We start from the raw sequence: 144,179 nt of genomic DNA, 5'->3' as shown, positions 1-144,179 counted from the left end.
TTAGAAATACCCATGTGAGCCACTAACAATAACACTAACACTTTGTACATTAGCTGCAGTTCCAATGCACCATTATGTAGAGGGGATGTGGGCACTCACACCTATCCCACTACCACTAACACTTACACTTACACTCCTAGTATCGATCCATACGCCTCTCAATAATCAATAAGTGCAATCACTTAGCACACAATACAATATAGAGACGCCGTGGGCCTTTCGCACCGCCACGGATGGTGCACGTCAACTGTGCCTATGATGACGCCCTATGTCCCCATAGGTGGATATGCTCGGGTATTGAGGTCAATAAAATGATTTACTCAAGTCAAGGCAAAATACACTAATGATACACTAACGCTATATCATCTAGCCAATGACCAATAATAAATAATAAAACTTGTGGGAACATGCGACAATGAGTGAAAAAAAAATGTAACCTATCGCATGCGTATTAGAGGCAATAATTAAGTACGAAATGTGTACCAATAAATCATAGATCGGTGACGATGGATACTACAATATTATGAAGCGAGTAATCACTTTACGCTATGAGGGACAGACCGAATATCCGTGCACTATGAGAATAGAAGACGATATTATGCTAAAAGCAAGAGACCACAAAATCCGTACCTTAGCTTAAACGTATACAATGTAGATGCAACAAGTCCTCACTTGAAATAAAGTCCTACATATTAATCATGTTTTAAATTGGTTACTATATTTTAAATTCATTTAATTTAAATTTATGGAACACTCAATGAATTTATTTATACAGTTCCTATTAGTCTCAAATTTGAAAAAAAAAACAAAGACCTGTTATTCTTGTTTTCCTAAATAAATAGAAACCACTTTTATATTAAAGGATCACTGGCTATTTTTTTTCATATGTGCATTAATTTCCTCAAGTTGACAGTAACAAATTCATGCATGACCTCAAATAAATTCCTTAATACTACACTTATTGCTTCTCTGTGAACGTACAAATTTTAAAGCTTCACTTCCTAAATATTTTTATATCATAAAAAAAACAAAGAAAATCATTTTAGGGGAGTTATGTTATGAACTGTTGGTGGTCATTAATAAAACGAAGTTCAACAGGAAGCAAGTTATGTTCATATGTGTGAAAGTTTAGTTTGTTACTAGAGTTAATATTCACCTATTTCGTTATTATTTAGTCGGGAAATCAAACTTATTTATGTTTGCGATACACATAATCATAGTCGTGAAAGGTTCAAAGAATAGCGAATTAGTGTTGATACCTTATGTTAAAGAGAAAAAGACGGTCGGTGCGGTGAAGCAGGTTCAACAGTGATCTCGAGACGGCGACCGCTACGTATCGCGGTGGTGGCTTGCAGTTATCGCTATCTGCGGTATGAGCGAAGACAGCTAATGGAATTTGGCAATGGTTAATCAAATGAAGGTGGTTCAGGTTATTTACGGAACTTCTAAACAGGGGAAAATCGAATGATAGAGAAACTTACTGAATGTTCGATCAATTGCGGTGGTGGCGCTCAACAGTTTTGATTTGGCTCAATCCAGACGAAACGAAACAAACTGGCGAGATAGGTTCGAGCCGGTGGTTGGCGGCGTCGAACTCGTCGGTAGTATAGAACGGTTTTGTGGAGATGAAAAGGTATAAATGGATCAAATAATACGATTATGTTGTTTGTTAAAAACGGATACGAAATCCCGAGATTTACGTCGAAGATTTTGAAAGGAAATTTGACCCGCCATATATAATTTGCTCGACATTTGGAAAAGAATGAAAAAGACAACTGGAACTTTATTATTCTTTCTAAATCAAGTCCTTTAATTGGGTTATGATTATTTTATATTTTTTATATTATACAAATTCTACTACAAATGTGTTTTAGAAAGTGTTATATAACAGTTCATATGATTATATATTTCCATTCTTCGTAGGAGTATATATATACATAGCAAATCTTAACTATTAATTAATATTATTATTATTATTATTATTATTATTATTATTATTATTATTATTATCTTTATTATTATACCTTAATTAATTTGTGGTTAAAAGTTGACCAGCGTTCTAGGCATTGGATATCCGACATAGTAATATGCCATACAACTTATGACATTTATTTCGTTTTGGGTTTTAGGGTTTTTCTAAGTTTCGTATATTACAGAAGATCTCTTGGGAATAGTTAAAATTTTCTTCATTCAGTATAGCATAACCTAGATATTGGGTCTTCAATGGATTTCATTGAAAGCAGTGGTCTTGTTTGACACACACATTAGGAGGGTATGAAATAAAAACCTTGTGGCAGGTGGAAAACTGCCCTTTTGTAATGTATCTTTTTTCATTTCTTCCTCATACCCCCTTTCAATGAAATCCGTTTGATGCTCCATTTTAGGGAAAGATGTTTTACCTGTAAGATCATCAAGTTCAAAGACCTCCGAAATGGTTTGGGGCGTGATGGTGACTGAAATACCCTATATTGAAGAAGTAATTGTTAAGGGCTTTTTGTCCTTAGTTTCAATTTTGGCATTTTTCCAGAATTCTTGATGGGTATCCAGGTAAATCGGAGCATCACAGGTCAACAAAGTTTTGTACTTTGAAGATGACAGAGTATCAATTACAGAGTTGAAGGTTGTGGTATTACCTGGTTTTTCAAGAAGACCCAAGTAATTATGTGGAGTTTTGAAAGGAAGGGCCATGGTGATTTGAGTGTGATTGCGAGAGGAAGAAGACGATGAAAGATTTGAGAGAAATTTGTGGTAACTACTTTGAGAAAGGAATTTTGAATTCGATTCGACAGTGAAAACCCTGTTTGGGTTTGGATCAGGGTTTTATAGGAGGAAAAGTGAATGCTGATGTCGCAGCGGTTACAAAAAGATCTGACCGCTATGTACTGTTCACGTGCCAACCTCTGATGAGTAATGGAAGACAGTTGTTTATGGAAACCACTGATGGAGCAATAACAGTGGTTTACAACGGTTAAAAATGAAAATAGTGGGTGACTTTTACCATCAGTGGATACCTATCAGTGGATTAAAACACTAATGTTTGATCAACAGTGATTAATAAGGAAATGAGAGAACAGAAGTTGACTTTCAGCAGTGGACAACATTTAACAGAACAGATGTTTGAACCAAAACAGTGTTATGGCAGACTTTTAAGGATTAATGAAAATTTTCACTTTTAGCTATTTTTAAGGATGGATTTTTGATTTTCTGAAAACATTTTAATGCTTTTATTCATTGAAAAACAGGATTTTGCCTGTTATTCCATGTTAAGCATGCCAATCCTAGAGATCAAGCTTTCAAAGGTAGATGTGTCTAATGCTTTGGTTAGCACATCTGCCAGCTGATCCTTGGTATGAACATGATGCAGAGAAATCAAACCTTTTTTCATAGCAATCCCTCACAAGTGATGTCTGATGTCAATGTGCTTGGTAGTTGAATGTGAAACTGGATTTTTGATGATATTTTATCTGACTGTCTAGCATGGGTGGTGTCTTTAGGGCAGTGATACAAATCTAGCACTTGATTTTGAAGCCATAACAGTTGGGCTGTACAGCTTGCAGCAGCTATATACTCTGCCTCAGTAGTGGATGTTGAAACAGCTGCTTGCTTTTTGCTTTGCCAAGATACTAAGCAATCACCTAAAAATTGGCACCCTCCTGATGTGGACTTCCTTGTTGCATTGCACCCAGCAAAGTCACTATCTGTGAAACCTGAAAGCTTAATATTCCCATTAGCAGGGTACCAGATACCAAGTGTGGGAAAGCACTTTTATGTATCTGAGTATCCTTTTCGCCAGCTATTAGGTTAGACCAACTTCTAGGGGCTGATTGGGATCTTGCACAAACACATGTTGCAACATGATGTCTGGCCTAGATGCAGTTAGGTACAATAAAACCCAATCATGCTTCTAATAGTGTTTTGATCCACCAAATCATCCTTTTCATCAGTCATGACTAGCTTGGTGGTTTGCCATGGTGTATATCTACATGGTTTACAATCATTCATCTCAAATTTGTTTAAAAGATCTTTAGCATATTTGCTTTGATGAATGAATGTTCCATTTTACAGTTGTTTCACTTGAGAGACCAAGCGAAACACTATAGTTCTCCCATTGCACTCATCTCAAACTCAGCTGTCATGAGTTTCTAAACTCTTCACACATTTTAGAACATGTGCTCCAAAAGATGATTGTCATCCACATAAATCTGGACAATCATCAAGTCTTTCCCTCTCCATTTTAAAACAGTGTTTTGTCTATTTTACCTCTTGTGAAACCAATAGAGAGTAGAAAGGTGGAAAGAGTTTCATACCAGGCTCTAAAGTGCTTGTTTCAAAGCCATACAAAGCTTTGTTTAGCTGTAGACATGATTTAGATTAATGGAACCTCAAAACCAGGAGGTTGACAAACATATACCTCTTCTTGAATCTTACCATAGAGGAATGCACATTTAATATCCATTTGAAACACATTTATGTGTGGTTGACATCAGGCCAGGAACAGTCTGATAGCTCCAATCTGGCTACAGGGGCAAAAGTTCATCATAGTCAATGCCCTCTTTTCCTGTCTGAAACCTTGAACCATAGCCTAGCTTTATTCTTGACAACATACCACCCTTTCATCAGTTTTATTTTTGAAGACGCACTTTGTGCCAATAGGACTTACACCCTTTTGGCAATGGTACAAGCTCCCATACTTGTTGTCTTCTAAACTGTTGGAGTCCTCTTGCATGGCCTCTTACCCAGCAAAAAGATAGATGTTTTGGGATTGACTTCTTGTGAGCACACCCTTCACTGATGTTTCCAATGATTTTGGTCAGGTGGTTGAGACTTCAAGAAGATCAGATCTCATTTGTATGGTACAATGGCATTTAAAGGTGAGGGATTGCAGATGTGAATCATCTTAGCTAACTATTGCTGGTGACTTGATGCCCAGCAGTGGCTGAAATGGAGGTGGAGGAATAGGTGGAATTGGTGTGGAAACATGTTGACTTTTTTACCACTGTTTGAGGACTATCAACAGTGTTTGATGATGTGGAAGCAGGGGTTAATGGGCTACTTTTATCAACAATTGTTGAGGTAGCAGTGGTTGAGCTTTGACACGTTGCTTTGAACGTCTGCTGCTCTGGCAATGGATTTGAAGGTTTGTTGTGGAAGATCACTTCATACCCATTGTCTGATGAAAGATTTTCTGATGGTCCTGCACTGCTAGTCTTACAGAAACATTTTCAAAAAGTAATTTTATGAAGATCAAACAATTCTACAGGGTTGCAGGGATGTTCATTGAAGAAAGTTTCATTTGAACTTTACATTCAAAGTCTCTTCCACTGTTTTGGTCCTTGTGTTAACATGGAACTCAACAGTCCATGTCCCACAACGACCTCTTCCTCCTGGGCAAGCTCCATCTAAGCACCTAACGACCTGCAAGGCTATACAAACGAATCAACAACAAAGTTGAGCGATTTCACAGTTGGTTGTCCATTTTAACATTGTTCCAAAAACCATAGTTATGTTTCGAAAAACCACGAGTTAACCAGTTCCTTGTTTTCCCAACCATAATCAGTGGGGGCTTCCCCATGTATCCCACTAGACCGTTACCATAATCGACTACTGACTGTAGTTATGTTTATGTGCCTGCGTCAATGTCTATCAGCATTGACTAGTGCCCAAGCCCATTAGTCCACGCCCGTCCTCTACGGCACGGTGTGAGGCTTGTCAAACCTAATAGCGCTATTTAACTAATGACCCGTTCCCCAATGGCCCGGCGATTAAGTCGATATAAAATGAGGGACTTCATGATAGAGTTTTGTCTAGTGCAATGTTGTCACCCTTCAGTTAAGAGAGTGGGAGTACGTGTCAAGAAGAACACGCAGGTTTCAATGTTGTCACCTTCACCGAGAGGGTTGGGAGTACGTATTCCACCCAAAGAGAATACGCAGGTTTCCTGTTTAAACGTTAACCCATTTCCAAACCACCGGGAATCCCATGCCTTGTAGAAAGTGTGAACTCACCTTAGTTGCTCGATTGGACTCTTAAAAATAGCTAACAATCAGGGTTTGGTCAATCACGTCCTATTATGATTACGATTTAGTCAATTAGTGGTTTCACATAAAACACGTAGTTCCTACACGCATCTACCACATAACATACACTCACTTTAACAGATCCGCCCATATAAATATTCCACCTATAGCTACTCAAGAGCAAGCACACCATACTTCACATACACTTCCGTTAACATATAACAAGTTGGATCATTATCAGATAACCTAACTGACATCTAGACACGCAAAATCACTACTTACATTGTTTCAGCTTTAACATCCAAAACTGGCCGTTCGGGCATTTTAATAAAATAGTTACCTTATTCCAAAATTCCCAAATTTTTACAGAATGTTTTAAACCATCGAAATATTATTGTGTAAAAATCTCGGGATCCAATTCATTACCAGTTATTTTATAAAAATCATTTACCGGGCCGCAATCAGAATCAATCACTTTCTGACTGCAGTCCACGAAAAATTCATTTAAAATTCATCGTAAGTCCTATTTACGAAATTCCAGTTGGAGAATTACGGCGCACCCATGCCCATCTACTATACGAATTTCATGACCTAACTCTATCCAGATTACAAGTTATGACGAAAAACATAACACGAATTTTCTGCAGTAAAAACGCAGCTTTTGCTGTTATGAAAAACGAGCCTTAAAAAATAGCAAACGACCTCGGAAAATTGATTCCGGCGCCATTTGAAGCGTTTTTTCGAAAACATATAATTTAGACTTCAGAAAATCAATTTTTTTGATTTATAACGGTCCGTTTACAGCCAAACTATATATATACGCACATAGGGGTGGGGACTTTGGTTTGGGTTTTTTTTATGTAATTTATTATTATTATTATTATTATTATTATTATTATTATATATTATTATTATTTTGTAAAACAATTATAACAAATTCACTAGTAAGTAAATCAACTAATCTAAGTCACGGTTCAAACGGTTCGGGTTGGTTCAACCCAATATGGATTTGGTTCGAATACTTGTTTGCACATTACCAGTTAGATCAGTATAAACTAAATTCATCGAATGAGATCGTTATATAAATTGAAATATACATACAAAACTAATTTTTTACCTCAAGAGTTCGGGTTATCACATCATCCCCAAGTGAAAAGAAATTTCACATCCTGAAATTTAGTATGCAGTCACTGAGGAAGCTAGTTGTGTTGTGTGTTTCTTGGGGCATCACATCATTCCCCCGTTGGTTGGAATTTCGTCCCGACATTCCGCAGTAGCTTCATTGTTGGACTCATCTTTCTTAAAACAACTGAGCATACTTGCGTTTCATTTGATCTTCTCATTCCCAGGTAAACTCTGGGCCACGACGTGAGTCCAACGAACTCGAACAATAGGTATCTTGCTACGTTTAAGAGTTGACTTCTCGGTCCATGATTCCTCGGTTCTTTGACGAAACGTAGTGGTCATCGATCGTGAGTTCCTTGAAAGGAACAAAGAGGGTCTCATTGACAGTCACTTCTTTAGATTCGACTCATGAAAGACGTGTGAACACCACTGAGATCTTCAGGAAAATTCAGTCTGTACGCCACCTTGATGCTGGTGTGGTAACTATTGTTGTACGAAAACTCCACCAAAGGCAGATATCTTTCCAGCCGTTACAAAAGTCGATAACACATACTCGAAGCATGTCTTCTAGAAGTCTGATGGTGCGTTCAGTCTGCCCATCTGTCTGAGGGTGATAGACTATGCTCATGTCTAGACGTGAGCCAAAAGATTTGTGCATCGCCTGCCACAAATCAGATGCAAAGCGTGGGTCTCGATCAGAAATGATAGAGTTGGCACTCCCGTGCCTAGCAACCCACTTCTTTCAAGTAAATGTCTGCGAGTGTAGAAAACTATCAGTTTCCTTGGTTGCCATAAAGTGTGCAGACTTGGTCAGTCGATCCATGGTCAACCAGATGGTATCGTTTCCTCACTTGAGATCTAGGTATGCCATAACAAAAATCCCGGAAATCTGCTCCCATTACCATGTGGGGATCTCGGTTGTTGCAATAGTCCTGATGCTTCTTGTATTCCACCTTAACCCTAGCACAGGTCAAGCATTTACTAACATAGGTCGCTATGCTAGCTTTCATGTGAGGCCACCAGTACAATTTTGAGATCTTGGTAACATCTTGTCAGGACCAGATGCACCGAGTAACGAACTTGTGCGCTTCGTCCAATCACAAGCTCTCGTAAATTTCCATAGAATGTGACCCATACACGATTTACAAGATAGTAAGTACTGTCTTCCTTGAGTTCAGTCGCCTTTCCATGCCCCGCAAGGACTCAGCTTTAAGGTTCTTCCTTCAGTGCTTCAACCTGAGCATTACGGATTGGGTAGGAAGACTAGAGTAGGTAGTAAGCCATACACATGTACACGCTTAGTTTGGTTTTCTTCCGACTGAGGGCACTCAGCCACAACGTTGGCCTTGCCTGGATGATACTTGATTATGCACTCGTAGTCGTTGAGGAGTTCGACCCATCGGCGCTGTCCATGTTCATCTCCTTCTGACCCAAGATATGCTGGAGACTCTTGTGATCGGTGTGGATGGTGCACTTTGTAACGTACAAGTAATGTCTCCACATCTTGAGTTGCAAACACTACTGCTCCCAACTCCAAATAGTGGGTAGTATTGTTCTTTTCGTGAGCCTTGAGTTGGCATGATGCGTAAGCAATGGCTTTCCTCACGTTGCATAAACACACAACTAAGTCCTTGGATAGACGTGTCACCATAAACAACGAAATCGTCTGTGCCTGGTAACGAAGAATGGGTGTACTACAGAGTTTTACCTTCAACTGTTGAAACGTGGATTCCTGAGCAATCTTTCGAGTTAGAGTTGCGAGGGTTTGTGCATACGACAAGAAATTGGGCTTCGTAATGTCAAAAGTCGTTCGTTGAAGCTAAACATAAGGTTGTTTGTGTGTAGGGGCTCCATGGTAAGGTGTAGGTATCGTTCGATTCCTAACTAGTTTCTTGAGTAGTTTTGGGTGTCGTCGAAGAAATCAAGTGACATGTCCGACAAGGTAGGCTAAATTCGAATGTCTGACTGGGGATCTATATAGTCGTATCGGGTTCCACGGACAGTGCTTGTGATATCATCATGTCTATGATATTTGTGGCCCAATTCATCGGGTAACGTTCGTAGGGAGTACTTGTCCAAGTGATAGTTCTCGAAGAATGTCGTTAGGATCATAGGATTCGAGAAAGTATATCGTGTATGGATGGGGAAACATTGCAAGCGGTGGTCGCATTCGATGCATAAAGCGTTAAGAATCCGTAGCAGGGTTTAACCTGATGTCAAGGGTATAGCTGATCGTACGCAAGTTGTATAAAAGTTAAAATAAAGTGTGTCGTTTGTCAAAATGAAGATGTTACATGGATATATCAATCATAACAAGAATTTACTATCGAAGAATGGTTGTTTGCACAAGTTGTAGTGTTAGGTTGCTTAAACTTTCGTCAAAGGTTGTTGGGCTCGCCCACATGCGAAGGAGGAATAATTCAACTTGATCCATGAACTTAGATGAGTTTGCGATTTATCGAGTCGGTAAGCAACCAAATTCAAGAGGAGTTTCCTTAGGTCGTGTGAATGAATATGAAATATGCTGTTATAATCAAGAGTTTCAAGAAAGGACGCGAAAACATGTTCAAGAGGGTATGACATATCAACAACACATCACTATCCTCAGGGTTTCAAGAAGTGATCACCCAATGATCGAAGTCGAGCCTTCCAAATTCTCTTAACTAGAGTGAGTTCGTGTTAGTGGTCGCTCCCTGGAGAAGCGAGGGTGTAGTGTCACTATGGTAAAGGATTGACGGTTTTGTCTAAATCAATAGTAGGAATTAGGCATTGCATTAATCAACAAGCATAGGTCGGTACAAAAGCTAGTGAAAAGATTTACATAATTTATATAAACTATCATAGGATCAAAGCGACTCTTATAGTGTAAGGGGAAAGGGGTGAGGTAAATGTGTAGTTCATCGTGTTCCGTGTGTAGGTTTGAGTAATCCGTATCTCCGTCCTCGAATGTCCCCGAAGACTCTCCATCATTAGGAGGCATCCACTTGCTAAGTTGGGTATAATGAAGGTGTAAAAAAAAGTAGAATAAGAATTAACCACCCAACAGGGTAATGGGGTAATCTGTGATCGGTGGAAATCGTGGTATGGTTGTTAGCGTTTCGTTATATCGGTTGCGGATAGAAGAAATAGGAGGTTCTAGTGATGTTCATACAAAGAATTAAGCGAAAACAAAGGTCCAACAAATAACCGAGAATTCCGTAAACTATTCTGTTCTCCAGAGGCAGTTCCAATAATGGTGGATGGTGGCAACGGCACGATAAGAAAGTTCGTTGCATCATGGTCACGTGAGTACATCATTTGTCCAATATAGAATTCGGATGACAGGGTTTAGTTGTACTACGACAACGCCTGTAACAGTGACTGCTTCATTTCTGGTGACGGCGACTGGTGGAGATGATAAGGTTCGTCAACATGGATGCATGGGTATATTGTTCTCACTAAATCCGAGTTCGTTTGGGCCGGTTCTGGTCCACGTGAATGTTGTCGTGCAAACCGAATGTACGGAGGGTCAGATCTGAATTCTAGCTGTAACGGCGTCGTCATGTCAAGATAATCGTATGAACAGATAGAACGCATAGAACAGTTGTCGTAGTGGGGTTGAGGAGAAACAGGGAAGGAATTTGATCACCACACGTCAAATTTCAAGTAAATAGTTGGTGTCATAAAGAGCACATTCGGCGCTAAGAATAACATGCTACTTACTCTAACTAAGCATACCATAGGCAACACATCATGTAGAAGTAAACTAGCAAGTAGGCAATATAAACATAAATCATACCCTAAAGTTTGAGCCTTGCACGTAGCGAAGTGTCGTTTTGTGGATCGTTGAGCACTGAGCAGGTTATAGTCTGGTTTTTTCAAACAGATTTCCCCCTTTTTAAAACCAAGTTCACTATAACCAATGGCTTTCTGATACCAATCTGTCACACCCCAAAATCAACAAGCGGAGTATCACCAGGGAGCGTGACTGACCAGGATCCAGCCACCAATCATATTGAACTATATAATAAATAAATAAAAGTCCAAACCAAACAATATAATTGGTGTCAAAACAATTCAACGAAGTTTAAGTTATCAGTAGAAGCATTTAGTTCAAAAACCATAAAAAGTATAAAAGTTCATAAGTTTAACATGGAACTCAACAGTCCATGTCCCACAACGACCTCTTCCTCCTGTGCAAGCTCCATCTAAGCACCTAACGACCTGCAAGGCATATAATAACGAATCAACAACAAAGTTGAGTGAGTTCACAGTTGGTTGTCCTTTTTAAACGTTGTTCCAAAAACTAGTTATTTTTCGAAAACCACGAGTTAACCAGTTCCTTGTTTCCCAAACCATAATCAGTGGGGGCTTCCCCATGTATCCCACTAGAACCCGTTACCATATCGAAAACTGACTGTAGTTTATGTTTATGTGCCCTGCGTCAATGTCTATCATCATTGACTAGTGCCCAAGTCTCATTAGTCCACGCCCGTCCTCTGCGGCACGTGTGAGGCTTGTCAAACCTAATAGCGCTATTTAACTAATGACACGTTCCCCAATGGCCCGACGATTAAGTCGATATAAAAATGAGGGACTTCATGATAGAGTTTTGTCTAGTGTCAATGTTGTCACCCTTCAGTTAAGAGGGTGGAGTACGTTGTCAAGAATTACACGCAGGTTTCAAATGTTGTCACCTGTAAACACCTCGAATTTTTGTGTCCAATGATGTGTTAACACGTGTCATTTGTTTACACGTGGCATCTATAATAAATAAAGGACTAATTTTGACAAACCTTGAAAGTATATAAATTCGAGGGTTATAAATGTCAACAAGGGTAAATATACTGTATAGTATCCCTAAATAATGCTTAAACCTTCAAACGAATAAAATTGTAGATCGTACAAAAACAAAACGCGGAAGAAAGTGAGAGATTACAAACTACAGGGGTTAACTGTGTCAACATGTTTAATAATACCTCTGAGTGACCCTTTAACGTTCCAAAGACTTTGTAACGGTATTATACCCTCACTAAAATAATATATATGAATTTCGCGAAGTTTCGATATGAAACGAGAAAGTTACGATCGAATTCGTAGAAGAAGGGTTAAAAGCGTCAACAGTGAAAGTTAAGGCTTTCCAATATAATTAATAAATAAACCGGGGACTTAATAATGCGGGTAAATAACACGAGGCCCCTATCGGTAAAATAACCGAGGGCCAAACCGCAAAGTACCCCTTCAAACCCGAAAGGTTCAGGTAAATTCATTACGAAAGATTTCGTTATTAATGGCCGGATTCTGCAAATCATTGCAAAAAGATTTAAAATTTCTGAAATCTTAACCCTACGCGGCCCCGCATTGCATATTGGGTTAAGTTGAGGCGGGCCGCGAGCCTCCTCAACTACGCGTCTGATCTTCTAATCCCAGGCGGCCCGCATTGTAAACGCATGGAACCTCCATGCGGGCCGCATTGGACGCCCAGATGCAGAAACTTTGTGTTTTTCTTGACTTTTGAGCATGTGAACGATCAACCTCCAATAAATGAGGCATGGGTGCCCCCTACTCGACCCATACACCTCTGGGACACCTACCCATCACCTCTGGACTATTGTGGTGGTTGTAATGATCATAGAGGCTTGGCATTTGCTATAAATAGCCACCTTTATGCAACATATCATTCACAACATCAAAACACACACCTCTGATCATTTCAAGAGCTCTCAAGTCCTCATCTCTGCTCCATAAGCAAGAACACAACTTCTGTAAGTGATCCAACCCTTTGTGGTTTCACATTTCCTTAGTAAATGGCTAAGAACCAAACCGTCGTAACTACGGTTTGACTTTACAATAAATCAGTAATGGTTCAGTCTTATGACGAATCAAAAGTGGTTATGAGTTGGTATTTACGTGGGGTAATAAACCTCCTAAAATGGTTCCCCCTGATCACCACTCTAACTATGTCAAATGTCGAGTCAAACGTGCGGTTAAAAAGTCAACAGAAAGCTATTTTAGCGATTTATGCATAATCTGTAATGTATATGTTATGGAACATATTTTGATAATCATAAAACATGATAATAAGTATATAAACATGTTTGCGCTCGTTTGAATCGATCATTTGCTATATTGAACCGGTTCGGGAGCCGAAAGTTCGCAAAAGTTTGACTTTTGCTTTGACTTCAGTTCTGACCCGTTTTAGTGAGGTATAAATATACCTTAGGACTCTCTTAGGACCAGGTCACATGTTGGTATACGCCTCTGTGGTCGGTTCTATGAGTTATCCGAGTCTTTTACGTATTTCCGTCATTCGCCTAAAAGTTGACCGTAACGGCCTTTTAAAATTAAAACGAGTATTTCGGACACGTGAAGCGACCAAAACCTTGCTTGTTAAATTATAAGCATGTCCTTAAAGTTTCACGTCAATCCGAGGCCTAGAATGAGAGTTATGCTAAAAGGCGCACTTTTAAGAAAGTTTTGTAATTAACGGCGCAATTAGCATAACGCCCATCTAACCCAAGTTTTCGTCACCAAAACTTTTACCCACTGTGGTAAAATAATATTTTGGGAATTTTAAAGATTTTTAATAATTTTTACCTTGCTCATAACCTGCGGTTATGGCTACGGTTCGGTAAATACCGAATATGCCCTTTTTGGCCAAAACGGGAGTTCTACAAGGTCTTTTGACCCGATTCCAGTTGCCTACTGGTTTTAAATAATAAATAAAGTATTTTAAGCTTTATAAGCTGTTCGGGAAACTCAGATTTCCTGTAGAACTCGAAAAGCCCTTTTAAAGTCTTTAAAATGACCGAAAAGCCCCTTCGGGGCATAATATTAACTTAAACTCGTTACGGGCATCACGGAAGGTATCCTACTGATACCAAAATACTTTAAGGCATATTGACTTAGGAAATAAGCGTACGGACTCTTATGGTTAACCGTTTCGCCTATTTGCGCACACGGTACGGCTCATGGAACTAGTTTTCGTGCAATAGCCGATATGGGTCAAATTATATTATTTGAACCCCAAAATCCAGAGTATGAACTATAAACCCATATAAAACAAGTCACTGAACTTGTTGGGTCCAAATCATACTCCATTCTCGGTTTTTCGCCTTTTCGTGCGAATTAACCATATCTATATATCGGAATCAACCGGTTTAAGCTACGGCTAATACAAGGACCGTTAGGATTCTAAGAGGTTAATTAAAACCTTCGTTCCAGATTAGGAGCCCCAGTAAAAGCTATCGGTGACTTGATCTAAATTAAGGATTTATACTTGCAAAGGTAAATACTTTAACTTATTTCCCCTATATGGGCTTGGGTTACGGTATATTAATACCGCTTGATTGAGCATTATATAATTCCATCGCTTAGGTGGTTAATTGATTAAATATGATCGGCTCATTTAAACAGTTTTGTTGCTTATAAGCCTTTGGGGGGTTTAATGACCGTTGTCCCGGATATCCTTGGCATCATTTTACGAAATGGCCACGACCATCGACATCCCGGTGTAGGCGTACACCCGGTATAAAGTGTCGACATTAAAATTAAAAGACGTAGCCGTTGGTTTTTATACTACGGTTTTACGCAAACGTGGTGTGTCTATAAATCTTTAACCCGGCACGACCCGGGCTACTGAACGCATAAAAGAACATGTAAAACGTTCACAAGATCATTATGAATTTTCCCAAGTTATAAAAGAGTTTGTGCCTTGTGCATTCAAATCAATTTTAATAAACATTTTCAAATGTGTCAGTTGAATGTATTTACCAGTGTAAACTGACGTATTTTCCCCAAAAAGATTAAGTGCAGGTACCTAAACGTAATTGGCTGGTATTAGCTCCCTAGCGTCGGGATAAGTCTCGCAAGCTTGATTGCAGTATCTGATGGAACAATACTTTATATTTATTTACGATCCACTGTGGATATATCAACCCTGTAATACATTTTGATATTACAATCAGAGGTTGAAATTTATATATTTATCTTATGCTTCCGCTGTGCATTATATAATTGTGTGGTTTGACTATATTGTTGCCAACATCGTCACGGTAATCCCCCACCGGGCCCACCGGTGAGACACGTGGAAATCGGGGTGTGACAGGTTGGTATCAGAGCCAACATTGAGTGAATTAAACACTATCCTATTGTGTTTAATCTCAGTGACACAATTGCACATACTTGAGTCTAGACAAGAACTTAGGACAAATTCGGATTATTACTCCTTTTTGTCTTTATTTTCGATTTGATTTTTAATAAGTTTTGGAGCAGGAAAATGCCACCTGTTATATTCCGAGGAAGAGGAAGGGGAAGAAGAGGCCGAGGAGAAATCGTGACACATCACGATAACGAAGCTGGACCATCTGGTACAAGACATCCTTCGATGACACGGAGCGAAGAGCCACAACGACGAAGAGATCTTTACGAACCCGCGAGGCATTCCACTTCGCACAGCTCAACGCCATCCTACCGGCACTCCTTTGGGCCAGATTCAGAAAATAATCCCAACAACCCACAACCTTCCTTCATACCTCTACAACGTTCGGTTTCGCACCGGAATTATGACGACCCTACTCCATACTACATAGGTCAGTTTAATCCGGCTGACTACATACAGGAACCTTCAGGTTTTGTTCCACTAGGGCCACAAGACCATTTTTCTGAAGATCCCATGGAGGAAGATGAGGATCCAACTGAACCAGCTCGTGGTACGCCCACGCATCCGATAGAAGTTTCTGATGGGTCATCCTTCCATGGAACGCCCTATCAAGGACCTGACAGTTTCCAAGCGATGTTTGACCGACATGAATGGTACTACACGCCATCTCGACAGACATCTCAACAACCGAGACATCCACAGGATCCCTCTGAGGATTCACGCTTTGAGGCAGTTACGCCACCACCTCCGCCACCGGCACAACCAGTAATACCTGATCCGCCGAGGCGTAGGAGGACAAATGCTCGTATGTCTACACGAGGAGGAGGGGGTATCCACTTCAGCACTCCTCGACATTCTAGTAGTAGCCACTATCCGCCACTACAAGAAGAAGGACCTTCAAGTCCTATACAGGAGGCGAACTCCGCACCTACTGCACGAAATTCGCCACCATTTGGGTATGACCAACCCATACCTGCTTATACGGGTCCAACGGCTTACAACCCGTTTGAACCGTCACAAGCACAATACAACTACGGCTATGAGCGCGACCCATATGTGGTGTCGGCTAGATATAATGCGCGCTACCCTGACGGAGCACATGGAAACATGGGACCACCGGACTACTCAGCTCATGGGTATCCAATACCTCCCAGACCTCCAGTTCCGCATCAAGCGCCACAACCACGATTCTCTCCTCCTGAACAGGAAGAAATACTCCATCGACTAGATCGTGTGGAGAGAGAGTTCGAGGAAGAAAAGAAAAGCCACCGAGGATTTCTCAAGGGCTTGGCGAACCTACTAAAGGGCAAAAAGAAGAAACGTGACCATAGCCCTTAATAGTTGTACTAATGTAATTTCTACTTTGAAATAAGTCCCTGCGTGGACAACTTATCGTATTTCAGTCCCTACGTGGACTTATCTTTAGTCCTTGCATGGACACCTATCTTGTACTAGTCCCTGCGTGGACTTGTCACTTATTTTAAAAACCTCTATGGAGGTATGTATTATTTGAAAGACCCGTTTAGGGCAATATGTAATTGTATTTGAGATTTTGGAATGTATGTTATGAGTTTTGTTTTAATATATATAAAAATAAATCAAAACCATTCCTTTTATATTGATCTGCCTAAATAAAGAATCTTAAAAGGTTAAACCTAGCTTGGGGTCTTTAAGATCTAGTCAAGATGGTACGACCTAACTGAAAAGATTCTGATTCCCTGTTAACCTCTGTACGCATGTTAACATCATGGCAGATGTGATTCGTTAAAATCACGCACGTCATTCTTATACAATAATCCTTTAAGGATTTCAAAACCCAACTAAATGATTTATAAATCGTGGGTTAAATCACCAATGAAGGTGATCAATATTATAAAGACATCCATTAGTGATGCAATGCCTACGGGCCAATATTATAAAGACATCCATTAGTGATGCAGTGCCTACGGGCCAGTATTATTAAAACATCCATTAGTGATGTAGTGCCTACGGGCCAGTATTATTAAAACATCCATTAGTGATGCAGTGCTACGGGCCAGAATTTATTAAAACATCCATTAGTGATGTAGTGCCTACGGGCCAACCATATTAAGACATCCATTAGAGGTGTAGTGCCTATGGGCCATAATAATTGTCTTATAAAGACAAAAGGCAGTGGTAGTCTATGACTCTCTGTCAGAAAGAGATAAAAGAACTACGGTTCAACTCTCTATGCCTTTGATTCTCTGAAATCTCGGCTAACATTATAAAACATCATCATGATTAGGCTTTATGCCGCCAATACTATTTATATAGTTAAAATAGGATATATTCAAATCCTAATATTTAATGAAATAAAAAGTTAACCAAATATGGTCTCTGTACCATGGTTGACAAATTGTCATAAAAGACAATCATATAATAATCTCCTAAATAAAATTTTGTTATCTTCTGTAACAGATTCAAGTTACAATGGCGGATCCCAATGGAGAGAACAGCCACACAAACGAAGATGACTATGACAATGCGTCAGTGCATTTGACAGGCGCACAACTGAAGGCTCTGATTGACAATGCTGTCCAGGCAGCTATTGATCGTCAAAATACTGAGTCTCAAGGCAGAACTGTGTCAAAACCACCCTCTAAACCAAAGACACACTCCAAACCACCCTCTGAACCCAAGAAAGATGACGACAAGCACTCGTCTACTGAGCACAGCGTTCATCGCGATAGAGAATATACTGATGCGTCAAGTGCTAAGGGTTGCACCTACAAATACTTTGTATCATGTAAGCCCCGTGAATTTACAGGGGAGAAAGGTGCGGTTGACTGTATCACCTGGCTAGACGAGATGGACACGATAGTGGACATCAGCGGGTGCGCTGAGAGGGACGTGGTTAAGTTTGTGTCCCAGTCATTCAAGGGCGAGGCCCTGGCGTGGTGGAGAGCTCTGGTGCAGGCTTCAGGTAAGTCTGCCTTGTACAAAATGTCATGGGGGGAGTTTATTACCCTCATAAAAGAAAACTACTGCCCTCAGCACGAGGTTGAGAAGATTGAGGCAGATTTTGTCTCACTAGTGATGACAAACCTGGATTGTCAAGCATATCTGACAAGTTTTAACACTATGTCACGCCTGGTGCCATATCTTGTGACACCAGAACCTAGAAGGATTGCCCGTTTCATTGGGGGCTTAGAGCCGGCGATCAAGGCCAGTGTAAAGGCCTCTAGGCCGACGACCTTCAGGTCAGTTACTGACCTCTCCTTGTCTCTTACACTTGATGCTGTCCGTCTGAGGGCACAAAGGAGCAAGGAGGCTGAAAAGCGAAAGCGTGAGGATGATACCTCACGAAAGTCTGGGAAAAAGCACCGTGGAAACGGTGAAGGCAAGAGAGGGTCGGAGGCAAAGAAGGAGGGGCAAGCTGATGGAAGACCTCACTGCAAGGTCTGCAAGAAACCTCACTCCGGGAAGTGTAGGTTTGCGTCTGGTTCACAGTCGCAACAAAAGACTCCATCCTGTGGGCTATGCAAGTCCAAGGATCATAAGACAGTGGAGTGCAAAAAGATAAAGGATGCAACCTGCTATAATTGTAATGAAAAGGGGCATATAAAGAGTAATTGCCCGAAGTATGCCAAGAAGGCGGAAGAGACGAAGAAGTCGAATGCGAGAGTTTTTCGCTTGGATGCAAAGGAAGCGGTTAAGGACGACAATGTGCTTACAGGTACTTTTCTCGTAAATAATATATTTGCAAGAGTACTGTTCGATTCTGGCGCTGATAAATCCTTTGTAGACCAGAAATTTTGCCAACTACTAAATATGCCAATCAAAACCCTTGACGTGAAATACGAAGTAGAGTTAGCAGACGGCACGATAGAAACCGTCTCTACTGTTCTAGAAGGATGTGAAATGTCCATTAGGAACCATTCTTTTCCTTTATCTCTACTTCCTTTCAAACTTGCGGGTTTTGACATCGTGCTAGGCATGGACTGGTTATCCCGTAATCCAGGCCCAAATCATTTGCGGCAAGAGGCAAATAGTTTTAAAGACTCCGAGTGGTGAATCTCTTACCATTCGAGGGGATACGCATTACGGATTGCCCGAAGACGTATCTATGCTGAAAGCTTCAAGGTGTTTGAACAGAGGCTGTGTAATTTACATGGCTCAGGTGATAATTGAAGAACCAAAGCCGAAGATCGAGGATCTTCCTGTCATTTCTGAATACCCCGAGGTTTTTCCTGAAGAACTACCTGGTTTGCCACCAGATAGACAAGTGGAGTTCAGAATTGACATCATTCCTGGAGCAGCTCCGATAGCAAGAGCACCTTACAGATTAGCGCCAACGGAAATGAAAGAACTGAGGACCCAGTTGGATGAACTGCTGGCGAAAGGTTTTATCAGACCTAGTTCATCTCCCTGGGGAGCTCCTGTCCTATTTGTAAAGAAGAAGGACGGATCGATGCGGTTGTGCATCGACTATAGAGAGCTGAATAAAGTTACCATAAAGAATAGATATCCTTTACCAAGGATCGATGATCTATTCGATCAGCTGCAAGGAGCAAGCTACTTCTCCAAGATCGACTTAAGGTCGGGTTATCATCAACTAAGGGTCAGAGATGAAGATGTACACAAGACTGCATTTAGGACTCGCTATGGTCATTACGAGTTCCTAGTGATGCCTTTTGGGCTCACAAATGCACCGGCTGCGTTCATGGATCTCATGAATCGCGTTTGCAAGCCATACTTGGACAAATTCGTCATAGTCTTCATCGACGATATCCTTATCTATTCCAAGAACCAAGCTGACCACGAGAAGCACCTCCGTTGCATTCTCGAATTACTACAGCGTGAGAAACTCTACGCCAAATTCTCGAAATGTGAATTCTGGCTACGAGAGGTTCAGTTTTTAGGACACGTTGTGAGTGAGCGTGGTATCCAAGTGGATCCCGCTAAGGTAGAGGCAGTCATGAACTGGCAAGAGCCAAAGACGCCTACCGAAATTCGTAGTTTCCTGGGATTAGCAGGATACTACCGGAGATTTATTGAAAATTTTTCGAGGATTGCTGCGCCCTTGACTTCCTTTGACCAAGAAGAAAGAAAAGTACATTTGGGGCCCAAAGCAGCAAGAGTCCTTTGAAATACTGAAGCAGAAGCTAAGCAACGCACCTGTGTTGACCTTACCTGAGGGTACAGATGAATTCGTAGTTTACTGCGATGCATCACACACAGGCATGGGGTGTGTGCTTATGCAGAAGGGCAAGGTGATTGCCTATGCTTCAAGGCAATTAAAGGTGCATGAAAAGAATTACACCACCCATGATTTGGAGTTGGGTGCCGTTGTATTTGCACTAAGTTGTGGAGGCATTACCTTTATGGTATTAAATTTGTGATTTATTCTGATCACAAAAGCCTCCAGCACCTGTTCAACCAGAAAGAGTTGAACATGAGGCAACGCCGTTGGATGGAAACCCTGAATGATTATGACTGTGAAATCAGGTACCATCCCGGCAAGGCGAATGTAGTCGCCGATGCCTTGAGCAGGAAGGAAAGGGTAAAACCCATTCGAATCAATGCCAAGAGCATTGAGGTTAAGAATAATTTGATGGAAAGGATATTAGCTGCGCAGCGTGAGGCTGTGTTGGAAGCTAATTATCCTAATGAAAAGCTGGGAGTAACTGAGGAGCAGTTGACTCTTAGCAAGGATGGAATTCTTAGACTGAACGGACGTATATGGGTTCCGATTTATGGAGGACTACGAGATGTTGTTCTCCAGGAAGCCCATAGTTCCAAATACTCAGTCCATCCTGGTGCTGATAAGATGTACCAAGACTTAAAGGCAAATTATTGGTGGATAGGCTTGAAAAAGTCTGTAGCCGCCCATGTAGCAAAGTGCTTGACTTGTGCTCAAGTCAAAGCCGAGCACCAAAAGCCGTCTGGCTTGCTACAACAGCCTGAACTTCCCGAGTGGAAGTGGGAATGCGTAACTATGGACTTCATAACCAAGTTACCCAAAACCAGGAAAGGAAACGATACAATATGGGTCATAGTCGATAGGCTGACTAAATCAGCTCATTTTCTACCCATCAAGGAGACATATAGCTCCGATATGTTAGCCCAACTTTATGTTGATAAGATTGTAGCCTTACACGGCATACCTGTGTCTATTATCTCCGACAGGGATACTAGATACACATCTCACTTCTGGAAAAGTTTCCAGCAATCTTTGGGCACGCGTTTAAACTTTAGTACGGCTTACCATCCACAGACGGACGGTCAAAGTGAGCGTACTATCCAAACGCTAGAAGACATGCTTCGTGCATGTGCGATCGATTTAGGTGGTAACTGGGATAAAAACCTACCCCTGATCGAATTCTCCTACAATAATAGCTACCACACCAGCATAAAGGCTGCGCCTTTTGAGGCATTATATGGTAGGAAATGCAGATCGCCTGTTTGTTGGGCGGAAGTAGGAGAGGTCCAATTATCGGGACCAGAGATTGTTTTCCAGACGACGGACAAGATTGTCCAGATCCGGGAACGTCTCAAGGCTGCCCGCGATAGGCAGAAGAGCTACGCTGATCCAAAGCGTAAGGATTTTCACTTCGAAGTGGGTGAAAAGGTATTACTTAAGGTGTCACCCTGGAAGGGGGTGATGCGTTTCGGCAAGAAGGGCAAACTGAGTCCGAGATACATAGGACCTTTTGAGGTCATTGAACGAGTCGGATCAGTTGCCTATAAACTAAACTTGCCTGAAGAGCTCAATGGAATTCACAATGTGTTCCACATCTGCAATCTCAAAAAGTGCTTCGCCGACGAATCGTTGGTGATTCCACACACAGATGTGCATATAGATGAGAGCTTAAAGTTCATAGAAAAACCTTTGTCGATTGAAGATCGACAGGTGAAGAAGCTTCGCAGAAAGCACGTACCGATTGTAAAAGTCAAATGGGATGCTCGTAGAGGTCCTGAATATACGTGGGAAGTCGAAGCTACAATGAAAGAAAAATACCCCTATTTATTTGAGTAAATCTCGGGTCGAGATTTATTTTAAGGGGGTGAGGATGTAACACCTCGAATTTTTGTGTCCAATGATGTGTTAACACGTGTCATTTGTTTACACGTGGCATCTATAATAAATAAAGGACTAATTTTGACAAACCTTGAAAGTATATAAATTCGAGGGTTATAAATGTCAACAAGGGTAAATATACTGTATAGTATCCCTAAATAATGCTTAAACCTTCAAACGAATAAATTATAGATCGTACAAAAACAAAACGCGGAAGAAAGTGAGAGATTACAAACTACAGGGGTTAACTGTGTCAACATGTTTAATAATACCTCTGAGTGACCCTTTAACGTTCCAAAGACTTTGTAACGGTATTATACCCTCACTAAAATAATATATATGAATTTCGCGAAGTTTCGATATGAAACGAGAAAGTTACGATCGAATTCGTAGAAGAAGGGTTAAAAGCGTCAACAGTGAAAGTTAAGGCTTTCCAATATAATTAATAAATAAACCGGGGACTTAATAATGCGGGTAAATAACACGAGGCCCCTATCGGTAAATAACCGAGGGCCAAACCGCAAAGTTACCCCTTCAAACCGAAAGGTCAGGTAAATCATTACGAAAGATTTCGTTATTAATGGCCAGATTCTGTAATCATGATAAAAGATTTAAAAATTTCTGAAATCTTAACCCACGCGGCCCGCATTGCATAATGGGTTAAGTTGAGGCGGGCCGCGAGCCTCCTCAATAACGCGTCTGATCCTTTAATCCCAGGCGGCCCGCATTGTAAATGCATGGAACCTCCATGCGGGCCGCATTAGACGCCCAGATGCAGAAAGTTGTAGTTTTCTTGACTTTTGGAGCCTTGAACGATCAACAACCAACAAATGGGGCATGGGCACCCTATGCTCGACCCATAACACTTAGGGGACATCTACCCATCACCCCTGACCTGTTGTAGGTGTTTGTAATGATCATACATCCTTGACATTGGCTATAAATACCAAGGTTATGAGCATATGTTTACCACACCTCAAACAACACTTCTCTGATCATTCTAAGTGCTCCCAAGCATTCTCTTCTGCTCCATATTCAAGTTCTAACTTCTGTAAGTTACCTTCATCAATCCATGGTTCAGTTTATGCTTAGTTTTAGCTAAAAACCAAACCGTCGTAACTACGGTTTGACTTTACAATAAATCAGTAATGGTTCAGTCTTATGACGAATCAAAAGTGGTTATGAGTTGGTATTTACGTGGGTAATAAACCTCTAAAATGGTTCCCCCTGATCACCACTCTAACTATGTCAAATGTCGAGTCAAACGTGCGGTTAAAAAGTCAACAGAAAGCTATTTTAGCGATTTATGCATAATCTGTAATGTATATGTTATGGAACCTGTTTTGACAATCATAAAACATGATAATAAGTATATAAACTGTTTGCGCTCGTTTGAATCGATCATTTACTATATTGAACCGGTTCGGAGCCGAAAGTCGCAAAAGTTTGACTTTTGCTTTGACTTCAGTTCTGACCCGTTTTAGTGAGGTATAAATATACCTTAGGACTCTCTTAGGACCAGGTCACATGTTGGTATAAGCCTCTGTGGTCGGTTCATGAGTTATCCGAGTCTTTTACGTATTTCCGTCATTCGCCTAAAAGTTGACCGTAACGGCCTTTTAAAATTAAAACGAGTATTTCGGACACGTGAACGGACCAAAACCTTGCTTGTTAAATTATAAGCATGTCCTTAAAGTTTCACGTCAATCCGAGGCCTAGAATGAGAGTTATGCTAAAAGGCGCACTTTTAAGAAAGTTTTGTAATTAACGGCGCAATTAGCATAACGCCCATCTAACCCAAGTTTTCGTCACCAAAACTTTTACCCACTGTGGTAAAATAATATTTTGGGAATTTTAAAGATTTTTAATAATTTTTACCTTGCTCATAACCTGCGGTTATGGCTACGGTTCGGTAAATACCGAATATGCCCTTTTTGGCCAAAACGGGAGTTCTACAAGGTCTTTTGACCCGATTCCAGTTGCTACTGGTTTTAAATAATAAATAAAGTATTTTAAGCTTTATAAGCTGTTCGGGAAACTCAGATTTCCTGTAGAACTCGAAAAGCCCTTTTAAAGTCTTTAAAATGACCGAAAAGCCCCTACGGGGCATAATATTAACTTAAACTCGTTACGGGCATTACGGAAGGTATCCTACTGATACCAAAATACTTTTAAGGCATATTGACTTAGGAAATAAGCGTAGGACACTTATGGTTAACCGTTTCGCCTATTTGCGCACACGGTACGGCTCATGGAACTAGTTTTCGTGCAATAGCCGATATGGGTCAAATTATATTATTTGAACCCCAAAATCCAGAGTATGAACTATAAACCCATATAAAACAAGTCACTGAACTTGTTGGGTCCAAATCATACTCCATTCTCGGTTTTCGCCTTTTCGTGCGAATTAACCATATCTATATATCGGAATCAACCGGTTTAAGCTACGGCTAATACAAGGACCGTTAGGATTCTAAGAGGTTAATTAAAACCTTCGTTCCAGATTAGGAGCCCCAGTAAAAGCTATCGGTGACTTGATCTAAATTAAGGATTTATACTTGCAAAGGTAAATACTTTAACTTATTTCCCCTATATGGGCTTGGGTTACGGTATATTAATACCGCTTGATTGAGCATTATATAATTCCATCGCTTAGGTGGTTAATTGATTAAATATGATCGGCTCATTTAAACAGTTTTGTTGCTTATAAGCCTTTGGGGGGTTTAATGACCGTTGTCCCGGATATCCTTGGCATCATTTTACGAAATGGCCACGACCATCGACATCCCGGTGTAGGCGTACACCCGGTATAAAGTGTCGACATTAAAATTAAAAGACGTAGCCGTTGGTTTTTATACTACGGTTTTACGCAAACGTGGTGTGTCTATAAATCTTTAACCCGGCACGACCCGGGCTACTGAACGCATAAAAGAACATGTAAAACGTTCACAAGATCATTATGAATTTTCCCAAGTTATAAAAGAGTTTGTGCCTTGTGCATTCAAATCAATTTTAATAAACATTTTCAAATGTGTCAGTTGAATGTATTTACCAGTGTAAACTGACGTATTTTCCCCAAAAAGATTAAGTGCAGGTACCTAAACGTAATTGGCTGGTATTAGCTCCCTAGCGTCGGGATAAGCCTCGCAAGCTTGATTGCAGTATCTGATGGAACAATACTTTATGTTTATTTACGATCCACTGTGGATATATTCAACCCCTGTAATACATTTGATATTACGATCAGAGGTTGAAATTTATATATTTATCTTATGCTTCCGCTGTGCATTATATAATTGTGTGGTTTGACTATATTGTTGCCAACATCGTCACGGTAATCCCCCACCGGGCCCACCGGTGAGACACGTGGAAATCGGGGTGTGACAGGTTGGTATCAGAGCCAACATTGAGTGAATTAAACACTATCCTATTGTGTTTAATCTCAGTGACACAATTGCACATACTTGAGTCTAGACAAGAACTTAGGACAAATTCGGATTATTACTCCTTTTTGTCTTTATTTTCGATTTGATTTTTAATAAGTTTTGGAGCAGGAAAATGCCACCTGTTATATTCCGAGGAAGAGGAAGGGGACGAAGAGGCCGAGGAGAAATCGTGACACATCACGATCAAGAAGCTGGACCATCTGGTACAAGACATCCTTCGATGACACGGAGCGAAGAGCCACAACGACGAAGAGATCTTTACGAACCCGCGAGGCATTCCACTTCGCACAGCTCGACGCCATCCTACCGGCACTCCTTTGGGCCAGATTCAGAAAATAATCCCAACAACCCACAACCTTCCTTCATACCTCTACAACGTTCGGTTTCGCACCGGAATTATGACGACCCTACTCCATACTACATAGGTCAGTTTAATCCGGCTGACTACATACAGGAACCTTCAGGTTTTGTTCCACTAGGGCCACAAGACCATTTTTCTGAAGATCCCATGGAGGAAGATGAGGATCCAACTGAACCAGCTCGTGGTACGCCCACGCATCCGATAGAAGTTTCTGATGGATCATCCTTCATGGAACGCCCTATCAAGGACCTGACAGCTTTCCAAGCGATGTTTGACCGACATGAATGGTACAACACACCATCTCGACAGACATCTCAACACCGAGACATCCACAGGATCCCTCTGAGGATTCACGCTTTGAGGCAGTTACGCCACCACCTCCGCCACCGGCACAACCAGTAATACCTGATCCGCCGAGGCGTAGGAGGACAAATGCTCGTATGTCTACACGAGGAGGAGGGGGTATCCACTTCAGCACTCCTCGACATTCTAGTAGTAGCCACTATCCGCCACTACAAGAAGAAGGACCTTCAAGTCCTATACAAGAAGCGAACTCCGCACCTACTGCACGAAATTCGCCACCATTTGGGTATGACCAACCCATACCAGCTTACACAGGTCCAACGGCTTACAACCCGTTTGAACCATCACAAGCACAATACAACTACGGCTATGAGCGCGACCCATATGTGGTGTCGGCTAGATATAATGCGCGCTACCCTGACGGAGCACATGGAAACATGGGACCACCGGACTACTCAGCTCATGGGTATCCAATACCTCCCAGACCTCCAGTTCCGCATCAAGCGCCACAACCACGATTTTCTCCTCCTGAACAGGAAGAAATACTCCATCGACTAGATCGTGTGGAGAGAGAGTTCGAGGAAGAAAAGAAAAGCCACCGAGGATTTCTCAAAGGCTTGGCGAACCTACTAAAGGGCAAAAAGAAGAAACGTGACCACTAGCCCTTAATAGTAGTACTAATGTAATTTCTACTTTGAAATAAGTCCCTGCGTGGACAACTTATCGTATTTCAGTCCCTACGTGGACTTATCTTTAGTCCTTGCATGGACACCTATCTTGTACTAGTCCCTGCGTGGACTTGTCACTTATTTTAAAACCTCTATGGAGGTATGTACTATTTGAAAGACCCGTTTAGGGCAATATGTAATTGTATTTGAGATTTTGGAATGTATGTTATGAGTTTTGTTTTAATATATATAAAAATAAATCAAAACCATTCCTTTTATATTGATCTGCCTAAATAAAGAATCTTAAAAGGTGAAACCTAGCTTGGGGTCTTTTAAGATCTAGTCAAGATGGTACGACCTAACTGAAAAGATTCTGATTCCCTGTTAACCTCTGTACGCATGTTAACATTCATGGCAGATGTGATTCGTTATAATCACGCACGTCATTCCTATACGATAATCCTTTAAGGATTTCAAAACCCAACTAAATGATTTATAAATCGCGGGTTAAATCACCAATGAAGGTGATCAATATTATAAAGACATCCAATTGTGATGCAATGCCTACGGGCCAATATTATAAAGACATCCATTAGTGATGCAATGCCTACGGGCCAGTATTATAAAAACATCCATTAGTGATGCAGTGCCTACGGGCCAGAACTATTAAGACATCCATTAGTGATGCAATGCCTACGGGCCAGTATTATAAAAACATCCATTAGTGATGCAGTGCCTACGGGCCAGAACTATTAAAACATCCATTAGTGATGTATTGCCTACGGGCCAATATTATTAAAACATCCATTAGTGATGTAGTGCCTACGGGCCAACCATATTAAGACATCCATTAGAGGTGTAGTGCCTATGGGCCATAATAATTGTCTTATAAAGACAAAAGGCAGTGGTAGTCTATGACTCTCTGTCAGAAAGAGATAAAAGAACTACGGTTCAACTCTCTATGCCTTTGATTCTCTGAAATCTCGGCTAATATTATAAAACATCCTCATGATTAGGCTTTATGCCGCCAATACTATTTATATAGTTAAAATAGGATATATTCAAATCCTAATATTTAATGAATAATAATAAGTTAACCAAATATGGTCTCTGTACCATGGTTGACAAATTGTCATAAAAGACAATCATATAATAATCTCCTAAATTAAAATTTTGTTATCTTCTGTAACAGATTCAAGTTACAATGGCGGATCCCAATGGAGAGAACAGCCACACAAACGAAGATGACTATGACAATGCGTCAGTACATTTGACAGGCGCACAACTGAAGGCTCTGATTAACAATGCTGTCCAGGCAGCTATTGATCGTCAACATACTGAGTCTCAAGGCAGAACTGTGTCAAAACCACCCTCTAAACCAAAGACACACTCCAAACCACCCTCTGAACCCAAGAAAGATGACGACAAGCATTCGTCTACTGAGCACAGCGTTCACCGCGATAGAGAATATACTGATGCGTCCAGTGCTAAGGGTTGCACCTACAAATACTTTGTATCATGTAAGCCCCGTGAATTTACAGGGGAGAAAGGTGCGGTTGACTGTATCACCTGGCTGGACGAGATGGACACGATTGTGGACATCAGCGGGTGCGCTGAGAGGGACGTGGTTAAGTTTGTGTCCCAGTCATTCAAGGGCGAGGCCCTGGCGTGGTGGAGAGCTCTGGTGCAGGCTTCAGGTAAGTCTGCCTTGTACAAAATGTCATGGGGGGAGTTTATTACCCTCATAAAAGAAAACTACTGCCCTCAGCACGAGGTTGAGAAGATTGAGGCAGATTTTGTCTCACTAGTGATGACAAACCTGGATTGTCAAGCATATCTGACAAGCTTTAACACTATGTCACGCCTGGTGCCATATCTTGTGACACCAGAACCTAGAAGGATTGCCCGATTCATTGGGGGCTTAGAGCCGGCGATCAAGGCCAGCGTAAAGGCCTCTAGGCCAACGACCTTCAGGTCAGTTACTGACCTCTCCTTGTCTCTTACACTTGATGCTGTCCGTCTGAGGGCACAAAGGAGCAAGGAGGCTGAAAAGCGAAAACGTGAGGATGATACCTCACGAAAGTCTGGGAAAAAGCACCGTGGAAACGGTGAGAGCAAAAGAGGGTCGGAGGCAAAGAAGGAGGGGCAAGCTGATGGAAGACCTCACTGCAAGGTCTGCAAGAAACCTCACTCCGGGAAGTGTAGGTTTGCGTCTGGTTCGCAGTCACAACAAAGGACTCCACCTTGTGGGCTATGCAAGTCCAAGGATCACAAAACAGTGGAGTGCAAAAAGATAAAGGACGCAACCTGCTTTAATTGTAATGAAAAGGGGCACATAAAGAGTAATTGCCCGAAGTATGCCAAGAAGGCGGAAGAAACGAAGAAGTCGAATGCGAGAGTTTTTCGCTTGGATGCAAAGGAAGCGGTTAAGGACGACAATGTGCTTACAGGTACTTTTCTCGTAAATAATATATTTGCAAGAGTACTGTTCGATTCTGGCGCTGACAAGTCCTTTGTAGACCAGAAATTTTGCCAACTACTAAATATGCCAATCAAAACCCTTGACGTGAAATACGAAGTAGAGTTAGCAGACGGCTCGATAGAAACCGTCTCTACCGTTCTAGAAGGATGTGAAATATCCATTAGGAACCATTCTTTTCCTTTATCTCTACTTCCTTTCAAACTGGCGGGTTTTGACATTGTGCTAGGCATGGACTGGTTATCCCATAACCAGGCCCAAATCATTTGTGGAAAAAGGCAGATAGTTTTAAAGACTCCGAATGGTGAATCTCTTACCATTCGAGGAGATACGCACTACGGATTGCCAGAAGACGTATCTATGCTGAAAGCTTCAAGGTGTTTGAACAGAGGCTGTGTAATTTACATGGCTCAGGTGATAATCGAAGAACCAAAACCGAAGATCGAGGATCTTCCAGTCATTTCTGAATACCCCGAGGTTTTTCCTGAAGAACTACCTGGTTTGCCACCAGATAGACAAGTGGAGTTCAGAATTGACATCATTCCTGGAGCAGCTCCGATAGCAAGAGCACCTTACAGATTAGCTCCAACGGAAATGAAAGAACTGAGGACCCAGTTGGATGAACTGCTGGCGAAAGGTTTTATCAAACCTAGTTCATCTCCCTGGGGAGCTCCTGTCCTATTTGTAAAGAAGAAGGACGGATCGATGCGGTTGTGCATCGACTATAGAGAGCTGAATAAAGTTACCATAAAGAATAGATATCCTTTACCAAGGATCGATGATCTATTCGATCAGCTGCAAGGAGCAAGCTACTTCTCCAAGATCGACTTAAGGTCGGGTTATCATCAACTAAGGGTCAGAGACGAAGATATACACAAGACTGCATTTAGGACTCGCTATGGTCATTACGAGTTCCTAGTGATGCCTTTTGGGCTCACAAATGCACCGGCTGCGTTCATGGATCTCATGAATCGCGTGTGCAAGCCATATTTAGATAAATTCGTCATAGTCTTCATAGACGATATCCTGATCTATTCTAAAAGCCAAGACGACCACGAGAAGCATCTCCGTTGCATTCTCGAATTACTACAGCGTGAGAAACTCTACGCCAAATTCTCGAAATGTGAATTCTGGCTACGAGAGGTTCAATTTTTAGGACACGTTGTGAGTGAGCGTGGTATCCAAGTGGATCCCGCTAAGGTAGAGGCAGTCACAAACTGGCAAGAGCCAAAGACGCCTACCGAAATCCGTAGCTTCCTGGGGTTAGCAGGATACTACCGGAGATTTATTGAAAATTTTTCGAGGATTGCTGCGCCCTTGACTTCCTTGACCAAGAAGAAAGAAAAGTACATTTGGGGCCCGAAGCAGCAAGAGTCCTTTGAAATACTGAAGCAGAAGCTAAGCAACGCACCTGTGTTGACATTACCGGAAGGTACAGATGAATTCGTAGTTTACTGCGATGCATCACATACAGGCATGGGGTGTGTGCTTATGCAGAAGGGCAAGGTGATTGCCTATGCTTCAAGACAATTAAAGGTGCATGAAAAGAATTACACCACCCATGATTTGGAGTTGGGTGCCGTTGTATTTGCACTAAAGTTGTGGAGGCACTACCTTTATGGTATTAAATTTGTGATTTATTCTGATCACAAAAGCCTCCAGCACCTGTTCAACCAGAAAGAGTTGAACATGAGACAACGCCGTTGGATGGAAACCCTGAATGATTATGACTGCGAAATCAGGTACCATCCCGGCAAGGCGAATGTAGTCGCCGATGCATTGAGCAGGAAAGAAAGGGTAAAACCCATTCGAATCAATGCCAAGAGCATTGAAGTTAAAAATAATTTGAAGGAAAGGATATTAGCTGCGCAGCGTGAGGCTGTGTTGGAAGCTAATTATCCGAATGAAAAGCTGGGAGTAACTGAGGAGCAGTTGACTCTTAGCAAGGATGGAATTCTTAGGCTAAACGGACGTGTATGGGTTCCAATATATGGAGGACTACGAGATGTTGTTCTCCAGGAAGCCCATAGTTCCAAATACTCAGTCCATCCTGGTGCTGATAAAATGTACCAAGACTTAAAGGCAAATTATTGGTGGATAGGCTTGAAAAAGTCTGTAGCCGCCCATGTAGCAAAGTGCTTGACTTGTGCTCAAGTCAAAGCCGAGCACCAAAAGCCGTCTGGCTTGCTACAACAGCCTGAACTTCCCGAATGGAAGTGGGAATGCGTAACTATGGACTTCATAACCAAGTTACCCAAAACCAGGAAAGGAAACGATACAATATGGGTCATAGTCGATAGGCTGACTAAATCAGCTCACTTTCTACCCATCAAGGAGACATATAGCTCCGATATGTTAGCCCAACTTTATGTTGATAAGATTGTAGCCTTACACGGCATACCTGTGTCTATTATCTCCGACAGGGATACTAGATACACATCACACTTCTGGAAGAGTTTCCAGCAATCTTTGGGCACGCGTTTGAACTTTAGTACGGCTTACCATCCACAGACGGACGGTCAAAGTGAGCGTACTATCCAAACGCTAGAAGACATGCTTCGTGCATGTGCGATCGATTTAGGTGGTAACTGGGATAAAAACCTACCCCTGATCGAATTCTCCTACAATAATAGCTACCACACCAGCATAAAGGCTGCGCCTTTCGAGGCATTATATGGTAGGAAATGTAGATCGCCTGTTTGTTGGGCGGAAGTAGGAGAGGTCCAATTGTCGGGACCAGAGATTGTTTTCCAGACAACGGACAAGATTGTCCAGATACGGGAACGTCTCAAGGCTGCCCGCGATAGGCAGAAGAGCTACGCTGATCCAAAGCGTAAGGATTTTCACTTCGAAGTGGGTGAAAAGGTATTACTTAAGGTATCGCCCTGGAAGGGGGTGATGCGTTTCGGCAAGAAAGGCAAACTGAGTCCGAGATACATAGGACCTTTTGAGGTCGTTGAACGAGTCGGATCAGTTGCCTATAAACTAAACTTGCCTGAAGAGCTCAATGGAATTCACAATGTGTTCCACATCTGCAATCTCAAAAAGTGCTTCGCCGACGAGTCGTTGGTGATTCCACACACAGATGTGCATATAGATGAGAGCTTAAAGTTTATAGAAAAACCCTTGTCGATTGAAGATCGACAGGTGAAGAAACTTCGCAGAAAGCACGTACCAATTGTAAAAGTCAAATGGGATGCTCGTAGAGGTCCTGAATATACGTGGGAAGTCGAAGCTACAATGAAAGAAAAATACCCCTATTTATTTGAGTAAATCTCGGGTCGAGATTTATTTTAAGGGGGTGAGGATGTAACACCTCGAAATTTTGTGTCCAATGATGTGTTAACACGTGTCATTTGTTTACACGTGGCATCTATAATAAATAAAGGACTAATTTTGACAAACCTTGAAAGTATGTAAATTCGAGGGTTATAAATGTCAACAAGGGTAAATATACTGTATAGTATCCCTAAATAATGCTTAAACCTTCAAACGAATAAATTATAGATCGTACAAAAACAAAACGCGGAAGAAAGTGAGAGATTACAAACTACAGGGGTTAACTGTGTCAACATGTTTAATAATACCTCTGAGTGACCCTTTAACGTTCCAAAGACTTTGTAACGGTATTATACCCTCACTAAAATAATATATATAAATTTCGCGAAGTTTCGATATGAAACGAGAAAGATACGATCGAATTCGTAGAAGAAGGGTTAAAAGCGTCAACAATGAAAGTTAAGGCTTTCAGAATAATTAAATAAATAAACCGGGGACTTAATAGCGCGGGTAAATAACACGAGGCCCCTATCGGTAAATAACCGAGGGCCAAACCGCAAAGTTACCCCTTCAAAACCGAAAGGTCAGGTAAATCATTACAAAAGATTTCGTTATTAATGGCCAGATTCTGTAATCATGATAAAAGATTTAAAAATTTCTGAAATCTTAACCCACGCGGCCCGCATTGCATAATGGGTTAAGTTGAGGCGGGCCGCGAGCCTCCTCAACTACGCGTCTGATCTATTAATCCCAGGCGGCCCGCTTTGTAAACGCATGGAACCTCCATGCGGGCCGCATTGGACGCCCAGATGCAGAAAAATTGTGTTTTCTTGACTTTTGAGCATTGTGAACGATCATGAGCCAATAAATGAGGCATGGGTGCCCCCTACTCGACCCATACACCTCTGGGACACCTACCCATCACCTCTGGACTATTGTGAGTGTTGCAATGATCATAGTTGCATGACATTTGCTATAAATAGCCACCTTATGCAACATAAACATTCACAACATCAAAACACACACCTCTGATCATTTCAAGAGCTCTCAAGTCCTTTTCTCTGCTCCATAAGCAAGAACACAACTTCTGTAAGTGATCCAACCCTTTGTGGTTTCACATTTCCTTAGTAAATGGCTAAGAACCAAACCGTCGTAACTACGGTTTGACTTTACAATAAATCAGTAATGGTTCAGTCTTATGACGAATCAAAAGTGGTTATGAGTTGGTATTTATGTGGGCAATAAACCTCTAAAATGGTTCCCCCTGATCACCACTCTAACTATGTCAAATGTCGAGTCAAACGTGCGGTTAAAAAGTCAACAGAAAGCTATTTTAGCGATTTATGCATAATCTGTAATATATATGTTATGGAACCTGTTTTGATAATCATAAAACATGATAATAAGTATATAAACCTGTTTGCGCTCGTTTGAATCGATCATTTACTATATTGAACCGGTTCGGAGCCGAAAGTCGCATAAGTTTGACTTTTGCTTTGACTTCAGTTCTGACCCGTTTTAGTGAGGTATAAATATACCTTAGGACTCTCTTGGGACCAGGTCACATGTTGGTATACGCCTCTGTGGTCGGTTCATGAGTTATCCGAGTCTTTTACGTATTTCCGTCATTCGCCTAAAAGTTGACCGTAACGGCCTTTTAAAATTAAAACAAGTATTTCGGACACGTGAACGGAACAAAACCTTGCTTATTAAATTATAAGCATGTCCTTAAAGTTTCACGTCAATCCGAGGTCTAGAATGAGAGTTATGCTAAAAGGCGCACTTTTAAGAAAGTTTTGTAATTAACGGCGCAATTAGCATAACGCCCATCTAACCCAAGTTTTCGTCACCAAAACTTTTACCCACTGTGGTAAAATAATATTTTGGGAATTTTAAAGATTTTTAATAAATTTTACCTTGCTCATAACCTGCGGTTATGGCTACGGTTCGGTAAATACCGAATATGCCCTTTTTGGCCAAAACGGGAGTTCTACAAGGTCTTTTGACCCGATTCCAGTTGCCACTGGTTTTAAATAATAAATAAAGTATTTTAAGCTTTATAAGCTGTTCGGGAAACTCAGATTTCCTGTAGAACTCGAAAATCCCTTTTAAAGTCTTTAAAATGACCGAAAAGCCCCTACGGGGCATAATCTTAACTTAAACTCGTTACGGGCATTACGGAAGGTATCCTACTGATACCAAAATACTTTTAAGGCATATTGACTTAGGAAATAAGCGTACGACTCTTATGGTTAACCGTTTCGCCTATTTGCGCACACGGTACGGCCCACGGAACTAGTTTTCGTGCAATAGCCGATATGGGTCAAAGTATACTATTTGAACCCCAAAATCCAGAGTATGAACTATAAACCCATATAAAACAAGTCACTGAACTTGTCGGGTCCAAATCATACTCCATTCTCGGTTTTCGCCTTTTCGTGCGAATTAACCATATCTATATATCGGAATCAACCGGTTTAAGCTACGGCTAATACAAGGACCGTTAGGATTCTAAGAGGTTAATTAAAACCTTCGTTCCAGATTAGGAGCCCCAGTAAAAGCTATCGGTGACTTGATCTAAATTAAGGATTAATACTTGCAAAGGTAAATACTTTAACTTATTTCCCCTATATGGGCTTGGGTTACGGTATATTAATACCGCTTGATTGAGCATTATATAATTCCATCGCTTAGGTGGTTAATTGATTAAATATGATTGGCTCATTTAAACAGTTTTGTTGCTTATAAGCCTTTGGGGGGTTTAATGACCGTTGTCCCGGATATCCTTGGCATCATTTTACGAAATGGCCACGACCATCGACATCCCGGTGTAGGCGTACACCCGGTATAAAGTGTCGACATTAAAACTAAAAGACGTAGCCGTTGGTTTTTATACTACGGTTTTACGCAAACGTGGTGTGTCTATAAATCTTTAACCCGGCACGACCCGGGCTACTGAACGCATAAAAGAACATGTAAAACGTTCACAAGATCATTATGAATTTTCCCAAGTTATAAAAGAGTTTGTGCCTTGTGCATTCAAATCAATTTTAATAAACATTTTCAAATGTGTCAGTTGAATGTATTTACCAGTGTAAACTGACGTATTTTCCCCAAAAAGATTAAGTGCAGGTACCTAAACGTAATTGGCTGGTATTAGCTCCCTAGCGTCGGGATAAGCCTCGCAAGCTTGATTGCAGTATCTAATGGAACAATACTTTACTTTTATTTACGATCCACTGTGGATATATCCAACCCCTGTAATACATTTTGATATTACAATCAGAGGTTGAAATTTATATATTTATCTTATGCTTCCGCTGTGCATTATATAATTGTGTGGTTTGACTATATTGTTGCCAACATCGTCACGGTAATCCCCCACCGGGCCCACCGGTGAGACACGTGGAAATCGGGGTGTGACATTCGCCTTTCACGCGATTAAACCGTAACTATCCTTTGGAACCGACCGGTCTAAGCTAAGGCAAATATAAAGACCCGTTAGGATTCTAATAGGTTATTTTAAACCTTCATTCCAGAATAGGAGACCAGTAAAAGCTATCTGTGATTTATTCAATTAAGGATTATACTTGCAAAGGTAAATACTTTTAACTTATTTTCTGTTATACGGGCTTGGGTTACGGTATCTAAAATACCGCTTGGTCGGGCAATTGACCCCAACTCATTTGTAGTTTGGTATTATCAATGTGACCCTTTTAAAAACTTGTTTTGTTGGCTTAACGCCTTTGGGGGCTTAATGACCATGTCCCGGATATCCTTGGCAGCATTTACGAATGGCCACGACCTTGACATCCCGGTGTAGGCGTACACCCGGCATTATGTCTATAACTATAAAAGTGTAGCCGTTGGTTACCCGCCATGGTTTTATACTGTGTGGTGTGTCTATTAAACTTTAACCCGGCACGACTCGGGCGACCGAACGCATAGTAACATGTAATTCTTTACAAGATTTGATTATAAATTATCCCAAGTTATAAAGATCTTGTGCCTTGAGCATTTAAACCAATTTTATCAAACATTTTTACAAAAGTGTCAGTTGAATGTATTTACCAGTGTAAACTGACGTATTTTCCCCAAAAAGACTAAATGCAGGTACTAGGCGTAATTGGCTGGGATTTCTCCTTAGCATCACTAGAAGTCTCGCAAGCTTAAGATGCCTGAAGTCTGTTGAACAATACTTTTGTTATTATTATTTGATCCCCTGTGGATTATTATTTCAACAATGGTGATACATTGATATTACACTTAATGTTGAAATATAATTATCTTTATGCTTCCGCTGTGCATTCATATATATTGTGTGGTTTGACTATAATGTTGCCAACTACGTCACGGTAATCCCCCACCGGGCCCACCGGTGAGACACGTGGAAATCGGGGTGTGACAGGTTGGTATCAGAGCCAACACTGAGTGAATTAAACACTAGCCTTTGTGTTTAATCTCAGTTACACAATTGCACATACTTGAGTCTAGACAAGAACATAGGACAAATTCGAATTGTTATTCCAGTTTGTCTTTTTATTGTTTATTGTTATTTAAAGTTTTGAAAGCAGGAATATGCCACCTGCAATCAGACGAGGAAGAGGAGGAAGAGGCAGAGGAACGATCATTACTCACAATAATCACGAAGCTGGACCTTCGAACACGCGAGCTCCTTCCAGTACAAGGAGTGAAGAACCACAGAGACGAAGAAACCTTTTTGAACCTGCGAGACATTCTACCTCGCATAGCTCAACACCCTCATACCGTCATTCATTTGAACCAGACTCGGAAAACAATCCAAATAACCCTCAACCATCCTTTTTACCTCTACAGCGATCTGCTTCGCACCGATCTTATGGCGATCCTTCACCTTTCTTCATAGGACAGTTTAACCCGGCGGATTATGTCCAAGAGCCTATAGGGTATAACCCTTTAGGGCCAGAGGATCACTTTTCTGAAGACAATGCAGTGGATATGGACGAGGATACAGACCCCGTCGAGCCTGCAAGGGGTACTCCCAATCATCCAATCGAGATCTCCGATGGGTCATCCTTCCATGGAACGCCGTATCAAGGTCCCGATAGCTACCAGGCGAGGTTTGACCAATGTAATTGGTACTTTACACCTTCACATCATTTCTCGCCTCATGATCAACAGCAACAACAGGATCCTTCTGAGGATTCGCGGTTTGTGGCAGTTACGCCACCGCCACCGCCACCGGTTCAACCAGTAATTCCAGATCCGCCAAGGCGTAGAAGATCAGGAGCAAGGATGTCTACCCGAGGAGGGGAATTTCATTTCAGCACCCCTCGCCACTCGAGTGCTAGTCACTTTCCGTCAGTACCTGAAGAAGAACCACAATTAGGGGAACCTTCTGGTCACCCTGCAGAGGTGAATTCTGCACCAGTTGCACCACCTCCGCCACCATTCGGATATGACAATCCGATACCAGCGTACGGCGCTTCCACGGCGTACAATCCGTTTGAGCAGCCGACTCACACGCACTACAACTATAACTATGATGCCGATCCATATGTAATAGCGGCTAATTATAATGCCCTCCATGGAACCTCTTGGAGAGCAGATTACTCAGCTCATAGGTATCCAATACCCTCTAGACCTCCGGTTCAGCAACCGTCGCAGCAGCCACGTTTTTCTCCACCGGAGCAAGAAGAAATACTCCACCGAATAAACCGTGTGGAACGAGATTTCGAACAAGAACGAAAGAGTAATCGTGGATTTCTCAAGGGCCTAGCAAACCTACTGAAGGGAAGGAAGAAACGAGACCATTAGTCTCCTTATGTAATATTGTATTTGCAACTTAGTCCCTGCGTGGACATTTATCGTATTTCAGTCCCTACGTGGACCTATCTTTATAGTCCTTGTGCGGACATTTATCTTGTGTTGGTCCCTGCGTGGACTTGTTTTTCTATAAACCTCTGCGTAGGTAGTTATTTAATGCCTAACTACATTTTTGAAAAGTTAAGTATTAGTGATTTTGCTCCACTTCAAATACCCATTTTTCTATCCGATCGGAAAGTAATAAAATCAATCGGTGTAGTTGAGGATGTCTTGGTTCAAGCAAATCAAATGGTTATTCCAACCGACTTTGTCATCCTCGATGACGCTCCTCTAGTCTTGGGAAAACCTTTTGTAAAAACTAATAAAGCTTTGAAGAACCGGAAATTCAACAATCTACCTCTTCAATTAGGGGCATTCAAAAGGAGCATAGATCTTGAGCGCTCAATGAAATATCCTTTTGGAAATAATGACCCCCTAATTGAAGATGAGCCAGAACCACCCGATAAGGAGGGTCTAGCCAAGGACCCTTATAAACGTGGCGCACCACGGAGGCATTCCGCGGAACTATCCGTAGTTTAGTTTAGATTAACCTTTATGTTTTCTAGTTTAGTTTTTAATTTTCAGGAATAAAACACACTCGGGATGGTGAAGGACACTAAGGGAAGCTTGAACCAACACCCCAAGCACAAAAACAGAGCCTCTCGACAATTTTTCTTCATTACCGCAAGTTCAGCACGGGGCCGTGCTTACCCAACACGCCCCGGTGCCCAAAACTCTGCAGAAATGCCCAGTTCAGGTATCTGGACACGGGGCCGTGCTCACTGAACACGCCCCCGTGCCCAGCCTTCTGTTTACTTTTGGTACTGGCAGTCTAGACATGGGGCCGTGCTCAGCCAACACCACCCCGTGTTCAGCTACCCAGTAACATAAAATCTTGTTTTTAACCCACTTTTACACATTCTAATCAACCGAAAATCTTATTTTTGGGACACATTGAGGACAATGTGTAATTTAAGTGTGGGGGGATGCTAAAACCTTGAATTTTGCAAGTCCTAATTACAAGCCTTACACAAAACTCTATTGGAACCGCTAATCACCCCAATTTTTTTTTCAAAAACTTTTCGTTTTTTTTTACTTGTCTTGGTTTAATTTGGGAATAACAAGTTCTAAAAAGGTTATATTTTTACAAATTTACAACCGATAGCGTCGTGATAAAAAGAACCAACATAAGAAAATTATGAAAAGGCATGACAAATCTAGTTAAAATTTAATTATATATACTTGATCACGTTATAAACCCATTCCCACAATAAGTGAGTTTTGAGCCTTTATTGAGCATACAAATACACATCTTTAGATTAAATGCTCATTTTTCGTTTCTTGTGTGAATAGCCGCTTGGTTTCTTACAACTCTAGAACTTGCCACGACGATACATTCCCGGTCCTTACCAACTTAAACCCAAGTAAGTAAATGATGGAGGCATTAGGACTAACCCCTTTTTATTTCTACACCATTATTTTTCTTTTTTTTTTACCACCTACCCAAAATCCCCCTAGTTAACCCCTTTGAGCCTAAACATTTTCACATCTTAACCCCAAAACAAACACCCTTTTTCCCACCAAAACCTTTTTTTTTTCATTTTAAACCCTTTATTTTAGTAACAAAGCGCGGTTTTTCTTATGACTTCCTTATTAAAAAAAAAAAAGAGAGAAAAATGATGATAATAATGAAGCCAAAAGAAATAAACAAACAAGGTTATCAAAAAGAACTTTGTTTGAAAAAAAAATTGCTTCATTAAAATAAAAAGTCAAAAAAAGGGGGGGGGGTCTTACGAAAACCGACGCTTTTTACGCTTTTCGCCCTTTTACTAACCACTAACCCAACCACCCACCTTTAGCCCAAGCCTAACCCTTCACCCAAAAAGTCCTCTTGATATTTACAAAGGTGTAAAGTTAAAAAGGAGGAGGATTGATTGCTTGGCAAGCTTATGGTAGGAATAAGTTCCATGCCGCTCTCGAGTGATTCACAAAAAAAAAAAAAAAAAAAAAATACACCTTCGGCCGAGTGTGAGTGATTTCTCCCGTGAGGTATGTGAACTTGTATATAAATGAAATTTTAAAGAGGCATGTTATGCCCAAATAAGTAGTTTCTCTTATGAAACGTTCTAAATAAATCATAACGAATAGGATTAGAAAATAGTATGAAAATAAAACCCAATAAAGATCTTGGATTCCCGACACTCAAGACAAGCCCAAAACCTTCTCTTCTACCCATTCCATTTGGGAGTGTAAGCCACATATTAAAGAGTTTTGCTTGAGGACAAGCAAAGATTCAAGTGTGGGGGTATTTGATGTGAGTAAAATGCAACATATAAATTACATCAAATGAGGCATAAAACTAACCCTTTTTAAGTACTAATGTTGGAAAAAGTGTGCTTTTGTCTTCCTTTTGTATTTTCAGGGTTAAAAGAGCTTAAATGAACAAAAGAATCAAAAATTCAGCCAAATCCAACATAAATACAAAGAAAAGGAAGAAACGTGGCATGCCCGACTCCTCGACAGCATCTCCCAAAGCAAAAACAAGAAGAAAGCTGAGCATGGGGCTGTGCCCAGCTGAGCATGGGGTTGTGCCCAGCTGAACACGGGGCTGTGTCCAGCGGACATGGGGCGTCCAGCTCAACACAGGGCCGTGTCCAGCGAGCACGGGGCAGTGTCCAGGATGGTCAGCCCTGGCACAAAAGACAAAGTGGTAGAAGCTTCTATTGCCCACCACGGGGCCGTGCCCAGCGGACACGGGGGCGTGGTCAGAGTGCTGCAGGTGCATTTATTGTAATTGCGAATTACAATTAATGAAGAGAGAGAGTGTCAGACGGGCACGGGGCCGTGTCCAGCGGACACGGGGCCGTGCCCAGGCTTCTGTTCAGCCTATAAATAGGAGTGCTTGGCTTCATTTCAACTCATCCCTTGGCACACCACCTCTCTCACACTTCATCCACCACCCACCACCACCATAACACCATCATCCACCACCATCATCCATTGTCCATCATAGAGTGTGTGAGTCGTCTCGGGATCCAAGATTGATCGTAAGAGTTCTTGACAATCAAGGCCATGTTTGCCTAAGTCTCTTACATCACTTGGTGAAGACAAGTGTTTAGTATAATACTTTTTATTTTTAATCTTTTGCACTTTTTATTTGGTTTTGTATTAATGACTTTAATAACTAGTTACTTATGTTGAAGGTGATCTTTCCTTTTCGTTTGTCCGTGGTGTCTTGGCGTTATTTTACTGTCTATATAAAATAAAAGATTTTCACCATTCATATCTCCACGCTCTATATGGAGGTATGTTGGCTACCTGGTCGGGGGTTAAGGGAACGGTTTGGTAAGGGTCTTGCCCTTGTTCAGCGTTCAGAGGTCCTGCTTGGGACCTGGGTCAAATTTAGTAGGATCTCCTTCAATGCCCATAGGTATTGGATGGCGGGGATCCAAACTCTTTGACCCCCTCATAAGTTAACTACTATTAATACTATAACCCGGCTATTTAGGACTGTATCCCTGCTGACTCAGACTACTTAGCCGAGGGTAAGGTCACCGCCGAAAGCGGGGCCTACCACAATTTGCATTAATAACTTAATTCATTATCTTTCAATAATCCGACCCTTTAGGATTGTATCCTTGCTGACTCAAACTACTGGGTTGAGGGTAACGTCGCCTTCAAAAGAGTGGCCTACTACAATAACTAAGATAATCTCTTAAACAAGTGCAAAAGTGCGAAAATAATCAAAGGTTATACTAACACACGTGTCGGATCCAAGTGATTCATCTTGTCTATCTGTTTTTATTTTATTTTATTTTTCAAGCATTTAGTTAGTTTTTATTTTTCTTAGTTTAAAACATTTTTCTCACTTTTTGATTTGATTAGACGTTGAGGATAAACCGGTATTAAAAGCTCTTGTGTCCTTGGACGACCTCGGTATCTTACCAACACTATACTACGTCCATGATGGGTGCACTTGCCCATATGTGTGTTTAGTGTTAGTAAATATCGTGTTTTATAAATTTAAAACTTGGCTAAAAGTGTAAAAAGGGGCTTAAATATTCATCTAAATTATAACACACTTCACGCACATCAGGCCGCGTACAAGTCCCAGATGCAGAATTCTTGGACAAACTTGCTGTTTGAAGTTGTGAACGATCATATGTGCAATAAATGAAGCATGGGCGCCCTCTACTTGCCCCCTAGCACCCAGGGCCACCTGCTGATCATCCATGCTCCATTGTAGGGTGAGTTGTGATGATCCTAAGCCTTATTTTTCACTATAAAAGCCAATGCATTGTGCACAATTGAATCACACCTCAAAACCTGCCTTCTGATCATTCTTGGAGCTCTCAAGCTTTCCTCTATCATTCTTAGTCGTGCACCAAGCTTCTGTAAGTTGCCTAACCCTTTGTGGTTTCATTTTTCCATAGTTTTAGCCTAAAAGTCAATCCGTCGTAATTAACGATTGACTTTGCAATAAATCACGAGTGGTCCAGTGGTTTGTCGAATCAAAGATAGTTATATGATGGTAATCATGTGGGCATTAAACCCCTAAAAGGGCACCCTCTGATTCCCACTCTAACTAGATCAAATATCGAGTCAAACGTGCTTATAAAAAGTCAACAGAAATGTCATTTTGCGATTTCTTGCATAATCTGTAATGTAGATGATATGCAACCTGTTTGAACACTCATAAAGCATGATAATAAGTATATAAACTAGTCTAAGCTTGTTTGATCCGACCATTTTCTGTTTAGACCCGGTTCGGAGCTGAAAGTCGCAAAAGTTTGACTTTTGCATTGACTTCAGTTCTGACCCGTTAAAGTTTGATTTAGATATGCCTTAGGACTCTCTTAGGACCAGGTTACATGATGGTATAACCCTCTGTGACCGGTTCGTTGTTTGTCCGAGTCTTTTACACATTTTTGTTAAATGCTAAAAAGTTGACCGTAACGCCCTTTTTAAATTAAAACGAGAATTTCGGACACGTGAACGGATCATAACCTTGGTTACTGATTTCTAAGCATGTCCCAAAAAATTTCACGTCAATCCGAGGTCCAGAATAGGTGTTATGCTAAATAGCGCAAATTGCGAAACTTTAGTAATTAAATAGCGCAATTAGCATAACGCCTATCTAAACCCGAATTTCGACACCAAACCTTTTACTCACTGATGTAAAATAATATTTTGGGATTTTTAAAGATTTTTAATTATTTTTTAACATACTCATAACCTTCGGTTATGGCAACGGTTCGGTAAATACCGAATATGCCCTTTTCGGCCATAACTTGAGTTCTACAAGGTCTTTTGACCCGATTCCAGTTGCTACTGATTTTAAATAATAAATAAAGTATTTTAGACTTTATAAACTGTTCGGGAAACTCAGATTTCCTGTAGAACTCTAAAACCTCTTTTATAATCTTTAAAAAGACCGAAATACCCCTACGGGGCATAATATGAACTTAAACTCGTTACGGACATTATGGAAGGTATCCTACTGATACCACAACCTCTTTAAAGCATATTGACTTAGGAAAACAGTGTGGGACTCTTGCGGTTACCCGTTGCGCCTTTTGCGCGCACGGTTCGGCTTATGTAACTAGTTTACATGAATTAGCCGAAACGGGTCAAACCATATTGTTTTGACCCCAAAATCCAGAGTATGATTATTATACCCATATAAAACAAGTCTTCAAACTTGTTGGGTCAAAATCACACTCCATACACGGTTTTCGCCTTTCACGCGATTAAACCGTAACTATCCTTTGAAACCGACCGGTCTAAGCTACGGCAAATATAAAGACCCGTTAGGATTCTAATAGGTTATTTTAAACCTTCGTTCCAGAATAGGAGACCAGTAAAAGTTATCTGTGATTTATTCAATTAAGGATTATACTTGCAAAGGTAAATACTTTTAACTTATTTTCCGTTATACGGGCTTGGGTTACGGTATCTAAATACCGCGTGGTCGGGCAATTGACTCCAACTCATTTGTAGTTGGGTATTATCAATGTGACCCGTTTAAAAACTTGTTTTGTTGGCTTAACGCCTTTGGGGGCTTAATGACCATGTCCCGGATATCCTTGGCAGCATTTACGAATGGCCACGACCTTGACATCCCGGTGTAGGCGTACACCCGGCATTATGTCTATAACTATAAAAGTGTAGCCGTTTGTTACCCGCCACGGTTTTATACTATGTGGTGTGTCTATTAAACTTTAACCCGGCACGACCCGGGCGACCGAACGCATAGTAACATGTAATTCTTTACAAGATTTGATTATAAATTATCCCAAGTTATAAAGAGTTTGTGCCTTGAGCATTTAAACCAATTTTATTAAACATTTTTACAAAAGTGTCAGTTGAATGTATTTACCAGTGTAAACTGACGTATTTTCCCCAAAAAGACTAAATGCAGGTACTAGGCGTAATTGGCTGGGATTTCTCCTTAGCATCACTAGAAGTCTCGCAAGCTTAAGATGCCTGAAGTCTGTTGAACAATACTTTTTTTATTATTATTTGATCCCCTGTGGATTATTATTTCAACAATGGTGATACATTGATATTACACTTAATGTTGAAATATAATTATCTTTATGCTTCCGCTGTGCATTCATATATATTGTGTGGTTTGACTATAATGTTGCCAACTACATCACGGTAATCCCCCACCGGGCCCACCGGTGAGACACGTGGAAATCGGGGTGTGACATTATGCTTAACTATCTATCATTAACTTTAAAAAAGCCCCCTTAACATGTGTAGCGCTATAAGATTAACACACCACCCCATTTTTTGGGTCATTGTAAAGTATTCAATCTTTACGGTCTTGCTTACTTTGGTGACAAGATTACGCTTACGGTCTTATCTATTTTGGTGATAAGATTACGCTAGTGGATAGTGTGATTTGATATGAAGCTATTGCATGCTAGTATGATTATATGACTTAGTATAGAATTAAGATGTGGATTTGAAACTTTTATTCATACTTATGCTATGTAGACAAACTAGAATGCTCACTGATTTTATTTGTGTTGACAAATATTTTATACATATTGCAGGAAATAATTGACGATTCAAGAAATCTACTTGGGTAGATTTAGAAACTCACCAAACTTTATTTATGCATTCTTATGTTTTAGTCATGTAATTTCAAATTATTGTATTTCCTTTGAGACAATGTAAGACTTGTATTCGATGAAATGAAATTAAATTTAAATCTTAATTTATTGTCACAAATTTAGTGTTATGTTGTCTTTGAGCAATCCCGTTCGTCCTGCGTCGATGTTTCTGTCATCGACTGGAGTGTGACATACTGATCTAAGGTCCCAAAGAGGTTTGGGACGAAAAGATTGAGTTTTCTGGCAAAAAAGGAGTGTTCCGGCAAAAAAAAAACATTTTTCCGGCGACCTTAATAATTGGGGCTTTTACAAAAAAAAAAAAAAAAGGTTTCTACAGGTCCAATTTAAGGTTACAAAGAGGTTTGGGATGGAAAGGTTGAGTTTTCCAGCCAAAAAGGTTTTTACGGCGACCGACAACTAACAGCGTTGGAGTTCCGTTAGTTAGGACTGGTGCTATTGATAATATTTTGTAGTTAGAACCGGTGGCGGCCAATAACAATAGTTAGAATTATTTAAATTCATTATTCCTTATTGTTATGATTACTTGGATATTTTATAATTAATACAACAAGAAAATAGGTGAATTGGTGCTTATTTAGTCGGCCTACATGAGTTTGAGCTCATATCTACTCATTTAGAGTTGAGCTATGACGAAGTTTGTCTCATCATCTTTACGTTCCACATTTTTTAATTGTTTTTACCATCATGTATTGTTGTAAATATTACTTTTTTGTTTCGTATTCACTTACATAGTTTATATATCCTGGTGTGGTATTAGAGAGCTTTCATACGTTATTTGGTGATTACTCTTTTTTTAAGAAATTAGGCACCAACCCTAAATTTTTAAAAATCAGAACAACAAAATGCGGATATGATGAACACCAACCCTATTTTTTTAAAACTAGAGGAAACAAAACAAATGCAACAAAAACCCATAATGAAGAAAAATTAAAAAATTGTAAAAGACTAAGAATGAAGATCAAATCATGAGAAAATATAAAAGAGAAAAAAAATAGAAAGAAGATCGAATCGAAGATTTATAAAAATAAAGAGAAGAAGAACAACAACAATCGTACCCAGTAAATCACACAAATAGCAAAACTATTGATAAGGCATGAGAAGAGTGAAGAAAATAAAAGAACAAATTTTGGTCATTATAACATCCAACAACACTTGTAAACAAATAAACAATCTTATCCAATGAACAAAACTTCTCTCATGAACACATCCCTTAGTGCTCTTACTTTGGAAACAAGTCAGAAAGAGTAACAAAGATTCAAACTAACTAACTTCTCCAACCATCAAACTTACTCCCAAATGCTATCAGGCGCGCCGTCGCTTTTTTAACGTGTGGAAAACTGTCACCTCAACAACACGTTAGTATTCACACCCCGTCACACGGTGAGGAAATGGTTTCACAGGGTTACCTCCTCCATTTTTCCCTAATCCACTTCCTCCATTGCTTCACATAGTTTCACAACCCATTAGAAAAGCCACACAATGACTCCAATGTCATGGACCGCGCATATCCGGCATGGTGTTCCACACGTGGTCGCACCAAACAGTCTAACTTTTCCCATTTCAAAAATGTCTTACTCACAAAAGAAAACCCACATTTTGTTGGTCCAAACCTCCTCATGGACCCATTCACATTTGGGCACCACTTCAAGAACCAACTTATCATAGGGGGTTTTTAACTTTTTATAGCATTTGTTTGTTCCAAGCATCAATTTCAATACAGGCGAAATGGTGTTGTCTAACTTGAGGGTACATGAGGTAGCGGTGTAGTGGTTGGGGAAAGAATTGGTGTTCCTTGTGACTCAGGTTCGATTCCCACTCACCCTCCTCAATATTTTCCGCGGCATTCAGGTGAAGAGCGAATACCGGTGGCGCCGGTTCGACTTGGATGGGAGACGAGGTTTTACCGATTATTCCACTATCGTGCCTTCGGGCGGGTGGAGGTCGGGTTTCCGCACATCTGAGGAGATCCAAAGGGCTGGCGGCGTGTGGATTCGCTCCGAGGATCGATTTCTTCATCGATGAGTGCGATGAACACGTATCTTGTGCGGAATCCAAGTACGTGTGTGAATCAGACACAAAGAAGTAATTATAAGTTGTTTTCTATTACTGATATAACAGTTTACAACCACGAAAACAAACGAGCAGAGCTTCGCCTCTCTAATGCTCAAAGTTACAAATGATCAAGACCCTAGAACTCTATATATAGGCATCGCGGCTTCGTACGAAGCTAACTACAAAGTGACCAGGTTCGTACAACCGACCCTTCATACGAAGCCACACTTTTACAAAACATTATATATAGAATTCAGTCCGTTCGTACGAAGCTGCCTAGTCCCTTCGTACGAACTGGCTTTAGCACATATGAACTTTATATTCTGCTCTATTCAGAACCAGTCTTGTCTCATCTGATTAAGCTATGATACGTGATTGACGAAAGTGATATACATGCTGCACTCACACGGCGGTCGAGTAGTAGACCTTGGCCACAACGCCCGGTGTCACGGTAGTTGACACGTCGTTCCTTGCCGTTCAAAAAAAAAAAAAAGCTTGAGGGTACATATTGAAGCTATTAATAATTGAACTATTGACGAATTTGTCTCATCATCGCCACATTCCGTTGTTTTTTTAATCGTATTCGCTACTATTTAGTCAGGCCCGGCTTCGTGGGCTGGGCAGCCCGGGCAGACGCCAAGGCCCAAAAAGTTTATAGGGCCCAACAAAAATTTAGGGTCAAGATTTTTAAATGAGCACTGTTATCTTAAATGTTTAATAAATGACTTTAGTAACCAAAAATAAGCTAGTTCAATGGTTAAAATACTTAAATTTGAAAACCAATGTCATGAGTTCTAAACTCTTCCTTTACATTTTTATTTCCTAAACAATTTTCAGTTAATCCCATGCATTTTTTATTTCCTAAACCGTTTTGAACTATCAATTCACTTAATTAATTGACTCTTCGATCTTGTTAACAAGATGATTATATGATTAATTGGTTACTGTTTTGGGTTATAATCTTGAGGTCATGAGTTCAAACCCCATGATTAGCATGTCATATTGTTGTTTCTTGATATATATTTGATGAGTTTATATTATATCAATTTTTTTGTTTCGTCCGGGGCCCAAATTTTTTTTATCATTCTCGGAGACGGCCCTGTATTTATTATTGGACCTTTTCATATTCTTTTACCATCTCTAGAGCTGACTTTACTTCATTGTAAGTGATCAAATTTTATGAGATATATATTTATGTTATGTTTGAATATAGAGAGGGATAAAGACACGAGTGGACGGTTTCGGGTGGGTGAATGTTTATTTGTTTTTCTTTACTGTTATTATTTGTTTTTCGGATGGAGATGAATATGATCAGGCGGTTTCGCTGGTGGCGCGTTGATACCTTAGTGGTCCGCCACTGTTTCAGATTTGCTGTTAAAAAAAATTTAGTAACACCAAAATATTTCCATATTTATATGTAAAAAGAAGTGATATGATGTTAGAAAACGAAGATGTTTTATTATTTTATAAAATTGTGGTATGTTTTTTTTTATTATTTTATACACACATTAATGGTCTATAAATGAGTTCTCTTATTAAAGAGAAAAAAAACCTGAATAAGGGGTTCCAACTTCAAATAAAAAGACATACATCTTTATTATATCTAGATCATATAATTTAAATGTTGAATTACAACAAGTTCGCTTTCATAGCTCAGTTGGTTAGAGCACCCGTTTAGTAAGCGGGAGGTCTTGAGTTCGACTCTCAATGAAAGCAAATATTTATTTTATTTTTAATTTTATTTCATAGCTCAGTTGGTTAGAGCACCCGTTTAGTAAGCGGGAGGTCTTGAGTTCGACTCTCAATGAAAGCAAATATTTATTTTATTTTTAATTTTATTTCATAGCTCAGTTGGTTAGAGCACCCGTTTAGTAAGCGGGAGGTCTTGAGTTCGACTCTCAATGAAAGCAAATATTTATTTTGTTTTTAATTTTGTTTTATTAGTTGAGTTAATTGGGCTTTTAGATAATGGGCCATTGCTAAATAGACCCACGTAAACCCATGACCCAGTTGTCCAAAATTCATATTTATATTTTCAATTATAAGCTAACTATTTTAGTATAAATTATAATTTTTTATTAATAAATTAAAATTTGTTATTTATATAATAACAAATGATTAGGTAATGCAAATAACTTATTTATCGATATGAGATATTATTATATTAACTTTTTTTTTCTATTTATAAAAGTGTAAAAGATATTTGCCATTAATTGGGCTTTTAGATAATCGGTCATTGCTAAAGGGACCCAAGTAAGGCTCATGACCCAGTTGTCCAGAATTCATATTCATATTTTATATTTATATTTTCAATTATAAGATAACTAATTTTTCCATGAAATTAATTTTAAAAAATGTTGTTAGTATAAATTATACTTTTTAATTAATAAATTAAAACATGTTATTTTATATAACTAGTTGTAAGACCCGTGTGAACACACGGGTATGTTTAATAACGATCGAAAACAAATACTAAAAAACAGATTATAATATATCATTTAAATTCTTTGCATTTAGTTACATATCTTTATAAAACAATGTTAATGACAATATGTGTTAGGTGTTGTTTGTTTTTTCAGATGCAAAAGGTCTGTAGTCTACGGACCACATCTGCAAACGTATGCACAAGAAGAGGTGGACCAAATGTCTGCGGAGTCCAATAAAAGGAGTGTTTGGTTATCAAAAACCCCACATACATCTGCAAACTTCTCTTCTCTTCTCCCAACCCCACCCCTTTCTCCTTTAGATCTGCAAACCACACACCACCTCCACCACCCCCATCAAACCTGCTAATCCACTCCATCTCCCACCACCACCACCACCACCACCACCACCACCAACACAACGTAGAGAGAGAGAGAGGTCGTTGAGAGAGAGGGAGTGGCTAGAGAGAGAAACAACTAGAGAAAGAGAAATAACGGCTAGAGAGAGGAGTTCGACGGCGGTGGTGATGCTCGAAGGCGGTGGTGATGCTCGACGGCGGTGAATCAAAGTTCAGATCGAAGTTGCAGGTCTGTTACGAAGTTGCAGGTCTGGTAGAACATGGAATCGAATTTGATTTGTGTTGAGATTAGGAGAGAGGGGTGAATAGAGGGTTGGAAAAAGGGATATCCGGTGAAGTTCCGGTGGGAGATTGAGGGTTTCCGGCGAGTGACGAGGTGGTGGAGGAGATGGGGTGGAGTAGAAGGGGTGAAGAAGTGGGAGGAGAAGAAGAGGTTTGCAGAGCCAAGAAGATGTTGAACTATGTCTGTATCAAACAGAGGTCTCGCAGACCTTTTTTAGTGAAAGCTCTTCGAAAAAACAAGCTGTCTTCAGACCTAAAGGTCTGCGCGTGGTCTGCACGGCGCAGACATAAGAGGTCAGGAAGTACTTCTAGCAAAAAACAAATAGCACCTTAGTGTACATGTTTGATATAGAAATAAGCTAAGTAGTTGGTAATATGTTGTCTAAAATGAAAGCATGAACTAATTTTATGTTGTCTAATAAGTTATTATATATGACTTTAATTTTTGTTGACACATTGTTAGTGTACAATTCAGTAAAGGCCCATTGTTATTGTACGATTCATCATGACCTAGTTAAATGGACTATTCAATTTGGGATTTAAATAACCAAATGTTATTGAACAATTCAATAAAAGCCCATACATTTGATCCAATTAACTTTCAAAATGGGCCGCGTGGGTTCAAGCCCATTAGAACACTTCTTTGAAATACAGAACATAGCCCTAAGACCTTGGCACTCGGACATTTACATCTTCCTAAGTGAAATTGCGAGAACGAAAAGACATGAGTTCTTCAAGATCTTTGCGACATCATCCACAGGTAATCTATAGGGTTTTCCAAAAGTTTCTTCTTCTAAAATCTTTTCTTCTGGTAATTTATTATACCAGGATTGTATGTTTGATGTTTGATCAGTCATTCCTCTATGTTCCGTTCTTGGGTGTTTGTTCCATGTGTTATACTTCTGATTTTCATATGTAATTTTGTATTGATGATCGATTGAGGTTTATACTTTTAGAATTTGTCTAATTATTTTATTTCACCTCATTTAGGGCAATGTTAAAAACGACGGTTAATTGATTGAGGTTAAAAATGACTGTTTATCAGATTTTATATAAACATTTTGTAAGATTATGATGTTTAGTATAGTTTCAGTTGGTATTCTTGACATTGAAAAAGATTAGATATATAATTTTAGTCTTTGACAGATTGAGTTATAATATTTTCGGTGTTTGCTTAGTTATAGATGTTCATATCTTGATTACTTATGTTACAAGAATTATTGATCAATTTTGGTTTTTCACATTCTTGTTGATAATATTAAGTGTTACTCCAATTGGCTTAACAAATTATTATAAATTCGGATGTGAAAGTATTTGTTGTGATTTGCACTTGATAGGAATCAATAGTCAGTGGCCAGTCAGCAGTGGATTGAGTTGTACGTTGGAACAGTAGATTGGATAATTGGTTAGCAACAGGGGAATAGTCAACAGTAGATTGGAGTCAACATTAGATTGAGTGTGCTTTAGCAACAATAGATTGGAGTCAACAGTAGATTGAATGTGGGTTAGCAACAATTGATTGGGTTGATTAGCAACAGGTGTTTGGGTTGATTATTGAATCAATGAGCTCCCTGAGCATTAATACAACTTGAGCATTTTTAATGAATCTCGATTTCATTCAAATTCAAACCTTATCCGCTCTATCATAGTAGAGATGATACATTTGTGTTTTCAAGTCTTTGTTTGTATTCTTATCATTTTGTAGAAAACATCATAATAACCTTATCTAATGTTTTAGTCTATCAGTTACACTCTTTTTAATTGCAATATATAGAATAACCTTTTAACATTTTATTCTTTTTTTATTAATGATATTCATTGTATTTTCTCTGATAGTTCAAAGTTAGAAGGATGTATGGGTTTGCTTGTTACATGGACGACAACAAAAGGAAATGTTTGGTTAGTATTTTAATCTCGGTTATGGTGAATTTAGTTTTCTTTATAATATCATATTAGACAGTTTTTGATTTTAATTTATTTATACATAGGTTCTGCCAAAAAAATATAAACAATGGATTAAAGAGTTTAACTATCCAATGGGCTTTGTCAAAGTGCGGACAACTAATGGCCAGGTGTTTGAAGGCAAGGTATATGATTTAGGAAACTTCTGTTATTTCTACAATGGGTGGTATTCCGTAGTTGAAACTCTGAAACTACAATCTGGATCGTGGCTCGTATTTCAGTATGAAGAAGCATTACAAAGTTTCCAGAATTTTATTTCTATGACAATATTGCGTTTGCTCCATCTGATTATTTTTACTACAGACCCAATGGTGATTTTGATAAACGGGATGCTATGGTATGCAGTTCACAATCTGGATTCATTATATTTATTATGGTTTGTTATTTATTGGTTGTTAGTATATGAAATTACTAATATTTATTTTTTCTTCGTTGTAGCATATCAATCGTTTATTTATACACCACAAGATGGACAATACCATTCCAAACTATCCAGATGTTATCAGAGGTCCTGGGAAGCATAAATTGTTTGTTCGAATGGATGTGATTGACAATCAACTTTACATAACAACTGGATGAGATCGGATTAAGAAGAAGTTGTCAATAACTGATGAGCATCTACTTGTGTTCGAAATGATTGATCTTCATACTTTTGATATGTCCGTTTTCAATTTTTCCAAGAATGCTGATTTAGTTTTGCCGCCGGAATTATATGCTGCTATTAAGGAAGAAGTTGTAGAAGAGGTTATCAGTATTTCCTCTGGTGAAGACGTGGATGACGTAACTAAGGGTAATGAAGCTGATATGCTCCCTGTAACCACGAACGACGAAACTATTCCAGTGGTTTTCCGTGTGGACAATCATTTTGTAAGTTTCTGTAACCAAAAACTACTAACAGGACCTTAGGATGTATTAACCATATTATAATACTATGTTTTTTAACATAATTTGTTGTTTGTTACAGCACATTAAAAAAGCTCTCGCTAAAAAACTTGGCTTGGATAGGAAGAGGAGTTTAAAGATTGTAGATGTTGCTGGTAATGTTTGGGATGTTCGAGTTGGTATCGAGTCTCCTGATGGTCGGTCTTACATCAAAGACATGAAACAGTTTGTGAAGGATAAAAAGATGGTTCCTCGTGAAGAATTTACCCTTAACTTCGTCATGGGTAAAGGTATTTTCTTGTTTGACTGAATGGTTGTACGACTTCTGCGGATAATGTTATGATGTATGGAACAATGTTTTTTGTTTGTGGTTGTTGGTTTGCTTAAAAGTCTTTTGTAATAGTTGATAGTGTAGTTTTGACCCTGTGGTACGAAGGGTGTATCTACATATAAGTTTTTGGTTGCATATGTTACTGACGTGAATGTCGTGGTACACGCAAATTTAATCCCAATAACAACTATAGATAGTGGTAAAAGGGTATCGAACTCAGGGAGTATGTGGAAAGTGTGTTGATTTTGTAGCTTTGCGAATTAACTACAATTAACCTAATTTGCAGAAAATAAAGTTCAATGATTTGGATTGTTGTTTTAAAAAACTAAATTAATAACTAATTGCAGATAAAAGTTGGTTGTTTAACAGACTAGGAGAACAATGACCATCTTAGGATTCAGTTTCCTTTAACAATTGTGTGAAATTTCAACTAGAAAGAGTTACATAGACATAACTCGTACATACATAATCGAAGTGATAAAAGGGAACAAAGTACTCGGATTTCTAATGCGAGGTTGTTTCCCGATGATCAATTAATTAATAACCAACCCTAACCCTTCCCGTGATATCTCGATTGCCAACGGCACCAAGAACGTACGATCGAGACTAGAAATTGCACTATCGATTAACAAGCTACAAACAATTATGCATACACCATGATATTCAAGCAACGCAAGTTATCATTCTAGAAATTCAGAAATAAACACACAAAAGTTCAAGAGAAACCTTCACATAAGATGATCACCGAGAGTTTTAGCCACACATAGCTTGATGAATCATCATAACAATAAGTTCAATGTTTATACAAATAGAAATCACAAACCGAATGTTAGAAATTGTTCCAAGCCAAGCAAAATCACCCAAAATCGCCCATAGTCTGTTCTCCAACCGATTAATGATGAGAATAACCCAAAAGACACAATAAAACTGATTTTAATGATGGCAGTTACAATTTTCTGCAGCTTCCACCGTAACTTACGGTACCACCGTAAGTTACGGTGGACATAATGTTGTTACGGTGAAGACAGTCTGCTTTACGGTGGAATCCAGGTGGAATTCAGGTCCACCGTAAATTACGGTGGAACCGTAAATTACGGTGGAAACCTGAATTTTGCACTTTGTTTCATCTTTTGTTCCACGTGCGACCCGTTCAACTCCAAACCGTCCAAAGCTGCGTTTTATCCACTTTAAGCTCCCGAACCTCACCTGAAATATAAGCAACCGTAGTCATCTAATTCAAGATAATTACGCGATTAAGTGAAGGATTAATTCGTCTTTTAACATGATTAAGGGTTGTCCAATGGACCACCCGTCACATCCCCACACTTAACCGTTGCTTGTCCCAAGCAGCTCATCAAATCAATTTCAATACAAGTGATCAATTTAAACCAAGCAAAAACATGCAATCATTTTACTAACCCCTTTTTAACACCCAAAACAATACACCCCTCTCTAAATCTCTCCTCTCGGCTACAAGTGAAAACTAGCAAAGATAAGCTAGACACTCAATAGGCAAACGGGTGGTTGCACAATTATAGGCTTGTACCTAAATTGATCCTTCTCCTACAAGTGCTAAACATGAATGCAAATCAAAGGGACTTTCGAGGTTGTAACGTGGCTAGGTGTAAAGGTGGGAAATGGAATATATATGAAGTAGCAAAAACTTAACCCGGTCTTTTTATTACACAATAAAGCAAACTAACACTAACAATCTAAACTACTATGTACGAGACAACTAAACATCTCTCTTTTTCATTTTTTTTTTGCTTTTTCTTTTCTCCTTTTTTTTTCTTTTTTTTCAAGCAAAACAAACAAACATACAATGAAACATCAAACATATCTACATCATACTACTCAAACTATTACTACTAGCACTAAAAGACCGGGTAAAATTGGGTAAATTTTTAAGTAAGTAGCTAGGGGTAACAAACGATAGGCTTTTAGGCACAAAATTGGCAACTAACTGTCCAAACCCCCGCCCCTCTCGCAACCATGCTCATATATATATATATATATATATATATACTTATGAGGTCCAACCCCCCAAATCCCACACTCACACACACTAAAGACGAGGCTACCTAGATGCCCTTATCCTTTTCACATTCATGTCTAACTAAGGACTCAAATCGTATTCAAGCACAAGTTCTAATGTACCCCCACCCGTAGCCACTCTCATCAAATTCACATTCACACCACCTTGCGGTTGCTCTTCATAATCTTCATCCCCACTCGGGATCTCCGCCTCAGTCTCGGGTTCATCCTCTTCACCCGGTAACAAATCTCTAGCACCCGCCTTTAACGCTCTCCATCTCTGCCCCTCGGATTTAAGCTTATGATACTGCTCCGATTGTGTATACGTCCAACCAATCCCCAACTTGTCTAACGTAAAAGGTTGATGCCTTTTCGTTGCCCCTCGATCCTCTGACGTAAGAGCCTTTTGTTGCTTCATTAACCCCGTGATGATTCAACAATATGGGATAATGTCCCTTCCATATTTGTTTCAGCAGATCCACAGATGGTTCATGATTAGATAACGGATTGGGAAACGCAGGCCCCCAGTAAGTAATGAATAGAGGACTGGTACTTCAGGAAACCTCACTTGTTCTTTGTCGCCCCTTCGCGGTATAACATTCAACAAACAAATTGCCAACAATAATTTCGCTTCGATTTTTAAATTCTTCCGATACAACACTCCATGATAAGTACCGGGCAAAAATAACGTTGCCAACATGTCGTTCCAACGGGGGTGCTTCTCCGGCTTCACCAAAAGGTCATCAAGGGTGGGAACCATATAATCACGGGCTGGAAGACTATCGTATTTCCCGAGCTTCTTCAACGTATCAAAGGACATCTCCACTGGAACCCCGTGAACTTCACCAATCAACTTCATTTGCGATGGCTTTTCATATGTGTTGCATTTAAGAGTCGCCATCCACTCTTGTATCTCGGTGATAAACAAATTGCTTTTATCTTTGTCAAAACATTTAAGTGCCGACTCCCAACCTAGAGCCTGGAACTTGTCAAACACCCCAAACTGACCAAGCTCAACTTCCCGGACTTCCCTCTCACATATAAAGGCCGCTGCCTTATTCTTCAACTTATTCATACGGTCATGACAGAGTGTTGGTTGCCACTCCTCTGATTGATCATCCAAAGGATCCGAGTTCCATATCGGCTTTTCAGCCGGGTCCAACTCCATTTCTTCCTCACCCCCACTTTCACTTTCATCCACTCGGCCCAAATATTGTCTCTTTTTCGGTTGTTGTTCCGGCTGTTTACCCTTTCCCTTTGATGATGAAGACTAACTAGATCCCGCTTTCTCTTTCGTTTTAATCATTTTCCTACACACATAAAGCAAACAACACAACCAAATGCAAACATTAGTCTTCTCTCACAATATCCCCACACTTGCTTGTTACCATGGTTTTAGATGTTAGTGAACCAAGAATTTATCAAGAATTTTTCAAAAATTGGGCATGGTATCTCTACAATGTAGAGATTCCCCAAAAGTTCACTACTTTCCTAACAATCCTACATCTACAAACCACAATCATGTTCAAGTAACAAGTAATAAGTCAAAAACTATGAACAAGCAAGTGGGTATGAACAAATATCAAAAATAACCTCAATCTTCACAATGCATCATCAAAATACAACAAATAAACTTCCATACCTTTGTTTGAAGATGCAAGGATGATTGTGAAACAAAAACTCCCAAAACCCCCAAAATTTTTCGAACTAGGGTTTAGAATTCGGACCCTAAAACTGCGTTTTTCCTCAAATCTCTTCTCAAAATCAGAAAGTGTGTGAAAAATTAGCCAAAATAGACTCCTATTTCACTAGATTTGGTTGAGAATTGAAAGAGATATAGGTGATTGGAGGTTGAAGAAGGCTATGAAGTTCTTGTGGATTTTGTGGGGACTTGAGAAAGTGATGGATGATAATAGACAGATGATAAAGTGGAATGAAATCGAGTGGCTAGGGTTATTCACGTGATCTGATATATTTATTTTTTTTATGTAACGCATGAACCCGCAATGATTCATTCATTCTCCAGGTCTACCGTAAGTTACGGTATCACCGTAATTTACGGTGGAACCTGGACAATTATCATCACCGTAAACCAGTAGCTAACTACCGTAAAGCCAAAAAAACTTTTATGGCCACCGTAAGTTACGGTGCCACCGTAAATTACGGTGCCACCTGGGCATATCTGGTTTGCTGCAAAATGTGATTTTTATGCATATTTTTTATATTTTTTTTCAAGTTTTTCCAATTTTTTTATGTTTTTAAATTTTTCTAAAATGTGTAAAAATCACCCTACCCCCTCGAAAGTCCCGTGTTGTCCTCAACACAATGTTAGAATAATTCGTGACCCGAATATCCCCACACTTGTTTCAAACACGGATTTCAATGAATTACGGTAATTGTGCAAACTATACAAAACAAACAGAATGAAATACTAACTATTTACACTACCAAACCTGGGCCTCTCATGGTTGTTCCTCATCGATCGGGCGCAAGATGTAGCCCGCTTTATCAAGCTCCAAGTTATTGATGTCGTTCCCCTCCAAGTATGGCTTCAACCGGTGACCGTTCACCGTTTGTTGTTTAAGTGTTTACTCGTCTTGGATGTCTACGTCACCAAACCTTCCAACTCGCCGAACGACATACGGGCCCATCCATTTACTTTTAAGCTTGCCCGCAAACATCTTGAGTCTTGAGTTGTACAACCAAACTTTTTGACCCACTTCGAACGTTTTCTTCCGCAATTTTGCATCATGCACCTTCTTGAGTTTATCTTTATAGGCTGATGCACATTCATACGCCTCGTCTCGAATCTCTTCTATTTCGCTTAATTGCAACTTTCTCAACTTCCCCGCCTCGTCATAATCCGCGTTTACCGTCTTAATTGCCCAATGTGCCCGATGTGCTAGCTCCATTGGCAAGTGACAACCCTTTCCATACACCATCCGGTAAGGCGTTGTGCCAATAGGAGTCTTGTAGGCCGTTCGGTATGCCCACAATGCATCGTCTAACTTACTCGACCAATCCTTCCTATCCGTTCTTACCGTCTTCATGAGAATTTCTTTGATTTGACGGTTGGACACTTCGACTTGTCCACTCGTTTGCGGATGGTAAGGTGTGGCAATCCGGTGATTCACGCTATACCTTTTTAGTAATTTCCCAAAGTTGAAGTTCTTGAAATGCAAACCACCATCACTTATAATAACCCGCGGGATGCCAAAACGAGAGAAAATGTTGGATTGAACAAATTTACAAACAACCGAATGGTCGTTTGTTCGTGTTGCAATAGCTTCAATCCACTTCGAGACATAATCCACCGCTACCAAAATGTATAGGAAGCCATTCGAATTCGGGAAGGGACCCATAAAGTCTATACCCCATACATCAAATATCTCTACAACCAAGATTGGTTGTAACGACATCTCATCCCTCTTCGATATACTTCCCATTTTTTGATAATTTATGCAATTTCTAGCGAATTCACATGCATCCTTGAAAATTGTGGGCCAATAAAACCCACATGAAAGAACCCGATAGCCTGTTTTGTGCCCACTAAAATGACCCCCACATGCAGACGAATGAGCATGGGTCAAAATTTCCAACACTTCTGTCTCAGGCACACACCTTCGTATAACTTGATCCGGTCCAATCTTGAAGAGATCCGGTTCATCCCAAATGTATTGCTTCACTTGAACCATAAATTGTTGTCGGCGCTTCTTGGTCCAATGACTTGGGATGGCACCCGTGGCTAAATAGTTAACATAGTGAGCATACCACGGTGCAACAAAGGTGGAGACGGCTAGGAGTTGCTCGTCGGGAAAACTTTCATTGATTTCACTAACATCATCAATCCCTTCCACCGGAATCCGAGACAAGTGATCCGCTACTACATTCTCACTTCCCTTTTTGTCTCGGATTTCTAAATCGAACTCTTGTAACAATAATACCCACCGAATCAAACGAGGCTTCGCGTCCTTTTTCTCCATCAAGTATCAGACCGCACTATGATCCGAATAAACCACCACCTTGCTCCCCCAAATATACGAGCGAAACTTATCCAAAGCATACACCACCGCTAGTAATTCCTTCTCGGTTGTGGTGTAATTGAGTTGCGCTTCGGACAAAGTCTTGCTTGCATAGTAAATCACCACCGGCTTTCTATCAACCCGTTGACCCAAAACTGCACCAATAGTGGTGTCGCTTGCATCACACATTATCTCAAACAGCTTTGACCAATCCGGTGGTTGCAAGATAGAAGCCTTGACCAAGTGTTCCTTCAAAACAGTGAAAGCTTGCATACACTCGTTAGTAAAATCAAATGGGACATCTTTTAATAACAAGTTGCACAAAGGCTTAGTGATAACACTAAATCCTTTAATGAAACGTCTATAAAAACCCGCGTGTCCCAAGAATGACCTTACACCCTTAACATTTTTCGGAGGTGGCAAAGATGATATTACCCGTATTTTTGCCTTATCCACCTCCATCCCCCTTTCAGAAATTACATGACCCAACACAATACCCTCTTGCACCATGAAGTGACTTTTCTCCCAACTTAACACTAAATTTTTCTCAACGCACCTTTTTAAAACTTTTTGTAATTCGTTGAGACAAGCATCAAAACTAGTGCCAAAAATGGAAAAGACATCCATAAATACTTCGAGCGACTCTCCAACCATGTCCGAGAATATACTCATCATACATCGTTGGAAAGTTGCCGGAGCATTGCACAAGCCAAATGGCATTCGCCGAAAGGCAAAGGTGCCATATGGACAAGTGAAAGTGGTCTTGTGTTGGTCATCCGGGTGTATTGCGATTTGGTTGTAACCCGAATACCCATCCAAAAAACAGTAGTATTTTTGACCCGATAATTTTTCAATAATTTGGTCAATGAAAGGTAGCGGGAAATGATCCTTAGAAGTGGCGGCATTCAATTTTCGGTAGTCAATACATACACGCCACCCGGTAACCGGTCGGGTGGCAATTTGTTCACCATTTTCATCTTTGACTACTTGAATGCCGGCCTTCTTAGGCACAACTTGGGTGGGACTCACCCAAGCACTATCCGAAATCGGAAAGATAATTCCCGCATCCAACCATTTAATTACCTCTTTTTTAACTACCACCTGTAGGTTCAGATTCAATCGCCTTTGAGCTTCTCGTGTCGGCTTTGCATCTTCGGTGGTAATCATCTTATGCATGACAATGGATGGACTAATTCCTTTGAGATCGGCAATCGTCCATCCCATAGCTCCCTTGTTCTCTTTCAAAACTTCCCCGCTGAGATATCAGAGAATCCAAGAGGTACAAGCCTATAGTTGTGCAATCACCCATTTGCCTTTTGTGTGTCTAGCTTATCTTTGCTAGTGCTTACTTGTTGCCGAGAGGAGAGATATAGCAAGGGGTGTGTTGTTTGGGTGTTAGGAAAAGGCTAATAAAAGGATGACATGTTTATGCTTGATTTATGTTGATCGCTTATGCATTTGAAAATGGTTTTTGATGGGTTGCTTGGGGCAAGCAACAGTTAAGTGTGGGGATGTGACGGGTAGTCCGTAGGACAACCCTTAAGTGGTATAAACGATATTAAAATCCTACATTTAATCGGGTAATTGTCTAGAATTAGATAACTACGGGTGTTTCTGTTTCACGTACAAATGGAGCTTAAAGTGGAAGGAATATGGAGAATAAATGAAAAAAATAAATTATTGGAATTGAAGAATTAAGATGATGACATGATAGGGGATGAAATTACGAGAACGTGGGCGAAAACGGCGAAGAAAACGGAGTTGAAACGAGAAAGTTATGCTGAAAACAAAATTGCATGCTGAAGCCTACCATAACTTACGGTGGCTACCGTAATTTACGGTAGACCCTGAATTTTCCCATTTCCACCGTAATACAGTAGTGTTTCACCGTAACAACTTGAAGTCTACCGTAACTTACGGTAGCTACCGTAAGTTACGGTAGAGTCAGCAAGGAAAAGTGTAACTGCCCTATTTTATGATGTTTTATTGTGTCTTTTCAAATCCAATCATTGTGGACGATTTTGGAGCAGTTTAGGGGTGATTTTTGGCTATCTTCTTGTGTTCTTGAGTGGTCTAAACATGAGGACTTTGTTTTGGATTCGAATGAACAAAGGTTTGATTGTGATGATGATTCACCATACTATGAGCGGCTAGGTTTGCTTGGTGATCATCCCGAATGTAAGGTTTACTTGTGACAATTATGTTTTGTTCTTTAATTTCTGGAATAATAGACTTTGCATGTGTTGTTTAGTTTATTATGGTGTTTGAATGATTGTTTGTAAATTGTTAATGTGTGTTTGATAATAGTTCTAAACCATACGTTCTTGGTGCCGTTGGCAATCGAGATATCATGGGAGGGATTAGGGTTGGATATATGTTGATTGGTCATCGGGTAACAACCTCGCGTTCTTGGAATCCGAGTACTTAGTTCGCTTTCATCACAAACAATTGATCTTGCATGAGCTATGTCTATGTAGTTCTTTCCAGTTAAACATAAACCTTGATTGTCACTTAAAACCTAAAACTCGGGATGATCGCTACCTTCTTATCCTGTTACAAAACTTAACTTTGATTTGTAATCTAATTTAGTTCAATTTAGACAATTAAAACAACAATCCAAATCATTGAACTTTATTTTCTGCAAATTAGGTTAATTGTAGTTAATTCGCAAAGCTATAAAATCAACACACTTTCCACATACTCCCTGAGTTCGATACCCTTTTACCACTATCTATAGTTGTTATTGGGATTAAATTTGCGTGTACCACAACATTCACGTCAAATTTTGGCGCCGTTGCCGGGGAGTAGTGCGCAACGTGTGTCAGTTTGTTAGTTTTGCTTTGTTATTTTCGGGTTTACACTGGTGTGTTTAGTGTGCAGGTTCTACAGGTGCATGCATACTAGAGGCTCTCACAAAGCGTCACCATTGTCATTTGATCCGGAAATCGAAAGAACGCTAAGGCAAAACAGAGTTTTATTACGAGAAAACAGAATCATCGGTTCACCCACTTCACCCATTACACCAAGAAATATCATGGATGAAAAACGAGTACCACCCACAACGGGTCAAACGACCTCATCATTTATACCTACTTCCACACAACCATCACCAAAACAACCATACCAAATTCCACTACAATTCCTACTCCACCTCATGACACTATACCAACCAACACCACACAACCCATTACTACCCAAGAAGAACCAACCATTACCTTTAATCCTTCCACTACTATACCACCATTATCCCATTTCTTCCCGGGTGCGGGTCCGTCATATTCAAGCCATACCATAGCACCAATTTCGACCATTGTCCATGCTACACCGTTTCGACCGTCAAACCAGTCGGGTTTCCAATACTCGACTCTTCCATTTGGGCAATCGTCGGGAATTCAAGGAGATGGGTATGATGAAGGATTTGAGGGTTATGATGAAGATGGGTATGCTTACGGGGGTTATGGTGATCAAGGAGAATTCGGTTATGTGCAAAGTCAATCTCAAGGGATGGCAAGTGTCGGTGGAATGCCACAACAACAACAACTCATACCACAAAACATTCGGCCAAGACCACAAGGGCCACAAATGCAACGCCCTATACCATTGCAACAAGTCCGGCCGCAACACGTGCAACCACAATTCCAAAGACCACCTCAACGCCCACCGATGCGACAACAACAGTTTCAACAACCAATTGCACCACAAGGGCAAGTACCAAGGCCAATGGGTCCTATTCCTCCAAGAGGTAGGTTCGGTGTACCAAGGAGGCACCTTAGAGAAAATGTGAGGGGCATCGAAGCGCATTTTAGGCCGGTAATCACCCAAAACCCTTCACCGGTAGTCATTCCTCACAATGATCAAGGGAGAACATTTCAAGTGAGGACCAACTCTTTGCAAAGTTTACCAAAATATAAGGGGTTAGCAACGGAGGAGCCTTACTTTCATTTGGAGGCTTATGACTCGATTTGTAACACTCTTGGGAGTCAAGGGTTCTCAGCCGATGATATTAAATTGGTATTATTCCAATTTTCTTTGGAAGATAAGGCGAAAAAATGGTTCTACACATTGCCTTCAGCATCCATATATACATGGGGGGAGATGCAACAAACTTTCTTGGATGAGTTTTACACCGCTCAAAAGACCAACGATGCTAGGAAGGGGTTGAGGAGCTTTCAACAACAACATGGTGAAATGTTCCATGAGGCATTTGAGCGTTTCAATATGATGATCAAAAATTGCCCTCACCATGGAATCGAATTGTGGGAATTAATGAATGCCTTTCACGAGGGGTTGAGTGCCGAGGATGCTCGTGATTTAATGTCCATTACCGGTGGGACTTTTGGTACAAATTATGAGAACGATGATTGGGAGTTCTTGGAGAGCATGGCAACTACATCAAAGAGAAAAGCTCAAGCATCAAGGAGAGCACGACCGGCCATTGCCCGACCTCAAGTGCACGCAATCGATGATGGTAATGTTCAGACTACTAACCAAATTTATGATGTTTGTGCTTTGTGTAATGAAATAGGTCATGCGGCTGAAAATTGCCAAGGAATGGTGGAAGGGCAATATGAAGAAGTCCATGCGGTTCAAGGTCAAGGAGGGGGTGGTAGAAACTACAACAACATGAACTCTAACACCTACCACCCCGGGTTGAGGAACCACCCAAATTTTCGGTATGGGAACCCTTCAAATCAAGCTAACCCGAACTTTCAAGGTAGCCAAGGTAACTTTGGTTCATGCCAACCTTACAATAACCAAGGTGGATATCGAGGTGGGAATAACCAAAGCTATCAAAAGCAATATCAAACGGGTCAAGAACAAGGGGGGTCTTCGGGTGGAAACGAGATGATGGAGATGCTAAAAAGCATGCAAATGGAGATGCAAAAACGGAACCAACTCGATGAAGTTCGAATGCAAAAGGATGAGGTTCGTGACAAAAGCATCCAATCACTAAGAACCCAAATGGGTCAATTAGCAACCGACGTGGCTGAATTGAAGAAAAACAAAGGTCAGCTTCCTAGCGACACTAAGGTAAATCCTTCGCATGGTACGTCACGAGGTAATGTTAATGTTCATCATGTTAGTGTTTTAAGAAGTGGGAAAGAATTTAAAGCCAATTTGTCACCCGAATTGGTTGAGGGGGTAGTTGAGGACATCACGGGTAATGATAGTGATGATGAAGTTTCACCGGTTAATCCAAAAGAATTAAATGTTAACAAACCGGGTTTGGGTGAAAATGAAAAGAGTGAAAAAGTTGAGGTTGAACCGAGTCAAGTTCCTTTTCCATCGGCTTTACTTGACCCGGGAAAGAAAAATTTTATTGCATCAAGAGGCCCCCAAAAAGAAGAGTTGTGGGACATGTTTAAACAAGTTAAAATTAACCTCCCACTTCTTGATGCAATAAAACAAGTACCCGCCTATGCCAAATTTTAAAAAGAGTTATGTACACAAAAAAGGCAAAACAAGAAGAAAGTGCCTAAGCGGGTTGATTTAACCGGGCAAGTAAGTGCAGTTTTAAATGGGGAGCTTCCTCCTAAGCTCCAAGATCCGGGCACGCCATTGATTAACATACAAGTTGGTAATTTTCAAATGGCTAAGGCGTTGCTCGATCTTGGAGCCGGGGTTAGCATTTTACCGGGGGGCTTATATGACCAATATGATTTTGGTCCGTTAGCAAGGGTGGAGACAACGGTTGTTTTGGCCGATTTGTCTCATAAGCTACCTCGGGGTATGGTTCAAAATGTAATCGTAAAAATTGATGAGTTTTATTACCCGGTTGACTTTCTAGTCTTGGACTACTCGTCCACGGACCCAAAACAACAACAAAACGTAATTTTGGGTCGGCCATTTTTGAGCACCGCACATGTCGATTGTAGATTTGGTACGGTCGACATGACTTTTGGAAATCGAAAAATGCGTTTGAATGTTTTTACTAACAATTTTAATGCTAATGGTGTTGATGAGTGTTTCATGGCAGATATAGTTGACGGATGCAACCCGCATGAGTATGAGGAGGATGGTTTGGATGTTTGCCTGTGTGATTTTTCTGAACAGGTACATGCTTATGCACTCCGGGTTGAAGAGGAAAAGCAAGATGCAATGGCTTTGAAAGAAGGTAGACCACCATGGACTCATCAATTTGAAGGTTTACCGGCGGAGATAGATTCGGGTACTAAACCATCGTTAGAGGAACCGCCAAAGTTGGAACTTAAAGACTTGCCGAGCCACCTGAAGTATGCGTTTTTAGGGGATAATGACACTTTACCGGTCATTATTGCCTCTAACTTGGAGTTGGCACAAGAGCAAGCGTTGTTGGAAGTTTTGACAGAGAATCCAAGAGATGCTTATGTTCCTGTCCGATCACCGCGGCTGCATCACTACCAACACTGTTGATTTACGGATCAGGTCATGTTTTGTTCTCATTTTGTGCACCATTGTATATATTCATGTTTATGTTCATGGTTGGGTGGATGGGTGGTGTTTTGATATGTTTAGTGATGGGTTGTGAAAGTTAGTGGTGTTTTTAGTTATATATATATATATAAAAAAAAGAAAGTTGTGGTTTGAGATGATGAGCTTTTGGTTGATGTTGAAGGGTTTAGCGATCAAGTCCTCCCAAAACCATACATTGACCCCAATGTATGGTTTTGGGAGGACTTGATCGCTAAACCCTTCAACATCAACCAAAAGCTCATCATCTCAAACCACAACTTTCTTTTTGTTTTTGTTTTATATATATAACTAAAAACACCAACTTTCACAACCCATCACTAAACATATCAAAACACCACCCATCCAAATGAGAACAAAAAACGACCTGATCCGTAAATCAACAATGTTGGTAGTGATGCAGCCGCGGTGATCGGACAGGAACATAAGCATCTCTTGGATTCTCTGATATCTCAGCGGGGATGTTGCCAAACATCCCCACACTTGAATCATTGCATCCGCGAGGATTGAAACGTAGTAACCTGCTAAAACACAAACACAACACCAAAACAAAACAAACAAAACACGAATACAAATACAATACTCTACATCCTCGGGCTGCCTCCCGAGAGCGCTAAGTTTAAAGGTCTTCAGCCAGACCATACCTGATATGCATTACGGTGGTCTCAATGCACACTTACCCAATGTATTTCCATTAAATGCTCGGAAATTTACATGCCATCTCCATAGATTTGTAAGTATAATTGGCATGTTAAGACTGCACTTGCGGGCTTTGCTAATCCACTTCATGATATATACCTTAATGTCTTGTAGTTTCACCCTTCTCATATTCTTCCTCGAACCCTCTTCCCCACACTTGTTATTTTGAATGCCTGATACGGGAAAAGGTTCCGTATACATATTCATCTCGTCAGACTGTTCTGCCTCATCATCTGCACACACCATCTGATCCACCAGTGACTCTTCATCAGATAAAGGACTCATTGGTGTGGTATTATCCTCCACAACCTCCTCCTTCATGTGGGAATAATCTCTAATATCATCAGGTAATGGTGAAAGGCGTTGTTCTATTTCTATCTTCATTTTTAAGTTCTGACATTTAGAAACTAAACAGCTGATTCGATCTTCATCGGAGAGGTTGGGTGTTGATAAATACTGCTCGAGTTTGGACAAAGTTACTTCCAATATGGCAAGCTCTTTCTCCTCCTCGGTCTGATAAGCATAAACACCCTCGGGCTCAGAATATTCTTCAGGATGATATTGTCGATATCCCTGATACGGTCTTAAGATGTGTGCATCCATCATTTTTTTATTCCAATACTTTGGGTTTTCTGAATACACTGTGCACACATCATAATCATAAGTGTGATCGCGACCACAACAAAAACATAGACCATCTGTCCTTGTATCATAATAAACATCCTTGTCCCGATCATATCCATCCGAGTAATAATCATCCTCCATTTCTGATTCATAATCATCAATGTATGATAGAGTTGGAAGCTGTGAAACATAAGACGCCGGTTTTCCATGTGCCCTCCTGTAGTGGGCCTCGTGGCAACCGATACACGGATGACGTGGAGCCCTGCACAATACACACATAGAGAAGCTGAAATCTGTGTAATGCATTGTCATCCTGCACAACACAACTCAACTACCAAGTGTAAATCACGAACATCAAAGAAAATCTTTCTGGGATTTTTATTTTTTTTAATTTTTTAACTAATACACAAGATAACACACGTTGCGCACTACTCCCCGACAACGGCACCAAAATTTGACGTGCTGTCGTAGGTACACGCAAATCTAATCCAATTACAACTAATTAGCTAGCGGTAAGTGGGTATCGAACACAGGGAGTTTGTGGAATATGTGCTATCTCGATGTATGTCTAAATTAACTAAAGTAAACTAAATTGCAAGAAAAGTAAATTCACTGATTTGGTTGTTTGGTTTTAATTGTCTAAATTGAACTAAATTAGATTACAAATCAAAGTTAAGTTTTGTAACAGGATAAGAAGGTAGCGATCATCCCGAGTTTTAGGTTTTAAGTGACAATCAAGGTTTATGTTCAACTGGAAAGAACTACATAGACATAGCTCATGCAAGATCAATTGTTTGTGATGAAAGGGAACTAAGTACTCGGATTCCTAGAACGCGAGGTTGTTACCCGATGACCAATCAACATATATCCAACCCTAATCCCTCCCATGATATCTCGATTGCCAACGGCACCAAGAACGTATGGTTTAGAACTATTATCAAACACACATTAACAATTTACAAACAATCATTCAAACACCATAATAAACTAAACAACACATGCAAAGTCTATTATTCCAGAAATTAAAGAACAAAACATAATTGTCACAGTAAACCTTACATTCGGGATGATCACCAAGCAAACCTAGCCGCTCATAGTGTGGTGAATCATCATCACAATCAAACCTTTGTTTATTCGAATCCAAAACAAAGTCCTTATGTTTAGACCACCCAAGAACACAAGAAGATAGCCAAAAATCACCCCTAAACTGCTCCAAAACCGTCCACAATGATTGGATTTGAAAAGACACAATAAAACATCATAAAATAGGGCAGTTACACTTTTCCTCGCTGACTCTACCGTAACTTACAGCAGCTACCGTAAGTTACGGTAGACTTCAAGTTGTTACGGTGAAACACTACTGTATTACGGTGGAAATGGGAAAATTCAGGGTCTACCGTAAATTACGGTAGCCACCGTAAGTTATGGTAGGCTTCAGCATGCAATTTTGTTTTCAGCATAACTTTCTCGTTTCAACTCCGTTTTCTTCGCCGTTTTCGCCCACGTTCTCGTAATTTCATCCCCTATCATGTCATCATCTTAATTCTTCAATTCCAATAATTTATTTTTTTTCATTTATTCTCTGTATTCCTTCCACTTTAAGCTCCATTTGTACCTGAAACACAAACAACCGTAGTTATCTAATTCTAGACAATTACCCGATTAAATGTAGGATTTTAATATCGTTTATACCACTTAAGGGTTGTCCTACGGACTACCCGTCAGTTACTGAAACGCTGCATATGTTCCTAATGACTAACGGTTGAAAGTATTACTTGCATTAGTTATTCCTTTTGTTTTATATATGTTATTCTTATTTGCCTTTAATTATTTTATATTTCTTAAAGCTATCAATTTTGAAACATGTATACTATTTTCTAAAACAATACACTAAAATAACATCCATTATTATTAGATAAAAGAAACATGTTAATAGGATGTTCAAAAGATCATACCACATTACTTCATACATGAAAAAGACTTTTGTCCAAAATGCTATTTCTACAACGACTATAGGTTTTGTAGAACTTCTTTGTAGACCACGTTAGTTGTGGTTTTACACACTTGTTTTTCCCTGTCACATATCAAGATCTTCAAACCACTCCTACTCTTTACTCGAGATACAGCAACGTATAGTTGTCTGTGATTGAAAACCGGACGTGGAAGATATAGGCCTACACGTTCAAGTGATTGTCCCTGGCTTTTGTTGATGGTCATTGCAAAGCATAGAGATAATGGGAACTGTCTTCGTGCAATTTTCACCGGTAATCTTTTATCAGAGGGTGTCATTTTCAATCTTGAAATCAAAGTATGATGACATGTATTATTTCCGGTAATAATCTTTGCTTCGATTACAAGTTTTCCAAGTTTTGTTACTTGAAGTCGTGTACCGTTACACAGATCATTTGTTTGATCAATGTTTCTAAGTAACATTACCGGAGCTCCAACTTTGAGAACCAATTTATGGTTAGGTAATCCTGACAGATTCAATTTGTTTAACACATCCGTGATACGTGGTCGAAAACTGGTTATCGTTTGTGCTTAAGCTAATGTTTTTACATAGCTTTTAATCTTGAAAAGCCTACTTTTAATGGGATTCATGTTTTATAGGTATAAAATAATTTAAGGAGCTAATCGGGAGCTAAACGGAGCACCGGGACGTGAATCGGATCAACCGGGGATGTGAAATGAACAAAACCGAGTTAATCATGAAGATTGGATGTGTTTTGGGAATGTTAATGGATTTAAAATGAATATATTGGAAGATGGAATGATAGAGGGCTGAATTACGAGTACGTGGGCGAAAACGGTGAGTAAAACGGAGCTATAACGAAGAAGTTATGAAGAAAACAGTTTCGGACAAAACAGGAAAAATTAGAGGCCGTCGGGGACGGGCTCTAGGCCGTCGCCGACGGGCTCTAGAAAGTCCCGTCGTCAAAAGGTGCCCGTAAACAACCAAACAAGCCGTCAGATGGATTTCAGAGATCTGGAGGCCGTCGGGGACGGGCTCTAGGCCGTCGGCGACGGGTTGTGGTTTGCTGAAACGCGAAGTTTGGTGTTTGGGTTGTTGGGAATGATTCTAATTGGTTGGGGAGCCATTAAACTCGTAAGTTACAACTTATGAGGGTTTGAATCTTCATCTTGGAGCCATCAAGCACCCATCTTTCATTACCAATTCACAATCCATCATCACTATCACCCGAATCATAACCCGAATCATCAAGATCATCATCATCTTTCACAATCAACCATCCACAAACCCTAGTTCTCCATATCATCATCCTTCACCAAAACCTTCATCATTCACCATTCTTCCATCTTTCAAGCTTCAAGATGATCTTCATCAAGTTCCAATCATCCGGTGATCAAGCTTCTTCAACCATGAGCGGCTAATCATCTCGGTTTCACCCCGGCGTAGGTAGTTGTTAATTTTAGGGTTTCGAATTGTTTTTGTTCAACTTAGTGACAATTTGTGTTTGATTTTTGAAACTTTTGACAATAGTGTTACATTTGTTGCGAATTCGTAAATTGTCGAACGATGTTAAAAGTTATAACTTTGCGAAATGGTGATATGTAATTGTGCATTGTCGTTGTTAGGATTTACTTGTGTTGATTACAAAGTGTATTCTTGTCCGTTCTTCGGGACGTTGATAGCTATTAGCACCTAAATCACGGTACACTAAATCCGTTAATCAAATGCATTTGAGTTGAATCTAAAACTTGTAGAAATCCTAAGTTAGCAATTACCGAAACCGGGTGTGATTCCTTTTTCTTATTATTGTTCCAGTAACCAATTTTCTCGTATGCGTTAATCATTAGTTATTAATCAATTTAATCAATTCACTTAGTTTAACTTCACTTCTCTCAGTTAAACAAAAAACATAAAGATATTCTGGCAAGCTTCATAAATTGTGACATTTGTTTTAAATCAATCTATTCCACACACAAACCACATACTCTTCGTGGTTCAACCCCTTGCTACCACTAGCTATTTGTTAAGGGTAAATAGGGCTTATAAATATTATCTTTGACCGGAGCTCGACACTCCGATCAAATTTTGGCGCCGTTGCCGGGGAGTGCGTGCGCTTTGTGTTTGGATTATTGCTTGAGTTTCGTGATTATCTGTTTAATTTGCTTAGCTTTCTTTTTGTACTTGTCTTTTTCCTTGTTACGCGGGGTGTGTTACTTGTGCAGGTTACAGGTAGTGCATGCATACGCGGAACTCCGGGAGGACTTCACCTTTAGTCTACGAACCGGAGATCGAAAGAGTCGCAAGAAGAAACCTAGCAAGCCAGTTAGAAGCAACTCTTGCTTCTAATCAAACCAATCAAACACCACAACTCACACCGACCATTGAAACCGATTCAATGGCAAACCAAAACTCAAACCAAAACCTCAACCAAAATCAATTCCAATACCGAAGCAACTTCAATCCCGCCCAAAACGTTCAACCTATACCTCAAGAGCAACCGGGTGGTAATCACAATACCGGACCACCTACACCACCTTTCCAAAACCAAAATCACAACAATACCCAAAGAACACCACCACAACAAAACCTTCATCGACAACAATCCTTACCCCTAAACCTTGATGATCGAAACGTCAATTCCGACCGCCGAGGCAATTGAGATCGCGACAATCCCGCGAACGAAGACCCATTTTTCAACATAGACGATTTAAGGAACGCCATCCCCGATGACGAACCATATAGTGTTCCCGGTTATCAATCGCCGGAACACGTGAGTGTTCATACAGAAAATTCGGACGATGGAGGCTATTACGATGATCGGGCTAATGATGATGAAGATTGGGGATATGTGAATAGGGGCAACGGTTATAATGCAAGAGGATTTGATGATGAAGAGTTTGGCTACCAAAACGCCAATTATGTGGGGGATGACGACTACGGGTATGGGAATAGAAGGAATGACGGTTACGAGAATAACCGCCAACCACGAAATAACAACCAAAGGAACCGAAATGACGGGTTTTACAACAACAATAACAATGGCAACCTTAATCGGATTCCTCGTTTCGTTGGAGGGGGTAACCAAAGGGGTAACCAAGGTGGAAATCGGAGAGACGATAGAAGAGGTGATAGGGGTGGTGATCGAAGGGACAATCGAAGACATGGTGATCAAGAAGTGAATGGTCCACAACGTCGTCAACAACCTCCACGAGGAGTGAATGACCATTTCCGACCGATAGTTACCGAAAATGACTCTCCGATAGTATGCGAACGGAGGATGTTTGACTGTAAACCGCATTACATCACTATACTTCCCCACTTCAATGGGAGGTCTAATGATGAGCCATATACGCACTTGGCGGAGTTCTCTTCCATTTGTAACACTATTGGGGGCACAACTTTGCACTAGAGGAGGTCAAGCTTCGGTTGTTCCAATTTTCATTGAAAGACAAGGCAAAGCAATGGTTTCTCACACTTCCGGCGAATAGCATCCGGACATGGGGTGAGATGCAACAAGCCTTCTTAGACGAATACTATTCGATGGCGAAAACCGATGACGCTAGGGATGAAATAAGGTCGTTTCGGCAACTATCGAGTGAACCGTTGCATGAAGCATTCACTCGATTTAAGGAATTGATGCGGAGATGCCCACATCACCAAATTGAGAAGTGGGAATTGGTGAAATGTTTTGTACGAGGGTTGGATGACACAACATGGAATCGTCTCGAATCGACAAGTAACGGGACTCTTTTGAGCAACCATGAAGACGATGATTGGGAGTTTTTGGAACGGATGAGCAAACGGTCAAAAGAGAAAGAATCGGCCGATCGAGCTAAGAAACATCCTATTTCCCGGTCACTTCCCGATCTTGATTCTAAGGATCGAATTTCTACCTTAGAACGGGAAATGGCTCGAATGAAGAAGAAGGAAGTGAATGCGGTGCAATTTGAGGTGTGTGAAGAGTGTGGTGATATTGGACATAGAGCGGAGCAATGTCCAACGGGGTCGAGTGACTACACTGAGGAAGTCAACCAAGTGTATGGAGATCGGAAGCAATATGACATGAACTCCAATACTTACCATCCGGGCTTGAGAAATCATTCTAATTTCCGGTATGGTAATGCCTCGAATCAAATGAACCCGAATTTTCAATCGGGTAATTAAGGAGGTCAAGGTGGGTCCTCGTACAATAATCGGCAAGGTGGTAACCAAGGGGGTTACCAAAGGAATTACAATGAAGGGGGTAACCAAGGGTATCAAAACCGTGAAGGTAATTATCAACGTGGTTACAACCAAGGCGGGAATAGGGGTAATGCTTCTAACTCCTGAGGTGATGATTCGATTAGTTCAAAGTTTGATGCTATCATGAATGCTGTGAGTACTCTTACCAATTCACACCATGAGTTCAAAGCCGAGGTGAGGAAAGAGTTTGAAGTAAGGGATAAATCTCAAAAGGCATTGGAGAAGCAAGTGGGTCAACTCGCGGAGGAGATGGCTCAAATGAGAGGAAGCTCGGGAAAGCTTCCGAGTGACACCGCGGTGAACCCGAAGCATCAAGGTTTTAGCACAAGCAACGTGAGGAATGCACGCGTTAGCGCGGTAAGTATTCTTTCGAATGATGAAGTTTATAGTAGTGTTGAAAGCATTCCACCACCACAATGCATTGATGGTGTAGTGGGAAATACAAGAGATGCGTCGGAAAATAAAAACGAACAAGAAACGATTTCACAAGTTAAAATTGAGAAAATGAATAAAAAGTCTTTTTGTGAAAATTGTTTAAATCAAATTAAACCAATTAATGCATCACAAGTTGAGGAACGGTACCCACCGAAAGACGAGGGGTGGGAAATTTTTAAACACGCAAAAATTAATTTACCGTTACTAGATGACATTAAAAAGGTTCCGGCTCATGTGGAATGCTTAAAGGAGTTAAGCATCGAAAAACGGCACATCAAATTACCCGAACCGGTTGATTTGATATCTCATGTGAGTGCCGTTTTATCGAGTGCCCTTCCCCAAAAAGCCCAAGATCCGGGAGACCCTCTTATTCCAATTCAAATTGGAACATTTAAAATCGAGAGGGCGCTCCTCGATCTTGGAGCTTGTGTGAGCATTTTACCCGGGAGTTTGTATGACCAATACGATTTTGGTCCATTAAAAAAATTTGATACTCCCGTGGTATTGGCCGATCAGACTCCCACGCATCCACGAGGGATGGTGGAAGATGTGATTGTTAAGGTAGATGATTGCTACTACCCAGTTGACTTTTTGGTAGTAGATTATGTTGGATGTGTTGAGGACACCCAGCCGATAGTCATACTGGGTAGACCGTTCCTTGCAACAGCTAATGCCATAATAAATTGTGCAACGGGAATGGTAAGCATGAAGTTTGGGGACCGGGAATTAAATTTAAATGTTTTTCCAAATTTTACTAACCCACTCGGTGAGGATAAGTGTCCTGAAAAGGACATAAATCCAAACAAAAAGGTGTGTGCTATGGTTGGTAGGTTTGGAGAAACAAAGAAGAAAACGGTCAAGAAGAAAAAGGCAAAAAAGTCACATCTAGAAAAGAAGAAGGAAGAGGAGGTGAGGAAGTTTGGACCGTTTGGCAACAAATGGTACAAATCACCGATGGGTGATTTCGAGGAGCTCCTGGACGGCAAGCACGCCATTCGACCACCATGAGGTGGTAAGTCAATTGTTGTTGTGTATTTTATTTCGCATTTCGTTTTAGTTTTCTCTGTAGTCTAGTTAGTATTGTTGTTGTTGTTGTATAATTTTGTTATTTCGTTTTAGTAGTTAAATGAACGTTGTGGGTGTGTTCCCTATAGAACCCTCACGAGACCTCTCGTCCTCCCAAGCTATTGGGGGGTTTAAAAGGTCTTGTTGCATAAGCTAAATGCAACCGTGATTCCTACGAAAGTGAATTAGGCTTGTTATTGTTGTAACTTATTTTTCCACAAAAATCAAGGTAACTTAACGCATGATTTGGTAACACTTTTATAAAAATGGTAGAACTAACCACCTAACAAATTTCAATGGTTGTGAGAAGCATGCTTCTAAACAAGGGTTAGAATTTGTAGGTATATGATGTTCGAGAGACAACCGTTTTTATGAAGAGAGAAGAAGATATGGGCATCAAGCGACAAAAATCAGGTGCATGTGTTTCCTTTTTACCTTGATTCTTAGTTTAGTAATAAGTGGATTGTATTTTGTACTTTATTTTTCCGGGGTGAAATTTTGGGAAGGTTAGCCGTGTCACATCCGTTGTGCGTTTTCAAACTCTAGTTCTTACACATTGAGGACAATGTTTACCTCAAGTGTGGGGATGGGGGAGTAGTAAAAGTTTTCGATTTTGACCCGTTCATTTAAACACTACACATTGAGGACAATGTCTACCTCAAGTGTGGGGATGGGGGAAATTTTCAAAAATTTTTCAAAATTTTCTTGTTTCAAAAGCGATCTTAAAAGCACAAGTAACTAAGTCAACGAGGGATGGCACAACCCATTTGGTCTTTTGTCATGGTCAAGTTCAAATTAATAAGCATAACAGGTATTTAGCGGGTGGTTATTTGGGAATAATTCGCCTAAGGAACTAGCATTTTATGCATATCACATATCATACCCTTATACGTGAGATTTTGAGCCACTTTTATAACATAGATTTACATATACATGTTTCTTTGTTTGAGTGGACCATTAGTCGCGTATTGTAGAACTTGCAACTTTGGATACATTCGAGACCATAGACCGAATACAAGCACGAGAATGACTAAGGCATTAGGTAAACCTTTTCCTTTTACACCATTTCTATATCCTTACCCAAAAAAAAAAGTATCCCCTAGTAGCCAATTTTGAGCCTAATCCCTTCGTTTGACCACCCTTTAGCCCATAACCTTAAAACCTTTTTCTTTTAAACCCGTGTGATGGAAATTCGATTATAGTAGCAAAGTTTGTATAGTTGTATTTGTTTATTTGCAAAAAAAAAAAAAAAACAGAAAATGTACGAAAAAGAATAGAAAATCATTGAGAAAAGAACAAAAAGATGTGTTAGTAGTTGTTGAATAAAAGGCGAAAAGTTGTTGCCTCATAGTTGGTGTTTATATTTAGTTTTGTTTAGTTTAGTGGTTTGTAATAAAAATCGAATTTTCATCACATTAGCCACTTTAAAATATCCTATTCCCTACCCTTAGCCTTGCCCCGTTACAACCCTTACAAAGACCTTATGACTTGTGCTTAGTATTCGTGATCGGTGGTGGAGAATGATTGAGTTGCAAGCCTATGCGGGTACGTGTTCTAATCGGTTTTGAGCGATTAATTTATTGAATTGCTAATACATTATACACATTAGCTAATTTATAAGCCGAGTGGAGAGAACATTGTGAGGGATGTGCATGACTTGTTAGTTTACAGGCGGGTTAATCTTTGATAACCATTTTTTTGTGTGATTAGTCACTTCACCGTTAAATATGTTGAAAATTGTAAGGAGTTTGAACTTTAGTATGACAATTGACCTTAACCTTCATCTCGGGAATGGGGAGTGTATTCTTTGTTCGACCCACGTGAAAGTGAAAAACAGATTTGCTTGAGGGCAAGCAAAAGACAAGTGTGGGGATGTGATACGTGGTCGAAAACTGGTTATCGTTTGTGCTTAAGCTAATGTTTTTACATAGCTTTTAATCTTGAATAGCCTACTTTTAATGGGATTCGTGTTTTACAGGTATAAAAGAATTTAAAGAGCTAATCGGGAGCTAAACGGAGCACTGGGACGTGAATCGGATCAACCGGGGATGTGAAATGAACAAAACCGAGTTAATCATGAAGATTGGATGTGTTTTGGGAATGTTAATGGATATAAAATGAATATATTGGAAGATGGAATGATAGAGGGCTGAATTACGAGTACGTGGGCGAAAACGGTGAGTAAAACGGAGCTATAACGAAGAAGTTATGAAGAAAACAGTTTCGGACAAAACAGGAAAAACTAGAGGCCGTCGGGGACGGGCTCTAGGCCGTCGCCGACGGGCTCTAGAAAGTCCCGTCGTCAAAAGGTGCCCGTAAACAGCCAAACAAGTCGTCGGATGGATTTCAGAGATCTGGAGGCCGTCGGGGACGGGCTCTAGGCCGTCGGCGACGGGTTGTGGTTTGCTGAAACGCGAAGTTTGGTGTTTGGGTTGTTGGGAACGATTCTAATTGGTTGGGGAGCCATTAAACTCGTAAGTTACAACTTATGAGGGTTTGAATCTTCATCTTGGAGCCATCAAGCACCCATCTTTCATTACCAATTCACAATCCATCATCACTATCACCCGAATCATAACCCGAATCATCAAGATCATCATCATCTTCCACAATCAACCATCCACAAACCCTAGTTCTCCATATCATCATCCTTCACCAAAACCTTCATCATTCACCATTCCTCCATCTTTCAAGCTTCAAGAGGATCTTCATCAAGTTCCAATCATCCGGTGATCAAGTTTCTTCAACCATGAGCAGCTAATCATCTCGGTTTCACCCCGGCGTAGGTAGTTGTTAATTTTAGGGTTTCGAATTGTTTTTGTTCAACTTAGTGACAATTTGTGTTTGATTTTTGAAACTTTTGACAATAGTGTTACATTTGTTGCGAATTCGTAAATTGTCGAACGATGTTAAAAGTTATGACTTTGCGAAATGGTGATATGTAATTGTGCATTGTCGTTGTTAGGATTTACTTGTGTTGATTACAAAGTGTATTCTTGTCCGTTCTTCGGGACGTTGATAGCTATTAGCACTAAATCACGGTACATTAAATCCGTTAATCAAATGCATTTGAGTTGAATCTAAAACTTGTAGAAATCCTAAGTTAGCAATTATCGAAACCGGGTGTGATTCCTTTTTCTTATTATTGTTCCAGTAACCAATTTTCTCGTAAGCGTTAATCATTAGTTATTAATCAATTTAATCAATTCACTTAGTTTAACTTCACTTCTCTCAATTAAACAAAAAACATAAAGATATTCTAGCAAGCTTCATAAATTGTGACATTTGTTTTAATTCAATCGATTCCACACACAAACCACATACTCTTCGTGGTTCGACCCCTTGCTACCACTAGCTATTTGTTAAGGGTAAATAGGGCTTATAAATATTATCTTTGACCGGAGCGCGACACTCCGATCAATCCGGAGGAAACAATGCCATGTTAAGGTCGGTTCGTTGCTCAGACTCACATAAAGTATCCGAGCTGAGATATATCTTCTCTTCACCAGCCATACTATTTTAACAATTCTGTATTTATTGAATCAACAACTTCATTTGTGGGGGCAAGAATGGCTCTTTGTTGGAAGTAATTTGAATCCCACAAAAAGTTTTGCATACCCGGATATGTGAATGAGATCAATGAAGATATAGGATTGACTTGATCGAGTATAAGTAGATCATCTGGAATTTCAATTTCCACCTCTCCATCATTTGGATCACCAAGTAGACCATCACCAAGCCATAAAATCCATTCAGCAAATTCCTTGGTCTCGTGAAGATTACTTGGTTTTTTACCGACTTTTAACCTCATGTTTTCAGTTAGCTTGAGTAATTGACAATCCTGCCATATATAAGAAAAATTCAATGAAGAATTTACAATCATGCTTCTGGTACCTTTTGGAATGACTGGAAGGATTTGTCTAAAATCACCACCAAAAGGAACTATCTTTCCACCAAAAGGCTTGCTCTGCAAGGATGGATTATTGGAACGGGCTATATCTCTCATTATTCTTTCCAGAGCTTCAAAACAATGCTTACGTGTCATTGGCGCTTCATCCTAGATTATCATCTTAGTTTCTTTTATTAAGCCTCCTAGCTCACTGTTCGGCTCTATAGAGCATATGGAATCCTCGTTAACGTTTATCGGGATTACAAACCTGGAATGAGCCGTTCTACCGCCATCTAATAGAAGTGATGCAATACCACTGGATGCAACATTTAAGAAAACTTCACCTTTGAAACGTAAGGCAGCTGCAAATGTTTTCCAGAGAAATGTTTTACCAGTTCCACCGTAACCATATACAAAGAAAACACCTCCGCTTCCTTTAGCAACTGCATTCATGATGGTTTGATACACTTTTCGTTGTTCATCAGTTAAAGATTTTAAGTAAGATGCAAGTTCCTTTTTTATGGTAGCCCGATCATACGGAAGTTCTTTCATTATCATTTGGTTGTTCAATGCTGAAATGTAGTTGTCAGGAACATTTGGCATGTCAGAAAAGCTGCTTAACGTACTTCCATAAGCATGTAACAATTTTTCGATATGTGATAAGCAAATGTTTTCAATCTCTTCCTCTGGAATAACCAAATCTAAAAAATAAAACAGATGTTTGGTAATTAGATTTTATAAATATTTCATTAGAGTAAGATGGAATATGAGAATTTATTTAAAGTTTTAAAATTACCAGGAATACCAGTAATCCTCCATTGCTGATATAATATGTCTTCACACAATAGAGATTTTGTTTGTGTCTAGAAATGACCGGGCCTAGAAATGGTGTTTGACATCAACAACATTACAAAAAATGTACGCAAGAAATCAGAAATGGACCATGTGCTTGCTTCCGTCATGGCAATTATATACTCATTATCATCGTCCAACAGACCGCGAGCGAAGCATGCATCTTTAAAGGTATCGTAAACTTTTCCATCAACTGTTTTTATATCATTAAAACTCATTGGTCCTATAACATGATTCAATAAAATTCTCAAGAAATAACAATCACCAAGTGATGGAGATACATAATGTATCCTACCAACTGCACCAAAAGGTCTTTTTCTACGTATCCACTTTCGTTCTTTGTGTATCCATACAAAGTATCTGGGGAACTCTATATACTTCAATGTTCTAGCAAATGCATCCATTTGGTTACATTTCATCCATTCTGTGAACATAGTCATTTTCACAGTTGGGTTACTGACCACGTCACACAAGTTTGAATTATCATCATAAACAATAGCCTGACCATCTTCGCAATGAAAAGACAATATTTCAACAGATGAAACTCGATAGTGTATGTCAAACTTGAAGATTCTCCAGGCAGCTTCACACGCTAAAATATATCTACAATCAAGATATGCTTTAACTTCATCTACTTCTGTTTTGTTTGACAGATTTTGATTATTTGTCATTTCCTCATTTTGCTTGTTCACGTTAGCAGTTGTCGTACTTTGGTAAATAGAAGCTGTCACTCTATCCGGACCCTTATTAATGTATTTGAACAAATATTTGATGGATCCTGTTTGGTTACACCACTCAACATTTATGTGGCACTGATACTTTTTGAGTAGCATAGCATTGTACGGAACTACAAACCTATTGTCAAGCAACACGCCATTTTTTTCTACAGTGTTACATGTTTGACGACGACAGTAGATAGTATATTCTTCAGAATCAACACAAGTCTCATCTACATACTTTTTCGGAAACTTCTTTGAACATTTTAAATTAACCATGCATGGACAATGAGGGTTGTCTGTACCACAAGGACCGTGGATCATAAACTGTTTGACAAGTTCATACAGTTTAGCATCCGTCTCTTTGTCAGGTATTTCAGCACTAATAACCAAATCAATTTCTTTAGCAGTTGGAAACTTGCTCTCGGCACTTAAGAACAAACATATATGAGCATGAGGTAGACCACGTTTCTGAAATTCGATTGTATAAATAACTGAAATATTACGTGAAAAAAACTGTTAGTAAAAGTATTATTTGACAAATTAATTAAAACATTTTACAATCAAGTACTTGCTTGTATCTCACCAAAGAATTTATGTTTCTTGAAATCTTGAATTAGATGATTGATTTTAATTTTGAATAACCGTGCGATAATATCCGGTCTATCTTGAGGGTTCAACCGTTTGTCTTTTAAACACCTATAAATCTCAGGCCAATTGCGATTACAAGTGACTGCTATGAAGAGATCCGGATATCCTACAGCTTTGCAGATTGCCATAGCATCTAGGTACTTTTGCATCATATGTCTCGATCCGCCGGTAAATGATGAAGGCAACAAAATTTGTTTTCCACAATTTGACGCATCGCTTTCTTCACTTTCAACACTTTGATTTAAATTCTTAAAGGTTTGAGTTCTAAGTTTGGGTTGTTGTGTCTTTATGTAAGCTAACCCTGCAGATTCTATCATCATATACGCATCAACCACAAACTGTTGGAATAGCTTTTGGGCATTGACTAACAACGAAAATTGGTTGGGTCTGTCTTGTATTCTGTAACTAAAAAATTCTCTCATTGTGGTGCTGGTTCTAAGTATATCACAATCAACTGAAACACCTCGATGTTTAATACCAAGTCTAAATCTATCTTCTGCATACGGGAAGATAAATGGATATTGCAATGCAAGATAAGAGGGATGAAGCTCACTAATTCTCTGAAGACCGCCTGATTTTGTTTGAACTATGATATCCCTTTTATCAAATGGTCCTTCAAAATCACAAATTATTAATGCAGCAATTTCTTCAGCAGTAGGCAAGTTAAAAATTCTACCATCCTTATCCCTTGTTCCAATGAGCTTGAGTTTTACATTTTGCCAGTCATTTTCTTTAAAACAATCTTGTACCATTCTAAATGACTTCACAAGTGGATTACAAGAATCCAACATTTTTTTAAGACTGGATATGGCAAGATCAAGGTCTTGTTTAGTGGTTGTTTTCGAACCTTCCTCGACACTGTGTAGAAAATTACATTATTATATATATAGGAGATATATGTAAAACAGATAATAGAACCAGTATTTAGTGAATGCTTAATTTACCTTACAGCCTTTTGACGGTTAAAATCCTCGTTTTGGGAATCATAAATATAAAGCTGTGAAAATTTGGGCTCTTCACCCTCATTTGGTAGCAGACTATCAATGCGATGGTAATTTTGTCCTTGTAATACGAAAACATAAGAACCTTTGCTTTTTTGAAAACTTTTAGAAACCTTGCCACCAAGGGATGTGAAGGAAAACATCATGTTATATGCTCGAATATTATTCATGAAATTGCGGCTTTCAGGAGTAACTTTTTTGTAAAACCTTTCGAGCAACGGAGGAGGAGCAGGTGAGGGAGGCAATTCAACGTCTCTGTTCGAACAACAAAGAGAAAAAGCAGATTTCTTAGAATCCAAATTACCCCTAAGCATTTCATCTTTCCAAAGCATTGCATGACAGTAAGAACATACAAAAATAGCATCTCCATGATCAACGTATTCTACAAAATTATATAGGCACATAAAAAAGATTATTATATAAGAGAAATATTAGGAGATTAAAGTGTTATCTGGAAAAATACTTTGATATGTTAAAGGAGGGTATGTACCTCTTGCAATTCCGAAAATCTTTGTTTACGATAGAAGATGGTAAACAATCAGAGGAATTGGAATCATCAAAGTTAGACCTTTCACCAGGGTAGGAGTGTTCTTTTCCTGCCATTTCATTTTAGAAATGACCGTTAACATCAGTTCCAACAGGTAGGAGGATATGCAATACATTACTCAAATATAGTGAATCGGAAACCTATATTTAGTTTTGCATTAAAAGTAAACCACATACAATTAATGTCTACTACGGAACACTTTGGCAAACGTCGAGAAGTTCTAATATCAATATTCAGAGGAGTTGGAATATGACTTCGACGGGACCTTACTGTAACGCGATCCACTTGCAAGACAAAATTTACAAATGTTATAAAACTTCGAGCAACATTCAATGAATGATTAACAGTAATAACAAAATTCTATACAGCATACAGTTTGTAATATTCATTAGAGGGCTGCTCTCAATGTGATGATTCGATGATGCAAGTGGTGTGACCATTGAAGATGTCCTCCTTTCATCAGCTATAATAGATAAATCAAATTTACTTATATCCATCGTTTTGAATCTTTGTTTCCTCTTTCTAGAGTCATGCACACCATAATTAACATTTTCGGATTGTCCTAAAAATTGAAACAAAGTGACAAGGTCAAATATGATATCATACCTTAAAAAATACGATTTATAAACTTACCAAAACTGGATGAAGTCAGAGGAATCGTACTAACACATGTTCGATCTAACTTGGCGGGCGTGTGACATGTTGTACATGACGAGATTTGGTTAATTCTAGCTATAAACACTTACAATTTTCACATTTTTTTACAATCAGTATGTAAGATAATTTGAAAAGTAGCAGTAGAGTTGTTTACCCATATTTGTAGAATAGGATTCGAACGACATTACAGTTTGATTCCGATTTATGGGGGATGGCGTGTAATGTAGACTTGAGGGTTCATAGACACCTTTTGATGATACTGGTTGTTATAAATAAACAAATAGGTTTCAGCTAATATAACATTACATTTATATATGTATTATGAAAAATGACCATCAAAAACATACATCCATTATCGTTCGTAGTAATAGGAACCTTGGTCGGAAGTGTATCAGTAATAGGAGGTGTCTGTACAGAGTGAAACACACCACTGTTTCTACGCTTATTCAGGATAGACTTTCTTATCTTCCTTGACTCTTTGGACATTTGGGTACTGCACTGTGGAAAACACTTTCTATCTCTTGGTATAAAATTCTTATTACTCTCCATAACTATACATAAAAATTGGGAAAATATGTGTGATATAGGGCTAGCTACAGGTGATTATTGTAATCATTGTCCAAAAAATCAATTTTTTTGAACAGATAGTGGTGATAGAACATCCCCATTAAAAACCTAACTAAATAAAACAATCAACGCAGACAAATCTGCAGAGAAGATTTAAACAAATGGAATAGAAAAACCTACCATTACGTGTTCATCGATTGCTTCCAAAGTGAGAGGGTGTTCAAATGTGCATTGAGATTTTGGCGTTAATTTTTGATCTTGACTTTGATTCAGACCGAGGTAATGAGAGGGTATTCATAGCGGAGGTAATGAGATTAGGATTTAAGAAACCCGATTCAAGTTGTGGGCCTTTAACATGGTTTTATGGTTCACAACTTATGGGCCACAAATTATTGGAAGGTTTACACCATTTAGTTGCAAAATGTAGCCCAATTAGGGGACCTTTGGTTGATTTTATTTTGTACTGATTTTATTTGTTTGTTTCTTTACAAACTGTTTTTTGGATCCTCCACATATAAGTAATTTAAATTGAAACTTACCATAATTTATATGGATTTAAATACTACATATTTTGTTAATCATGCTTGTCTTGGTTTTACCAATCTATTCGTTCTTACAATGAAGTTACTATAACGCGATCCACCCAATTTATATTTGGAATTGAAGTTTAATGATACATTTTTACGAAGTCACATTGTCCTGTAATTTATGTGCATGGAGAAACTTACCGTAATTTATATGGATTTAACTACTACATATTTTCTAACCGTCCTTGTCTTCGTCTTATCAATCTATTGGTTCCTACATTAGTTTATAAAAGGGTTGGTTAATATGTATGAGTTATATCCTATCATAACGAAAATTGACTTAAGGACCTTTAATTATATAACTTCTTTGTCATAATTGGTGGATATTAACAATTTCTTTATAATGTGGTTATAAAGTAAACATACATTGAAACATTATATTAAAAAAGTAGAATTTATACTACGATCAACTATTCTAAACATCTCATATACTGTATTGCACAAATCAAAACAAAGTTATAAGCAAAGATTATAGTTAGCAGCATAAAACATAGTTTATAATACAAAAAAGTAAACCACATTATGGTTACCACAGAATCCAAGTTCATAAGTTACCAACATCTAACACATACATAAGAACTGTTTCAGTAGTTAACACTTACCAATAACAACCCAACTTCAAACAAACACATACTTAAGTACATACCAAAAACATAGATTCTCTTAAACATCAAAAGATAAAGACGTGAAATGAGTTAGGTGTTAACCCTAGATGACTTCTTCCGATTATTTTTGTTGTTAGAAGATAGTTCCCCAACATTTTGACCTTCCACCTCCTGCAACGAACGTTTACCATTGGGACTGGTGCCCGAATCCTTCTCGGCTTCGACAACGGAAGAGTTGACGGTAACAGATACAACATCCTTGAATTAAATCACAAAACAACTACTAAGGTATCAAATAAGGTAATATAATCTACAGACAAGCAAAAACAAAACTATAGAATCCATATTCACCTTTGAAATAGCAGCACCGGCCATCTGTGAGGATTCAGATAATTGAACAGCTTTGATTTCTGAACCTTCTTGACTAAACACCTAATATCAAAATATTACCAAAAGGAATTCTGCTAAGTTATTTAAAGTACAAAAACTGGAAACCAAAAACACATCAGTATAACATATCCAAAAAGTCTTACCTCATCAGCAACCTCAAGAGCATTACCATTACCAAGCAACCAATTCAGCAATTATGTCCGAATCGTCACATACTTTTTGGATAGTGTAAACATGGTAGTCATGGTTAAGGTTGTAATCAGAAACTTCAATTTTAAAAGCCAACTTCTTTTCGACCAACCGAGATATTTCATGTGGAAAACTTTCAGTATCATTGACCTTCAGTTGGCGTTCCCTTATATCACTCGCAGTTGAACCAATGAGCTTCGTTACATCTTTATCAAACATCATAAAAGACACACTACCGGTTTCATCTTGAACTCTCAAATGTACCTTGAACCTGTAATAAACAGTAATTAAATTACAGTCCAATTATAGGAAGTAATAAACCTAAAAAGCAACATTAACTTACTTAATGGTTATTGATGTGCATTCTTTATCGCATATCGGACAAACCAATGAAGTAGGTGACAGATTCATGACCTCATCAGAAATGATTTTAGCGTATTGTAAGTATTCAGTTTTAGTCAACACCTTCTTGTTACAGTTTCGACATGCCGGATAAAACCACCCATAGTTTTCTTGAACCATTTTGATTGTTGCAACTACCACACATGACATTACCTATAATATCAAAGATAAAGCTTTATTAACATGCTAAAATTATAAAACATATAAAACAGTAAAGGAAATTAAATGCCTATGTATGTATATAGAAATATTCATACGCTTTCAATCTCAATAATTTCATCAACATGTTTCTTAGGAGTCTCAATTAGAAATTCTTGACGGACTGGAAATACACTCTGAGATGAAAGTATGGTTTGAGAAGAAGAAGAAGCACCAGCTTCAAATTGTTTCACTAAAAGCCTATAAAAACAACATTCGTGTTAATACTCACACTCGTGTTAATAAAAATATGAAAAATAACAAATATAATTCAGTGATAGTACCTCCTACGAAGTTCATTAACCTCATCAATTTCTTCGTTGAGAAACAGTCGCGTTCCAAATGTCACACCCTGGCTTTGCGGAAGCGTGGTTAATTTGGTGTGACTTCTTAATACCATAGCTTAATCATAACAAGCTATATGAATTAAAAATATGCAAGATCATCCATTGATAATAAAATAGTGAAACATTGTCTTAACGGGTTAACACCCAACAACCATAACCTTGTCTAAACATTACAAATGCAAACTTAAGTAAACATGATTCAAGGACTGTGACTTGTCCAGGAAAGAGTCACAAGCCTCGAACCCTGGATGACCTCGGGCCTAATGCAGCGGAAAACAAGCCATACCCCGCCAGATCGTTAATTTCCTGAAATACATGTAAGTTGAAAAATCAACAATAATGTTGAGCGAGTTCATGCGAAAGTGAGTAAACAAACCTTTATCTTTATCAAAAACATGGTATGTAGCAAATAAGGAAAAAGAGATCACCAATGGTTTGCAAGGCCATTGATATGTGTGAAGTGCAAGTAGGGATGACTCAAACCTAGCGGATTTATGCGTCGGGCACTAAGTCACCCCGAGGTCCGTTCAGCTGGACCTGGGGCTGGGCTCGCTACACCCAGATAGATCTACCGCTCCTGTCCCTCGGTCCTACTACGAGGATTAATGGCCTCAAGTTGCGCCTACCCACTCACATGATCTAAGTAGTAACCCTCCTTACGCTAACCATACCATGTATCAAGTATTCATAATCATAGTAACATGTATTTCACCCCCGCAGTTTATAAAACTGAAAACAGTTAAGAGAAAAGGGGGACATGAACTCACAGTCAGTGCGTAGCTAAATCAAGCACTCCAAATGTCCGAAAGCTGTGCAACGACCTACATGTGCTAATTCTATTAGACGGATGGCCGTGCTTTAGCTTTATAGTTTAATTTTTCGGGAAACGGTTAGACAACCGTTCCGTGTATATACTTGGTAGAAAAATCTCCTTCCCAAGGATGGGGGAATTAATACATGCGTGTTTATAATATTAAGTCTCACTTAATATATTTTATTTCTCATTTCAAAATATAATTATTTTTCTCAAAAATAATATATTTTCTCTTCGTATAATACCTTCCAAAATAATACGTTGACAATATCCGCATTTATGAATATTTCCGGATAAGGCGTAAGTTACGTTTTTGGCGATTTAGTGGTAATAATAATTACCGTTGTAACTTATGTGTTTGTCGTGTAGGCGTTGGTATTATTTTGGGTTCGACAAAGTTAGTAAATATTATTTTTACTCTAAAAATAATATTTATACATTTTCACAAAATAATCATAAACAGTGTTGTGAAAAATATATTTATCGAATAAATATTTATCACGTTTATTTTTGTGAAAACCCCACCTCCAAATATTTGTAAATAAAGTCATGGCGAAATATATTTGAAAATATGTCAAAAGTAGTCTAACACTTGTAAATAATTCTAAGTGTTAGATTTTAGAAAATTTCGCCAGAGTTTCCCCTGTAACTGGAGGTGGCCACGCTTTCAAGCGTATCATTTTCTTTTACAAAATCATTCCAACACTTCTTTTAAATCAACCAATCAATTTCCAACACATTACACAAGTTTCAACACTTCAAACTTGTAGACTAGTATGTAAAATCGCATTATTACATGAACTTGTAGTTTTTCTGAAACTATTGTGTAGATCTCGTTATATTTAGTGGATCTATGTATATAATAGTTTAGTCTTGTAAAAACCCCGTTTTTGGAACAAATCACTCTTTACAACTTCCCGACAATTTTTATAAAAATTGTTATTTTGTCGGATTTTTCGTTTCACAAGTGTTTATACACTTGTAGTTTATAAAAATCATCTTTGTTAACATGTTATCCAACTTTTATAAAACATGATTTTCTCGACACCCGGTTCTACGAATATACCACTTGTACATACGTAGATCGGCTCGTTTTAAATACTATTTTACATGTCAAAACACTTTTACACAAGTTCATGCTTCCCGTGTGGTGGAGTTTCACCTTTTAACCCTCGTACCGCTAGAAACAAGCTTATGTTAAGATACATGATCTTAACAAAGTCGGGTTAAACGATGATAAGAGCCACCACATCGTAGATCGGGTCTCTACAACCAACATATTCGAATACTACGACTTTTACACGCGTTATAAGCTTTTAACCAACAATATTCGAGTTTTAGTAGACTTTATAGATTCAAAAGATGGGTTACCGACTTTTAACCGTTAAAAATCCTTTTAACCACTTTAGATACGATCAAGAACGAGTTTTAAATGTTATACCTCTAGCTCGGGGTTAGGGAAGATCTAGTCGGAAAAGGCGTGGATAAAAGCAAATGAACGTGGTCCTTTAACTTCCGCTTGCTTTAAGCTTCCTCGTATGTGATCCCCGACACTTGTGTGAGCTTGGAATGGCAAGACACGAACTCGAAAATGATGGATGGATTGTGGGTGCTTTCGGCCGAGAAGGGGAGAGGGCAAGAGAGAGAGAGAGAGTGATGTTGGTTGTGAAATGGTGACAAGTCTCATGTGGGTGTGGGTTTATATAGAGAAAATCATGCTCCTTCGTCCAATGGTTTCATGTCGTCTAGATATCCACGTAATCTATTATAATAATCAAAAGGTTGTACCCCTAGTTCCATTAGAATGGAACCGGCCTAAAGGGGGGGGGGGTACCCGGTTGGATCTTGATTGTTCAGTTAGTGTTCAGTTAAGTTAAATAGGTTACTTTTAGTGGTTAACCCCGTTAGTTGTTTGATGCGCTATAAAGCGGGTGTTAGGGTAATCAGGGACCCTAACTGGCTCAGAAAAATACCAATAATATTTCTGGCAATATTTTTATGTTCCGGGTATAGTCCGGTTGTTCGGTCGGATAGTAATCCGTTAAAGTGCTTAAGTAATCTTTTAAGCGTCGTAAATAATATTTTTAGCGACACAATTTATTCTGCAAAGTGTCAGGAATATTTCCTCATGTTTTGGCACTTTATTAATTAGCTAGAAGCCAGTGTGTAAATAAAAGTGCTGTGTTTCGTGCTTAGAGTACGTTTTAGGCACATCCAATCTCTGTATCTTATTCCTAGAGACGCAACTATACAACCCTTGTATCCCTACACACACTATGGGTGTAGTAGAATATTTCTGGCTCATTCAGGCCTTTAGAGGCAGTGTTTGCCTGATGCTGGCTATATCAGCATGTTCAATAGGTTATCCGTTCAAATGCTACTGTGCTTTTGTGCATCATGTTTGTCACTAGAGTTCAGTAAGTAAATAATGTAGTGACGGAAAAATCAAGTATGATGCAGATATGTACAAGTATCAACAATCAAGTAGCAGTCTATCAGAAATCTCAGTTAAGCACAGTAATTAGGCAACAATTAATAGTTAATTAAGTCGTACGGATACCTGGTTTAGTGAGGGTTGTCACATTCTCCCCCCGTTAAATAAATTTCGTCCCGAAATTTTAAATTCTGCTTGTAGAAGCAGGGTTCTCAAGAAATAAATGGGGGTATTTCTCTTTCATTCGGTCTTCACGCTCCCAGGTGAACTCAGGACCATGTCTAGCATTCCAGCGAACTTTAACGAGCTTGACACTGCTCCGGCGGGTCTTGTTTACTTTCCAATCCGTGACCTCAACAGGTTCTTCAACGAAGTGGAGCGTGTCATCAATATGAATTTCGTCGGTAGGAATGGCAACGTTAACTTGAGTTGGACTTCTCTTTAGATTGGATACATGAAATGTATCGTGAACATTATTCAGTTCGGCAGGTAGATCCAACTTGTATGCTACGGTCCCAATTCTTTCCAAAACCTTGAAAGGACCAATGTAGCGCGGATTCAACTTCCCACGCTTCCCAAAGCGTGCCACACCTTTCCAGGGTGATACCTTCAACAAAACCATATCCCCAACCTCAAACTCCTGAGGTTTCCTTTTCAGATCTGCGTAGGTCTTCTGACGGTCACGAGCCGCACTAATGCGATCTCGGACTTGCGCAATCTTATCTGTAGTTTCCTGAACTACATCGGGACCTACCAATTGTCTATCACCTGCGTCAGACCAACAGAGCGGCGACCTACACTTGCGCCCATATAAAGCTTCGAATGGCGCGGCACCAATACTGGTGTGGTAGCTATTGTTGTATGAAAATTCAACCAGGGGTAAATGCTTATCCCAGCTACCGCCTAAATCCATCACACATGCTCTCAGCATGTCCTCCAACGTCTGAATCGTCCGCTCGCTTTGGCCGTCGGTCTGCGGGTGAAAAGCTGTGCTCATATTCAGCTTTGAGCCAAAAGCTTCCTGGAAGGATTGCCATATCCTCGATACGAACCTCCCGTCTCTATCAGAAATAATCGAGAGAGGTACTCCATGGCGTGTAACAATCTCCCTCATGTAGATTTCAGCCAATTTGCTTGTATGATCCTTCTCGCGGATAGGTAAGAAGTGTGCTGACTTCGTTAAGCGATCCACTATCACCCAGATAGTGTCATGGCCTTTTGGCGTTCTTGGCAACTTCGTAATAAAATCCATGGAGATTTCTTCCCACTTCCACTGGGGAATTTTTGGTTGTTGCAGAAGTCCCGAAGGCTTCTGGTATTCCGCCTTAAATTTGGCGCAAGTTAAACATTTGCTCACGTAAATAGCAACATCGCCCTTCATCCTAGGCCACCAGTAATAATCTTTAAGATCCTGGTACATCTTATCCGCTCCAGGGTGGATAGAGTACCGTGACTTGTGAGCTTCATCAAAAATAATCTCTCTTAAACCACCAAACAGAGGAACCCAAATCCTTTTCCCAAAACACAATGTTCCTTCCCTGTTTGGCACCAATAACTTCTCCATCCCACGGAGATACTCTGCCTCAAGGTTTCCCTCCTTGAGAGCTTCCTTCTGTGCTACACGAACGCGCGAGGAAAGGTCGGTTTGAATTATCATTTCCATAGCCCTAACCCTTATGGGCTTGATCCTTTCCTTACGACTTAGGGCATCGGCGACCACATTTGCCTTCCCTGGATGATACTTGATCTCGCAGTCGTAATCGTTCAACAACTCGACCCATCGTCTTTGCCTCATGTTCAACTCTTTCTGATTGAATATATGCTGGAGGCTCTTGTGATCTGTGAAAATCGTACACTTCGTACCGTAAAGGTAGTGTCTCCAGATCTTCAAAGCAAAGACCACTGCGCCTAGCTCCAAATCATGAGTGGTATAGTTCTTTTCATGCACTTTCAGTTGGCGTGATGCGTAGGCGATAACCTTTTGACGTTGCATCAACCCACAACCCAATCCTTGACGCGATGCGTCGCAGTATACCACGAAATCGTCAGTGCCTTCTGGTAGAGCTAAGATCGGCGCGTTACAAAGCTTATCCTTCAATATCTGAAACGCTTCATCCTGTTTGATTCCCCAATCAAACTTCTTATCCTTCTGCGTGAGGAGCGTTAACGGTTGAGCGATCTTTGAAAAGTTCTCGATGAACCTTCGATAATAGCCAGCCAAACCCAAGAATTGCCGAATCTCGGTTGGCGTCTTTGGCGTTTCCCAGTCTTTGATCGCCTCGATCTTGGTGGGATCCACGTGGATTCCATCTCCATTCACCACGTGCCCAAGGAATTGCACTTCCCTTAGCCAAAACTCGCACTTAGAGAATTTGGCGTACAACTGTTCTTTCTTCAGCAGCTCCAGAATAGCTCTAAGATGCTGCTCGTGCTCAGCCTTCGTCTTTGAATAAATCAAAATATCATCGATGAATACAATCACAAACTTATCCAAGTATGGCTTACAAACTCGGTTCATCAAATCCATGAACACTGCAGGTGCGTTTGTCAACCCAAACGGCATAACGAGGAACTCGTAGTGTCCATATCGAGTTCTGAAGGCTGTCTTTGGGATACTCTCCTCCTGTATCCGTAGCTGATGGTATCCAGATCGAAGATCGATCTTTGAGTAGAAGCTTGAACCTTGAAGCTGGTCGAACAGATCATCGATTCTTGGCAGGGGATACCTATTCTTGATTGTCAGCTTGTTCAACTCTCTGTAGTCGATGCACATACGGAAACTACCGTCCTTCTTCTTCACAAACAAAACTGGAGCTCCCCAAGGCGAGAAGCTTGGTCGGATAAAACCCTTGTCTAACAACTCTTGAAGTTGTGTCGACAGTTCTTGCATCTCAGACGGAGCGAGTCTATAAGGTGCCTTAGCCACAGGCGCAGCGCCTGGAACTAAGTCGATGCGAAACTCCACTTGCCTTTGAGGTGGCAAGCCAGGTAAGTCTTCAGGAAAGACTTCTGGGTATTCCCTCACGACAGGGATGTCTTCGATCTTCGGCTCAGCAGCCTTTTTATCTACAATGTGTGCTAGAAAAGCAACACATCCCTTCTGCAAACACTTCCTCGCTTTCAGGCAGCTAATCATCCTTAACGGCGTCTCACGCTTCTCCCCATGAACAACAATGGTCTCACCATCATCGGTCGGGATACGAATAATCTTCTCGTGACAAACTATCTCTGCCTTGTTACTCGATAACCAATCCATCCCTACTACCACGTCGAAGCTTCCCAACTGGACTGGTAGTAGATCGAGAGCAAACTCACGCTCTCCCAGCTCGATTACGCAACCTCGAATCACCTCGTTAGCTTCTACTAACTTCCCATTCGCTAATTCGATCGAGTATGGAATATCTAACTTACTAGCATCTAAACCAAGCATGTTTCTAAATTCTAACGACACGAAGCTATAATCGGCACCAGTATCAAACAAAACGGATGCATAGCGTTGGTTTACAGGGAACGTACCAGTGACAACGTTGGGATCCTGGCGTGCTTCCCTGGCTTCCATGTTAAAAACTCTTCCGCGTGCCTGGGTTAACTCTGGGCAATTCCTCTTGAAATACCCTTGATCTCCACAATTGAAACATCCGGGCCTCTGCCCGTTTCCACCATTGTTTCCAGCTTGATGGTTTCCCTGGTTCCGATTCATGGCGCCCGCTTGGTTAGCATTATTGGCACGGTTCCCATCACCTCCCTGATTTCCTTGTGGGCGGTTCCCAGCACCACCACGGTTGTTCCTATTCCCATTTCCTCCTTGGCCTCCCCGGCCAGCATTAGCCCAACAGAAATCCTTCGTATGACCAGTCTTCCCACATGATTCACAAACTCTCAGGCTGCAACGACCAGAGTGATGTTTTTGGCATGAGTTGCACTTGGGATGTGCACCCATGTATCCCTTCCCTTTCTTTCTACCACCAGCCGTATCTTGAGCTGGCGCATTCGATTCTCCCTTCTTAACCACCATCCCGGTGCTTTGCTTGAAACTCGAAAACTTTCGCTTATTACCACCAGATGACTCCACATGAGTCTCCTTCTTCTTGGGCTCAACCTCATCAAACTTGTTCAACCGAATCGCCTCTTCGGTGAGAGCCACACTCAGATCAATGGCTTCTGTGATGGTTGCAGGTTTGGAAGAAGTCACCATGCTGATTATCTGAGGAGCCAATCCCCAGATGAAGCGTTCAATCCTTTTGAACTCGGGCGTAACCATATAGGGTACCACATGCGACAAATCGTGGAACCTCTGAACATACTCAGCTATCTTCGAACCTCCCATCTTCAGGTGCCAGAATTCGGTCTCTAACCTCTGAATTTCCGCGCGAGAACAGTACTTCTTGCGCATAAGTTCTTTCAACTCTGTCCAGGTCAGTGCGTAAGCTGCGGCTTCGCCAAGGGTCTGGACCTGAAGATTCCACCAGGATAGGGCTCCATCCACAAATAGCCCTGAGATGTAGGTGACTTGCTGATCCACTGCGCACTTGCTCATGCGAAGTACGGACTCGGTCTTCTCTGCCCAGCGGACGAAAGCAACAGCACCACCTGTGCCGTCGAAGTTTATGGGCTTACAGTCCAAGAATTGTTTGTAGGTGCACCCTGCACATACATTACATTATAGGAACGGCATTAGCATCTGCTAAAGGAATCCATTTAGGCCATGGTATGTCTTAATGACTTAGGGTTACCATGAGGAGGATTTTGGTTGCCGTTAATGTTCGAGCTACTTCCGCTTGGTCCTCCTTGCGAGGCAGCATATTGAGCAATAGCAGCAGCAATGACTTGCTGTAGTTCGTCCTGAGTAGTAGGCATTGGCTGAGGTTGTCATCTTGGCGCCATCTTCTAAAGATGTGTACGTTGGTCAGGCCATAATAAAGCGTACGTATATAGTAATAATAATAGCACATAACATCTCATGTTATCAACATATCACACACAACATCCCATGTCCCAACATCCCATGTTGCAAATATCATACATACAACATCCCATGTCCCAACATCCCATGTTGCAAATATCATACATACAACATCCCATGTCCCAACATCCCATGTCACAAAACATAAATAAGCAATCAAGTGAATCAGATATGGTGAGAATACGGCGATTGTTATATATATCGAGACCATAATGTGGTAAGGGTATCAGTACGTCACTGTATCATACAATCACAAATCAAATAGGGGCTACATTACCCCTGTCAAAAACAATATCACATCAGTGTCACATACATCTAGTACATCAACAAATATCAACAAAAATCAGTATCGTCAGATGGTCTCCAAAAGGCTGTGCAGTCACAAGCGCGATCGTCTCACCATCGTCTACCACTATGGCACCAATGAGCTCTATGCAGATGGGGGTGGAGGAGGGGGAAAGTGAGTGTAGAGTAAGCGGCGTAAATGAAGCCAATCCTCCTCCATCGCCTGCTGAGTGCGAATAACAGAAGCGATCTGCTGCTCCATAGTCGAAAGTCGGGCAGCAAAGTCCGGGGGTAATGATCGAAAAGGCTGAAAAGATGAAGATGTCTGACCATGATAAGGACCTAGTGATAGCTGAGCTCTCTCGAGCTCCTGGAGTCGCTGCGTATGGGACTCATGCTGGTGGACAAAGGACATCAAGACGTCCTCTATGGTATGTCCCATATGGAATGGATGATATGGATCAGTGGGTGGCATCGGAGAGGAAGATGACCAAAGCAGTGGCGTGCTGGTGGGATCGAATGGTGCTACATGAACAGAAGATGGAACAGGTGTCATCTGAGGCATGAAAGGCATAGGCATCGGTATGTGCCCAAAGGGGTGGGCTGAAGAGCCCTCTCCAGGCCCTGCTGGAGGTACAAACGGTGGGATCTGAAATGAAAAATCAGTATGATGTGCATCAGTGTGATGTGGTGGAAGTGGTGGAACATCCTCGTCAGCCGGTATCCAACCGTGCTGAGCCTCCTCATCGGGTGGATCCATATGCTCTGCAAATAGAGCGTGCTCTGGCTCAATGGGTACAGGATCAAAAGGAGCAATGACAGGATCAACATGATCAATATGATGGTCAACAGGGACGTCAGCAATCAAAGGTGGGTCAACAAAAGGATCAACAGCATGATCAGCAACTAACAAAGGGACATCACCAACAGGTGGGTCGGCCAAAACGGGCTCAATAGGAACGTCAGCATGTACCAAGTCATGCTCATGCACAGGATCGAAAGCAGCTGCCTGCTCTGGGGCCACGGCAGGCTCCGGGTCGTCAAAAGCCATATCAAAATCAAACTCGGGATCAAAGGGATCGATAGGATCGACGGGATCAACAGGGTCCTCCATATGCTGGTCCATAGGAATATACTCAATATCGCGGTCAGGATCAAATCCTGGAGGAAAAACGGGATCGGAATCCTCAATATCGTCGTGCTCGAACACAAAGCTCGGAATGGGTGCGGCAGAAGATGCCTGATCGGGGTCCGAGTCATGAACAAAATGCTGCGTGCTCACCTCGTGAGACGGTACAGATGCCACAGACTCGAAGGAGTCTGGGACTGGTGAGTGGACGGGCGAGTCTCCAGCTGGCGCATCAGCGATCATCAAGAGACCGCCAGCGGGTAAAGGGGCTGCATCAGGAACCTCGTCCTCAAAAGGCTCGTCCTCGTAGAGATCAATGTCGCCGTCAGCCTCGGCGTCTGGTAATAGCTCGTGTGCTGGGTATGAAGCAAGAGGAATCGGAGCTGGAATCACAACAAGGGGAAGATACTCAGCAGGATCGCCATCAATAGGCTCATAGGCACCCTCGGGTAGAGCGAAGGGCAAGGAGTCATCAGCGCCGTCGGGTAGAGCGAACGGCTGGAAGTCATCATCGTCCGTGCTCGTGTAGTCTGAGGTATGCACCTCATGCTCCGATGACACAATGTCATCCGACACTATGGGTAAAGGTCCAGTGGTACCTGAGTCTCCGGTGCCTGATGTATCCATGTGTCTGTAACACAATCACAATATGCACAAATAATCAGTAAATCAGGTAATCACATAAGTTACCAAATAATAATCACATAATCCTCCTAGTCCCACTAGCCTCCCAGCCTCCCAGACTGTCCTTCCTAGTCCCACTAGCCAACTTTCCCAGCCTCCCAGACTGACTCCCTAGTCCCACTAGCAAACTTTCCCAGCCTCCCAGACTGACTCCCTAGTCCCATTAGCAAATTCTCCCAGCCTCCCAGACTGACTCCCTAGTCCCACTAGACAACTACCTCGATCCATTAGATCGAGCCTCGGCCTCCCAGACCGAGCCTCAGTCTCCCAGACCGAGCCTCAGCCTCCCAGACTGAGCCTAAAAATAATAAATAAAATATGCTCAACATTTGTTTATAAAAACGTTTTGGATCTGGACTTAAATGGTATGCAGTAAAAATGTTTTCGTGAGAGCCCTAGTGATCATAGTCTAGACTCGAGAAGGAATCCTAGTTCGCTATGATCAGAGCTCTGATACCAAGCTGTCACACCCTGGCTTTGCGGAAGCGTGGTTAATTTGGTGTGACTTCTTAATACCATAGCTTAATCATAACAAGCTATATGAATTAAAAATATGCAAGATCATCCATTGATAATAAAATAGTGAAACATTGTCTTCACGGGTTAACACCCAACAACCATAACCTTGTCTAAACATTACAAATGCAAACTTAAGTAAACATGATTCAAGGACTGTGACTTGTCCAGGAAAGAGTCACAAGCCTCGAACCCTGGATGACCTCGGGCCTAATGCAGCGGAAAACAAGCCATACCGCGCCAGATCGTTAATTTCCTGAAATACATGTAAGTTGAAAAATCAACAATAATGTTGAGCGAGTTCATGCGAAAGTGAGTAAACAAACCTTTATCTTTATCAAAAACCTGGTATGTAGCAAATAAGGAAAAAGAGATCACCAATGGTTTGCAAGGCCATTGATATGTGTGAAGTGCAAGTAGGGATGACTCAAACCTAGCGGATTTATGCGTCGGGCACTAAGTCACCCCGAGGTCCGTTCAGCTGGACCTGGGGCTGGGCTCGCTACACCCAGATAGATCTACCGCTCCTGTCCCTCGGTCCTACTACGAGGATTAATGGCCTCAAGTTGCGCCTACCCACTCACATGATCTAAGTAGTAACCCTCCTTACGCTAACCATACCATGTATCAAGTATTCATAATCATAGTAACATGTATTTCACCCCCGCAGTTTATAAAACTGAAAACAGTTAAGAGAAAAGGGGGACATGAACTCACAGTCAGTGCGTAGCTAAATCAAGCACTCCAAATGTCCGAAAGCTATGCAACGACCTACATGTGCTAATTCTATTAGACGGATGGCCGTGCTTTAGCTTTATAGTTTAATTTTTCGGGAAACGGTTAGACAACCGTTCCGTGTATATACTTGGTAGAAAAATCTCCTTCCCAAGGATGGGGGAATTAATACATGCGTGTTTATAATATTAAGTCTCACTTAATATATTTTATTTCTCATTTCAAAATATAATTATTTTCTCAAAAATAATATATTTTCTCTTCGTATAATACCTTCCAAAATAATACGTTGACAATATCCACATTTATGAATATTTCCGGATAAGGCGTAAGTTACGTTTTTGGCGATTTAGTGGTAATAATAATTACCGTTGTAACTTATGTGTTTGTCGTGTAGGCGTTGGTATTATTTTGGGTTCGACAAAGTTAGTAAATATTATTTTTACTCTAAAAATAATATTTATACATTTTCACAAAATAATCATAAACAGTGTTGTGAAAAATATATTTATCGAATAAATATTTATCACGTTTATTTTTGTGAAAACTCCACCTCCGAATATTTGTAAATAAAGTCATGGCGAAATATATTTGAAAATATGTCAAAAGTAGTCTAACACTTGTAAATAATTCTAAGTGTTAGATTTTAGAAAATTTCGCCAGAGTTTCCCCTGTAACTGGAGGTGGCCACGCTTTCAAGCGTATCATTTTCTTTTACAAAATCATTCCAACACTTCTTTTAAATCAACCAATCAATTTCCAACACATTACACAAGTTTCAACACTTCAAACTTGTAGACTAGTATGTAAAATCGCATTATTACATGAACTTGTAGTTTTTCTGAAACTATTGTGTAGATCTCGTTATATTTAGTGGATCTATGTATATAATAGTTTAGTCTTGTAAAAACCCCGTTTTTGGAACAAATCACTCTTTACAACTTCCTGACAATTTTTATAAAAATTGTTATTTTGTCGGATTTTTCGTTTCACAAGTGTTTATACACTTGTAGTTTATAAAAATCATCTTTGTTAACATGTTATCCAACTTTTATAAAACATGATTTTCTCGACACCCGGTTCTACGAATATACCACTTGTACATACGTAGATCGGCTCGTTTTAAATACTATTTGACATGTCAAAACACTTTTACACAAGTTCATGCTTCCCGTGTGGTGGAGTTTCACCTTTTAACCCTCGTACCGCTAGAAACAAGCTTATGTTAAGATACATGATCTTAACAAAGTCGGGTTAAACGATGATAAGAGCCACCACATCGTAGATCGGGTCTCTACAACCAACATATTCGAATACTACGACTTTTACACGCGTTATAAGCTTTTAACCAACAATATTCGAGTTTTAGTAGACTTTATAGATTCAAAAGATGGGTTACCGACTTTTAACCGTTAAAAATCCTTTTAACCACTTTAGATACGATCAAGAACGAGTTTTAAATGTTATACCTCTAGCTCGGGGCTAGGGAAGATCTAGTCGGAAAAGGCGTGGATAAAAGCAAATGAACGTGGTCCTTTAACTTCCGCTTGCTTCAAGCTTCCTCGTACGTGATCCCCGACACTTGTGTGAGCTTGGAATGGCAAGACACGAACTCGAAAATGATGGATGGATTGTGGGTGCTTTCGGCCGAGAAGGGGAGAGGGCAAGAGAGAGAGAGTGATGTTGGTTGTGAAATGGTGACAAGTCTCATGGATTTTGTTACGGGGCTACCTAGATCCCAACGCGGGAATGACACTATTTGGGTAATAGTAGATCGATTGACTAAGTCTGCACACTTTCTGGCCATTAAGGAAACAGACAAGTTTTCTACCTTGGCAGAAATCTATTTAAAGGAAGTAGTCTCGAGACACGGGGTGCCAACTTCCATTATTTCCGACCGAGACGCTCGTTTTACTTCCGAGTTGTGGCAAGCTATGCACAAATCCTTTGGCTCACGTTTGGACATGAGCACCGCTTACCACCCACAAACGGATGGGCAGTCTGAACGCACCATCCAAACCCTGGAAGACATGCTTAGAGCATGTGTGATCGATTTTGGCAAGAACTGGGAGAAGCATCTACCGCTGGTGGAATTCTCCTACAATAACAGCTACCACACTAGCATTCAGGCGGCACCTTTTGAGGCATTGTACGGTCGTAAATGCCGATCACCTCTTTGCTGGGCGGAAGTCGGTGACAGTCAAATCACAGGCCCAGAACTGGTGGTAGATACGACGGAAAAGATTACCCAGATCAGACAACGCATGGCGGCAGCTCGTGACCGTCAGAAAAGCTACGCTGATAAGCGTAGGAAACCGCTAGAATTCCAGGTCGGGGACCGGGTTCTACTTAAAGTCTCACCCTGGAAGGGTGTGGTTCGTTTCGGTAAACGAGGCAAGCTGAATCCGCGATATGTTGGACCATTCGAAATTACCGAGAAAATCGGTAAGGTTGCTTATAGATTGAACCTGCCTGCAGAGCTGAGTGCAGTGCACAATGTTTTTCACGTGTCTAATCTGAAGAAGTGTCTGTCAGATGAAACACTCATAATTCCCTTCAAGGAACTCACTATTGATGAACAGCTACACTTTACTGAGGAACCGATTGAGATCACGGATCGAGAGATCAAAACCCTCAAACGTAGCCAAATACCTCTCGTGCGAGTTCGTTGGAACTCACGACGTGGCCCAGAGTTTACCTGGGAGCGGGAAGACCAGATGAAGTACAAGTATCCCCAGTTGTTCCCAAACGAAACCCCCAGCACTGAAGCTACAACCGAATTTCGGGACGAAATTCCAAACTAACGGGGGGATGATGTGACACCCCGTTGAAACACGCTAGCTTGACAGTGGCTGCCTTAACTTTCGGGACGAAAGTTCTTAAAACTCGGGGATAATGTGACACTCTAGGTTTTTCCGAACGAACATTTTGTAATATCTTTGTGTATATATATGTTATTAAATGGAAACGTGACCTTTTGCATGATATGTGTTGTATGTATGTATTATATATATATATGTATGTGAGTCGAGACCACGACTCGAGACCACTCGGTCTCGAGTGGGCCACTTGGGCCGTAACCGGTTTGGGCCGAAACCCCTTAGCCAATTTTGAAACCTTGTATATAAATCCCAACTTCCCCTCATCCTTCATTCTTTAGTTACTAACACACACCCACCTTTCTCTCTCACTAGAAAACCCTCAACAACACCACTTTCCTTCTCTAAATTCTCGATTCAAGCTTGGAGCAAATCGGTAACAACAAAGGATCTCGGTCAAGATCATCACCACAAGTCGGACATTTCATTCTCTCATTTTCTTCCTTCATTTCGGCACCTTCTTCATAACCGGTTAGTGTTCTATTATGTGTATAGGATTTATGTGTGTTGAATGAACTAGAAAGTGCTTAGTTAGAAGTGTTATGCATGATTTTTAGGATGATTTGTGAAGTTTGACAATATGTGTAAACCCTTATGTATGAAAGCTTGATAACATGTTTAAATGGCTAAAGAATGGTGGTTTAAGAATGATTATGGCCAACCGAACTAGGTTCAAGGTTACAAAATGAATGTTTCATTGTTTCTTGCAAATGATCTTGTTAAAATATGTGATTTGGTTCATAAAAATGTATGGTTATGTTTGACATGAAAACCCTAAAAATTGATGAACTTGTGATGAACTTGTTGAAGATGACTTGAAGGCTTAAAAAGGGCAATGTTTGATCCATGTTTACTAATGGTCAGATTAGGAAAATTGTTAGTTGAAACCTTATTGGTTGTTTCCTGATTTGGGCCTGATGCTTGGTACAATTTAGCCTGACTAAGTCTGAATCAACACGTGAACAAGAAAAGGACAGCATTGCGACTCGAGACCACACGGTTGCGACTCGCAACCACAGCGTGACAACTCGAGACCACACGGTTGCGACTCGCAACCACAGCGTGACAAGCCGAGACCTCCTGGTTGCGACTCGAGACCACCTGGTTGCGACTGGGCTGTCCACTTTGGTTATTGGGCCATAATGTGTGTAATATGGGCTACCTGTTGACTGGACTATGTGTTGCTGTTTGATTGTGTAAATATTAGGGCCGGCCCAATAACCCTATGACTGTTTGTATGCATGCAACGTGTTAGTTATGTGTAGATTATACGTGAATGCTTGTATACCAAACCTGACCTATACTGGTAACCATGTTAGGACGTGGTGACCAACGTGTTTGACAAAGTAACCTAATCTGCCGAGCAACCCAAGGTGAGTTCACACACTAAAAGCATGCGTCCCGCGGAGGGACACGAACAAACTACCAACTTTGGGAAAAACACTTTTGACCCATTACTCCGGGGGAAACCAGAATGGGTAATTACTATCTCCGGGGGAGATACGTTTGGATATTATTTATAAATCACAACTAGCCATGCTAAACGAAACTCTATCACTTTAAGTCCCTGCTTACAGTACCGATTAATCGCCGGGGGCGAACGGGTTATTAGTTGATAGCGCTATTAGGTTTAACAACCTCACACCGTGACCGGGGGAGATCGGGCGTGAACTAGTAGACCTTGCAACATGGTCAATGACGATAGACATTGACTCGGGGCACAACAACTTTCCGTCAACAGTTTCGGTATCTACAGTTTAGTGAGCTTACAGATGGGGTAGCTCCCCACAACGTGATTATAAATGCTTTATCTAAACAACTTAAGTCTTTGGTAAACTAAAACTGGACAACTAGTGAACTCACTCAGCATTATTGTTGACCCCTTACTGCATGCTTTGCAGGTAACCTTTGACTGAGGAGCTGCTGCTTGGGGATGTGTAGTGTTCGTCAAAACCCGTGTGTTGGGTTTGATTATCTTGAACTAAGAACTATCTTTAAAACTATTTGGTTTATGCTTCCGCTGTTTTGTATAAACTAATTATCGAACTTAAACTACGATGTTGCTAACTACTTTGGATAGCAAATATTTCTACTATTAATCAACGCTCAGTATAATTGGTGGCTGGATCCTGGTCGGTCACGCCTCCAAGCGGTGGTGTTCCGCATGTGGATTTTGGGGGTGTGACAGATTGGTATCAGAGCCATTGGTTATAGTGAACTTGGTTTTAAAAAGGGGAAAATCTTTTTGGAGAAAAACCAGACTATAACCTGTGACTCGCGACGACACTACACTCCAAGTGCAAGGCTCAACACATTTGACCTCATAGCTCGGACTAGTGTTTACTTGTTTGCTTACCTTATGTTTCCTGTTTTGCTATACGTACTAGTGTGCCTAATTAGATAGATACACCTCTCTCTTCTATCTCATTCTCGCTACATTACGACATCACACTCATACTATGTTTTCTGATTATGAAGACAATGAGTGGACGTGGAAGAGGAAACATCAACATGACTCAGGCTCAATTCACTAACCTGCTTAACACGGTGGCTGCAGTTTTCGCAGCTCACCCTGGAGGTAAACTCGTTATCCTAGGATGTTTAGACCCTACCGCCACATCGCCTTTTATCCCTAAATCTATACGCTTCGCTTCTCACGAACAGGTCAGCATGCACCTGCGCAACCACCCGTGTGTACTTTCAAAACTTTCATGGATTGCAAGCCTCTCCCTTTCAACGGCACTGAGGGTGCCATAGGTCTTCTGCACTGGATTGAGAAAGTTGAAGTTGTCTTTGCTGTCTGTGAGTGTCCCCCTGCGAATTGGGTGAAGTTTGCTACTGCTACGCTTGAAGGAAACGCGCTTTCCTGGTGGAAGGCGCAAATTCAGATGTTTGGATTGGAAACTGCTAATGCTACTGCGTGGGAGGATTTCAAGGACATGATTAAGGAGGAGTACTGTCACCGGGATGACATCCACAAACTTGAGAACGAGTACTATGCGCTTAAGATGGTTGGGTCAGAGATTGAAACCTACACCAAGCTGTCCAATGACTATGCTGCTCTTTGCCCAAACATGTCCCGACCTATGTATCGAAGAATCGAGTTGTACGTCAAGGGTTTGGCCCGAGAAATTCGAAGCCATGTAACTTCAGCCAACCTCACTACCATTCAGCCGATCGTTCGACTTGCTCACAAACTCACTGACCAGGCCGTAGAAGAGGGCAGGTTGCCCAAAAGGATCAGTGCTACTGTCGGAACTTCTAGTGACAACAAGCGTAAGTGGGAAGGAAATCAAAGCAAGGATGCTAACCCCACTCAGGCCCCAGCACAGCAAAGGAAAACTGAAAACAACAAGGGCACTCAACAACAGGGTGGCTATCGCGGTAACCACCCCAAGTGCAACAAGTGCAATCGACATCACAGTGGGCCTTGTGGGAAAAGTCAGTGTCAGCGATGTAACAAGATGGGGCATGAGGCCAAGGACTGTAGGAGTCCACGTCCCGTGGGGCAGAACCAGCAACAACATCACAGGAACGCCAAGGGTTGTTTCCAGTGCGGAGCTGAGGGGCACTTTAAGAAGAATTGCCCTGAACTGAACCAGAACCGCAACAACAATCAGGGAGCTGGAAACAACGATCAGAACAACAATGCTGGGAATGGTGCAAGGGGAAGGGCTTTTGTGATTGGAGCTGGAGAAGCAAGGAATGACCCCAATGTCGTGGCGGGTAAGTTCCTACTCGATGATCGTTATGTTTCTGTATTATTTGATTCTGGAGCCGATGCTAGTTATGTGTCCCTACGTATTAGTAAGAAGCTTAAGCGTCCGCTTTCGTTACTAAGTTCGCATCATATCGTCGAATTAGCTAATGGTAGAAACATCGAGGCCTCACATGTTATCAAAGGCTGCAAATTAGAACTGTCTGGTCAGACGATTAGCATCGATCTTTTCCCTGTTACTCTTGGAAGCTTCGATGTTGTTATCGGCATGGATTGGTTATCCAAGCATCGCGCTGAGATCCTCTGTCAAGAGAAAGCAGTTCGTATTCCCCGCCGTTCTGGCAAACCCCTTATTGTACAAGGTGGCAAAGGTGGAGAAATCTCAGGCGTTATCTCATTCTTGAAGGCCCAGAAGTGTTTACGAAAAGGACACACCGCTATCTTAGCACTTGTCACCAACACGCAGGAAAAGGAAAAGAGGATTGAAGATTTTCCGGTAGTGCGTGACTACCCCGAGGTATTTCCTGAAGAACTACCTGGACTTCCTCCCCACCGTCAGGTCGAATTTCAAATCGAGCTAGCTCCCGGAGCAGCGCCTATAGCTCGTGCGCCTTATCGACTAGCCCCCGCAGAATTGAAGGAACTCTCTACTCAACTACAGGAACTATTGGATAAAGGGTTTATCCGCCCTAGTTCATCACCCTGGGGAGCACCGGTACTCTTTCTTAAAAAGAAGGATGGCACGTTCCGAATGTGCATCGACTACCGTGAACTGAACAAGGTTACCATCAAGAATCGTTACCCTCTCCCGCGAATCGACGACCTATTCGATCAGTTGCAAGGATCGAGCTACTACTCTAAGATCGACTTACGATCGGGCTATCATCAGCTAAGGGTCCGTAATGAAGACATCTCCAAAACTGCCTTCAGAACTCGTTATGGTCATTATGAATTCCTTGTCATGCCCTTTGGAATGACCAACGCGCCCGCGGTATTCATGGATCTCATGAACCGAGTGTGCAAACCTTACCTCGACAAATTTGTGATCGTGTTTATAGACGACATCCTGATCTACTCGAAAAGTCAAGAAGAGCATGAACAACACCTACGCCTTATCCTCGAACTCCTTCGCAATGAGCAACTGTATGCCAAGTTCTCAAAATGCGACTTCTGGCTTCGAGAAGTCCATTTCCTTGGGCACGTGGTTAACAAGGATGGAATTCACGTCGACCCTGCAAAGATCAACTCTATAAAGAATTGGCCTACCCCTAAGACTCCGACCGAAGTCCGCCAATTCTTGGGACTAGCAGGGTACTATCGAAGATTTATCATGGGATTCTCAAAGATTGCTCAGCCTCTCACGGCTCTTACTCAGAAGGGTATGGTTTATAAATGGGGTGAAGCTCAGGAAACCGCATTTCAGAAACTAAAGGATAATCTCTGTAGTGCTCCTATTCTCTCGTTGCCTGAAGGCACTGACGACTTTGTGGTTTACTGCGATGCATCCATCCATGGGCTCGGTTGTGTGTTAATGCAACGCGACAAAGTTATTGCTTACGCCTCTCGACAACTTAAGACTCACGAAAGGAACTACACTACGCACGACTTGGAACTAGGAGCAGTGATCTTTGCGCTTAAGATATGGAGACATTACCTGTACGGTACCAAGTGCACCATTTACACCGATCACAGGAGTCTCGAGCATATCTTCAAGCAAAAGGAATTAAACATGCGGCAACGTCGATGGGTCGAACTCCTGAATGATTATGAATGCGCCATCAAGTACCATCCGGGCAAGGCCAATGTTGTGGCAGACACCCTCAGCCGAAAAGACACTACGCCCAAGCGCGTGCGAGCGCTACAACTTACTATCCAGTCTAACCTCCCTACCCAGATTCGAAATGCTCAGACTGAAGCTCTAAAACCGGAAAACATCAGGGCTGAGTCCCTGCGAGGATCGAGACAACGACTAGAGCAAAAAGAAGACGGCGCTTACTATGTGGCAGGGCGCATTTGGGTTCCACTCTACGGAGATCTGCGTGAGCTTGTGATGGACGAAGCCCACAAGTCCCGTTATTCAGTACATCCTGGTTCAGATAAGATGTACCACGACTTAAGGACCACTTACAGGTGGCCTGGCATGAAAGCCCACATAGCAGCATACGTTAGCAAATGTTTGACCTGCGCAAGAGTCAAGACTGAGTATCAGAAACCAGCAGGCCTACTCCAGCAACCCGAAATCCCGAAGTGGAAATGGGAGCAAATTTCCATGGATTTTGTTACGGGGCTACCTAGATCCCAACGCGGGAATGACACTATTTGGGTAATAGTAGATCGATTGACTAAGTCTGCACACTTTCTGGCCATTAAGGAAACAGACAAGTTTTCTACCTTGGCAGAAATCTATTTAAAGGAAGTAGTCTCGAGACACGGGGTGCCAACTTCCATTATTTCCGACCGAGACGCTCGTTTTACTTCCGAGTTGTGGCAAGCTATGCACAAATCCTTTGGCTCACGTTTGGACATGAGCACCGCTTACCACCCACAAACGGATGGGCAGTCTGAACGCACCATCCAAACCCTGGAAGACATGCTTAGAGCATGTGTGATCGATTTTGGCAAGAACTGGGAGAAGCATCTACCGCTGGTGGAATTCTCCTACAATAACAGCTACCACACTAGCATTCAGGCGGCACCTTTTGAGGCATTGTACGGTCGTAAATGCCGATCACCTCTTTGCTAGGCGGAAGTCGGTGACAGTCAAATCACAGGCCCAGAACTGGTGGTAGATACGACGGAAAAGATGACCCAGATCAGACAACGCATGGCGGCAGCTCGTGACCGTCAGAAAAGCTACGCTGATAAGCGTAGGAAACCGCTAGAATTCCAGGTCGGGGACCGGGTTCTACTTAAAGTCTCACCCTGGAAGGGTGTGGTTCGTTTCGGTAAACAAGGCAAGCTGAATCCGCGATATGTTGGACCATTCGAAATTACCGAGAAAATCGGTAAGGTTGCTTATAGATTGAACCTGCCTGCAGAGCTGAGTGCAGTGCACAATGTTTTTCACGTGTCTAATCTGAAGAAGTGTCTGTCAGATGAAACACTCATAATTCCCTTCAAGGAACTCACTATTGATGAACAGCTACACTTTACTGAGGAACCGATTGAGATCACGGATCGAGAGATCAAAACCTTCAAACGTAGCCAAATACCTCTCGTGCGAGTTCGTTGGAACTCACGACGTGGCCCAGAGTTTACCTGGGAGCGGGAAGACCAGATGAAGTACAAGTATCCCCAGTTGTTCCCAAACGAAACCCCCAGCACTGAAGCTACAACCGAATTTCGGGACGAAATTCCAAACTAACGGGGGGATGATGTGACACCCCGTTGAAACACGCTAGCTTGACAGTGGCTGCCTTAACTTTCGGGACGAAAGTTCTTAAAACTCGGGGATAATGTGACACTATAGGTTTTTCCGAACGAACATTTTGTAATATCTTTGTGTATATATATGTTATTAAATGGAAACGTGACCTTTTGCATGATATGTGTTGTATGTATGTATTATATATATATATGTATGTGAGTCGAGACCACGACTCGAGACCACTCGGTCTCGAGTGGGCCACTTGGGCCGTAACCGGTTTGGGCCGAAACCCCTTAGCCAATTTTGAAACCTTGTATATAAATCCCAACTTCCCCTCATCCTTCATTCTTTAGTTACCAACACACACCCACCTTTCTCTCTCACTAGAAAACCCTCAACAACACCACTTTCCTTCTCTAAATTCTCGATTCAAGCTTGGAGCAAATCGGTAACAACAAAGGATCTCGGTCAAGATCATCACCACAAGTCGGACATTTCATTCTCTCATTTTCTTCCTTCATTTCGGCACCTTCTTCATAACCGGTTAGTGTTCTATTATGTGTATAGGATTTATGTGTGTTGAATGAACTAGAAAGTGCTTAGTTAGAAGTGTTATGCATGATTTTTAGGATGATTTGTGAAGTTTGACAATATGTGTAAACCCTTATGTATGAAAGCTTGATAACATGTTTAAAATGGCTAAAGAATGGTGGTTTAAGAATGATTATGGCCAACCGAACTAGGTTCAAGGTTACAAAATGAATGTTTCATTGTTTCTTGCAAATGATCTTGTTAAAATATGTGATTTGGTTCATAAAAATGTATGGTTATGTTTGACATGAAAACCCTAAAAATTGATGAACTTGTGATGAACTTGTTGAAGATGACTTGAAGGCTTAAAAAGGGCAATGTTTGATCCATGTTTACTAATGGTCAGATTAGGAAAATTGTTAGTTGAAACCTTATTGGTTGTTTCCTGATTTGGGCCTGATGCTTGGTACAATTTAGCCTGACTAAGTCTGAATCAACACGTGAACAAGAAAAGGACAGCATTGCGACTCGAGACCACACGGTTGCGACTCGCAACCACAGCGTGACAACTCGAGACCACACGGTTGCGACTCGCAACCACAGCGTGACAACTCGAGACCACACGGTTGCGACTCGCAACCACAGCGTGACAAGCCGAGACCTCCTGGTTGCGACTCGAGACCACCTGGTTGCGACTGGGCTGTCCACTTTGGTTATTGGGCCATAATGTGTGTAATATGGGCTACCTGTTGACTGGACTATGTGTTGCTGTTTGATTGTGTAAATATTAGGGCCGGCCCAATAACCCTATGACTGTTTGTATGCATGCAACGTGTTAGTTATGTGTAGATTATACGTGAATGCTTGTATACCAATAACCATGTTAGGACGTGGTGACCAACGTGTTTGACAAAGTAACCTAATCTGCCGAGCAACCCAAGGTGAGTTCACACACTAAAAGCATGCGTCCCGCGGAGGGACACGAACAAACTACCAACTTTGGGAAAAACACTTTTGACCCATTACTCCGGGGGAAACCAGAATGGGTAATTACTATCTCCGGGGGAGATACGTTTGGATATTATTTATAAATCACAACTAGCCATGCTAAACGAAACTCTATCACTTTAAGTCCCTGCTTACAGTACCGATTAATCGCCGGGGGCGAACGGGTTATTAGTTGATAGCGCTATTAGGTTTAACAACCTCACACCGTGACCGGGGGAGATCGGGCGTGAACTAGTAGACCTTGCAACATGGTCAATGACGATAGACATTGACTCGGGGCACAACAACTTTCCGTCAACAGTTTCGGTATCTACAGTTTAGTGAGCTTACAGATGGGGTAGCTCCCCACAACGTGATTATAAATGCTTTATCTAAACAACTTAAGTCTTTGGTAAACTAAAACTGGACAACTAGTGAACTCACTCAGCATTATTGTTGACCCCTTACTGCATGCTTTGCAGGTAACCTTTGACTGAGGAGCTGCTGCTTGGGGATGTGTAGTGTTCGTCAAAACCCGTGTGTTGGGTTTGATTATCTTGAACTAAGAACTATCTTTAAAACTATTTGGTTTATGCTTCCGCTGTTTTGTATAAACTAATTATCGAACTTAAACTACGATGTTGCTAACTACTTTGGATAGCAAATATTTCTACTATTAATCAACGCTCAGTATAATTGGTGGCTGGATCCTGGTCGGTCACGCCTCCAAGCGGTGGTGTTCCGCATGTGGATTTTGGGGGTGTGACATCCAATCTCTGTATCTTATTCCTAGAGACGCAACTATACAACCCTTGTATCCCTACACACACTATGGGTGTAGTAGAATATTTCTGGCTCATTCAGGCCTTTAGAGGCAGTGTTTGCCTGATGCTGGCTATATCAGCATGTTCAATAGGTTATCCGTTCAAATGCTACTGTGCTTTTGTGCATCATGTTTGTCACTAGAGTTCAGTAAGTAAATAATGTAGTGACGGAAAAATCAAGTATGATGCAGATATGTACAAGTATCAACAATCAAGTAGCAGTCTATCAGAAATCTCAGTTAAGCACAGTAATTAGGCAACAATTAATAGTTAATTAAGTCGTACGGATACCTGGTTTAGTGAGGGTTGTCACACCAAACTTATCATTCTGAACGGTATATTGTCCTGCACGTAACAATATACATATCCAACAATTCATTACAAGTGTCCACAGAAATAAGAAAATGTTATTAAAAAATGTAACAAATAACACATTGGAAACACTAAAGTAAGTGAATCAGTCAAATGTAAATTACCCTGCCACTTCTTAATCTTCACATGCTGAATGACAGCCATCACATTCTTATTCGGATTCTTTTGAGACAAAAAATCACTAAATTGTTGTGCATATCCATTCCACAAAGTACAACGAACTACTTCTCCCCTACAACAAACAGATTAAAAAAACAACATTAAAAGTTCCACTAAAATCTATACTATCTACTAAAAGAACACTAATCATTTACAATAAATAATGGCAATGATTTACTCTTTCTTTGTATTAAATGCAATGAATCTTCACTACATTAAATACAATAATAACACATTTAAAACAATAATAACACACAAACAGATATAAAACAACATAATCATTGGTCTAGTAATAAATAAGAAAAATCATTAAATACAATAATAACACACAAACAATTAATATAAGTGGCAAAGTAGAATTTATGCACATCTTGAAAATCCAAGTTCATCCTTTTTCTTTCATTAGGAAAGATTTCCATATCTCCACACCACACAACAGTTCCAGCAACATCTAAAATGGCAAACATAGCAACAGTAATCAGATTCGAAATGTAAGCAAAATATATATCAGACTATCAGAAACAGTCCTACCAACAGTGAGCAGATCCTTTCCTTCTCCTTTAAGAATTTCTGAATGTGCCATGAAATTAAATCCGTAATCAACACCTTGCCAACCATTCGCACGTGTAACAACCGTACAACGGTAAAAGTTAATCTTGTAACCATGATTAACAACTTTGTAGGCATCAGTGTTTTCTACAACACCAAATCTGGATAGAATAACAATCTCATCCTCATGAGTTGTGAGATAAACACAGGTATCAATGGAGCCTTAATACCTGCCTGAATTTTACGACCCTGACCAAATAAGAGAAATCAGATAGTTTAGAAACAAACAAACAAACGGTACCTCAAAAAAATATAAAACATACTCAGCAGAAAATATAGATAACCCTAAATAACACAAAACAAAGAAACAATTAGTAACATACCATAGCACCAGGTATAGATAACCCTAAATAACACAAAACAGAAAATATATAACACAAAACAGAAAATATACACAAAACTAAATTACACAAAACACGAAACACTTTCAAAAACCAAACAATATTCGAGTTTGTTTCATGTCATCTAACACTAAAACAAACAAAGAAACAACAACTCACAACAAACATCTATCAATGATCAATAACCAACCAAACAATATTCATCTTTGTTTCTTTATAACTAACCCTAAAGTCATCTAACGCTAAAACAAACAAACAAACAAACAGCAACTCACAACAAACATCTATCAATGATCAATAACCAATCAAACAATATTCAGCTTTGTTCCTTTATATCTAACCCTAAAGTGCATTTCTTTTACAAAATATCTAAGAGTATAACAAAAAACACAAACCTAAAGTACACAAAACACAAACCTCTATTACATAACCAACTCTGAGAAAGAAAACAAAAACCCAAAATCACGCGGATTAGACAACCACCACTGTATAAACCCTAGAACAGTAAAATAAGAGAATCAACACTTCACAAATACTAATACCTTCTCATCGAGCAAGATGAGGTCCATCCGAAAGGACTGAAACCATTTCCGGATGATTCGACACTTGATAGTCCACATATCTTTCGACGGATTCAAATCATCTATGAAACTGAGTGACAAAGATGGTGATTCACCGGTGGATTTCTTCTCCGCTGACATTCTTCGTGTGGAAGCTTTGTAAAAGAAACCCTAGAAATTGCCTGTGATGAAGAATATAGAAGAAAGAGAGAAATGTGGGCTGTGAGTTTGAATCGAGAAGAAAGAGAGAGTTGATATGATTACTTCTGATGTGCATTAAATGGCCAAACAACTCCCAATGCATTTTCAAATTTTGCCTCCTAAAAAAAGAAACTTTTTCATTTTCATAACAAATAAAAAACAGATTATATATACATAATATTATAAATAAATCGGAATTATGACATCAGCGGAGGCAATGTGGCATAGCTAATAAGATGACACGTATGCAAAATTATGTCAGCGTCTAAGCTCATTTAATAGATAGTATAGATAATAAACTAGGTTAGGACCCTGATAAATGTAATTTTATATACTAAAAGTTGTATCTTTAAAAACCCCGTGTATTACACGGTTGAATAAATGTAATTCCGTGTATTACACGAGTTGAATAAATCTAATTTTATATATCTTAAAAAACTAATAGATATACTCGATAAACGATTGATAGGGTGATTGCGGAGATGGTTCATGGAAAATATATACATTATTCAAGAAGGAAATCAACAGTCATTTGAGTGATAAAATGTTGATACCAATTCCGACAATTTGATTTATAAATTATGTAATAAAATCGATATAATAACTTTTTTAATAATGAAAATAAAAATAAATAATATATTAATACAAAGTTTGATTTTCGTAGTAAATAGTTCGTTTAATTTAAAACTATTTCAGATTAACAATTTAAATTTGAGGATAATATTTTATTAGAAAAAGAGAATTATTCTATTTGACATTCAAAGTAGGATAAGATTGAATATTAATTTATTATTTATTTAAATAATATAAGATAAGCAGGAGAGAAATATGGGAAATAAAAAGGAGATGTCTCCAATGGACAACATGATTTCTTTTATTATATGGTATAAATATGGATAGAAGATGATCAAGTAATGCAAATAACTAATTTATTTATCGACATGAGATATTAACTTCTTTTTTTCTATTTATAAAAGTGAAAAAAATAATTTGTATAAAAAAGCAAATTCTAGCAAAATTAATAATTTATATTCAAATTTTCAAACTTATGGAAACTTAAATATTCACTCACAAATATACATTATGTGTGTTAGTTTTAGGGGAGTGGTCAGTGAAAAATGTGGAGTGTGTAATGAGATTATTACGTGCATTTTACTTAGTCTCGGGCTTAAAAGTTGATTTTCACAAGTAGAATATCTTTGGGGTGGGACTGGAAAAGAATTAGGTTGAAGAGCTTGTGGATTCGTTGTTCCATTGCAAGCCCGGTTTCCTTCCTTTTACGGTCAACATGCATCTTTATAAAAACTGGAACCGGTTATTGATCTTATTGAAGCGCGTTTGTCCTTGTGGAAGGCTTTGGTTGGCGGCATACTTACTTTATTAAAATATGTTTTTGAATGCCTCCCTGCTTATTTCTTCTCCATCTACCGGGCTCCGGTGAGAGTGATTCGTAAACTTGATGGCTTAAAAAGGAAGTTCTTATGGAGTGGTAAAGAGGATAAGAATAGCATCCATTAGGTCGCATGGTCTAATGTTACCTAAGTCTAATGGTGGTTTGGGTTTGGTCCCGTTTAATGCTAGTCTTCTTGCAAAATGGCATTGGCGTTACTTTGATGAGCAGGATAGCTTATGGCAAAGAGTTATAACAGCCACACACCATAATCCGAGGGCTCCATCTTGTCTTTCAATCAAATCATCTTTGGCAGGCACTTGTAAACAAATAATTTCTATTAAGGATGACTTGCTGAATTATGGGGTGTTGATTGATATGTTGATAAAAGGAAGTCTAGGGAACGGTCAATCCATCCGATTTTGGCATGATTTTTGGATTGGCTCGGGCCCCTTTCTTCAAATGGCCCCCTCTCTTTACAACCTGGAAATTTCAAAAAATGTGTGTGTTAAAGATCGATTACGTTAGCTGACAATAACTACCACATCAAACAACAGCTTCTTGCATAGGCAATCTAGGAAGGGCGTCGATGATGCTCATTGTCTGTTTCAACATGCGATATTTGGGGACTTTGATGTTATGACGAATTATGATGGTGGTTTCACCTGATTTCAAATACAATCAATCCCTTGGCCATCTTTAGGCCACCTTAGATAATTCTTGAGCCATTCCATCATCCAATTGATGATTGCAAACCAAAAACTGAAAATTCCAAGATGCAATTGTCACACCCTGATTTCCACGTGTTTCACCGGTGGGCCCGGTGGGGGATTACCGTGACGTAGTTGGCAACAATATAGTCAAACCACAATATATAAATGCACAGCGGAAGCATAAAGATAAATATATTTCAACCATTGAATGTCATATCAAAGTATCACAATCGTCGAAATATAATCCACAGAGGATCAAAATAAAATATAAGTATTGTTCAACAGACGTAGGCATCTTAAGCTTGCGAGACTCTTTATTGATGCTAAGGAGAATTATCCAGCCAATTACGCTTAGTACCTGCATTTAATCTTTTTGGGAAAATACGTCAGTTTACACTGGTAAATACATTCAACCGACACTTTTGTAAAATGTTTAATAAAATTGATTTGAATGCACTTGGCACAAACTCTTTATAACTTGGGGTAATTTATAATTAAATCTTGTAAAGAATTACATGTTCACTATGCGTTCGGTTGACCAGGTTGTGCTGGGTTAAAGGTTAATAGACACGCCACAAAGCATAAAGCCGTGGCGGGAAAACCAACGGTTATACCTTTAATAATATAGACACATTACGGGTGTACGCCTACACCCGTGTGTCAGGGTCGTGGCCATTTCGTAAAATGATGCCAAGGATATCCGAGACATGGTCATTAAGCTCCCAAAGGCGTAAAGCCAACAAAACGTATTTAAACGGGCCTATTAAATTATTCAATTAACCACCATATGATGGAAGATTTAATGCCCGAACAAGCGGTAATTTATGTACCGTAACCCAAGCCCGTGTAACGGAAAATAAGTTAAAAGTATTTACCTTTGCAAGTAATATCCTCAATCAAATAAATGCAAGTATCTTTTACTGGTCTCCTATTCTGGAACGAAGGTTTATAACAACCTATTAGAATCCTAACGGGTCTTTAATGTAGCCTTAGCTAGACCGGTTGGTTTCAAAGGATATTTACGGTTTAATCGCATGAAGGGCGAAAACCGGGAATGGAATGTGGTTTGGACCCAACAAGTTTGAAGACTTGTTTTATATGGGTAATATAACCACACTCTAGATTTTGAGGTCAAAACAATAAGGTTTGACCCGTTTCGGCTAGTTTATGTAAACTAGTTACATAAACCGAACCGTGCGCGCAAAAGGCGTAACGGGTAACCGTAAGAGTCCTACACAAGTTTCCTAAGTCAATATGCTTTAAAGAGGTTGTGGTATCAGTAGGATACATTCCATAATGCCCGTAACGATTTTAAATCCATTATATGCCCTGTAGGGGTATTTCGGTCATTTTAAAGATTATAAAAGAGGTTTCTGAGTTCTACAGGAAATCTGAATTTTCCGAACATTTAATATAGTCCAAAATACTCTATTTATTATTTAAAATTAGTAGTAACTGGAATCGGGTCAAAATACCTTGTAGAACTCAAGTTATGCTCGAAAAGGGTATATTCGGTATTTACCGAACCGATGCCATAACCGTAGGTTATGAGCAGGTTAAAAATAATTAAAAATCTTTAAAAATTCTAAAATATTATTTTACATCAGTGTGTAAAAGGTTTGGTGTCGAAATTTGGGTTTAGATAGGCGTTATGCTAATTGCGCCATTTAATTACTAAAGTTTCCGTAATTGCGCTATTTAGCATAACTCCTATTCTGGACCTCGGATTGACGTGAAATTTTAGGGACATGCTTAGAAATCAGTAACTAATTTTATTGTCCTTTCACGTGTCCAAAATTCTCGTTTTAAAGTAAAAAGGGCGTTACGGTCAACTTTTAAGCATTTAACGGAAATGTGTTAAAGACTTGGACAAACAATGAACCGGTCACAGAGGGTTATACCATCATGTAACCTGGTCCTAAAAGAGTCCTAAGGCATATCTAAATCATACCAAAACGGGTCAGAACTGAAGTCAAAGCAAAAGTCAAAGTTTTGCGACTTTCGGTTCCGAACCGGGTCAAAACAGTAAATGGTCGGATCAAACAAGCTTAGACTAGTTAATATACTAATTATCATGTTATATGAGTGTTAAAACAGGTTACACGCTATCTACATTACCGATTATGCATAATATCGCAAAATAGCATTCTGTTGACTTTTTCTAAGCAAGTTTGACTCGACAATCGGACTAGTTAGAGTGGGAATCAGAGGGTGCCCTTTTAGGGGTTTAAAGCCTACATGATTACCAACATATAACTACCTTTGATTCGACAACCACTGGGCCATTTGTGATTTATCGTAAAGTCAATCGTTAATTACGACGGATTGACTTTTAAGCTAAACTATGTAAAAACTAAACCACAAAGGGTTAGGCAAACTTACAGAAGCTTGGTGCACGACCAGAGATGTTAGAAGAATGCTCTTGAGCTCCAGAAGTGATCAAGAAAGCAGGTTTGAGGTGTCTTTCAAATGTGTGCACTACATGGCCTTTTATAGTGAAAATTTGAGCACAAGATCATCACAACTAAGTCTATAATTGCTCATGGATGATCAGCAGCTGTCCCTGAGTGCTAGGGGGCATGTAGGGGGCGCCCATGCTGCCATAATTGCACCCAAGGTCGGTTAAAACATCAAACAGTGAACCTGTGCATGTTTTCTGCATCTGGCGGTCTGACGCGGCCCGCGTGAAGGTTCAGGCTACCCTTATGCGGGCCGCCTGGATCTTCTTGTCAGGCAACGAATCTGCATATGGCTCGCGGCCCGCGTGAGCTTCCTTGTTTCTCTAATGCGGGTCGCCTGAGACCTGATTTTCAAGATTTTCAAATCTTTTGTCATAAATGCTCTGGCCTTTCGGTTTTGAAGGGGTAACTTTGCGTTTTGGGCCTCGTTTATTTACGAATAAGGGCCTCGTGACTTTTACCCGCGCTGTTAAGTCCCCGGTTAGTTTAATTACTATCCGAAAAGCCGTAACTTTCATTGTTGACGCTTCTAACCCCTCGCATACGAAACTGGTCATAACTTTCTCGTTTTGAAACGGAACTTCGCGAAATTTATATCGTATATTCTAGTGAGCGAAATTTACTGTTACAAAGCCTCGGGTTTGTCAAAGGGTCACTCAGAGGTATAAATTAAACATGTTGACACATTTAACCCCTGTAGTTTGTAATCTCTCACTTTCTTCCGCATTTCTTTCCGTACGATCCATGATTTATTCGTTTGAAGGTGCGAGCATCATTTAGGGTTACTATACAGTATATTTATCCCTTGTTGACATTTTTAACCCTCGAATTTACATACTTTCCATGTTTATCAACTTTAGTCCTTTGTTCAGTATTTAATACCACGTGTAAACTCAAGACACGTGTCAATACTTTATTGGACGCAAAATTTCGAGGTGTTACATCCTCACCCCCTTAAAAGAAATCTCGACCTCGAGATTTATTGGAATAGATGAGGGTATTTCTCTTTCATCGTGGACTCTACCTCCCACGTGTATTCGTGACCTCTACGGGCATCCCATTTTACCTTCACAATCGGTATGCACTTCCTGCGAAGTTTCTTGACCTGTCGATCCTAGGTGGCAGTTGGGATAACCACCTACCCTTGGTCGAATTCTCCTATAACAACAGCTACCATACAAGCATTAAGGCTGCACCTTTTGAAGCTTTATATGGTAGAAAATGTAGAACGCCCATTTGTTGGGCAGAAGTTGGAGATGTCCAAATGACAGGACCTGATATAATTTTTGAGACAACGGACAAGATTGTCCAAATTCGCGATCGATTGAAAGCTGCCCGAGACAGGCAGAAGAGCTACGCAGATTTGAAGCGTAAGCCCTTCAATTTCGAAGTAGGCGACAAGGTATTACTTAAGGTATCACCCTGGAAAGGGGTGATGCGATTCGGTAAGAAAGGCAAACTAAGCCCGAGATATATTGGACCTTTCGAGGTAATCGAACGTGTCGGATCGGTTGCCTACAAATTGAACTTACCGGAAGAGCTCAGTGGTATCCACAATGTGTTCCACATCTGTAACCTGAAGAAGTGTTTCGCTGACGAATCACTGGTCGATTGCACATGCACGAAGCATGTCTTCTAACGTTTGGATCGTACGCTCACTCTGTCCATCTGTCTGAGGGTGGTAAGCCGTACTGAAATTCAAACGTGAACCCAAAGATTGTTGGAAGCTTCTCCAAAAGTGTGATGTGTATCTGGTATCTCTATCAGAGATGATAGACACAGGCACTCCATGAAGGGCTACAATCTTGTCTACAAACAACTGGGCTAATATATCGGAGCTATGAGTCTCCTTTATGGGTAGGAAATGTGCTGACTTGGTCAGTCTGTCAACTATTACCCATATTGTATCGTTTCCCTTCTTTGTCTTGGGTAATTTGGTGATGAAATCCATCGTCACCATCTCCCATTTTGTCACACCCCAACCAATGGCGGAAACATCGGGATGAGACGAAGTGTGAAGATTGCTCGAGACATCATAACGCTATTTGTGACAATAATTTAATAATCCAAATTTCATTTCCAAACTTCAAGTAGTCATTAATACAAGATCCAAATAACAACAAGTTTAATCAAGATAACAAATCAACATAACCAAAATTCGATACAACATATTAATCCTAACGTCTAAAGTGTGTATCTAGGCATCGTGCTACCTCTTTCATTTCATCATCATCAACCTGTAACATGTTTAAAATACAATTCAATGCAAAAGCAAAGGCGAGTATACAAGTTTGGTACATACATAGCATAAGATAAAAGTGTGAACAATTCCTCATAGCAAGCATACGATTCAAGATAAACATTAAATATGGCATGTGTATAACATATCAAACCAAGAAAACGCAACTTGCTCATGACATAATCAAAGTTTCAGTAGAGGCGGGTCGTTAATCCTATAGCGCTACATATGTCAAGGTTTGGCTCGTACGAAGTTAATGATAAGTTCCACACATAAGAATCACCCAAATTTAAAGTATCAAGTCATCACATATACAAGCATGTTATAGGAATGTTCATGTGTTTAGACAAAAGTTCATGTGTAAGTTTCAATAGGTAAACATGTTACACCCCAAAAGTGGTAAAAATAAAAGGGGGAAATACGAGTATACTCACGGTTTACAAGTGGTGACTTGAAGTTCCGAGAGCAAGTTTGTAGATGAATTAGTTCGGAGCACCTTGTCCTTCTACACAAGGAAACGTAGGTGTGTGAGTTTGGCGTATAACAGAAGATTATAGATTCGGAGTTTTTAAAACATATAGAAAGTAACATAGGTGAAAATAATCATCTTGTACACATAACTCTTGTTCTTGACACTATTAAACTCAAAAGAGTTGGTATGATTTCATGGATTCTAAGATCCATTAGAGTCGTAACGAGAGCATGGTCATAGATGATGTAACGTCCACTTAACAAATACCTATTTAGTCATCATCAAGTCTTAGTTACTTAGATGTATACATATAGAATAACTTAGATATTATATAGTTTACAAGTCTTATGATTCAAGCATGAGGTAGGAGATTAATGTCTCCATTTAGGTACCTCTTTGTGTCATAGAATACATACATGAGGTAGGAAGAACAAGCTTCCATTTAGGCACCTCTATTGTTCACCACTACACTTGTTGTTATAAACAACAAGGAGGGTCATGAACATACAAGTATTAAGGTAATAACAACAACTAATCTATAGAAAAACATCAAGTAATGAGTGGATTCTTATGAAGGATAGCCTAGGCTAAACCAACCATCACACATACATCAAGTTTCACACTTGAACACTACTTGTGGGTAAAACCCTAATTAAAACAGAAAGTTTGTGAGGTTTTAACCTCTGATTTAAGTGTCTCAACCATGTTTTTAAGCTTAACCAACCATAAGAGAGGTTGTAAGCATTAGGACATTGGTGTGAGATGTGTTAGACACAAGTTGGATAAGAAATAACATGTTGTTGATTAATAGTAAACAAAACAGAAAGTTTTAGTCCATTTTAGGGCAAATCCAAGCCTGATCCTTCCAAGGAAAAACCAAGGATTCAAACCCAAGGACATAACAAAGCAATAGGAAGAAGAACCAAGTGATTTGGTTAAGCAATAAGCAAGTTACACTCACTTTAGTGAAGTTACAAGAATCTGTCCAAAACTCAGATTTGTTGCAGATTGGGAGTGAATTTGTGAAGATTAGAGAGTTGTGAAAGTGTCAAATGGGTTGGAGAAGGTGGGTATTTATAATGAATGAGTTAGAAGGTGATTGGAGGTGATTAGAGGTGGATTAAAGGTGATTGGGTGAGGTTGGTTAATGGGATTTCGTGCATAATCAGCTCAAGAAACACAATCTGCCGAAAACAGGGGCTCGCGTAGCGCGAGCATCAAGCCCCATACCCGTCGCGCTACGCGACGGGGTCCAACTTTCTGGATTAAGTTTGAAAAATGACAATTTGGCCCCTGTAGTTCATAGTTTAGGGTTTTTAAGAGTTTTAGGGATGTTCTTGTCATATAAGCATTGTTTAAGGGCAAGACAAGTATGTTTATCATAAACCAAGTATAATTGAGTGCATGAATGTCGAAATTAAGTATCGTTCTCGTTCAAAACACGTTCAATGCATAAGTTTAGTTTAATTATAAGTTTCGCACATAGTTTCCAAGAATAACAATTAGACATTGATTGATTCACGAAGTCGAACATACGAGCATACATAGAGTGTGTATAACATAAATGTAACAAAATACAAGCTTCATTAATGATCCAAGTCTCGGTTTGATAATGATTACTGTGAAAGGAGCGATTACAAGAATACAAGGTTTCCAAAAATAGAAATACGAATAAAACTTTCTATAAATGGAAAGTACAAAAGAGCCGGGCGTTACAGTCTCCCCTCCTTTAGGAAATTTCGTCCCGAAATTTAGGAAGACGTAGGCTTGAAAAAGTTTTGGCAATAAGGTGATTATTAAGAAATGAGACTTTAAGAATTTGAAACGTTTTGAAAAGTATGAAGTTTTGGAGAACGACAAGGCCTAGTACTTTGAATAAAGTGATAATGGTCTACTAAGTACGTCTATATAAGAATTAAGGATAGGAAGACGGTTTAACAGACTTGATGGTCAACAAGATTCGTATAAAAGACAAAAATAATGGAGAATACTAGAAGTATAGAAGCGGACGATTGATTCTTAATAAACGAATGCATGTATATGAATAATACAAGTAGTAGATAGACGAAAGTAGCATGTTAAAGATGAAGTCTCGTCATGGGTAATTGGATAAAATGCGTTTGTGAGTTGTTTAAAGTTTGTACAAGGTCCAAAAGGTCTTCAAAACACTGAATTTCTCATGGCACGTTTTACGAGAGTTTGGTAACATGGTGAAAACACTTATATATAGGAAGTACCAGCGGCGTATCCACCATGTTTTGACCATGTGACGTCCGTTTCGTATCCGGTGTCATGTTACGTTCCGTGTCTTACCATACACAATAGTACACTCTATGGTTCTCATACGACTATCACTATAATCCCGTGTGCACCCGCGATTACGTTGATCGTCACATGATCCGCATAACTTGTACTAGTTGCGTATGAATTAAGGTATAAATAAATTCTAAAAATAAGATTGCGTGCATAGAGGCATACCATATAAGCATGCTTGTGTTCCAAATAGTACAACAACGTAAGCGAATCCCTCGGGTTTCGCCCGCGTGTAGTGCGAAAGTATAAATTTTGCGTAAAAAGCATGAGTCTAGGATAAGTTTAAATACGAACACGCACGAGAGCATAAACACAAAACGCATGCCAGGAGTATGAGTAGAAGTATGAGTATATATGTGAGTACAATTTTGAGCATAAACGAATGAGCATGAGCATAAACGTAAATCGTATAAATGAGAGTATAAGTATGAGTCTATCATAAATTGTATAAATGCGAGTATAACTATGAATTTACGTATAAACATAATTGTATTGGTATGAGGAAAATATATGGATGTGAATATAAGTTTAAGCATAGTTGTATAGGTACAGGTACAAGTAGGATATATGAGTATAAACACGAATATGAATATTAGCGCAACGTAATTGTGAGTGTAAGTATAATTGTATTACATGAATATAAACTTGGACATAAGTATGGCGTAAATGTATAATTTGTGAACATGAGTATAATGTAAAGTGTATGAATACGTATATGATTATGAAAATAAACATAAATGTGTAAGCGTAAGATGCATAAATACGAATATGGATATGAGTGTAATAAGTAAAAATTTTGTATGTGGTATTAATCGTAACATACGAATTTAAGCATGTGAAAGGCCGAGAAGTTTTGAGTACAAAAAAACAAAATGAGGGTATAAGTGTAATTGTCACGGGATATAAACCTAAGCACATAAAATGATATACATATATAGTTGTTTTGAGCAAAACGTGACGTTTAATTAAAATCAAAATAGATTGAGTTGACATGACATATAGAATCTAGTTCATAAATGTAAAGAGAGCATAAAATATTTATTAGTTACGCGTGTTATACTTTGTGAAAGAAAGGGATTGCTACTCTTGCTTTAAAAAGGATTTACATTCGTTGAAGATGGTTGGTTCTTATGAAGTTTCCTTGCCCACACATTTTAAATTGACGTATTGAATAATGGTTGAGAAGGTTCTAGAAGTAAATAAGTTTGCATCGTTTTAAATGATCTTGCATTAAAGAAGAAATTCGAATTTTAGACATTTTTGTGACAACGTTGATTCGTAAGAAAAGGATTTTGGTATACGATCTTAGTGATTGTTGAAAAAGCGTTTTTAATAAAACATTTTACTGGTTTTGAAAGAAATTTTAGTATATGATTGAATAACATTGGTAGTATTTTATAGGTGTGCGGGAAAAGTTGATTTGATTCCTAATTGAAAATAGAAGATCTCTAGTTTAAGGATATAAGATGAGCCTTTTTCAGTAGTTACGTTGAATACCAAATTTCGTGGGCAATGGATTTATTAAACCAACTAGGTTGTAAATTTTGAAAATCGAGAAATAAGCGGTTATGGTAAAGGTTAAGAATTTCGTGTGTGTGAGCTATATAAAAAAATATATATATTGTAGGATAAGGAATTCGTTCATACAAACAATGCATGCTGAAATAAATAGGGATTTGGCTAATGATAAAAGATTTAGATATAAACGTGATCATGTTTACGTAATATAGTCTATTAAGGAAAATATTGGTAACGATCACCTAGGTAAGAGAATCACCCCTAATTCGTTGGCGAGGTCGTTGTAAGATGAGAAAAGAAACGGAGTTAGTCGTCAAGGTAAGGAAATCACTCCCATCTTGATGATATGTCTCCATTTATTGTTACAATAGGTATAAATGAAATTATGTGAAATCAGGTATGTGAACAGTGTATAAATGTATGATAAAGTATTCGTACGATATATGCGTAAAAGTGAGATTTCAAAAAAAAATAATTCGAATTTGAAAAGAGGGAGTAGGTGAGACTTGGTCATAATGTTTGTTTAAGAAAATGAAATTGATTACATAGCATAAAGGATCACATAGCATAAAAATTTGATTCACATAGCATAGAAGGTTAATACGTCTCATATAGCATAATCATGAGTTTCACATAGCATAACATGAATAAATGAAAGTATCGTAAATTAGTTTGTTCACGAGGGATTATTATCGTTTGCGATTGCGATAACGTGCGAAATGATTAAAACGACATTTAGAAATGAATGAACGTTCAAGTATAAAAGTCACATATAAATTGAGATACGTAAAAGAGAGGCTTAATAAAACATTGGATTGTTTCGGATAGAGAAACGTCGACTATTCCAAAGTGGGTCGAAAGTTCTTTCGAATTAGAGATATTGTGCTTTGGCCTATAAGTAAGATACTCTCGTTGAGAAGCGATTAACGGTATCTTACCCTTCCGGTTACTACACATCTCTAAATGATTGAAACATTCGGGACTTTGGCGAGAATAAAAATCAAGGAATGGGACTTAATCGACAAGATGCGGGTTTCACCCCTAACTTGACGATTTCGTACCCTAAATGTGGTTGGTACTCGTCGGCCAAAATAAATTTTGACACTTTGACGAGGGTCCACTAGAGTTGAAATGGAAATTACCATTAAGTTGTGGATGTCACTCCTAGCTTAATGGTGAAATTTCGTGCAAAAAAAAATAGATTAAAGGTAGAATGAGAGTCGTTTACCAAATTATGGGTTTCACGCCTATTTTGGTAAATTCTTCTCGTTGGTGTTACAAGAGCATAAAAATAGCATAAGTGTATTCGTGTTAGCCTTAGGAAAGGCACATAAATTTAATCAAAAGTATAGCTAGGAAGCATGCAAGGTAGAGTACAAATGTTTTAAACAACAAATAAGAGACAAAGTTCCTAAAACTATAGACTAGGGCAAAAGCATGGCAATTTTCCTAATTCCCTATAGTTATGGCTCTGATACCAATCTGTCACACCCCAACCAATGGCGGAAACATCGGGATGAGACGAAGTGTGAAGATTGCTCGAGACATCATAACGCTATTTGTGACAATAATTTAATAATCCAAATTTCATTTCCAAACTTCATGTAGTCATTAATACAAGATCCAAATAACAACAAGTTTAATCAAGATAACAAATCAACATAACCAAAATTCGATACAACATATTAATCCTAACGTCTAAAGTGTGTATCTAGGCATCGTGCTACCTCTTTCATTTCATCATCATCAACCTGTAACATGTTTAAAATACAATTCAATGCAAAAGCAAAGGCGAGTATACAAGTTTGGTACATACATAGCATAAGATAAAAGTGTGAACAATTCCTCATAGCAAGCATGCGATTCAAGATAAACATTAAATATGGCATGTGTATAACATATCAAACCAAGAAAACGCAACTTGCTCATGACATAACCAAAGTTTCAGTAGAGGCGGGTCGTTAATCCTATAGCGCTACATATGTCAAGGTTTGGCTCGTACGAAGTTAATGATAAGTTCCACACATAAGAATCACCCAAATTTAAAGTATCAAGTCATCACATATACAAGCATGTTATAGGAATGTTCATGTGTTTAGACAAAAGTTCATGTGTAAGTTTCAATAGGTAAACATGTTACACCCCAAAAGTGGTAAAAATAAAAGGGGGAAATACGAGTATACTCACGGTTTACAAGTGATGACTTGAAGTTCCGAGAGCAAGTTTGTAGATGAATTAGTTCGGAGCACCTTGTTCTTCTACACAAGGAAACGTAGGTGTGTGAGTTTGGCGTATAACGGAAGATTATAGATTCAGAGTTTTTAAAACATATAGAAAGTAACATAGGTGAAAATAATCATCTTGTACACATAACTCTTGTTCTTGACACTATTAAACTCAAAAGAGTTGGTATGATTTCATGGATTCTAAGATCCATTAGAGTCGTAACGAGAGCATGGTCATAGATGATGTAACGTCCACTTAACAAATAACTATTTAGTCATCATCAAGTCTTAGTTACTTAGACGTATACATATAGAATAACTTAGATATTATATAGTTTACAAGTCTTATGATTCAACCATGAGGTAGGAGATTAATGTCTCCATTTAGGTACCTCTTTGTGTCATAGAATACATACATGAGGTAGGAAGAACAAGCTTCCATTTAGGCACCTCTATTGTTCACCACTACACTTGTTGTTATAAACAACAAGGAGGGTCATGAACATACAAGTATTAAGGTAATAACAACAACTAATCTATAGAAAAACATCAAGTAATGAGTGGATTCTTATGAAGGATAGCCTAGGCTAAACCAACCATCACACATACATCAAGTTTCACACTTGAACACTACTTGTGGGTAAAACCCTAATTAAAACAGAAAGTTTGTGAGGTTTTAACCTCTGATTTAAGTGTCTCAACCATGTTTTAAGCTTAACCAACCATAAGAGAGGTTGCAAGCATTAGGACATTGGTGTGAGATGTGTTAGACACAAGTTGGATAAGAAATAACATGTTGTTGATTAATAGTAAACAAAACAGAAAGTTTTAGTCCATTTTAGGGCAAATCCAAGCCTGATCCTTCCAAGGAAAAACCAATGATTCAAACCCAAGGACATAACAAAGCAATAGGAAGAAGAACCAAGTGATTTGGTTAAGAAATAAGCAAGTTACACTCACTTTAGTGAAGTTACAAGAATCTGTCCAAAACTCAGATTTGTTGCAGATTGGGAGTGAATTTGTGAAGATTAGAGAGTTGTGAAAGTGTCAAATGGGTTGGAGAAGGTGGGTATTTATAATGAATGAGTTAGAAGGTGATTGGAGGTGATTAGAGGTGGATTAAAGGTGATTGGGTGAGGTTGGTTAATGGGATTTCGTGCATAATCTGCTCAAGAAACACAATCTGCCGAAAACAGGGGCTCGCGTAGCGCGAGCATCAAGCCCCATACCCGTCGCGCTACGCGACGGGGTCCAACTTTCTGGATTAAGTTTGAAAAATGACAATTTGGCCCCTGTAGTTCATAGTTTAGGGTTTTTAAGAGTTTTAGGGATGTTCTTGTCATATAAGCATTGTTTAAGGGCAAGACAAGTATGTTTATCATAAACCAAGTATAATTGAGTGCATGAATGTCGAAATTAAGTATCGTTCTCGTTCAAAACACGTTCAATGCATAAGTTTAGTTTAATTATAAGTTTCGCACATAGTTTCCAAGAATAACAATTAGACATTGATTGATTCACGAAGTCGAACATACGAGCATACATAGAGTGTGCATAACATAAATGTAACAAAATACAAGCTTCATTAATGATCCAAGTCTCGGTTTGATAATGATTACCATGAAAGGAGCGATTACAAGAATACAAGGTTTCCAAAAATAGAAATACGAATAAAACTTTCTATAAATGGAAAGTACAAAAGAGCCGGGCGTTACACATTTCCACTCGGGAAGATCAGGCTGTTGTAGCAAGCCTGACGGCTTTTGATGCTCGGCTTTTACTTGTGCACAAGTCAAGCACTTTGCTACATAGGTGGCTATAGACTTTTTCAAGCCTATCCACCAAAAATTCGCCTTCAAGTCCTGGTACATCTTATCAGTACCAGGATGAACGGAATATCGGGAACTGTGGGCTTCCTGAAGGATAACGTCACGAAGACCTCCATAAACAGGAACCTATATCCTTCCATTCAATCTCAGAATTCCGTCCTTGCCATAAGATAACTGCTCCTCAGTTACCCCTAGCTTTTCGTTTGGATAGTTAGCTTCTAACACAGCTTCTTTCTGTGCAGCTAACAATCGTTCATTCAGACTGTTCCTAATTTCAATGCTCTTGGCATTGATCTTTATTGGCTTCACCCTTTCTTTCCTGCTCAAGGCATCTGCGACTACATTGGCCTTGCCTGGATGGTATCTTATTTCACAGTCATAGTCATTCAGAGTTTCCATCCAGCGTCGCTGCCTCATATTCAGATCTTTCTGATTGAACAGGTGTTGGAGACTTTTGTGATCAGAATAGATCACAAATTTAATGCCATAAAGGTAATGCCTCCAAAGCTTTAGTGCAAATACAACGGCACCCAACTCCAAGTCGTGGGTGGTGTAGTTCTTTTCATGCACTTTCAATTGTCGCGAAGCATAGGCAATCACCTTGCCCCTCTGCATAAGTACACAACCCATACCGGTGTTTGATGCATCACAATATACGACAAATTCTTCCATTCCGTCTGGCAATGTCAACACTGGAGCATTGCTCAGCTTTTGTTTGAGGATATCAAAAGCTTCTTGTTGCTTAGGGCCCCAATCGAACTTTATTTTCTTTCTAGTTAAAGAAGTTAGGGGTGCAGCAATTCTTGAGAAGTTTTTGATGAAGCGTCTGTAGTATCCTGCTAGACCTAGGAAACTGCGAATCTCCGTAGGTGTCTTCGGCTCCTGCCAGTTCATGACGGCTTCAACTTTAGCGGGATCCACCTGGATACCACGCTCGCTGACTACATGCCCAAGGAACTGGACTTCTCGTAGCCAAAAGTCACATTTAAAGAACTTGGCATAAAGCTTTTCTTGATGAAGCAGTTTGAGAATACTTCAAAGATGCTTTTCATGGTCAGCTTGACTTTTGGAGTAAATGAGGATGTCATCGATGAAGACAATGACAAATTTATCCAAATAAGGCTTGCAAACGCGATTCATGAGATCCATGAATGCGGCAGGTGCATTTGTGAGCCCGAAAGGCATTACTAGGAACTCGAAATGACCATATCGAGTCCTAAATGCAGTTTTATACACATCTTCATCCTTGACCTTTAATTGATGGTAGCCTGACCGTAGGTCAATCTTGGAGAAGTAGCTCGCTCCTTGCAACTGATCGAACAGATCGTCGATCCTGGGCAAAGGATACCTATTCTTGATTGTAACTTTATTTAGTTCACGGTAATCGATGCATAGACGCATCGAACCATCCTTCTTCTTGACGAACAGTATTGGTGCTCCCCAAGGAGATGAACTTGGTCTAACAAAACCTTTGGCTAGCAGATCATCTAGCTGCGTCCTCAATTCTTTCATTTCCGTGGGTGCCAATATATAGGGTGCTCTCGCAATCGGCGCGACTCCTGGAATGATGTCGATGCTGAATTCCACTTGTCTGTCTGGTGGCAAACCAGGCAGTTCTTCCGGGAAGACTTCAGGATAGTCGGAGATGACTGGAATGTCTTCAATCTTGGGCTTCTCCTCCCCAATAGTCACATGTGCCATATAAATGACACATCCTTTCTTCAAACATCTGGATGCCCTTAACATAGATACATGTGCAGGCAATCCATGTCGAGTATCTCCTTGGATGGTAAGTGGTTCTCCAGATGGAGTTTTGATTACCACTTGTTTCTGGTTGCACACGATATGGGCTTGGTTATGTGATAACCAATCCATACCCAACACTACGTCGAAACCAACGAGTTTAAAGGGTAACAGGGATAAAGGAAATGAGTGATTCCTAATGGATATAACACATCCATCTAAAACAGTTGAAACTGTCCCCATAGTCCCATCGGCTAGTTCTACTTCATATTTTACATTCAAGGTTTTAACAGGCAATTTTAATAACTCGCAGAACTTATCATCCACAAAGGATTTATCTGCTCCAGAATCAAATAAGACTCTTGCGAAAACATCATTGATAAGGAACGTATCGGTTATGACGTTGTCGTTCTGGATAACCTCCTTAACATCCATCTGAAAGACCCTCGCATTGGTCTTCTTACCTTCTTCAGCCTTCTTCGCTATCTTTGGGCAGTTCGTCTTGATATACCCCTTCTCATTGCAACTATAGCAAGTTGCATCCTTGAGTTTCTTGCACTCAAGAGTCCTATGCTCAGAGGACTTGCATATCCCAGATGGCTTTGGTGGGGATTTCTTCTCAAACCTGCACCTTCCAAAATGGTGCTTCTGACAGATCTTACACAAGGGCTTATCGCCCGACTGTCGGTCATTTTTCTTGTTCTCTGACCCCTCTTGTGGTCACGATTGCCCCGATGCTTCTTGCTGGATCTACGTGAATCATCATCCTCACGTTTCCTCTTCTCACTGTCAGCATTCCTCAACGACCTCTGCCTCACTGCATCAAGCGTGAGAGACAGAGATATATCTGCCACGGATCTGAAGGTAGCAGGCCTAGAAGCCTTTACGCTAGCTTTTATTTCTGGGGCCAAACCCCCAATGAAGCGCGCAATCCGTTTGGGTTCCGGTGTTACAAGATACGGAACCAATCTCGACGGAGTGTTGAAAGTCGTGAGATATGCCTGGCAATCCAGGTTCTTCATGACCAATGATAAGAAATCAGACTCGATCTTTTCAACCTCGTGCTGAGGGCAGTAATTTTCCTTGATGAGAGCCATAAATTCCTCCCATGTCATGCTATACAAAACAGCCTTCCCAGAGGCTTGAACCAGAGATCTCCACCACGCTAGGGCTTCACCCTTGAACGACTGTGAAACAAACTTCACCAAGTCTCTCTCTGCACAACCACTGATGTCCACCATAGTGTCCATCTCGTCTAACCAGGTCATACAATCCACCGCGCCCTTTTCTCCAGTAAAATCTCGGGGTTTGCAAGATACGAAATACTTATACGTGCAACCCCTGGCGCGGGGTGTATCATCGACCACTTTCTTCTTAGGGTGGACGCTATTCTCATTGGATGAGTGTCTATCGTCGTCCTTCTTTGGCTTAGACGGAGTTGAGGGTGGTTTGCTGTGAGATTTAGAGTGGGTTTTTGGTTTTGAGTGTGGTGTAGATAGGGTTCTGCTTCGGGACTCGGTGTATTCTTCATACTGTCGATCCAAGGCTGCCTTAACAGCGTTGTCTACCAAAGCTTTTAGTTCAGCGCCCGTTAAATGAATCTGAGCGTTATCATTGTCATCTTCCTTCGAGTGACTATTAGCTCCACTTGGTTCAGCCATTGTAACTTGAATCTGCTACAGAAGATAATGACAATGTTTTATTTAGGAGTTTATTATGGAATTGTCTTTTATGGCAGTTCATTAACCATGGTAAACATAGACCACATCTGGTTAATTTGTTACTCACTTTTATTTAGGATTTGAATATAACTTATCCTAATTCCAAATAATATTGCTAGTGGCACAAAAGACTAGTCACAAGGACGTTTTTATAATATAAGCCGGGATTACAGATAATCAAGGCATGGAGGTTTAAACCGTAGTCCTTTTACCTTTTCTGACAGGGAGTCATAGACTACAACTGTCTTTTGTCTTATATGACAATAAGTATGGCCCGTGGGCACTACATCACTAATGGATGTTTGATAACTGATCATCTTTATTGACGATTTAGCCCATGATTTATAAATCATTAATTTGGGTCTTGGAATCCTTCGAAGGATTCTTATATAAGAATGACGTGTGTGATTTTAACGAATCACATCTGTCAAGGATGTTAACGTGTTTACAGAGGTTAACAGGAATCTGAACCTTTTAATTAGGTCTTACCATCTTGGCCGGGTCTTATAATGACACCAGGCTAAGTTTCACCATTTAGATTCTTTATTTAAGCAGATTAATTTAAAAGGAACGGTTTTTGATTTATTTCAAATAATGTATTAAAATGACAAAATGAAATTCATAAACTTAACATTCCATTAATCATAATAACGATTACACACTGCCCTAAACGGGACTTTTAAATAAGTAAATACCTACGCAGAGGTTTACTGAAAACAAGTCCACGCAGGGACCAAATACATAGATAGATGTCCGCACAGGGACTAAAAGATAAGTCCACGCAGGGACTGAAATGCTATTGTCCTCGCAGGGACTAAACACGATAAATGTCCACGTAGGGACTAAAATACTCAAACAAATGTCCTCGCAGGGACTTGATTGTAATAGTAAATACTACAGTACATAAAGAGACTAATGATCTTGTTTCTTCTTCTCTTTTAGTAGGTTTGCTAGGCCTTTAAGGAATCCACGATTACTTTTATGTTCTTGCTCAAAGTCTCGTTCCACACAGTTTAGACGGTGGAGGATTTCTTCTTGCTCCGGTGGAGACAAACGTGGCTGCTGCGACGGTTGTTGAACCGGAGGTCTAGGAGGTGCTGGATACCCATGAGCTGAGTAATCTACTCCCCAAAGGTTTCCATAAGCTCTGTCGGGATGGAGGGCGTTGTAATTAGCCGCTACCACGTATGGGTCGGCATCGTAATTATAGTTGTAGAGCGTGTGAGTCGGCTGCTCAAACGGGTTGTACGCGGTGGAACCGGCGTACGCTGGTATCGGATTGTCATATCCGAATGGTGGCGGAGGTGGTGCAACTGGTGCAGAATTCACCTCTGCAGGGTGACCAGAAGGTTCCCCTAACTGTGGTTCTTCAGGCACTGGCGGAAAGTGACTTGCACTCGAGTGGCGAGGGGTGCTAAAGTGGAATTCCCCTCCTCGGGTAGACATCCGCGCGCCTGCTCATGAGGCGAGAAGTGATGAGAAGGTGTGAAGTACCAATCACACTGGTTAAACCTCGCATGGTAGCTGTCGGGACCTTGATAGGGTGTTCCATGGAAGGATGACCCATCAAAGATCTCAATAGGATGGTTGGGAGTACCCCTTGCAGGTTCTATGGGATCCGTGTCTTCATCCATATCTACCGCATTATCTTTGGAGAAATGGTCTTCGGGTCCTAAAGGGTTATAACCTATTGGTTCTTGGACATAATCAGCCGGATTAAATCGGCCTTGAAAGAAAGGAGTAGGATCGCCATAGGAACGGTGCGATGCAGATCGCTGGAGAGGTATAAACGAAGGTTGAGGGTTACTGGGATCGTTCTCCGAATTTGGTCCAAAAGAGTGACGGTATGAAGGTGTCGAACTGTGCGAGGTAGAATGTCTTGCAGGTTCAAAGAGGTTTCTTCTACGTCTCTGAGGTTCTTCACTCCTTGTGCTGGAAGGAGCTCGCATATTCGAAGGTCCGGCCTCGTGATCATTATGAGTAGTAATCGGCCCTTTGCCTCTTCCTCCTCTTCTAATTGCTGGTGGCATATTTCCTGCTTAAAAAATCTTTAAATCATAATAAACAATAAAAGACAAACTGGAATAACAAATTCGAATTTGTCCTATGTTCTTGTCTAGACTCAAGTATGTGCAATTGTGTCATTGAGATTAAACACATAAGGATAGTGTTTAATTCACTCAACGTTGGCTCTGATACCAACCTGTCACACCCCGATTTCCACGTGTTTCACCGGTGGGCCCGGTGGGGGATTACCGTGACGTAGTTGGCAACAATATAGTCAAACCGCAATATATAAATGCACAACGGAAACATAAAGATAAATATATTTCAACCATTGAATGTCATATCAAAGTATCACAATCGTTGAAATATAATCCACAGAGGATCAAAATAAAATATAAGTATTGTTCAACAGACGTAGGCATCTTAAGCTTGCGAGACTCTTTATTGATGCTAAGGAGAATTATCCAGCCAATTACGCTTAGTACCTGCATTTAATATTTTTGGGAAAATACGTCAGTTTACACTGGTAAATACATTCAACCGACACTTTTGTAAAATGCACTTGGCACAAACTCTTTATAACTTGGGGTAATTTATAATTAAATCTTGTAAAGAATTACATGTTCACTATGCGTTCGGTCGCCCAGGTCGTGCCGGGTTAAAGGTTAATAGACACGCCACAAAGCATAAAGCCGTGGCGGGAAAACCAACGGTTATACCTTTAATAATATAGACACATTACGGGTGTACGCCTACACCCGTGTGTCAGGGTCGTGGCCATTTCGTAAAATGATGCCAAGGATATCCAAGACATGGTCATTAAGCTCCCAAAGGCGTAAAGCCAACAAAACGTATTTAAACGGGCCTATTAAATTATTCAATTAACCACCATATGATGGAAGATTTAATGCCCGAACAAGCGGTAATTTATGTACCGTAACCCAAGCCCGTATAACGGAAAATAAGTTAAAAGTATTTACCTTTGCAAGTAATATCCTCAATCAAATAAATGCAAGTATCTTTTACTAGTCTCCTATTCTGGAACGAAGGTTTATAACAACCTATTAGAATCCTAACGGGTCTTTAATGTAGCCTTAGCTAGACCGGTTGGTTTCAAAGGATAATTACGGTTTAATCGCGTGAAGGGCGAAAACCGGGAATGGAATGTGGTTTGGACCCAACAAGTTTGAAGACTTGTTTTATATGGGTAATATAACCACACTCTGGATTTTGAGGTCAAAACAATAAGGTTTGACCCGTTTCGGCTAGTTTATGTAAACTAGTTACATAAACCGAACCGTGCGCGCAAAAGGCGTAACGGGTAACCGTAAGAGTCCTGCACAAGTTTCCTAAGTCAATATGCTTTAAAGAGGTTGTGGTATCAGTAGGATACCTTCCATAATGCCCGTAACGATTTTAAATCCATTATATGCCTCGTAGGGGTATTTCGGTCATTTTAAAGATTATAAAAGAGGTTTCTGAGTTCTACAGGAAATCTGAATTTTCCGAACAGTTTATATAGTCCAAAATACTCTATTTATTATTTAAAATCAGTAGTAACTGGAATCGGGTCAAAATACCTTGTAGAACTCAAGTTATGCTCGAAAAGGGTATATTCGGTATTTACCGAACCGATGCCATAACCGTAGGTTATGAGCAGGTTAAAAATAATTAAAAATCTTTAAAAATTCTAAAATATTATTTTACATCAGTGTGTAAAAGGTTTGATGTCGAAATTTGGGTTTAGATAGGCGTTATGCTAATTGCGCCATTTAATTACTAAAGTTTCTGTAATTGCGCTATTTAGCATAACTCCTATTCTGGACCTCGGATTGACGTGAAATTTTAGGGACATGCTTAGAAATCAGTAACTAATGTTATTGTCCTTTCACGTGTCCAAAATTCTCGTTTTAAAGTAAAAAGGGCGTTACGGTCAACTTTTAAGCATTTAACGGAAATGTGTTAAAGACTTGGACAAACAACGAACCGGTCACAGAGGGTTATACCATCATGTAACCTGGTCCTAAAAGAGTCCTAAGGCATATCTAAATCATACCAAAACGGGTCAGAACTGAAGTCAAAGCAAAAGTCAAAGTTTTGCGACTTTCGGTTTCGAACCGGGTCAAAACAGTAAATGGTCGGATCAAACAAGCTTAGACTAGTTAATATACTTATTATCATGTTATATGAGTGTTAAAACAGGTTACACGCTATCTACATTACCGATTATGCATAATATCGCAAAATAGCATTCTGTTGACTTTTTCTAAGCAAGTTTGACTCGACAATCGGACTAGTTATAGTGGGAATCAGAGGGTGTCCTTTTAGGGGTTTAAAGCCTACATGATTACCAACATATAACTACCTTTGATTCGACAACCACTGGACCATTTGTGATTTATCGTAAAGTCAATCGTTAATTACGACGGATTAACTTTTAAGCTAAACTATGTAAAAACTAAACCACAAAGCGTTAGGCAAACTTACAGAAGCTTGGTGCACGACCAGAGATGTTAGAAGAATGCTCTTGAGCTCCAGAAGTGATCAAGAAAGCAGGTTTGTGGTGTGTTTCAAATGTGTGCACTACATGGCCTTTTATAGTGAAAATTTGAGCACAAGATCATCACAACTAAGTCTATAATTGCTCATGGATGATCAGCAGCTGTCCCTGAGTGCTAGGGGACATGTAGGGGGCGCCCATGCTGCCATAATTGCACCCAAGGTCGGTTAAAACATCAAACAGTGAACCTGTGCATGTTTTCTGCATCTGGCGGTCTGATGCGGCCCGCGTGAAGGTTCAGGCTACCCTTATGCGGGCCGCCTGGATCTTCTTGTCAGGCAACGAATCTGCATATGGCTCGCGGCCCGCGTGAGCTTCCTTGTTTCTCTAATGCGGGTCGCCTGAGACCTGATTTTCAAGATTTTCAAATCTTTTGTCATAAATGCCCTGGCCTTTCGGTTTTGAAGGGGTAACTTTGCGTTTTGGGCCTCGTTTATTTACGAATAAGGGCCTCATGACTTTTACCCACGCCGTTAAGTCCCCGGTTAGTTTAATTACTATCCGAAAAGCCTTAACTTTCATTGTTGACGCTTCTAACCCCTCGCATACGAAACTGATCATAACTTTCTCGTTTTAAAACAGAACTTCGCGAAATTTATATCGTATATTCTAGTGAGCGAAATTTACTGTTACAAAGCCTCGGGTTTGTCAAAGGGTCACTCAGAGGTATAAATTAAACATGTTGACACATTTAACCCCTGTAGTTTGTAATCTCTCACTTTCTTCCGCATTTCTTTCCGTACGATCCATGATTTATTCGTTTGAAGGTACGAGCATCATTTAGGGTTACTATACAGTATATTTATCCCTTGTTGACATTTTTAACCCCCGAATTTACATACTTTCCATGTTTGTCAACTTTAGTCCTTTGTTCAGTATTTAATACCACGTGTAAACTCAAAACACGTGTCAATACTTTATTGGACGCAAAATTTCGAGGTGTTACAGCAATTCACAAAGATTGAAGGCTAGTCCACCAAGATCATTCTCGGGTGTAGGTTTGTAAGTCTTTAGGGTTTTGTTTATGCACAATTGAGATTGAACTTGTTCTTGATTATTGTTTTGATTGAGATTGTTGGTGTGATTGTAAGTATTGTCATAACTCATGATTGTTAAGGTTTCTTTACACGATTAACATTGTTTGATAACGATTTGCTTTTGTTTATCAAATCAACTAGGGTTTGTTTCATTTTCTTAGTTCACAAAAAAGTACAATTGTCTGTTATTCGTGTAGTGAAGGTTTTCTTACAGCATTTACATGCGTTAGACGATTGTCGATGTCCACAAGTAGTTTTTTATTAACAAATTTAATCTATCATTTTGTTTTCAAGTAAAACCTAAATTCATTGTATGGGAGTAATTCTATGTATTTGCAATTCCGAAACCCGGGTTTGATCCGTTTTCTTACTATTGTTACTAAACCGTATAATCATTGCTTTCAAATTACTAATTGTATCAAAGCTTTTGTTCGTGATTCTTACAGCTCAAAACAGGATTATACCTTGATTCCATACCATTACAAGATAACTAGTAAACTTCATAATTGTTTTGTACATTTGTTTGTAAATAGTTGAGATAATCAAACAACTCGTGTAATACCACTGGCGGAGGTTCTTGGTGGCCTTGGGGTGCCTTGACCCTCATTGATTTTTCACTCGTAGTGTTAATTTTACCGAAAATCTATGAATTTTTTATAGTGTAAAATATTGGATTTTTATGAGTAAGACCCCAACTAATTTGGATTTTGAGAGTCCGACCCCCATCGATTTTTCACTGAAGCTCCGCCACTGTGTATTACTAACCATATGCTCTTCGTGGATTACTCGACTTACCCTAGCTACCTAGGTTAATTGGGTTTTTGCATGATTGAGATGACACGATCATTAAAATGACGTTGTTGCCATGGAGCTAGTGCGCTTAGTATTGCATTGCTTGACTTCGATTGTTTTTTTACGAATTCTAACGGTTCTTGCAATATTTAGAGTTCTCAAGATAGCCATTTCCTATATATATATATATATATATATATATATATATATATATATATCAAATTATATTATACTATATACTAAATGACATCACTAGCTGCAGTACACACACTCACCTTTATTTTGTTTTTAATTACAAAAATACCATTCACACTTATAATATTAACTTTTTTTTATGTCATTTAGGTAATTTATTCATTTTTATGTTGCATTTGTAAACATCACACAAGACAAACTATTCTTTTTTTATGTTTTGAGCACAAAAAAAATTGTTCTTACACTTTTGACACCTAAAATTTTATTAGTTTTCTTTTAACTAATTTAAATTATTATCCCTTGAATTTTAACAAATTTATCAAGCATCCCCTAAATTTTAATAAAATTATTTTTGCCCCTTTTATATCGCTTTACACTATAACCTCCGAACTTCAATAAAGTTACCGTTTTAAGTTTTAAATGAATTTTCCATTACGATGTCATCATTTTTGTACATGTTTTTATCTTTTTATATATAGTATCAAATAATATTAACGGCGCACATTAATTATTTTTATATACGTTTCAGCATAAATTTGTGTAACATTACTTTTAAACTAACCAGTTGTTTTAGACGTTTTTAAATCATTTGATTTTTAAAAACCGTATGACGCTTATGTTTTTACTGCTATTATATGATTTTTTTATATACGGTTAAATCAACCCACTGCAACATCTTATATTAAAACTTATATTAACTTACATCACAAAAGTAGTGTAGCGGCTACAGTGGTTTTTTTTTTTTTTTTTTTTTTTTTTTTTTTTTTGAAGTTCAACTTAGCCCTATATACTATAAATAATATTTTTTTTCTAAATAGTTTTATTTTCATTTTATAATTTTTGTTTGTTATTTTTTGTTTACAAAAGCTAAATAGGGGATATAAATTTTACATTTGTTACATTTTCTTTCAATTTTGGTTTTTACACGTTTATCTTTTGCATTTTTATACTGGTTCTTATAGTTTGGTTCGTATACAGGTTTCCCGATGTAACGCGCAGTGAGGAAATCCTAGCTTTTAATTAATAAACAACTCATTAAGATGTAAGGAATAAAAAAAAAACAAAATCAACATTATACACTCACTTGAAAATGCTATAACCACAAAATTAAAACTTTTAATTAATAAACAACTCATTAATATTTAAGGAATTAAAACCAAAATCAACATTATACACTCACTCGAAAATGCTACAACCACAGAAGTAAAACACATTTTAATATCTAAATTCCAATCATCACTCTTTATATCTTTTCTTCTAATTATTGGAACGAATAAAACCATCCTTAACTTAAGAAAATTGTTTAGAAGGGACTTCTTATTCCAAAATATGATTTGTTATAATATTCTTAGGATGGTGGGACTAGGAAAGAATAAATACATGTCATACACATATAATGAACACACAATCTATACCCCATATGATGCAAGGTATAGAATATTGGAATAAATTAACGAATGCATAATACAGGGCTTGTAGCTAGGGTGTGCAAAAAGATTAGAATTAGAAACCGAACTCGAGCTAGTAGAAATTCTGAATCCAAAATATCTGAAAATTTTGGATTTTTGAAAATTCGGATATTTGAAATTTTTGGATTAAGATTCAGACTTGTAGTCTTTTAAAAAATTCGGATATTTTGGATCATCTGAATCATCCGAAGTATATATTAATAAATTATTTAATAATAAATAAAATTCATAAATTTTTTATATTTAGTATAATTCATATAGTTTAAAGAAATCGGATATCTAAAATAATGTTTTAAAAATTATTAAATATTGTTAAAACTTCTTAAACATTAATTTTTTTAGGTGTTTGGATAGTGAAATGAAGTATCCGAAATTTTGTGATATCCGAACTTGAAGACCCCTATTTTTTCAGCCTGTATAGTCTTTTAGAAACTGATGAGTTTGCCGTTAAAAAATTCAATGAATATGTTGAATTGGTTACTAAAGTATTTATTTAAAAAAACATTTGTTGGTCGCATTTTTTTTTAATTTTCTTATGTGTATTGTATGGTTTTATTATATAACAAATATAACACAATATTTTATAGAGTAAACTTCCGTTTTGCTCCCTGTGGTTTGGTCATTTTAACGCTTTTGCTCTGATAGTTTAAAAATAGTCCTTTTCCTCCCTGATTTTTCTGACTTATCTTCATTTTGATCCTAGCCTCTAACTCCATCAGGGAGAAAACTGGCGACAAACTCGAAAGATTAGGGAGCAAACTGGCGACAAACTCGAAAGATCAGGGAGGAAAATGACTATTTTTAAACTATTGGAGCAAAACCGTTAAAATGACCAAACCACATGGAGCAAAACGGAAGTTTACTCTATTTTATATTATAATATAAAATATAACTTTATATCGTATATGTAAAAAGGTACATTACATGAAAAGAGTACACATTACACAACTTGTTGTATTAAAAGTGTTATTTATGGTATTTGTTTTTCTTATAATCGAATTTCACCAAATGATACTCTATTATATGTCACTTTGGACAAGAACCACCCAAAGTGCATAACATATTATTCGGGTATCTGTATCATGATCAATGTGGTCCTTGTAAATACTCGAGAAGAAACTTTGAAGCATTAAAATATTTGTTAATTTCTTTTAAACAATAGAACTTAAATTTTCGACAATTTCATGTTTTTTTGTAAGTTTGCTCTATACAACATTTATCCACCTAAAATTCATAAAAAAAGTACAATGACCCCAAGTCCCACCGCTTGAAGTTATACTCAGATCCAAACTATTTATGGAGTTGGGGAGGAAAAAAATTTATAAATGCCATAAATTTTATATGGATGAAAATCATATGTTTGATAAATAATTTTTTTTATGAATATATATAATATTATTCCCAAACTATGCTATAAACTCTAGTGATTAGCAAGAGAAACTATACCACATTCACACCTCTACAACTAAGACCAAAACATGAGGTACAAGAATCATGAACTTGATCTTACCAAATAATTGTCATAATAATATTTGTTACTATAATGCAACTACAACTACTCTTCCTAATGCATACTTTGCTTAATTGATACAAGAACTTGTTGTTATTACCTTTAGGGATGATAATGGGCGGGTATGGATGAGTTTTGATAATCTCAATCTCATACATGATTATAAATTCCTATATGTTTTATGATGTTTTGGTTCAAAGTTACCTGTTGAGATATTTATTATCTGAAGCCCGCTCCTAAACTCACTTCAAAAACCAACCTTAAGTATAAATACTCTACCTCTAAGATTTCTAGTTATTTTTTTAATAACAACTTCTATGCTATCTCTTACCTTGTCCCATAACCAAAGCCATAACCAAATACCATGGTCATTACCCTTCCTAAATATTTCATATTTTTTTCTGTCAGATTCAATTTTCTTTTGTCATCTTTGATGGTGGTCAACCTAGAGTAGAACTATTAAACAAAGATAATTCACATAAAGTAAGATTTGAATAGTTTCAACAAATTCATATGAAAATATGTTGATTTGAGTTGTGTGTTACAAGCTTACAAACAATATGTTAAATCGATAAGATAGAAAGGAAAATAGATTTATGGGGTGTTTGGCCTAGCTTTTATTTTTTTGGCTTCTGCTTATATTTTAAAGTAGCTTATGCTTATTTTCTTTCATTTGATAAGCTATTTTTAAGTGTTTGGATTAGCTTATATTCTACAAGTTGATAATTAATAATTAATCTTTAGTTGTTTGTTAAGTTATTTTGTATTATGGGAAGGGGTATAATATCATTGTGTGTAATGAGTAAAAAACAATCTTCTTCAAATAAGCTTATTCAAATAAGCTAAAAAACCATGTTCCCATAAGCTTCTTGGAATTAGCTTATATAAGCTAATAAGCATAAGCTTAAAAAACTAAAACAAACACCCATTAGTGCTTATTTTGTAAAAATAAGCTAAAAAAGCTATAAGCTTTAATAAAGAAGCTAGGCCAAACACCCCCTTAATAAGACAGGTCATAAGGTGTCTAAAGTGTAGTTCAAAGTTCCTATGTTCTCTTAAACAATTTATTTTATTCAATTCAATATATTAGCTAATAACAAATCTTTTTGAAAAGGTGGTATATATGGGGAAAGTGAATGCGGTGTTATTAGACGTCTAAGCTTACACGAAAATCCAATCAAAACTACGTCGTTTTGATTATAAATCATCTAATTCATTTAAAATCACTTCCATATTGATATGAGGATTCATAAAATCACATGCATCAATGTTCGCCCAATTTTTAAAATTTGTATAGCTTCTTCTTCGACCCTTCCACCTTCATCGTTTCTTTCAAAAGTATATAACAAACAAAAGTCTTTATGCAACTCTATTTCAAAGACTTAATGTTAATCGAAATTTTGTTTATTAAGGCGTAAATCATAAAAAAAATATTATTTCGATAGGAATAACAAACAAAATTCTTTATGCAACTCCATTTCAAAGACTTAATGTTAACAGAAGTTTTGATTATTAAGGCGTAAATCATACAAAAAAAGAGTATTATTTCACCATGAAAAGAAATTAAATGTTATTTATATAAAATTGATATTTACAGTCCTTTTTCATTTTGATTCAAACACCCTATAAACAACAAACAAATCAGCAATACTGAGGATTTATGTTTTAGACTTTCAGTTTCTCAACAACTCTCCCAATAACTACACTCACATACAAGATATGATAGTTGCATAAGTTTATTGGCCTTTTGTGGAATTGCGCTTAAGCTCTCGTTCAGTCGATTGGATGTGCTTATGATATCTCATAAGATTTGAGACTCAAGTTTGTAAAGGGTGTTCTTTTTTATGCTAGTAATAATCATAAAAAAACATCATAAATATAACATACTATTAAAAAAAAAACCATGAAGATGGGAGGGTTGCATCTGAAATCCGAAAAGGTGGATAAATAAGGTAACATGACGTGATTTTTTGAACCAGCGGGGATTTTGATTGAATTATATAAATGAATTAGATGATTTATAATCAAAACGACGTAGTTTTGATTGGTTTTTCGTGTAAGCTTAGACGCCTAACAGCACCGTATTCACTTTTCCCGGTATATATACACGTGTATAAAAATTGTTGTTACAAATGCATGTCAACTTAACCTATTTCTTCATCTTTTTTTTACAGCAATCCTTTTAGGTCTATAGACAAAAGATCACATACAAATAACTTTAACGTACAAAACGTACGAACTGAAGGAAAAGACAAAAAAGCGTGGTGACATTTTCGTAATTATCAGTAACTATCAAAATTACTTTACAAATGATCCTGTAGAGTAATTTTGATCTTTTGTAGAGTAATTTTATAAAATGTTCTTGTAGAGTAATTTTGTTCTTGTAGGGTAATTATCAAAATTACTCTACAAGTGTATCAAAATTACTCTGCATCAAGATTACTTTACAAGTGAATCAAAATTACCCTGCAAGTTTATCAAACAACATACAATTCAAAATTACTCTACAAATGATCGTGCAGAGTAATTTTGATCTTTGTAGAGTAATTTTGTTAGCATTTAGTTATGGAGTTTAGGTTTATGGTTTAGTTTTTAGCT

General features: G+C 39.5%; 1 protein-coding gene and 2 non-coding genes across 3 annotated transcripts; 1 reads left to right on the top strand and 2 right to left on the bottom strand.

The window, feature by feature from the left end:
* The first annotated feature begins 49,543 nt into the window (after positions 1–49,543).
* Positions 49,544–49,617, top strand: TRNAT-AGU. Its single transcript has one exon. It is a non-coding gene; the product is annotated as a tRNA-Thr (tRNA).
* Positions 49,618–64,340: 14,723 nt separating this feature from the next.
* On the bottom strand, positions 64,341–64,446 carry LOC118492604. Its single transcript, XR_004894610.1, has one exon. It is a non-coding gene; the product is annotated as a small nucleolar RNA R71 (small nucleolar RNA).
* Positions 64,447–79,740: 15,294 nt separating this feature from the next.
* Positions 79,741–113,329, bottom strand: LOC110943770. The gene is made up of 15 exons (XM_022185504.1): positions 113,171–113,329; positions 112,458–112,476; positions 112,210–112,374; positions 112,009–112,129; positions 111,624–111,751; positions 86,994–87,127; positions 86,678–86,889; positions 86,362–86,605; positions 86,107–86,187; positions 85,858–86,013; positions 83,413–83,479; positions 82,736–83,174; positions 81,712–82,649; positions 80,495–81,634; positions 79,741–80,273 (listed from the first exon to the last, which is right to left on the bottom strand). Exons 1-15 carry the CDS (start codon positions 113,327–113,329, stop codon positions 79,741–79,743), a joined length of 4,536 nt encoding a protein of 1,511 aa, XP_022041196.1.
* Positions 113,330–144,179: the final 30,850 nt, after the last annotated feature.

Source organism: Helianthus annuus, chromosome 5, assembly GCF_002127325.2.
Source record: "Helianthus annuus cultivar XRQ/B chromosome 5, HanXRQr2.0-SUNRISE, whole genome shotgun sequence".
Taxonomy (NCBI): Eukaryota; Viridiplantae; Streptophyta; class Magnoliopsida; order Asterales; family Asteraceae; genus Helianthus; species Helianthus annuus.
The sequence above is the reverse complement of the archived record's forward strand: the minus strand, read 5'-3'. Positions and strand labels throughout refer to the sequence as shown.

What these genes read in the sequence shown, in the direction of transcription:
- LOC110943770 (XM_022185504.1), bottom strand. Translation starts at nt 113,329, where the DNA reads ATGTCAGCGGAGAAGAAATCCACCGGTGAATCACCATCTTTGTCACTC. An exon ending in AAAGGATCTGCTCACTGTTG is followed by an intron (nt 112,130 to 112,209) that starts GTAGGACTGTTT and finishes TTGCCATTTTAG; the next exon opens with ATGTTGCTGGAACTGTTGTG. An exon ending in GAAGATTAAGAAGTGGCAGG is followed by an intron (nt 87,128 to 111,623) that starts GTAATTTACATT and finishes ATAGGCTTTTAG; the next exon opens with TGAAACAATTTGAAGCTGGT.